The sequence below is a fragment of the Augochlora pura genome, chromosome 8, assembly GCF_028453695.1.
Source record: "Augochlora pura isolate Apur16 chromosome 8, APUR_v2.2.1, whole genome shotgun sequence".
Lineage (NCBI taxonomy): Eukaryota > Metazoa > Arthropoda > Insecta > Hymenoptera > Halictidae > Augochlora > Augochlora pura.
This window is the reverse complement of record NC_135779.1, coordinates 10671559-10794461: the sequence shown is the minus strand read 5'-3', so window position 1 is coordinate 10794461 and position 122903 is coordinate 10671559. Positions and strand designations below refer to the sequence as shown.

Genomic DNA, 122903 nt, shown 5'->3' with positions numbered 1-122903 from the left:
GGAGACCCTTTCTCGAAGAGAGGAGTCAGTCGAATAAAGATCTTTGCGAAAGAAGCAGCCCACCTAATTTCTCACCTTGTGTCTTCTACAATATTTCTTTCTTTCATATTCTTTCAATCCTTGAATTGTCTATAATCTCATGCTATAAACCTTGCTCATAAGATAATTCCATAGCTAATAGTTACAAGAGATCGTTATGTACTTTCGATTACTTGCATGTCTTAATGCATGAATTTTTAATTTTATATAAAAAAAAGCGCTAACTTCGTTTTACGTACCCTGCACTTTGAAAATTTGTATTTTGGTCAGTTTTTGGCGAATTTTGTGTCGCGTCGCCTCACAGAATTGAGTGCCACTTAACAAACAACTCAACTTACTATTTCACTTTACATTATCACTACCATATTAAAATCCAATTACTATTTTTTAATTATTCTTTAATTAAAATTATTATCTTTTAATTATTCTGGAGAAAATTTCATTGCAATATCTCTAATGGTTCAAAAATAATAACAACTCATCACTAAATTCTCCAAACCGAAGCACTGTGCAGCATTATCTCACCACCGTGGAACCTTGTTTTTTCTGGACCAAACAAGCGCATCGGTTCTTCCCGAAAAATCCTCTCGCTGTGCATCGCGAACGAGGGAGCGAGCGAGCGAGAGAGAGAGAGAGGGAGAGAGACAGACAGACACAGACAGAGCGAGCGAGCGAGTCGGGACCCGTCATCGCGCTCGTTAAACTCATAAACGGGTGCCGTTTTGTAACGAGCCGCGCCTCTTTAATCGCGCGTTTATATTCCGCGTCGTAAAAGCGCGCCGGAATTAAAAAATTACGGTGTGTCGTAAAGCGGAGTCGGAATAGAGAATGGCTCGCGTACGTACGCAACTAAATCGTTGCAATGTTTCACCTTAACAGCGCGATATAAAAAGCCGCGGGAGCGACGAGCACTTACACGCGTGTTGCGTGGACGATGGCCGTCGACGTATCGGCGGTACGCGCTATCGGTTCTCCAGCGTGACTCCGTGTCGACGTCGATGCACGCACAAACTATCGGCCGATCGTTCCCCATGAATATTTCACGCGCATAATCGCGCGCTCGTGTCTCGCCAGCCGTTTCATAACGTTTCTCTCCGAGCGAGCGGAAAGAGGTTGAGATCGCGGCTGAGAAATCGAAGACACGTCGAATCAACTGATCCTGGCCAACCAGCGTTCTGCATTGATCGTTCGCCGTCCGTTTTCCCCGATTGTATCGCTCGAACGTGACGCACAGCTCCTGTCAATTCGCACCCCGTGCACACGGATCGGCTCTTATGTAACAACACGCATATGTATCTCGGTCAAGGCAACTGGGTTAAAACGTCGACGTCTGCGATGCGTGAATCCCGTAAATTTTCACCGGGAAAGCGGTCGGTCGTTATTTATCGCTTATCTTTCGCGGACCTTCGTTGCCGTTGCGTACAGAAGCAACGGTGCACGGTACACGCGTAACAGCGACGTCTTCGAACGAGCTGGAATTCTTTAAAAGGTCGTCGTTCATTGTTACAGAGAGTTGGGTTATCTTTGGCTCATTGGATTTCCAAAGCTGCTTGCACTGTACGCGATTCTACGCATTTCTAAAACTATTGCAAGAGCAAATCACCGCGTTTCCAATTCTTGTGTGTCGCTGGAACACCATTGGCCCTCCAAATCCTTGGAATGCAACCGCCCCTGGAAACGGTGTCACCTTACATTCCCAGAAAACCCTTCGAAATTGTAAAGTCGACCCATCTTGGAAAAAACGGTTGGCACCTTTGCCCTTTCCGACAGCCTATCGCATCCTCTCCTTTGACCTTTTCAGTGTCACAAGAATACACAGTGCCCTTGAAACATTACAGTGAAAGCTGAAATATCCATCGATAGCAGAAGATTGATAGTGAAAAATCGGACGAATATATTGCGAGCACGACTAATCGATTCTCGAGCTTTTCTTTTACGACGTTAATAGATTGTTAGAAAGAGACCTAAGGCTGCGTCATTGGAGATTTAGGCATTCGTCTAAAGTTGCTCACGTTTCGGGCAGCATCCAATGCCCGTGGTCAGCACACCCACACGCGGCTCACAGGGATCGGGACGCTTGTACTCGACGGGAAATGCATTCGCCCGAAGATGGAGACGCCATTTTCAGTGGCACGGCCTTTGTACAAAGTGCTACTCGTTTTCCGCTGTCGCTTCTACACTAGACGCTGTTCCGCGGCCCGGGAAAAAGGTTTACAGAACACGCGACAGAACCACTTGCACCGTTTCTCCGTTGGCCAGGATGATCTTCGTCGAGTGCCCCGTGCAATCGTCCACGAAGTCCTATCCGATTTAAAGGAGAGCGCCGCTCCAAGGAACGCGTAATTTCATGAGCTACAAAGAGATTCGAACTTAAGGCTCCGTTCCTTCGTTCCGCGCCGCGCGTAGCTTCTTTTGCATCGATTGTTTCTTAATTAATGAGCAGTATTCTACGCCTGGCCTTCGATTTACATGACACAATTTTTAGCAGTATTTTTTATACGGGATCTGAATTTGCGTGACCAGTAAATCTTTGCGAAGCCCTCGAATTAGCCAAAAAATTGGTGAGTGCCGTTACACATATTAATCGAAGCACTCAACGAGCCGTCAAAGCCCGGCGAAATTTAATGAAACGTTGCAGCGAATATCAGCGAATTTACAAAAATTTATTAAAAGAAAATATCGAGGAGAAATTATCCGGAAAAATTGTATATTAAAAACGAGAATGAAGCCGAGCCTCTAAATGTTTCAAACGATGCTAAATTAAAAAGGAAGGATTGTATTAAATTACGATAAAGTCACTAAATATAATTAATTTTCATTCTTTGAACTGATACGATTGTCCTTTTGTCAAGCTATGTGAAATAAATCTGTGCTTCTAAAATTCATTTCACATTTTTCACGTGTCAATCAGTGAGATATTATCAAGATATATCGAAGAAGGTGAGGAGTTCGTAAAATATTTATACAATATCATTAATTTCTTGATTTCTGATGTCTATAGACCTTAGTAAAGCAATACAAATAGAAAAATGATTAATTTAGAAAAGTTGGCTTCTTCGTTAAGTGTTTTTGAATTCTTTAAACCGGACCACTCTGCGTCGTGCGTCGGTCCCACAAACTTGACAATCGCCGCGCGAATGCACTCGATGCTTCTGCGGAGTAGAGAGAGGATATACAAGTTATCCTGCAACGTACCCGTGGATCTAATTCAGGTTCGTATGGAGCATTGTGCGAAGATTGAATAGATTTGACGAAGACTATGAAAGAGTTCGGGTAACGGCACGCGGACCTGTTATCCGCCTCGAACGGTGGTAATTCCCCATTTCCAGAGTCTGTCGGGGTAATAGGTCGTCTCCCTCGGATAGGAGAATCGCGAGGAGGGCTCGCGATCGTGCATTACCCGGGCAAAGTAGACAGGATAATGCATGACGGAGCAAAGGTTTATCATTTTATCGCCGCGCCGTGGAACCTAATGATACGTGAGAAATCTTGCGGCGCTAAGTTCCGCGGTACCGTGAGACGAACGGCCCCGGCACCGGCACCGGCGTACGACGAACCGGAAGATCGATACGATCCTCTCGCGACAACGGAACCACAATATCTACGGATCCTCGTTAGCGTTGCCAATTTGATGCGGCCGCCGGCAGGAGGCCGACCGTCGAACGGCTGATCCGCGTCTATCCGAGTGTTCGATTGGCGTCGACAGTCCCGACGAGGCTGCGCGCGGCTCGCAAACGCCGAAGTAACCGGAGGCGGTTTTGAGTTTCAGGGACAAGCCCTGGGGTCCGCGATACGTGACAAAGTTTCCTTCATCCGAAGTTCACGTTCGATTCTTATCGGTCCTGTGACACGGCCACCGAGCCATTGACCCATTGCCTCTCTCCTCGTCTCCCGTTGTCTCTTCTTCTCCCTCTTCCTCTCTACTGAAGAACAAGCTCGCGTGCGCGTCTGTGCCGACAGGAACGCTTCCAGACACTGTTCCCGCTGTCGGCGATAGTTGTTTGTGCAGGAAGAGACGGCGATAGCAAGGTCGAAGCGGCGGAGAGAGAAAATCGAAATAATCGACGTGACACGATGTGATGAATAACCGAATGTGAGTTAATTATTCTTTCTAACGCCAGCTATCGGCAAGTAAACGATATAATACTAAGCAATAATTATAATGACAATGGGTGAAGAATTAATAAGAGTCGCGTCAATATCGTAACTTAATTAATAAAACAAGAGCACGACACTATCTTTGTTATTCATTTTAAGGTAGCGTTAATTATGATGATTTATAAGTTTTCATTTTTTGTAGAAACGAATTCAATAAAGGTTCACAATATCCTGTAACGTTGGTTGTTTTGTATCGAGAAGGTAACGGGTTACATTGCTGTATGTATATTTTTTTCTGCTACAAACTGCTGTACTGAATATTCATTTTTTTTGTGCAGCGAATAGATGGCAGTGTGCTCGGAGCCACTGATTGGTGGGCGCATCCCGAACGCAACAGCGAAACTATGAAATAATCGACGAACGGTCGAACAAAAAGCGGGAATGTACAAAGTATAATGGAAGAGCGTGTTTCCCGGGGAAACGCCGTTTGCAATTGAATACCGAGGATCGCGTTACAGAGCGGAGCGGAGCAGCGCAGCGGCCGAGTCGAGTGCGCAAACACCCGGCGACAAAGTCACAGTCGACTTCGAACGCGATAATCGCTCACCACCCCCGCGCGGCCGTCGCCGATGCTCGTCGCTCGAATTCCATTCACGCCGGGTCCAGTTTCTCCAGAGATCGCGGGAAAACTGCACCGATTCGCAGAGAACCAAGGATCCTGGGAAAGACTTCCCACAAAAATCGCGATCAAATTCTATCGCAACACCGGGGGACTGGTCAGTGAAATCGTGACGCTTTAAAGGAAAACTGCTTTCGCAGCAGAGTCAGCTACGTGGATGAAATCGCACGAAGTTCGAGAAACCATTTTGTCGGAACTTTTGAACAATAGTGTAAAACTGTCATCCCACGAGCTACCTACAGTTACCGATAGTTCGCGGAGTAATACCGGAAAACTTCGACAGAGTTTAGAAGCGCACTAAGGATTTCGACTTCCTCAAAACGTTGCAGATAATTAGGCAAAAAGATAACGGCGCTGTTTAACCCTCGGACGGCGAACCATTTTCTCAACTGTACCATTAACGGTGATTAGAATAATTCCGAGCTTTATTCAGCAATTTTTCGGAACATACTTTTCCAGATATTTCGTTTTTCCTAACGCAGCAACGATTTATTTTATTTAATGGCCTATAGTAGAGTAGTTAAGTGGACGATTTAAAAACTCCAAGTCGAAATTGACCTGGCCACTGCCTCGCGAGTGTTGAAGAGAACTTTTCCGACAATCTAGTATTTTAAACAAATGGAAGTCGCCGTTTAACACGTTGACGTCGGCTTGACCCACCGGTGAGTCATACGTGTCCAACCCGTGGGCTGCGCACATTTGCTTATTTTGTTTGCATTTCACAAAATAGATACTACAAAATAGGTTCATGTTATTTTATCTGAACATTATAAACTAATATTATCAATGGTAAAAACATAGAACTTTAATATTATAAACTTAACATAATTATTTAATTTTTGTAAATTTCTTGCGCCGACTCACAGAGAAAATCGTCAATATCGACGCCGGCGTCAACGTGTTAAAGAGAACATTGAAACGTAGCAGCTTTGGGTTCAAAATTGCCGGCGATGGAAGAAACAGCCTCCAGCCACGGAAGAGTCCGGTTATCGCGCTATCAACGCAGCCTAACGTGTTTTCGATTCTTAGTTATAAGAAGGGACTGCTTTGGTATCGCGTGGATCTATCCGAGTCGCGTTGCATCGTCCAAGTTCCCCACGCTAAGAGGCTTCCAGCTGCGGAACCACAAATTCGCCTGCAGTCGCGCGCCGCGCCGGCTAAATTAGAAAAACCGGCTGACTAGCACGGCCGGGTTGGCTCTCTGTCTCTCGTCCCCCGTCGAATCTCGTTAAAATAACTTTTCGCATTATCGCGACCGCATGCGCTTCCCGGAGGAACGACCGTTTTCCAAAGCGATCGGGAACTGTCGTGGAGCCGCGAACTCGCATGAAAAGTTTATTATTAGGATCGCCGCCGGAATCGTTCGTTCTTGAAACGCTCTACGCGGGCCGGGCCGATTTCCAATTACCGGCGCGTAACGTTAATTCGGTAGAGTCGAAAGTCTCTTACATGAACAAACTATTCGGGCTTGTTTCATGGATGTAAATGAAATACTTTCGGTGCCGGATGTCGAAAGTTTACGATGGTCGGCGACCACGGAACGGGAGTTGGACATTATTCGAATCGATTCGAATAAATATTTCTCGAAGGAATTCTCGTTAACGAAATATTTTGTGCGAATAACGATTATTCGTCATTGGTCATAAATAGACTGCGAATTTTATGCATTTTTAGCGAAAATGGAATAGTGAAACGTGAAATCGAGAAAGCGTCAAATAAAAATTAAGAATATCGACGTATTAATTTAAACTTATCAAAGTGATGTAAGAAAGAATATTAAATTTGGCTCATTTGTCTTGGAATCGATGCGCATCATTTTTATTTTGCATAAAGATCCGACAGCTAGACTAGATCAATCAAATCCACATACATATTCAAATAATCCATTACTCGAGCAAATTATTCGCATAATACTTTATTCAAACAGGCTGTCACACAAGCTTATTAACTCTTTTTGCTCTTATGTAGTTTCTTAAGAATGTGTTTGTCATGGAGACACGCATACGCTTCGCCGTACGCCGATTGTAAAATTTAGCAAACGTACTTGTGAACACGCTGATTATCATGCCGCGGACACGCTGATTATTACATAGCATACCGCGACGCGTTGCCACGCTGGTAGCGAGCGTGTTAATTTCATGAAAATTTCGTTAACGGCTTCTCGTTGTTCAATAGTTTCTCGCTTATAGCTAAAGCATTAGAACCGCCGAGTCGACCGAAACGAGGAGGTTAATTCGAGCTTCACGGTCCTGGGGTAAGTGAAAAATCGGGCAGGATGTGAATGAGATCGGAATCGCCGATCGTGCACCGCGACACGAGCTGGTGGTTTTTAATGGCCGGCGCGGCGGTTCTGGCGTTGAAAACCTCACGGGGTTCCGATACAGTTTCCCTCGAGAGAGAGAGAGAGAGAGAGAGAGAGAGAGAGAGAGAGAGAGAAGAAAGAAAAAGAGAGAAAGAGAGAGAGAAAGAAACAAAAGAGCGCACATGCTGCGAGAGCTCTTGTATAATAAATCCAGTCGCAGCAGGAAGTCATGAATCGCGAAATGGTACGATTATTGGAACAAGACACGTGGCCGATTAACGTGAAATCCGCGTATAAGGCAACCGAGAAACGTGAAACAAYCGGGTACCGAGTTAATAATACGATTACCATTTCTCTAAGCACGCGAGCCATCGATTCCGCGCTGGGTCGGGTCGGCTGGGAATCCAGCTGCCGGCGGGCCGGGTCGGGCCGTGCCAGGCCGCAAGCAAGACCCAGGCCCGATTCGAAAAAATAACCGGACACCGGTCCTGGCAAGAATGGCCGCGCGATTGTAAGCACGGCGAAAAACCGGCAGCAACAACGCGGCACGGTAACGGTTGTTTACGACTCGCTGGATAGAAAACTCCTTGCGAAATCCGATTACACGTCGGACACTGTTTCACGGTTATTACGGGTTAATTGCTTAAACTCAGCCGCGATTGCTGTTCGTAATATCCCGCCGGTGTTTCTCCGTTTTTTCCGTTCCCTCGTTACGCGGGTACGCGACGTTTTCAAGATCGTTTCCGCGATTCAAATCATTCCCCGTAAATTGGTGCGCGATCGGCCCGTTTAAATTGATATTTGATTGTCTTTCTGGGCAGCCGAGCACCCAATTGCGGTTCTCGTCTCGCAAATTCGCCGCAGAATTCCACGGCTGGGCACGGCGGCGTGCTTATCGCGTCGCAGAGAAATCTTCGGGGAATTGGAAAGGTCGTAAAATCTTTATCCGGGACTGATAAAAACACCGCCGCGGTGTTCCTGCGACGCGAGCGGGCACGGCCAGATTTTACGAGCAAAAATCGCCGCACCGTTCCGCGAAGCATCGACGAGTTCCTTACACGATTCGTGAGGTTTACAGAAATTCGGCGTTCCCCGGTTCAGCGTGACAATCGGCGCGAACATTCTCATCGTCTAAGCATAGGCGAATACCGGTCTGGTTGCATAACGAGGCGCATCAAGGATGCCAGCGGCAAAAGCATCGCCGATTGTACGCAATCGCACGCACGCACGGTGCAAGCCGCCTTCGACAAAAAGCTGCACGCCTCGGCGGGTAAAAAGCCGCGCCGGAAAAAATGGCGAAGGCTGATTTGCAACGACTTAACATTTATTCGCCGCAAACGAGGTCGAGCCGCAAAAAAAGCGCACGCGTCGGGATGCATCGGGAAGAAAGCAACGAGGAAAACGGGCAAGGCGGAGATGCGGCGCCGTGATGCAGCGCGTTCGCAGCGGTTCCGCGGGTCGTCCGATCGGATCGCATTAAAACGCGACGAGATTTGAAATGCGACAGAGCGGCGCGGATTTCGAAGGCAATCGAATTTGCCAGCGGCTGAAACCCACGTCACGAGATTACGTTACCGTCGCGGCGGACGTTGTGTAATCGTCGGCGTCGTTTTGTAAAAACGCGTTTCGACATGCTCCCTGTTCCCGTTACCGGCCGCTGATCGTTACGATTTTTCGACCACCGAGCGGATTCCTGTCCGCGTTTCTGCGCTGGCCAGCTGCCCACGCGGCCCGTACCTTCAACTTCTCCAAGGATGCCGATACACAATGCACGGGCATGAAAGTGCATTATGCGGTTCGGTTTGTCGCCGGAGCTCGACGCTCGCACGTGCGCCGTCTATTTCAAACTTGCGACCGCTTATCTTTATCCATCGGACGTACTTATCTTTGTCCAGAACGTTTCGAGGGATTCTCGGAAGTGCGACTACTCGTTTAATAGGATTTTACCTATAAATTTTAACATTGGGAACACACTATCAACATTAATACGTCGACAGATGTTCTCGATACATGAAACTGATCTGCGGTAAGCTTGCGACTTCTTTCGCGGCTATGCTAAATAGAACTCGTTTTTTGTAAATAAGATCCAGCGAAAGAAAATGTGTATGTATTGTCTATCTATAGTAACGCAATAGTACGTATTAGTCAATCTAATACCGATAACGAATTAATTGAATTTCACTTCGGATGTGGAAAAAGAGACGAGCAATGTTTACAATCAGTAGCGTATTTATAGAGTTAGCAATTTGAATAAATTGAACCCAAGTCTATGTAGTATATATTATTCCGTTTTTGTCGAAGTGTGTACATTCTGCTACCAACTAATAATAATGTATCAGTCGCGAGCGAGTTATCGCAAAAAGAGTTCAACAAAGTGAATCACATTCAATGAACGATGAAACCATGCGAATCAATAAACATGAATTCTATAACACTTCTCTGTTGGTTCGAAATACATCCTTCGCGAAGCGTCGTTTTTATCTCGAGATACGACGTTTCATTCGCGGGGCAAATGTCATTAACGACGATAATTAATTACTGGTCGATTCTACCGCGATTTAAAGTTCACGTTCCGAACGAGACTCGAAACTCGAGTCTCTCTTTCCCTCTCTCTCTCTTTCTCTACCAAAAATTCAACGGTGCCGATCGGTGACCCTTGGCGCTATAATGCTATAATGACCGGTACAACTGACGTCACTTTCTTTTTTTTTGGGAGGGGGGTAAGGAACTACCTGTACAGGTGTAGGACGAATTCCTCTCAGATGTCAACAAAGAATAATTCCCACCAGGTATGCCAACGTCATGTCGTAAAACTGTAAAAATCTCCACGAAAAATTGCCAAAGTCCGATTTAAAGGCCGAGCTACATTTCCATTTACGTCATCGTTGCCCTAATTATTTCGCAGGTCTCGGTGCAAGCGTAAATATCGTCCCTCTGATTGCCGTAGCGTTTATGTCTACTAAAGCGAAGCTGTTGTCATTATTAGGATATTTTCAGCGCGGTTATTGCCGCCGAAACGAGCACTGGCTCATCTCTGAGCTGCACTTCCTGGTGCAACAAAGTGCATCCAGTGTCGCGACAAATGCCCGCGCGCCGAAACTCGGCCAGACGCCGACGGATCGTTATCAGCCGCGAATTCTTTCGCGGGCAAAAGAATAAAACGAAGGAAAACGAGACAGATGGCACAGAGCATTGTCGAACGAACACGAGCACGGGGATCTTGAACGAGGCCGCGCGGAACAGGAAGAAAATTCGAATGAAAATGAAAAGAGAAACTAACCTTGATCGTCGGTCCAGTTTCGAACGCGCGCTCCCGCGATTCGGCCTTCCACGTTTGCCAGGATATTTTCTGGGTCCACTGTGATATCAGGTGCACGGTCAACGAGGAACAGTTCTTCGATGGGAAAAATCTTCGGGATCCTCCGTATGTCCTTTGCACTATGAAAATCCGTGTGTTCAGGACCTTCACCGTCCTCCTCGTAACACGTCTATCCCCTTAGCTATCTTTCTCTTTCTTTCTTACGCTCTCTCTCTCTCTCTCTCTCTCTCTAGCCCGTTCACCGCAACACACGGAAAATGGCAGCCCTACTGCACTCGAGAGCAACGCTTGCCAACCCGCGCACTCACACTATCGTGGAAACGTCCGGAAAAATCGCGTGAATCGTATTCCGCTGCGTCTCCGCGTTCTATCCGCGACACGACCATACGATCAATCGTACACGGGATCACGCGGGAAACACGCGTTTGTCCGGGACGAGTACGCGAGGTAACTTTTCCGGAATCCGAGGAAACGATGCAACGAGCCCTTGTTTACGACGCGACTACGCGTACGTTCTGCCGTGCGGATGCGCGCGTCTCGTTGGCATCCCTGCTCTCGACCGCCGATACCGTGATCATTCCGGGCCGGGCCGACAGATGGCGCCAAGCGACCATCGTCTGCGCCGATCCCAGCGAACTCTACGCCAATTTATCCGCCGAGCGGCGGCACCAGGGCGATATCTGGCGAACAAGACGGTTAATTTGCTTGAATTTTGACTTTTACTACTTTTGGGGATGCAACTTATTTCGAGATCTGTGAAACGATTTCGTGACTGAAATTCTGCAATTAATTTTCCGAGTTTGATTCAAGGTGTTCCTATTTAGAAATTTCAGTGGTATTGCTTGGAATTCTTTATGCAATCTTGATGCATTGCAGAGTTTTATGTAGTTTTGTATTTAATTATTTATTTTCCTGATGTTGGTATTACATAGTCGCGTTGGTGAAGGATTATTGAAAAAACTCCTTTTGTAGAGATTGTATTATAATATGAATAGTGTGGAGTCGAAGTAAATTTAACTTTGTCATTTGTTAAAGTAGGCTGCAGACTTTAGTGCAAAATGAACGTTATATGCATCTGTCGCGATAATGCGGAGGAACTTTGATAATATTTTAGTGAAATCTTTTTAGTATCTCAAATCTCATCAAGATTAGATTCAAAGTCAAGTGGAAAATTTCAGATAGAATCTATAATTAGATAGGACATTGATAATTCGAATTGTTAATATGTGCGGGTAATATAAATTAATAATTCAAATGGATAATTTAAATCAATAATACAAATTGAGATTCAATAATGCCCATTTGTACAGCTTACCCACCGAGCGCAGACTAATTATTGATTTTTGCTGAAGAACTTAATAAACGAGGAACTATTTTACACAGTCCTTTGAAAATGTTATACAACGAATACTTACTTGTCACTTAAAAATTAGACACTTTTGTTAGTTTTAAATGATAAAGTAAATTCGAATAGATTTTCCAAAAAATGTTCTGGTATAGTCTATAGTAAATATCGCAATTGTGGTATAGTCTGTAATAGATGTACAATGCTATTTACTTTTTAATAAACAGACTGCGAATCTTTATGTGAAATCAAAATTGCCCAAAATCAATTACAAACAACAAAAATTAAATGCAATTGAATTTATTTACTGACGACTCCACGATTTTTCTAAAAATGTAGAAAATCTCCAACTTAACAATAAATACTCCACTACTGCTTTTTCAAACATTTTTACAATAGAAATTTCTTTGCAGGTCGCGCTTTTATCAAAAGCTGGTCACGAAGAGGGTTGTTAAGCGAAGACTTACCGAAGAAAATAATCATTGGTCGGTATACGCAACGTTGAAATTTTAAAAAACTCATCGATTAAATATTATAAATAATACAAAAACAGAATGTGTCTTCTCTATGAAAAATTGAATGTCCAAAATATAATTTTATCTATTCTTCCTACGTTCCAATGTAAAATTCTTACGACAGATGGCGGTTTACTGGTTTCCAGATGGATCGCGTATTTACGGATCGCATAAAAAAAAGAATTATAATTCGCTATCGCGGCGGTCGCAGCTGTTCCTCAGATTAAGAAGTTCAACGGTAGTCGTTTTACGACTCGATTCGAAATCCGCGTATCGTTATATAACGCTTGTTGCGGCAACGAGGCGATTGCCGGGAAAGAGAGCGGCTGTTGGTATCGGGCAAATATTTAATGTTTAATCGCGGCGAGCGTAGATGAAACGTCAAACTGGAACGCTAGCCGAGCCGCGAACGAGTCGGTACAAGCCAAGTATTTGTCACCGTTGTACTTACACGGTTCCGAATCGAACCGGAGAACCTCGGCGTTCTGGTCAGACATAACAACTCGGAGCAAACCTTCCATTTCGTAGCGAGATCCCTTCGTTCTCGGCCCGTTGTTTCTCGTTCGCGCGATAAACATCGTGCCCGACCCTCTTCGCGCCGAGCTTCGTTAAAAGTTCGAAAGAACGCGTGTACACGTTCGGACGGTTCCGAAGCGGTTCCGAGGCATAACAGAGTAATCGCGGATTTTCTTACCGAGCCGGACATAAATCGCGGACGACGTTTTACCGGCTAAGGACACTCGTTTTCGTTCATTCAAGCATAATAAATTCGTTTATCGTTTCATCTGCGCGAGCGTTGCACAACGCCGCTGGAAGATACGAAAGCTGGCGAGCGATGAGGAGGGCTGAGGAGGGGGTTGATGGCGAAATAGGGGTAGCTTCGTGCCGGGGCCTACGTGACAGCATCGGGGACGGTGGTGGTGGTCGGCGATGGTCATTTGTGGGAGCTGAACTGACTTCGGGGGGGGGGGGGGGGGACGAAATGTCTCTTGCGATCCCAGCTAGAGATACCGGACACGCTACACCCTTCCGAAGCACTCTCCACCCCACGGGAGGAGGGTGATGTCCACCACGACACGCCACACCGCGACCGGAGACATCGAGATTGTCTTCGGAGGAGGGTGGTATAAAAGAACCCACGAACGTATTTTTGCCTCGGCCGCGGAAAGAATTGCCACGACACGCACGCTCCGCTGCCTACCTGCCTGCCTAAGCTAGCCGGCTGTCTCTCACGAAGAGGAATACTGCCGAAGCACTCGTAAATTACGTCGTGTTTAACATCGTTCTTTATGGTGTCGCGTTCCACGATTTATAAGACGAAACCGCTGCTAAATTTCGGACACGTCAAAACACCGGGCGCGATCGGCAGTCGGCTAAGTCGAAGCCTGCGGCCGAGATTGCGGTTTCGGGGACTATAGGTACTTTGAATCGGACTGTTGCACCGCACCCTCAAGCGGATGCAGAAATTCCTGGCTCGAACGGTAGCTTAAAGCCTCTGGAATTAAACGTGTCAGCTACGAAATGCGGCCGACATTTTGTTTCCATGTTACTTTCCTATAGTAAATTTCTTTGCCATTATTATACTTTCAAATCAACTGCTCACTAAGTTTCTTAGAGCACCGATGGAAGATTTCATTTTTTAGCTTCCATTAGTCTTGTAAAGGAGTATAGATGCCACTGTAAATTGGTAAATTTGAATTCATATCGACGACAATTGTCGTAGGCTCTGTATTCAGACATTGTATGTAGGCATAAGTGTGCGAGGGTGAGCATCGGTCTGCGAGAATGCAAACGGTGCGATCATCCTTTAATCTCTAAGAAGATTGTGCACTGTAAACAAACGCGTCTTAGATTGAAATAAAATAAAATACCAGTACACGTATAAAATCCCCAAAAAAAACAAATTCAGAAGATACCCTGCCTAATGTTACAGTAGAAAAGAATGGTGCACTGTCTTCTTCTCCTTCGAACTTTCAGAATCGTTTTTACTAGTTTACGGGGCGACTGACGAAGCGATCGAGTAGAAATTGCGAGAGTATCGCGGAGGTTTAAAATAATTGAGTGCTCGGTATCGTTTTTGCCAGTGCGACGGGGTCCGTGCATCACGGCGTAGAATAAATTGTCGGTACATGTCGCGATACCGTGGATGCCTATTAGCGTCGATTGTTAAAACAATTACAATATCTCGGGGACAATCAGCTCGGACGCGAGAAGATTGTTCATGCGTGCGCGGGCGCACGTCGGTTCTTAATAACCATCCGCGTGTCCCCGCGCGTACGCTTTCCTTCCGTTCATCGATCTATCCACCCTTGAGCCGGGTTAACACGTTCGTTTCTCATCCAGCGCCGGGGACAGCCTCGTGTTTCATCACGGATTATGGAATAACAATGAATGGAAATGCGAGCTCCGCGTAGGAAGCGGGTCGTAACGAGGCTGGCTTCGAGCGACATGTTTACAAGTTCGGCTCGGACCCCTTTTCCCGCGTTTGAGAATCGGTTCCGCCGCATAATCGAGCTTCCAGAACGGGAAACCGTTCTTTCGACTCGGTTCCAGAGTATTCCTGATTGCCCCGAATCGTCAGACGCACGAAATCGGGCGGTACCGCGAAAAACATCAAAGGATCCCGGCCGGCTGACGTCGGAACGACGCGACTACGCGACGCTTAAGTATTTTCATCGAAAACGAGCGCGAGCACATCGCGAGTCCCACACGTATTCGCATAAAGAGCAGGAAGACCATATACTGGTCGCGAGAGGTATGATAAGCCGTGCACATACTTGACGTGAGTACTTCCAGTACCCACGATACTCACGTGAGTACCGTGTGGGGCAGCCGGCCGGTATCAACGCCGCGAGACACGGCAACGCAGCTCCTGGACATGCCACCGAGATCACCAACCAGATATCGTCCGCTCGTATTTATGGCTACCGAGATTTCGCATTATTAGGGCCATTTACCGTTTTCGCCCTATAATATCAAGGCGTATGGCTACCTCGCCAACCCGGAGAACCACCTTGAATCGCGGATCGTGAATTTCAGGGACGACAGCCCTCGATGCCGCAGCCCGCTCCTCGATGTTCACAGAACAACCGATCGACCCCTTCATCGTGCAATTCTTTTTAAAACAGTGTTCGTACTTGAGCGTACACGGCTCGCTACTGCGGCGAACAATTTTTTCTAAAAGATTTATAGTTGACAATCTTGCTTGTGTCTCGCGAAAGTTCCATTCATTTCGATCACACTAATCTGATTAATTGCAATACGAAAAAGTTTATGTCCGATAGTTCGTGGCGTTCGAACAATGGTTCATAGACAAGAATACGCCGATCGTTCTCTCTGCTTGTCCGTCCATAAGCGTGTTACAATTTACGTTGTTTGCCAAGACGATACCGGACAACGGGACACGGCCGTTAAGCGCAATTACCAGTCATAAATTGCAGGCACATTGAAATAATTAGAGGACGGACGCGCGAGCTGTCCAATAAAGAGAAGGTCCGTGGGTGCAGCCCCAGTGTTCGAACGATGACACTCGTTCAAACATATTATCGAAGTAATACCATCGATTACCTTGCTCTTCGGTGGATCCGCGGCCTGAAATCAAACAAGGGTAGCAGCCCCGGCCGTCGATACCGCCGCTGACGAGTTTTCCACACGTTCCTCTTCGGTTTTTGGGAGATCACAATATTCCTCTGTAACACACGTAAGAATATTTCTTAGCGCAAGTCTACACTTCGGATCTTTATGCCGAACAAAAATGTTCGTTTCGGCCGCGCGTCGCGTGCGGAATGTGCAAGGAATTTGAATAGAGTCACGACATTCCGTAGGGTAGAGTGAGTGAAAATTCGAGTCCATTTAAGATAAAGTTAATCGAGGGTCAGAGAGGCGACCGTCTGAAGAAACCATCTATCTCCGTGGCTCTCCGCGTTATCGTCGGCGTTAACATTCGTTTTCCTGGACTCATTGTCCTGGGATTCAGGCGGGGGCGGACTCCTCATCCGTCTCCCATTCAGAATCCCGAGTCCCGACGTTTCCGAATCTCCGAGGCGGTCCATTGTGCTCGGCCCTCGCCTGTGCTCTCTCCGCAGCCCTTTCCTTCCCCCGTTTTCCCTATCTAGCCCTGTGCTCTCTCCGGCCTCTCTCTCCTCGGCTGCTCGCGGTCGATCTCTCTTTCCATACTCGGAGTCCTCTCGTCCAGAGGTAATGCGGTGCGCCTCGAGGAGCACCGCCGAAGGGGTGGATCGAGGGAGAGCCGGCTGGAGAAAGAGACGACTGGGAGAGAGGGCGCGCACGAGAGAACGAGAGAGAGAGAGAGAGAGAGAGCGCGCGCTCTCGCAGATGGGGTTTTTAGGGGTGGCGACATGGAATCCGGGAATTCGTGTCTCGCGGGGTAGTCTCGACGAGGCGGGTAGCTCTATCGATTCTCAACGAGACACACCATCCTCCGCTGTATCTCGAATATCGCGGGACTCGTTTACGCGAGAAACCCGCTCGTCCTGTTCGTCACGGAAAAGGGAAGTTCGGTCGTTACCGGGCGATAAGGGAAGGATTCATGGGGGTGTGCCAACGTAAAACTTGACGGTTTCACCTCCCGTTCAGAACGTGACCGAGTTAAAAATTACCGGGGTTGACGGTCCTACGAACTTCCGTGTTTTTCTTCTTTTGATTTCGAACACAGAGAACGCCTCTTTCGTGAAAGTCATTACGCGTGCAAAATTGCGCGGCTCCGGCCGCCGCGGTAAAACGGATACGCTTTAATATCGAAGCGACTTTGAAAAACGTCCCAGAGGAATATTTGATGTTAAAGAGCTGCGCGTGTAATAGACGTCTACAGCAGGATCCCCATCGGTGACGAAAATGGCGAGAAAAAGTGGAGGTAAGGCTGCTCGAACCGCACCGAGGGCGGTGCACGAAACCGATAACCGATAAATCTTGCGATATCGCAGCATATTAGGGACGTGAGCACCGCAAACTCTGACATGCACCCGTGTACTCGCGACCCCGTGATTCTAATCCGCCGTTTTCACTGCTAACCCAAATCAGGTATCGATAAATCTCGCTGAACGATTCACAAATGATTATTGGTCGATATCACCGTTCTCTGGGAACCGCCGACGACTGTCGGGCTCTTCGCAAGGTGTCTCCGACTTCGAAGGTCGTTGGAAAACAGATGGCGGATGCCGAATGCGATAAAAACCCGAGACACGGGAGGCCGGAGAAAGCGAACCACAATATCGCGGCGATAAATCCATCGGGAGTTGATCAGCCGGCACTCTGCAACCAGTGCACGTACCTTTGGTATATCCACGGCATGACCAGGAAGGTACGCCATCTTGAGGGTTCCCTCCCTCTGCCCACGGGGGCTGATTCTTTATTGTTTCAATAAGCACAGCACAAGTCCAGCCTTATTAGCGAAATAAACCTCTTTTAACGGCGTTGCCGTGCCCCTTCTCTATTCTTCTTTCCTTCGTTTTGCTTCTTCCATTCTTTTCCCTTCTCCGGCGTACCCAGAGAAAAAGAGGGAGAGAGAGCGAGAGCGAGAGAGAGAGGGAGAGAGAGAGAGAGAGAGAGAAAGAGGGAGCAGAAGTTGCCTCCGCCGGGAACTGGCGAAACGTTCCGCCTGGCAAGAGGAGACCAAAAAGATCCAGAAGAGATGAGAGAGGCGTGGGAAGGGGACGAGGCAAAGGATTCTTGAAAGAGTTCTCTTTCAGAGGAGTCCAAAGGGAGAATCGATAGGTTTTTCCGTGGGTTCCCATGGAGACCGCGAAGCGAATCGGACTATACACACGATAAGCGACGAAGACGTAGAAAGAGCATCGCGCCACTGGCGTAACCACCCCCACGCGTGCACCTCTTCCTTTTCCTGCCGGGCTTTCACGTGGAATTCCGGGATTCCTTTTAAACTCGCTTCCCTCGCGAACACTCCATCCGAGCGTTCCTCTTCGACGTTATTTGGGATCGCGTATGGGATCGAGGGGAATTATTATCATCGTTTCGTTGCTTCTCGCCGCGTTCCAAGAAGCTCCGACGATATAACCGTCTCTGCTAAGGAACGAGCGTCCAACATCGTCAGGTCGGCCATCTTGCCGGATCGTTTCTCATCTTTTACGAGGCTCGACACCGCCGTTCCGCCGTTACGCCGCCGTCTCGTGTCGTTCCGGCCCCCGCGAGAAACAATTGAATGTCGCCGAGTTTATTTTCGGAAGCCTTAATTTAATTCCCGCCCTGTCGAGGGCGAAGAAGGAAGAGGAGGATAGAAACGGCCAAGACGACGACTGAAAGAGGGGAGGAAACGAATGGTCGCAGTTAAGAGACGGATCTTTTGTTTCTCGCCGCTCTCTTGGTCGAGATGGTCTTTTTAAGTCACGTCGACCTCTCTCGAGAGGGTCTGAGTTTATGTCCGTTGTGACGATCGATTGTTAGATCACCCGCACAAAGCCAGCTCGGCCATTCGCCACGCGCTCTACCACGCTCGTGAGCGCGCCGGTGTCGGTAACAAGATGGCCTTCGATAAAATCGAGGGAAAAAATAGAGTTTGATCTGGGCCGCGGCGAAATTTAATGAGAAATACATCTGGCAAAGTTCCCTGTTCTCGAGAGCCCCGCGAAATATTCTGGAGAACTTCGAACACCGCCGAGTGGCACCCCGACACCTCGGCCGATATTTAAATGGGGATCACACGTTTGTCGGACCAAAGACGAAATTCGTTACGAGGCTGTGCAGCCACGGCAGCGGAGGTAGAGGAGGTAGCGGAGGTAGCGGAGGTACAGCGGAGGCAGCGGGAACGCGGCAGTGCCAGAGCGAACACACCGAGAAGGTACTCCACACGCATTATCTCGCGATGCGTACCAGCACCAGTAGCAGAGCTGCGCCGGTGTGCTGCCGGCACAGGTGTATGGGTGCGTGGTAGCTTAGCCAGGAGTCAGTGACACCTCTCGCATCGTCGGTGGCGGCGGCTGCGGTTTGAGGTAGCCATGGTAACCACCTCCAACTCCCCCGCACCTCATCCTCCACCCTCCGAGAGGGCTCCACCACCACCTCCGACCCCCACCAACCATCGAACAGCGCCTCCACCTGCGCTTCTCTCGTCTCTGTCTCTCCCGCTCACCTCTCCGAGCAGCTTCCTTTTTCAATTATCGTGCGATCTCGCTCTCGGTCTCGTGTCTCGGTCTCACCCTTCTTGGATGTCTCTCCCGACGTCGTCCGCCACCCCCGCGGCCCGAGGGGAGCAGGGAGGCACGCAGGGGGGACGCAGGGGGAACGCGAGGAGACGCGATCGCCAGACGAGGATCGACGTACAAGTGGTCACAGTTGCCGAGGCTATCTTTTTCTTCTCTTCGCTCTCCGCTCTCTTCTCTCTGTCGTGCGGTTCTTCTCCCGTCGACGTCGGATACATGCAAGCTGCGCCCCGTTTACGTGGTTGCACACCCGACACGAGGCTGTGTATGAATAGATGCAGCAGCGTGTTACCGCCGCGTCGCAAATGAACGCTGCCTCCTCTCTTCTCCACTCCTCTCTTCTCCGCGCCGGTGCATTCTCTGCTTCTCGTCTTTCCTGCCTGCCTGCCAGCCGCCCATCCATCCGTTCGTTCGTTTGCTCGTCCGTCTTACCTTCCTCGTAAATGCCTTCCACCTCTCTTTCTGCTCCGACTGGATCCGCTGCAGGCCGCGGTGCACGTACCGCTTCGCTCTCCGCGTGTCTGCCATAATGGCGTTGGTCCGTCTTAGACGCCAGTTATAGCCCGATGAACGACGGGATGTATGACTAAACAGTTTCTGCTATTCTTGGAGACGAGCTCCGTGTTCCGAGGAAAGAATCGACGGAACTGCTTTGTCGGACCTCGTGAACGCGGCTGTCTTTCAAAGCAGTCCTTCGTCCACGGGTTCCGCGGCGACCTCCGCGAGAGAACAGACGAGAGTTGACGATTTATAGTTTCTTGCGAGTGTTCGATCAAACCGATCATCGTAGTTTGCATTCTTTCGATATAGCTTCAAAATGGTAATATACGCGCAAACGTGAGAAAAGATATTCAAACGTAAAAAAGGAACAGCAGATTCTCACTTTGTTCCGTAACGGAAAAAGACTCTTTGAAGAAACGGATCAAGGGCGCGAAGTACAGACATCGCACACTATAAAATGGACATAGGCGGAACTTTGTAAGATCTTTTTAAGAAAAGTTATAAGCATGCGAGGATCCGTATTATTTTCGTTTCGTTACGACATCGAATTCGAATCTAATCTTCACCAATAAGGCCGACAACGCACTGTAAACACCATGGTTACTTCCATGAATTCCTACCGACGGATTTCGGGAGGCGCGTCCACCATTTTGGATGATGCGGGCATGCGGAGGGTACGCAGAGAGGCAGAATGATCGCGTTCGGAGCGCAAACGCGAGGATGAGCACAGATGCTCTCCCCGATGTGGGCCGCGGTCCAATGAGAAACCGAGGATGCTCCCCTCGGTCCAATCGGGGTCTCGGGATAGCTGCGGGGCACGTGCACACACGCGCAGCCCGAGCATCCCGAAGAGCCGAGGGACACACCGGCTCCGATGAGCGAGGGAGGCATCACCACGAGTGGGAAGATCACCGACCAATGGGGAGACCCGTTGTCGGAGATAACGATGGGTCGAGTTATAGCACCGAGGGGCAGAGTGGAGACTGCTGGGAGCCGGGAGCCGACAGCCGAGAGGCGAGTCGGTGGGAGAAGATAGCTACTGACTTTTGCACCAATCGTGATCCCCACGAACCTGCGTCACGATGGAGGATCTTTTGTTCTTCGTCATGCTGTTTGAAAAGATCGACAGGATGCTAGCGAGAAAACGGGTTCCGACGACGCGGCGGATAGATCGTAATGCCAGCGAGGCTAATTCCTCGAAACTGTCCAACCGATATCCAAACGCGATAGGTGTGAAAATAAAGTTTCGAGAGTAGAAAACGGTAAACAATTTATCAGGGATTCGGTTCTTTCGTGAAAATGTAGCTGCGAACGGTGAGCGGGGCCACGGATCTGACTTCCCGAAGTCGGAAAACAAAGTGCGACGGAATTTCTAGAAATAATTGGGCTCGATTACGGAACTTCTGGTAGAAAGATGAAAGGACCGTTTGATCCAGACACGTGCCAGCTACACATTTAGTAAAACGCGTAGACCCGTGGGAGGTTGCATTCGTCGATGCGTTTTCCCAGGCTTGCAACACAGAACCCGGCTCCACAGAACTGGTCTCTTTTCCCTCTGTCTCGCTCTTTCTCCTCGTCGTGGACGTCGTTGTCGTTGTCGTCGTCGTCTCTCGGAGCATAGGGTGGTATTGAGGATGAGGTGGGATGGAAGACGAGGTGCGCGCGGCTCCTCCTCGGAGGATCAATAGAGACAGGGAGACGAGACCTCTTTCCCTCCCTTCCGCGCCTCCTCCTGCTCGCTCTCGTCTCTGCTCTCATCCCTCCATAGCAGCACCCTCGAGAACAACCCCTCCTGCTTCACGGCAGCGTCTCGACATCCCGGTATCCTCCGCCTATTCCCTTGCCTCAGCGAACCTCATCCGCCCTGCCATGCCATGTCGTCGTTGCTCGGCTCGCGTCGAAGATCGGAGGGATGAAAGGGGACAGCAGGCTGGAGAAAATGGAGGATGAGTACCCACCTCCTCCCAGACCGTCAACCCGCTGCACGTCGGCAGCCCTTAGCTCTTTCGAAGCTAAAAACAGTAGCCAGCAGACCGTCAACCGTACACCGGTATTGGTCGACAACGGCTCCAGGTGTCGTTTACGAGAGTGTTCTCCGGCTCCCCGGTTCTCGCGAGTAAAAAAATATTCTCGAAACGGAAACGGCGAGGCTCGGGGGGACCGGCCGCGTGTATCTGCGGCATGAAAACGGACGGAGTTTACCCTGGCTTTAATATTCTCCGCGAGTTGAAGGCACTCTCCAGGCTCGTAGGAGAAAAAAAAAACAAAAAGGCGGGGGAAAAAATAAAACGTTGCCGCTTTCAGAAGACTTCATAGAATCCGAGGAAAAATGCGAAGGAGTAGGCTTAATGTTGCGTGGCCGGGATGCAAGGGGTTCCTGTCGGAGGTCTGGCTCTGTTCGAGGTTGTCGGGAGGGGATGAAGAAGGACAGGGTGGAGAAAGCCGGAGTCGCGGAGGCTTGTGGGTAATGTTGCGTGATGAGACGCCTCGCGGATTCATCGAGGAGAGGAGAAGAGGGAGGAGAGAAGAGGAGAGCCGAGCAGAGAAGAGAAGAGTGGAGAAGCGAAGCGAAGCGAAGAGAAGAGAAGAGAAGAAAAAGGGGGGAGGGGGGTACGACGACGACCGGAGAAATAAAGACAGAAAGGCAGGCACTGCTCTAATTCTAAAGAGTACTCCCGTCGGACTCTCTGCCCGTTTCCTTCCTCTTCCTTTCCCGCTGTTTCGTCTTTCTCTCTTTTTCAATCCTGCGGGGCATGCTCTGCAGCGCGACGAAAATTCAGCGGGCCACCGGTAGCCGTGTCATGGGGATGAAAAACGCATTTTCTTCGTCCTCTGTTCCCTTCCCTTTCATTGTTCGTCTTTCCCGTCCTGATTTCTGTCTCTCTCCACCGTTCGGAAACACCGACGGAAATGATTTTACCGAATCTCGGCGCACCTTTCGACGAGCATTTAATGTTCGCCGTAGAATACTGGATACCCGTTCTACAAGGAAACGCTGGACGAGAGAAAGGAGACAGCCATCTCGACATAAGGAAAGATTGAGAGAAAGCGCGGTTATAGGTGTTTGCCTCGGCTGGCAGACTTGTTGGTGGCTTCAACCGGCGGGAGCCGTCTGGGGGATGGCCGGGTGGTGGGCTACCTCGGCTGTGATTAATTTGAATCAGCAAATGCCTTCGAGGGTTTACACTGACTGAACTGAAGGCACTGCCATGCCAGTAATATGCTACGGTCGAGAAGCTGAGTCGAAAGAGGAGGAGGAAGGCTGCGAAGGCGACGGCGAGGTTGAGGGCGAGGGATGCAGGGGGTGGGCGGCGGTAGTAGCGGGAGACGCAGTCTATGGATATGTTCACAAGGGAAGGAAACATCCCCCGCACAAACCGCAACGAAAAGCCAACGGCAGCCACGAAACAACCCCCTGCTGCCTCTCTCTCTTCGGGGACGATGCATGTATACAAGGGAGGAGTGAAAGGAAGGAAGGGGCCGAGGGCGAACGAGGATGAACAGAAACGGGGAGAGAAAGACCGTAGAGGGTAGAAACGATCGAGTCGAAGACAGAACAGGTCTAGGAACGCCGCGGGGTGGGGGCCGTCTTAAATCACTTCTCTCTCTCTCTCTCTCCTTATCAAACTCGGTTTAACTGGCATGAACTTGCAAATAGCAACCTCCACGGTGTCGGGACGACGATAAACCGATTCCTGCTCGCGAAATTCGATTAGAAACCGGAATCGACTCGGCCTCGTGTCTCGAGCTATGGTGTTATTATTCGGGTTCGGTAATTGTTGGTCACGAATCTTGAAAAATGGCCTCGTTACTCGGACTCAACGAGGGAGGCGTTCCTCGGACCTCGACGGTCTCCAACAGTTTTACGATCAACCAGGACTAGCGAGTCTGGACACGTATGATAATCGTTCCAGCTCGGAACGATCGGGTTCTGTTTTGAAAATACGAGCCGTGAAATTCGAGGAGCACCGTTTTATTGTCGTGGACAGTCTTCGCGGGACAAGGCCCGTCTTTCACGAATTTTATCGGTCCAGCGAGGAAGCAACAACGGAATCGGCAATACGAAGCAATCGATTTTCACCGGGAGACCGGAGGCACGCATTAAGGCGCTGTATTTACACGAAATGTTACAGGTTACAGCGTTGTGCCCCCGTTGTTGGCAACGGATCCGAAAAAAAAGAAAGAAAACAGCCAGAAAAAAAAGAGCACAGAAAAACGAGGAAGAGAGGAAAAAATAATCCGACAAAACGCGGGAACCGGTACACGGGAAATTTCTCTCGCCGGCGAAGAAAAAGAATCGGAAACATATTAACGATGACGACTGGGGCTCGCGTTAAACTGGAACGTGAAGCGAGGTTTGACATGAAATTCTTTTTTCTCTTCGAAAGCGCCGAGCTCCGAAAGCTTCGCCAGGGCAGCAGTTAACGAATTTAGAAAGACAAAATGCAACCCGGCTACGATCACACGGAATTATTTCTCGAATCCCCTGGCACACCAGGTCGTTTTTGAAATGACGCACCATTGTGCCGCTCTTATCCAAACTCGCTCCTATCGCGAACGTTTGATCGAGGAAGCTCTTGGAAATGGAACGCAATTTTCTGCAGACGAATGTCATTGACTTAAACAGAGACCATTGGCACTATCGTGTTTGGACCCCAAACTTTCGTCATAAACTTTAGGATTGTAGAAGGTTTTGGCTTTGCCGTTGCATTTGAAACAACTGAAGCTTTCGACTAGAGAACATTTCGCGGGGGTTTTCGCGGATCGTCGCGGGGAAGTTAGTATGACAAAAACGGGGCAACATTCGGAGGAAGTAATAAACGGGCATGGATTCGTCCCTGACTCCGGCGAGGGTGTCGGCAGACCCAGTGCGGCTCGAATGTACCCCCCTTGGGCTTCCAATTACTCGCGTTTAGTTGCGTTTTTCCGCTCGAATGCCCTCTCTATGATACACTCGCACACTCGACCCGCGCTTGGCTTTTAGTTACCCAAACCACTTACCAACACGCGCGCTCGCTCGCGTACACCTGATCCGCCTGTACGTGCGCGTCTGTGTTGCCCGCTGAACAGCCGTACAGGCAGAGGCAAACCAACACCAACAGGCACACGCACGGGTGCGCGAGCCTCAGTAATATGACAAGGGGTAACGATTGACTGACTGGGTGCCACGCCAAGGATTACCAATCAAATTCTCGTTACAAAGCCCGCCTCGGCAACGCGAGACTAACCTTTACGTATCGGGATAAGAAGATCCGATTACCCCACGATCCATATTGATTTTTCTTGATCCAAGGCGGGCTATTCTATGTTATCATTTATTCAGGATCTTCGTCAAGATTGATTCCTAGTTTTGGAAATGCTGTCTTACAAAGAAACGTGTTCCACTTTTTATTCTAATTGGCATAAGTTTTATTAAAATTAATTTATGCAATTTAGATTGATTACCTGTTTGTTCAGAATATTTTTAAAATTTCGAAACATCTCCTTGCGTCTTGATTTTTTGTTATCTAGCAATTAAATCCTTTGTTTGCAAATTTAGGAATTAAATGCAAGGCTTAAATGCAATATAACGGGTATTGGTCCTCAAAAAGATAACGGTTTCACTATTCAATCATGAACCTATAAAAATACCATATAATGGAAATAACGTAAGTAATTAAAGAAGAATCGTGTACTCGAAATTTACCACACTAGTTGATATTTTCATCCTCTCGTAGATTCCACCATATCCTAAGACATATCCCATCATATCCTAAACATTCAATGTTTTCACTGTTGTGTATACAATGTGCGACGCAGCGCACCATTGATCGACAACGATCAAAACACGTGCTCGTTAGTATCGCGATCGGATAACCTAACCTCACACCTTGATTGTTTGCTAATTGACGCAGTGCTTTGTTATTAAGCGATTAATGGAATTACGCGTGGAAGTTATTTAACAATCTATGACACAATTTGAAGATGAGTAACTGAAAACATAGCGAATATCTGTTACAAAAGATGAGCATCTTACCTTTGCTTTACAATACAGAAGACGTCGAATTTCAGGGATAACAGGATTGTCTTTAGGAACAATCCATTCTTCTTGCCACTTTGTGCATAAATAAGCTAACGCACACATTGAATAATTGTTAAAGCTAGCAATAAAAACAAACACAAGCACTACATTGCACTACATTGCTCGTTACGGCGCGAACGGTACAAATACAAATCTACTGCGCATCCTACTACGCGCGTCAATAATTGTCTTATTATATATTCATTGCATAGAATTAAAAGCTTTCGTTTCATCTCTATGTTTTGTCAAATTAAAAAGTTAAATAAATTGAAAGTTGAGCAGGACATTATAGTAGTTATTAATCATTTAGTTATTTTGAATTGTTGAACGTTAAATCGCGTGATTGATTCGCGTATTGATTTACCTTCGGCAAAACAGTTGAAACAGTTGCACGTTTGTTATGTGTTACTAAATTAGTGAAATTGATTAAGATTTCGTTTAGAACGTTAGAAGTTTAGAAGACTACGTAGATTGTACTGAGTATTTTCTATAAATTGCTTCGAATTATGTACTTTGAGAAGAGAAAGAAAAGACTGAAAAAAAGTCGACTCATCCGAAGGCTGCGCGAGGAGCCACGGACGTTGTCATCCGCCAATCCAGGTAAGGTTATAACTTATTCTATTGCATTAATTGCGCATTATTTGATTGTTCTGCACACAAAAAATGGTTCTTTTAATTACCATCTAGCATGGGAATTACTCGAGTCGATAGACAGTATTGTTGGCGTGCTGCTGGTTCGAATTACAGAACCAAAGATAACTCGGCGAGTGAATTAAAATCCCTCATAAAAGTTCCAACCATTGAATTACACATCGACCAATGTCACCTTACGTGTAGACCATTAATTAGCCAAGTTAACATTTATCCATTGCACATTGATCTACGACTTCTTAAGTACAAAGATTTCAACGCGTTGCATATTCGGCGCGAAAAATCAAATTAATTAAAAAAAAATTTGCAATTCTGTTAACTAACTGATCGTAAAACTTAAAATTAATCAATTCTATTTAGATACTTGACTACTTTGAAGTTAATATTAGAAGATAAAATGATTCTTTCGTATTAATTTTCGCTTGTGAACTTTGCACGCGGAAATTCAGAAATATTAACGTCAATTATAGTTCTCAGAAAAGAGAAAGTTTCCAAACTTTTCTTATAATATATTTATACTGCTACGGGTTTTCCTCTATATGAAATCAATTCTCGCGACTCCCTCGCAAGATAAATGCGTTTAAGACAAATGCGTTTTCGTTGAGCAGACAGTTGCGTCGCCGGCAGATGCAGGCTGGAAACGTCTGTAAAAATCAATGCCACGGTGGCATATGCCGATTCTCCGTGAGCGAATCGGAGAACGCGACGTAGGTCGGCACCGTTGAAATAAATCTGGCGACGGCCTCGGTCAGATACAGCTCGTCCGGTATGCGAGATGCGATAAAAATAATGTTCGGACGATAAATCCGTAATTTCCTCTGGCATCCAGCCGGCGTAATAATATAATAACGAAATATATTGTTTTGACCTGGAACGTAACGAGTCACGCCATGCCCCTCTGTCCACCTTATTGAACGCGCATAATTTGTGCGGCGAAATAACTGAAAACGTTATACATACCGTAATGCCATGCAGGCCTCGAAGAGAACGACGCGGCGGTAGGGTCGAGCGATTTGTAGCGAAGCTCGCGAAGACGATCATTATCGCTCGAAAATTTTCGTTCGATCGTCGCGCACAGCACGTCCGTGTCCCCGGCTTCTCGAGGATAGATACCGATCCAACTCGGAACAAGCGTCGCTTTTCCATCGATAAGCAGCTATCGCCGGCATCGCCCTTTTGTTTGCTCGGGCTAAACACCGGCCGAACTTATTAATGGGAGGCGGTAAAGGTCGCCGCACGTATCTCGTTAATCATTTCGATTTGGTCTCGAGCGGTGGAGCCGCGAGGGTTTGCCAATCGGCAGCCATCGAATTCGTATCTGTTCTATCTTCTTCGGATTTGCATTGCCACCGCGTTCGAATTTGCAAGCTTATCCATGCATTAAAAGAAATCGACTGCGGTACAGGGCGGGCGACGCGTGCGTCGTCGTCGCCGTCTCCGCTCCGGATGGAAATAACTTGACGACGCTCTCGTTAGATTAACGTAGGAAAACGACGCAATTACTTTGCAGGACAGTGCCGCGGTCGTTTCGCGATTTTGCAGGGCCGCGCCGCTCTCAAGGATCCGGGATAACGAGTTAATTTAAATACGAAACATCAAAAGCTTTTAATCTTTGCGCGGTCAGCCGGGGCAACCTACTTTTTTTGCCGCTGATACACGCCACCCTCATTCATATACATTGTAACGCGAATATCCAGCGCGTATATCTCCGCGATTATTGAACAATCAGATACGTTAACGACAGAATGAAAACGGTACTTAATTCGAGGGAAAATCACCGGGCCGATCCGCCGCTGATATTTTCGCTCGTATTCTCCTTTAAGAACGTGACCAACCGCGCAACCAGTTCCTTCTGTTTCGTGCCCGTTATCCCCATATAAATTTCCTTTCGCATCGCGATCGCCTCGGAAAACCGTGCATCGATAGCGCTTTAATGCGCAGAAAACGCTATGCGCTTTAAACGAGAGAGAAGAAAGAGAAAGAGAGAGCGAGAGAGAGAGAGAGAGCTGCGTGCGCGTGCGTTGAGCCGCAGGGCCCAAGACTCAAGACAACACATGTTCCCGGAAGAAATTGTGTAAACCCGAAGAAAGTGTGCGAGGCGATCGGGAACATTTATGATATTTTTTCCTGGCTTCTTGGTTGGGCGATACAGGGTTTCTCGTACAGGTCGGTTCGCATGTCTCGACGAGGCGGTCTCCGTGGTCACATCAGTCTCCGAGCATGCGAGGGCCCTCGAGCTAAATCCCCGTAATATACACACAGGGGCAACGTCGAGGTACTATCGCGGCATTATACAGACATACCTATATCCCAGCCCGATGACTGCTGATATGACATGCGACCGTCTTAGATATAGGCTGCACGACATGCCTCGCTCTCTTTCTCCCTCCATCGCGATTCCCCACCCACCCACGCTCGTCGTGTCCGCGACCCTTTCTCCTCGTTTCTCACCCTCCCACGTAATCCGCCATCGGCTTTGGAAAACGCTTCACGTGGACGACGCGTAATCGGCTCGCGGCCGCTTTTATCAAGGCTGTTCGACTCTATCTTTTCGAATAAACCTCGCCGCGATGACTCCTCCGATTTCCTCCACCGATCCCCCCTAAACAGAAGCCCGAGAATTAAATTAACGCTCTATTCTAGACGCGTGTAGAACGTCGACTATCAAACTCTCTCTCTCTCTCTCTCTCTCTCTCTCTCTCTCTCTCTCTCTCTCTCTCTCTTCAGGTCTCTTTCTCTTCCTCTCTCTTCGCCCGTTGCAGCGCGTATCACTGGTATTAAAAGTGCAGCGTGCTTCCTTGCTTTCTCAGCAATTATTGCCGGTACTTTAGCGCAAGGCAAATGCGATTCGATTCGTCTTGCTCCGAGTGCTATCCCGGCGGCGATCTGCATAGCAGTGCGTCACGCACTTGAATAAAAAAAAGGAAAAAGTTATGTACTCAAGGTGCCCAGGTGCTCCTGCGTTAATGGATGTTAAGAGTAAAAGCTCATTCTTCTTACTCAAAGATACTTTTAAGATAATCCCGCGGCGCACACGCATGCGGTACATTATTTCATAATCTGCGGGGCGCGTTGCCGCCGAGCGACCTAATAATGTATATTGCTAAATTACAACTCCCGAACGGTCGGTACGCGTGCGGAGAAATCGCGAGGCCAGAGGCTGTTCTACTAATTGAAAAACACGTCTGGACAAGCGGCGCCGATATGATACCGTGCTACAGCCCGCGGCCGGTTCGTTAGGGAAAACCGGGGGGAAAAAACGGGGAAACGGTATTTTGCGACGAATATGGAAAGGGTCGCGCGATAACTTTTCGGCGTAAGAACCACGGACAAGGATTCGGCAGTTTCACGCTTCCGCGAAGTCGTGCCGGTCCGGAAAACGGCCGGATGCTCAAGCCGCTGTAAACCCCACCTCCGGCAATCTTCGCCAGGTAATGTCTCAAGCGGTATCGATTAGCAGTGGAAGAAAGTGGACTCGTTGAAAAACTGCCATAGAATTCACTCGACGCTCACGCTCACCGGAACGAGCCTCGGGCTTTCGTTGTCGTTCCGACTTAATCGAAAATTTACCCATCATCGTACTACATTTCATCTAGAATCTAACAATAATCATTTTCGCGTTCCATGGTCTCTTCTACCTTCGACCATCGCACTACAGATCCATGTGCGAAATAAAAATCTTCTCCATCGACTGTAAGAAGTAAGAATGAAGTAGTTCATATTTTTTCGGTTTGTCTTGTGTATCTACACGCTTTCTTTATAGTTAATGCTGATTTATCGTTGTACTATATAAGGTAAAATTGGTTAATATGAACACCTCTTCTAATACGAGATTCTAGTTCATGTCCGTTACAGTTATTTCGTCTGCTTGTCGGAACTCGTTTTTAAAAAACTGTGGTGACGCTGCTATTTCAAATTTCTATACTTTTAGTTTTTTCTAGTAGTTTGTAAAAGAATACATTGATATTAGGAACACAATCATATTATGCATCTTTTCCCTATACATGTGGAAACTTACATTACAACTTCGCTGTAAGCGATACATCTTGTAACAATGTTATCGAAGGACTCTCTGAGATCGATACGATATCGACGGCTTCACACCGCGAGGGCAGCGTGATCGGTATTGGGTACTATCCTCTGGAAAGCAACCTTTTAGCCGGTAGTAAGGAAAAAATCAGCCGGCTCGTTAATTACACTCGCAAAGATGAATCTAGAGACGTTGCGTCGGTGGGGGGTGTAGCCGGGCGGTCGCGCGCAAGAAGTCGAGTCCACAAGCCAAAGAGTAACCGAACGCTCGTTCCTCGTGGATCGATAAGGGTGGTAGGGCGGATTGGCCTTTTAGCTAAGGGTCGAGAAGGAAGGCGAGTGGTTTTTATAGCCAGCGAAAGGACAGGGAGGGTCCTGGGATCCTCGGGTGCCTTACTCGACCAGAGTATCCCTAATATACGTCATCCGTTAGCGGCACTTTCCTGCGTCCCTCTCGCCCTGCCGAATCTCTCCTTTCGGTCAGAAGTGGCCAAATCTACTTCCTCCATCTCTTTATAGATTTCGAGATCTCGAGTAGCCTGTACAACCACCCCGGAGAGATTGCTTTCCCCCACCGATATTAAACGACACATATTTTCGCTTGTTTATTCCCCGAGGCATCTGTTCGCTGGCCACGTCCGATCGGTTTCCTCTCGGAACATTCCTCCAGCGACCCTCTATCTGCTAGGACAATATAATTTATTAGAAAACAGTCTTGCGAATTACACACGCATGGTTCACAGTGCTACGTTTCGTGCAAACCAGTAAATATATTCGCAGAAGCAACGCAAGCCGACAAAATTGATTGCACAGCTTGATCATCTAACATTTGAACGTTTCCGGACTACTCACGACTGCTACATTCTTAGAAGCACATGCATTGCTTCTCATTAACGGATCCAACTACTTGGTAGAGGAACTATGCAGTAAGATGTCTGATTATTTGAAAGAAGAGCAGATCGATCGAATAATGTCCGGCAAACGGAACAGTTTCGAAGCTGCAGCGTCGCCTTGGCGGCGTCGCCGTTGCATATCGCAGGAAAGAACTGTTAGACTCTCGAAATATGTCCACGCGACAAGAGAAACTCGTGTTGGCTTCTACGCCACTGACAGGCACGTATTCAATTTGTGCCGGGGAACGTGTGCAGGTTCGCCTCTGCGCAGATACATGTACGCGTACATACCTCTGGCTTTCCACCCTCACCGGTGCTCACGTTTGACCCTCACCGACACGAGAGCCGCGGTGCACAACACCTGCCCGACGCGTTACCGAGTCTCGCGACGCGACGCAGCGAAACGCAGCGTAACGCAGCGGCGTCGCTGCTCTTTCGTGCACCCCCGCATGAAATACTATATCCATTTAAACATGGATGCTTTATGGAGTCGCGGGTATCCTTCGGCTAGGCTGTTGCTCTCGCCTCCGGTCTCTCCCTCTCTCTCTCTCCCTTTCTCTCCGCCTTTCTCTCGCGCAGCGTTCAAGCGACGCCCGCGTTTTTATGCGTGTACAAACGCGGGTGAAGCACGTGCACCGGGAAACAAAGAAAGTCTCGTGGAAGAAGGAGGCGTCGCTGGAGCAAACGGAGAAGGAGCAATCGCGGTGGAGGCTGTGGTAACGGCGGGAGGCACAGGAGGAGGAGGACGAGGGAGAGGTGGAGGAGGAAGGAAGGAAGAAAACGCGGAGGAAGGTGACTCGGGGAACCGGCAGAGAGAGAAAAAATAGAGGAGGACGAAATGGAACGCCGGGACCATATGAAAGTGTGCAGAAAGAAAGAGAGAGAGAGAGAGAGAGAGAGAGAGAGAAAGCGCTTCTCTCGGTTGACGAGAAGCAAAGCGAGGAGCAAGATGAGAAGCAAGACGAGACGAAGCCGGGAATAAAAGGCAGAGATTGTCGTGCAAAGGGAAATAGTTTACGCGCGTTTGCTGGTAGTTGGCTTAGGATGGAGAACAGAGGGAACAGATTCGCACAGAGAGAACAAGCACCGAAAATCAAACCGGAACGAATCTCGACAATCTCCGGCTTGTCTGCATTAGCCTCGGTGAATCGTTATTAAAGGTTCCTCGTCTCGGAGCCGGGTAAACAAAGAACGGCGCGAGAAAAACGCTCGACGGCGTTATAAATCCCCGGGCCGGATTTTATATTATACATTCCGACGGAAAACGCGGCGCGCAGTCTTTCACGATTTTCCCGAGATGAAAATAAACGCTGGACCATATTGGCGCGAGAGAGCGTGGCTCCCGGCGCGATACGCCGTAATATTTCCGCAGCCAGCGCGCGGCTCGTGTGTCACGAACAGTTCGAGACCCAAGATTTCAGAGCGAGCCGTCGCCAATAAGCGGATCGGCCGAGTCGCACGTAGTTCTCATTAAAGTAATGGCTACTTGCGATCCGAACGGCCCGTCCCGTCGTATATACGCGTATATACATACATATAATTGTACCGACGGACCCCACGAGTGGCCGTTCAAACTATTCCACTCGAGCGAAAGTTGACCGTCGGTTCTCTCGTCGTCATTTTTTGCCTGCTGCGAAAAGAAACCTCGACGAATCTCTACGTCGGCTCTCGGAAGATCCGATCGGTCAATTCGACCCGTGATTCGTCGGGAGATCGTCGACGTCTAGGGAACGCGGGAAAAGGGTGAAACGCGTCGCTTTCGACCGAGTTAGCGGTGTTTTGCGTGGTTGCCGCGTTCGTTTCGTTGCGTACGCGTACGCGTACGCGATGAGAAGCGCACGCGGAGGAGAAAAAGAAGAGGAAAAGGGAGAAGAGGTGCCGATCCCGGCTTCGAAAGGGCGAAGGTGCAGGGCGGAGCTGCGCTGGGAAGGGTGCGCGGGCGCGTTCCACGGCGAACCACCATCCGTGGGGTCGGAGGTCGCGCTCAGGTGCGACGAAGACGGAGAAGAGGGGCGCCTAGTCGAGCGAACGCACCCAGAAATGTAAAGTCGAAGTGTCGGTGCGAAGCGAGTTGCCAGCCAAGCCCCGAAGTCGACGCGCCGGGATCCGGCTCGCATTTCCATCGGCGATATCCGCAATTTCCCGCGGACGCGTTCTCGCCGCCTCTCCGTCGACGATCGCGCGACCAACGTCTCGCGAACACCGATCGAGGATCAATAGAATCGAACGATCTCGCACGATCGATCGATAGTTCCTAAAGGGGCGCGTAGTGCAGCGTTCGCAGGAAGTGCAGCCGCCCCCGAATCGATCGCGCGATCGGTCCGCGACCACTGGTCCCCCACGTGTTTTCGGCAACGTGACCAACCCGACCGAGAATCGATTCGTCGAGAGGATCCGGCGAAGGAGGAAGATCTCGGATGACCACGTTGCATAATTTGCCAGACGAGAGTTGAACTTGAGAAACGGCCGAGACACAACCCAGTTTATCAGTCTAGAATGTTTGTAATCAGTGCGCACGTTAGATACCTCGTATCGAGCCGGTACAGACTACACGTCAGCATCAAGGGGCGATAATGCGCCTGCACGGAGGGACAATGTTGTGAATCAGTGATCTGCGCCGTCAGCGAAAGAGGTGGAACGACGGTGAACACCTGTTCCTTAGCGAGAGACGTCGGCGTCCGATCGAGCAGACGTGGTCGAAATTGAAATCGGTAAAGAAGGACCGGACTGAATTAACGCTGGTATTTCGCATCGGTTACAACAATAGAGCTTTCAGAAGCTACGTAATCTGTCTGGCGAGAGGCGAACGGGACCAAGAAACCAGCGAACACGAGAACGAATTTGCAGAATTCGAAACCTGTTATTAAAAACTATAGGCGTCCCGCACGAATTCTCGATGTCGTTTGTAAACACTGATAATCGAGTCAAAGTTTGCATGGTCCAAAAATTGTTTCGACGACCGGGCGCACGGCAGCATTAGTAATCATCTCGCGAATATAGCCTCTTTCAATCATCGAACGTGTCCGTCGGTCGAAGCTCGATAAACCATCGAAGACTTATCTCCGTTCGGGGGGAGGGCGGGGGGCGGGGGGAGTCTACGAAAGAATCCGCTATAGTGTAGTCCCGAAGCGACGTAGGTGACGGAGGCTTCGATAGGAGAGGAGAGGAGCCCGGGAGCGAAGAAACGAGAGGTTGCGCTCTCGCAGGAAGAGAGGAACGCGGCGGAGAGACAGCGGCTGATCATTGGTGGACAGCGGAGTCGTATCGCCTAGGTGGTGGGGAAGCCACCAGGTCGACTCCGCAGGTGGGGAAGGCCAAGAGGCAGAAGGTGGAGAAGGCGGCGGAGGTGGATGCGAAGTAGTCGGTCGTAGTAGTAGTAGTAGTAGTAGAGTAACACGAAGCAACAGCGAAGAGGAGAAAGAGGAGAAAGAAGGGGGTGGAAGAAGCGGTGGTGTAACCGGCAGAGTCGGCGGCGGAGCGAACGGAGAGGGAGAAAGAGAAAGAGAAACAGAGAGGGAGAGGGTGGAGAGGGCGGAGAGGGTGAGAAAGGGTGAAGGAGAGCGGTAGAGAGGAAAAGAGAGAGGTTGGAGGGAGTGGAAAAGGAGGAGAGGGAGAGAACTGCGAGGGTGGAGGACAAGGTGGCGGAGAAGGAGGAGACGCGGAGGACAGGAGAAGCCTCCACTGTCGGAGGACAGATCCCGCACGTCAGGATCCCAGTTGGACGGGCCGACGGTGCCGTCGGATTACCGAGGAACTAGGGTACCTACCCGTCGTACCTACCCGCGTGTCGGAATGGACTCTTTCCGCGTACCCTCCTCAGTGTCCGGCTCGAGGCCCGCTCGAGGATAACCATCTGTCTTTGATCAAAATTGATTCGAGTGAAGACAACCGAAAGGCCAACGGACGGTTCCGTCGACGAGAGTAGGGGGTGGCGGACACAGTGAAATCGTCCAGAGGATAAAACGATCGTGCACAAACTCGCATGGCTCGGAGGACTGACAGCTGCGTTATTGCGATTAGTGTTTTGTTTTCGAATTACCCAGCCTTCGTCCAGCGATGAGATCCAAGCCGGTGGCTAGAAGATTGGCACAGGGTGAGTACCAGCCGCCGCGCATCTTTATCTTCTCTCGCCGCGCATCTTTATCTTCTTTCCCCGCGCATCGAAATCGGAGATCCGCGTGCCGCTGGTTTAGTGCCACAAACCCGTAATTAAAATTTCACGAGCACGACCGAATTTACTTCGCGCCGCGACGCGTTAATTGCTATCAACCGTTAAAGCTGTCAACCGTGTGTCAGCTCGCAAGCTTTCTCAACGGTCCGTTCGCCTCCGTGATTTTTACGTTTCTCGCATTCACGAATAGATTAAACGCTCGAGAGTTTCCGAAGACTGTAAAGATACTTCGGAAAGGACGCCGTTCTCGAAAGTGCTTCTAATAAAACGAAAGACGTTCGCAGAGCTTTCCCGTGAAACTGACTCGACGACGGGACTGTAAAGACGCGGAATAAGGCTGTATAAAAGCCGTTTGCGAGATTGCCTTTTAAAACGAACGTGTGTCTTCGCCGTTCACGATCTTGCGGCGATACCGTTGGCGGTTCGGCAGTCTTTATTCTTCCTAAACAGATTGCGTGACCGGTTAATGTCGAACACTAAAACGTAGGTACACGCGCGTCCGTTCCCACTTTCGTTTACCATAATTTGCAATAGTCCAATGGGGGTCCACGACGGCAAATTCGAGAGAATAGCAAAGTTAGAAGCTTTCCATCATGGAAGACGTTTCGGTGAAGAGTCTGATTGGAGGAGCGACCCGCCACCGATAACGTTATCGCGCCGTGAGCGTGTCATCGCTCGTGACAACCTATCCTCCCTGTCTTCGCGACGCGAAAGAGTAGTAGGCGGTCCTCGCGCTCGCGCACTCGCGACCTGGCTATCGTTTCTTCTTTCCTGCATTGTCTAGTCACTCTGCTCGTCCTCCCGCCTCCCGGTTATCTGCTTTCAAAAGTCCCGCCCATTCCCGCTGTCACCGTATCGAGACTCCGCCAGTCCGCGGTTTCTTCGTCCCTCGGCAAGAATATTGAAATTTTCACGAATCGTTCGATCAGTGATTGAAAATGCGAGTTTACGTTGTTTCCGATTGTGAAAGGGCAACATTTTCAATACTTCCGTACGGTCGGAGATCGCTCTCCCGGCAAGAACACGGATCGATCTGGCATTGTTTGCCGGTTAACAATGCAGGAACGCTGCGCTCACAAAAGATCCGTTCGGCACAACGAGCCAACGTTAATTTATTGTTATATCGTGAATGACGCTGCGCCGCTAACTCGACGCCGACGATTCACGGATGGGACACGACAGGCAAATCGGTGGAGAACGGCTCCCCGATCGACCGATGTCTCTTCGAGGAACAATAGCCTCCGACATTGATAGCGTACTTTAAAGGGACCAAACCGGCATCTGTCTTCTACTTGCCCTACATTCTCGAGGGCCTCTACAGTTATTATACTCGTAAACGACGTTAACCCTTGATTAGCTTTCGACGTTTCTCCGTCTCTTCCTCTGGACAGCAAAATTTCGTCTTCGAACATTATCACGTGTTTGTCTTAAACTTACAGCGAACGCACTACCATCGATCAATTTGGTGAAATGAAAACCTACGAAAAATTAAGATATATATTATATAGTATTTATTTGGTATAAAAGTTGGCGACACATCAAGAAAAGCTGAGGGGAGTTCGAAAGAATCAGCTCGGACGCGGATCGTTTGGGGCACGACGGACGATTTGTATCGCGATTTATAATAAAGCTTCCCACGGTCCGCTAGGCCCCGACAACGAGGAGGACGACGGGTACTTTGAAGGGATCTAGTAATCTGTAAGACAAAATCCGTTAACGCTTGACTCACGAGTCGCCGAAACAATAGACCATCCATCCAGGAACTCACCCTCCGGCCTTGTCGAGCACAGACTCGTCTCGGCGGAGACGCGGAGGGAAAGAGGCGGAAAAAGAGAGGACCCGGGGCTGCGCGAGGACAATTGAGTGCTCAGGACGCGCGTTCGCCATAGCGGATCACGCCAAACGCAACTTCCAGCGGCTCGTGAGAATTGCGAACGACGCTCGAAATGAAATCGGCCACGTGGTGATTGGGGGGGAACAAAGTTTTCCGTTAGGTTATTCAGCAGCGAGACCGCGAGGGGCCGCGCTATCAATTTCCCCCGATCCGTCAGACAATATGTCGGGAGGCCGCCGTTCGGAAAACAGACGCGGCCCATTGTGGCGGGACCGAGAAAACAGACAGGAAATTTTCGAAACTGATAGGAAGTTGATCGAAGGGAGGAAGGACGATCGGGTCCGGGACTGGGACCGGGACAAACCGCAGGAATAATCGCGGAATCCACCTACAACCGAGTTTCAAAGGCGCATCATCCCATTGAGGGTTGCGTCTAGCCGCGGCACCGGAAGTCGTATCCGAGAGGAGACAAAGCCAAAGAAACATACGCACAGAGTGCCGTGCCGGGGGTCGGGGAGCGAGAGGCAGAGGTTCTGTTTCATCGGTGCTTTTGTCTCGCATCCTGAGAGGGTACGATTGAATAAGGAGCCTGAATAGATCGGATGATCCTAAGGTAGGTCAGTCCATTCTCGTCTTGCGGGAGACTCCTGCTACCTCCGATCCCACCTCTTCTTCTTCTTCTTCTTCTCCTTCGTCTTCGTCTTCGTCGCCGTCGTCGGGTACCGTCCAGGGGGTTTCCACCCCCGGACAGTCTCAATTAAAAACGTCTTCCTTCTCTGCATGACAGGAATAACGAGTTTCCCCGCCGGTTTCCAAAATCAAGCGTGTCGTCATATTCCGTTCGCATATTAAGTACGAAATATGCCCGATTCGACTGTCACGCGATCGATCCCGAATCGCATGAATTTTTGCCCAAAGGAGGAACGGTTAACGGATTCGCCGGTGAATGGTTAATCGTCGAGTTTTCGGCGAAAGATGAGAAAATCCCGCGAAATCTTAGCATGGAGTGACGCCATGCTCGGGGAAGTAGCGCCGAGCGGTTATTGGACGACCGGACGTGATCGATTCGAGCCGTGTGAATTAAAATGCCAACAATGCCCTCTCGAATAACCGCACGCGGCCATGCAAATCCGATAACAGAAAGGTACGAACAATCGTCTCCGCTCCTTCTTCGGGTTTTCCTCTTCACCCTTTTCTTTCCAGCCTCCACTCCTTTTCCCCCTAGTTTTCGATGCAGCAATAATTCCGCAAGTCTTCCCTTGACTCTTTTCTTCTCCGCTCTCGCCTCCGCCAATTAACGATCCCGGCATCGCTCGGTGTTTGTCATTTGTTTGCCGTTTCCGGTGGAATGCAATCAGGCCGGCCTGAAACAAACGCGGCCAATCAGCCGCGGCGGACCAACCAACGCATCGAGATTCGCTGGATCCCTCTGCAACCAGTCGCCCTGTAATACCAAACAATCCACTGCAAAATTGTTCCCCAGCAGACTTACCCTGCGACTCGAACTCTTCGCTCGCATGTCCTATCGCGAACGAAGATTTCGCTCGGACTACGATCTTTTTCGCAAGAAACTCGATTCGCATTACTTTGTCGCTGATAAGTTCCTACACGCGAAAGAAAATTTATATTTGTCATATGCCAACTTTTGCTTCAGCGATTAGATACTCATGATAGAAGAGCCGAATTTTGTTCGATTTAAAGAGAGCAAATAACATTTATGTTATCACGAAATTTATCGCGTCCGGAGCTTGTAGCCAATTACGAGAATTCTCAAACTTTCATTGTTGCTATTTAGAATGCAATACTAAATAAAATCGCAATACTAAACAAAGATTACAGGCGTGTAAACACGTGTCTCCAAAGTCGGGATCAATTACGATCTAAGGTTATCGAAAATCGTCTCTGGTGAAGCGCAATCGGTGCGGCGTGTTGCCGTCCGGGAGCACGCGCAGCCGATAAGCCAGCCATTGTTGGTCTCGGCGGGCAATCGAGCGATTAATCATCCAATTGGGCATTCATCGTGCCAGCTATCGCGATTCCTTTGCGACGCAACGATTGTTCTCCGGATAAACAACGGTGTCTTGCTCAGGGAGGCAGTGGCAGAAGTAAAAGGCAAAGGCACGTCGATTCGCGATCGTTCGACTTGTTACCTCGTTCCCGATTGGCCGGCACCTCGCGACTCGCTTCTCGCGATTCGCCGAATCGTAGAAGAGTGCGAATTGCCAATCGCCTGGTCGGGCCTCTGCGTCGAGTCAGACGGGAGACAGGTTTGCCGGGAATGCGCCTGAATGCGGCTGACACGTCGTACCGGCGAGGCGTGCGATTTGCCTGGATGCACGAGCGCTGCACTCGAGGCCGGTGTGTGCGTTCGACGGTGATTCGAGGCTGAAAAGGAGCCGTGTCGAATACACACCGTTCTTGTTCTCATCGATACGCGGACGAAAAATCCGGGAGATTTTATTCGAGCCGCTCTCGATTCCGTTCGCCGCGCGCGATGCACCGAGCGGAAAGCGTAGCAGCCGAAAATTCCTCGCGAATACGAAACCGTTTATTATGCGGAACGGTTCCTCCGGTTCGGTGCTGCATTGCATCCGCGTCGAATCCAATTGGCAATACGTGGCATAGAGGCGCGTTACCACTGTTTTGGCGGAACGGCGGGTGTCGTTTAACGAGCGACAAGATTTCCCGGAAAGTTCCACGCTTCCACCCCGAAGCAGTAAACCGTTGCGACAGCATAACGATAAAGCCGATGCATAATGATGCGCGTTTAGCCGCGCGTCCGACCTCGGTGCCGTGCGATAACAGTTTCAGTTAAAATAATGGCTCGAACGGAAACCGACGACTTCCGAGGTCGCTATCCGAAGGTGGTTCATTTTCGCAGCCGAAGCTCTCCTATCTGATCGATTCCCGGTACGGCAAGAGTCCAGAGAACCGGGAGAAGTACAATAAACTGAGAACACCGTAGCGGATGAGCAACACGCGTGTTCACGCATGAACCTGCCCACACTGAGGAACCTGTCATGGTCGTCGTTTTTGAACGGCGTTTACCGATGAGTGCCGAGAGAGACTCCCGAGGGCAGACTCGAGATTTTGCACCAATAGTTGCATGCAACGGTAATGCCGCAATTACACGGTGCGCGGGACCATTTGTAGCAAGTTCTGAAACGAAAGGTCGAAGGTCTGTTTGGACCCCAAACGTGCATAAAGGGGAACCAAACGATCGTCTCGCTTCGACGAAGAATGCGGAAGAAAGATAGGTTCTCCATATTTTACAGCACGGTCGAGAGAACGTTCGCGGGGGAAAAAAAGGGGTTCGTTTCGCGGATGATATTTAATCCTCGACGCGTGCGATAGCGAGACACGCGACGTCTCCCCGTAGATCCATCGATAAGGCATTAATTAATGTCGAGGACAGCGGCGAGATGATGTGAAACGTGCATTCAGAAGCGAGTCCGCGATTGCTGGAAGGTGGACTCGGGGCCACTTTCCCGAGGTGTTCGCGTGTCTAGCATTGTTTTACGAGACTCATTTCCCGCAACGTCATTCCACCACCGCTGCCACCATCAGCGGCCGCCACCGCCGCCACCACCACCAGCAACTCCACCGTCGTCCGCTGGCTACCTGCACCACCACCAGCGACGCGGGAGCAGCACTTTACTCCCGTCAACGTTGCCATCACTTTTCGCTGGTCAGTTCGCGAACTCGCCTTCCATTGAACTGGCCCAGAATTCCGGGATTATAATCGATCTGACGCCTCCTATGACTCGCTGAAAAAACCTGCCGGCCGATAATCTACGTTCTCATGTAAATTTTGCGTGCTGGTCACGTAAGCATGCACGAAGGGGTCGGAGAGGGCGACGTGTTTGTGGAAGTTGAGGAGCCGGCACGGCGAATCGTTGACATCCACCTTCCCGAACCAGGAGAACGCGAGACGCTTGCCTCGCTTTTCGCGCCGCGCCGGACGTAATTAGCAACCGCAGGATAATTTAGACGTAACGTAGTTCGTGCGGCCGGCAGATAGTTTGAACAGCGGCCGGTCGGTTCCTTGGCGTCATCTGATAACAGTCTAATGAATCCAGTATTAAAGGGAATCGAATCTCCGATAACGTCGAGGCGCCTCCCTCTTGTTCCTGTAACATAATAACTTCCATTCTCATTTCCTCGGTGTCCAGCGCGGCTGCACGGATTTTTCCTGATGACAATCGGCTCTCGGGCCGTGTACGTACCGTACTCCCGTCGCGTCGTGCCCGGTTCTCGTGCTTGCACGCCGCGCCGAGAAAGTGTCCCTACCGAGGAGTACACCGATCGCACGAGTAGAACCCGCTCGGTGTTAGTCGGACTGAGAAGTAGGTAGTCGATGTAGGAATGACACGAGCGGTTATCTCGCTGGCCACGCGATATTGTCATCAGAGGTGGGAGGGGATAAAAGTAGTCGCCGCCACCGGCAAGTTGAGTCGAGCCGAGCCGAGCCGAGTCGAGCCAAGCAAAGCCAAGCCGAGGCTAGCTGTTCGCGCGCGCGCGAGAAAGAGACGACGCGCGAGGGAAACGCAGAAAGAACGGAGCGAGATGAGGAACGGGGGAGCGAAAGGTAGCTGAGGAAAAAATGAAGGAGGAAGGACAGAGGGGGCGGGGGTGGTGGCGTGATAAGATCGTCTTACCACCCCCTGGCATAAGTCGACAGTGGCCTTTCCCTGCCCTGGCCAACCCCCTCCGTGACTCGACGGAGACCATTTCAACGATAGCACACACAACCTTACTCGGCCACCGCGTTATCTCGCACGCGAATTAGCTCTACAGATTTCCTTCTTTTTTGCCCTCTCTCTTTTTCTCTGTCCGGGCTTTCCCTGCTGCTCCTCTATCCCTCTCGCTCTCTCTCTCTCTCTCTCTCTCTCGCACACCCCCCGTCCGTCTTCACCCCTTCCGTGCTCTACGCCTACGTCTTCGTCTCCCTCGCGCTGCCACTTCTAGTCGACGACGTTGCGACAACGTCGAAGGAGGAAAACCTCTTACACACGACACACGACAGACCGCTCCACCCCCGCGACACCCCGCGCACCCCTGGCACACGTCTATCGCATTAGCGCGGTGCCACGTTGTTGCCGTTGCACCACGTTGCGTTGTGCCGCATCGGCCTACCGAACGGCATGACGTGTGCGTAGGTATGCGAATTTTCATTGGAGCAGGACCGACGCATAATTTTGCATAAACCGGCCGCGATCTCGTAACGACTGCGAGGCAGGCGATTAAATTACCGCCGCGGCCGGTTAAAGAGAAACGCTTATCCTATTCGCAATTACGGAATCGACGGGGCGGGAAGGAAAGAGAGAGAAAGAGAGAGAGAGAGAGAGGGAGAGAAACGTCGTTATTCGCGTCGTTTGTACGTCATGAAGGCTGTTCCGTTCCTCCATCGTGTTTGGACAGCTTCGCGAGATTTATCGACGGCTCGAGATTTTACGATCATTCTGGTATCGCGCGATTGTTTGTCCATTGAGGCTCGCGAGTCGCGTTTTACGACCGCTCTCGGATGGGCCGCGAGGATGTCACTTCTCGTCCCCGGATCGACAAACTACGGAGCAATAAAATCGATGGGAAACTTTACACTCGTGGCGTTTGAACGTAATTACGTTTTCCTTGGCTCTCGAGAGGCTCCGCTTTTTTACGGCTCTCCTCCGGTTTCTCAGGACCACTTTTGCCGCGACACAGTGGCTTCCCTGCTATCTCGAGTGGCTCGGTCTATTGGACGGAATGATCTCACGGGAACCGAACCGTGTAATCGTCTTCGGTCCACCCATGCATTCGAGCTCCTCGATCTCGACCAACGACGACCGTCACCGTATTTAAATTTACAGCAGGCTACAGTGACAGAGCAAAGAACGAACGCGTGCACTGAGAAACTGTTGCCGTTTCCAGGCACGTACGGCTGTTGCGTCTATTTTGTCCTCGCGGAGGTACGTGCGCGAGGGTAATGCTCCTCCGGTAAGGCGGAAACTCGGTTTGGTGAGAGGAAGGCGGCCGGATATGGACTAACTCGCGGTTCTTCCAATGTCAAGCTTGGAAGTCTTGTTAGTCTTGCATTTATAACATTACGGGCAATACGAACCTTTAACGGACAGGAAGTATTCTCAGTTTACACACTGCCAAGTCCAAGTCTTGCAGAAATTTTGTACTAACATGTACAGAAAATAATATTCATTTTTTTATAAAACATAATTGATATATTTTCCTCGAGTTAGACGTGTTTATTCTTCTAAAATTTCCTCCTAGGTTTGACGGTTTTATTAACTTTCGCCGCACATATGGTGGCATTGGGTGGCAAGGGTTAATATCGTGTTAAACCCTTTACCTCCTTTAAAGGCGCACGAATTGCTCCAAAATAACAGACAATATCCGTCGAAAATAGCGTAATTACATATTTAAATATCGATTTCTGCGACGGCAAATATTTCGAGCAGAGAAGAAATATAAAAATATTCTGAGGTTTAGGTGTTCATTTCCACGCTGACGTCGTAACTTAACCGTTATTAGGATAATCGGTTTTATCGCTTTCAAGTGGCGACTCTAAGGCGCCGCTAAAGATGGTCATGCCACGTTTGAAAACAATTAGCAAATTTACTTATATTTAGAAAATTGTTAAGAGCTGTTATCTGTTGTACGAGTCACAAAATTTAATTCTATAATCTATAAAACACTCCTTGTAATATAAAATGGATACATTATAAGTATCAACAAATATTTTGGATTTCCGGTTAAAATGGCTTCCAGTGCAAAGGGTTAATACCGGCATATGATACCGTACTGGTAAAAATACCGAAATAATTCCTGGTATAATATCGGTACTTCATATATCGTCGAGATGATTTCACGATTTCTGTATCTTCTTGGCAACTCGCCTAGCGGCTTATTAGTTTAATCACCGCGAACAGTGACGATTGGTTGGCTATTCATTGGTCGTTCACACGGTGCAATCGTCCCGAAAAGAGAGGAGAGCTGACCCCTTGAGAAAGCGGCTCGCTCTTATCGAGTAACTTGTACAAAAGGGGGTTCATTATCTTCTCGACGGACTCCGAGATGTCTTTCGGGCCCGAATGTCTTTCTAACCGTCTACACACCACGCTCCTATTCTTCCGTGAATGGCCGGTCTCCTTATCTTCCCGGGAGATTCGCGGACCACTCTTTGAATTGAATCCCGCTCTGGGAATCGTGATCACCCGCTTCTCGCAGTGTTCACACGTACATCCACCGTGTACAACCACCGACGTTCCGGGTTCCCCACATTTTCGCACAAACTGGCTTCCGTTCTGTGTGCGAGCCCGTCCATGTGCAAGCATTTTCGCGTGAGACCCTACACTCACGCCGACACATACACGGCCCGATTCGTAGGTACATTCGCGTGTGTCCGAGCATTGGAGTACGCGCACCAGCACATGCTCGCGTTTCGACTGTGCGTGCGCGCGGTCGTCGTCTCGTTTGTTCTCCGCTTGGGAACGAGGACTCCGAGACAAAAACTCGCAGCTCGACGGAGAGAAGCAGGGTCGGAGGCCGAGAGAGAAGCAGAGAGAAGTGGAGAGAGAAAAGGGCGAAAAAGGCTCACGGAGAAGAAGAGCGAGGATCGGCTTGTGGTGCGAATCGGGTTTAGCACTGTGTCAAATGACAGCGCACCGGAATCCGACTACGTCTCCGCGTCGCAGCGGGACATTTGCCGAGATGATCCCGAACGTTTGCCAGAAAATCGCCTCTCTGCGAGATTTTAGGGAGATTTATAGGATCACACTGTGTCACGGTGCCTGTCATCTTTCTGCAAGTTCTTACTTTCATAAATTACTCTGCGAAAATCGGAAGGAAAAAAAATCATCCGTTGCTGGTAGAAAGACAGTAAAAGACTTTAGATATGTAAGGAAGACCGGGCCCGATCGTTACAATTTCATTAAAATCTCGATATTACGTATTATTTACAGAATATTATGATATTTTAACATTTTTATCAGGTAAAGAAACTAATTAGCTTGAGTTGTATATATGTGATTTGATCGTGCATTGTATAACATAGAAATTAATGACTTAACGTACGAGGCCACAGTGTAACCGTTAGCTCCGTATCAGAAATTAGTTATTAAACGAGAAGAGGTAAAATGTTGCAAGTAATTACATTTTTACGCTTCTATTTACCCATCTTTTATTATAAATTGTACTCAATTGTATTCAACTATTTAGATACTATTTGGACAGTCTTATTCAATCTTTACATTATTTGAAACCCAAAAATACTAATTGTAACCAAAATTATTCAGTACTTAATTAATTATTGATATCAAAAATGTTTTAATTCTAGATAGATTGATATAGCATTTGTAGGGAAGAAGTATTGTCTGTTGCCGATGAAAAGGTCTCTCGACGCAGAGATTTACCGTGCGAAAGATTCGTGGAGGTTGTTGTCGTTGTAGATCGTGTAGGAATGAAAAGCTCGCCGTGAGCCAAAGCTGCACGTCCAAATTACACGGCCCCTTCTTCGGACTCTGCTCGGACTTCTTCGAAAGAGCGAGGTTCGCGAGCAAAAGTTTCACCGATCGGACGCAATTACCGGCGTCATCCTAGTTGAAGAAATTTATAGTCGCCGGTCGGGCTCGAATGTTGAAACGTGTTCGAGGAAGCGGTAATTGCGCACGCGAAAGATTAACTCATTACACGCCGCGTTTCCCGGTGATTCCTTCCGACACGAGGACGCGAAGACGCAATAAGCGGTCCCTCCTCGTAAAGTCTTTATTTCATAGGCTAGCCGGTCGCCGTCCACCCTGGACAGCATTATCCGCGGATCTTTTTTGGGCAACGCATCAGAAACGGTAATCACGGCCAGCGGAATAATGAGCGTGTTCGGCGCGAGGACGAGGCGGGCTAGAGGTCCGAAAACTTTGTTCGTCGCAGGTGTCCGTTCGCGTCAGGTTGTAAAAACGTCCCGGTCCCGGACCCGGTCCCGGACCCGGTCCCGACGTGCCGCGACACGATGGGATGAGCCGAGGACCGAGGGAAAAGTATGCGCGCTCTCCGAGCCGAGGACACGTGTGAACATCCTCGTACATGTGTAGGGCCTTATGTAATCGTAAACCCCGAAGGATGTGGGCGGAATCCTCCGCCACGGGTGAACGCGTGTGCATTTTGGACCTTCGGACAGCAGCGGACTAATCGAGCGGGACACTCGAGCAGATGTTGCCATCTTCCACCGACAACTGTCCCGGCGCGGCCGATCGAGCTTTGATTTTATCCGGGCATCGTTAGTGCTTCCGGGGATGGATTCATTATTCCTCGAATCTCTCATCTGCGATGGTTTCGGACCTTGTAAAAGTATACTCGATCGATCGCCTCCTATCATCGTTACGCCTTTGAATTATTTGCTAACTTTGTGGATAAGTCAGTAGCTAATTCATGATACAAAAAAGTATATCCTCCATTCGCTGTATATCATTTATATCCTCGTATTAATGTACCCAAGATATACTTGTAATTTATTATTATTAGAACTTGGCAAACAAATATTTATTAAGATCGTGTTATTGAACGTCGTAGAATATTTTTGATATCGACGCAAGGGTTGCAATTTTTCATTGTTGAAATACTTTCGAGGCAACTGGAGGCGTGACATTCGAGGGGCGCTGCAAATGCTATATTAATTTGGGAGGAGAATAATGGTCGTCGTCCGATTGTCTTCCATTGAGCAAGCCAGTCATTCGTCAGTCGGGAACAGTTTCATATTATGTCACGCGACACTGTCAACTGTCAGCGGTAGACGTAGGTGAATGACGCGGAGCGGGCGGACATGTGTGAAATTAGCTTAATCTTTCAGCTCGGATGACAATGGTGATACAAACGTGGTCCATGTACGACACGTATCGTCCCGTGTGCCCGGGGTGACAAATCTCACCCCATCGGCACACCGTCCCTGTCTCCACCCCGTGTAAATACATTAGAGGATGATCCTGCCATTGGCGTCGGCACCGAATCATTCGAAACTTTCCAACTTCTTTCTCTACCGTTGCTTGCAATATATACAATATTTTCTGGTTGTCCAAACTTTCTTTGTATGAAAACACTGAAAAGATAAAAGCTCTTCTCGATAAAATCTCTTTAGTACTCGCATTCGCGTTCAGTGGCCTCAAAGATGCCTAAACGAGTAAGCCACAGTCACGTGATCGCGCGGCAAAGAGGTAAACGGCGTTAATAAATTTCTACGATCGAGATTCTACGCCGCTGACAAACAGATATCGGTGGGGCCGTAATTTAACAATGAGCCAGCTGGCGCGTGCTACGGGGAAAGGTTGCGACCCCTAATGTAGTTATATAGTGTACTTTCGTACACGCGGAGGCAGACGTGTGTAGGGACACGCAGCGACGCGCACACACACACGCCCGCGGAATTACACGCGGAGCCGACGCGACAATAAGCGGGGATGCCTCAGCCTTTTGTCACGGCGGTTCTCGCGTCAATGCACATTGAATCTCTCGCCCGTTTTATCATCCCTCTGTCTCTTTATTTCGCGACGCCCGGATACCCTGCCACCCCTCTTTATCCAGCTAATTGAGTTGTTCGTGTTTTTCGGGCACGAGGAATAAGCTCTCCGCGCCTATCTGCCGCAGAAATCGGTAATCGACCCTTCTTCATCGAACCGCGGTGGTACCTCGACGTCGGTCGCAGAGTCATTTCCACCGTTTCAGGGAATTGCTTCGTGAATAAATGAAATTATTACATGCGAGCATTGAGAAGTGATATTAAACGCAATTCTACTAGAATAAATGTAATTTATACGGGAAATTTGTACAGTTACAATTCTCGAAGTAAATTTTAAACAAATATTGATACACATTTTCGTATTATAAGAATACAAGTAATTGCAAATGAAAATAGTCGTGATGGTGTGCATAGTGATAAAATAAAATATGTAACGTGAAATAAAATGGAGCGAAACAGAAATAGAACATGAAGCAAATAAAAACAGAATAAACGCGATGCTATCCCAAAGTGCTACAACCATCGAGACATTACCCTACTCGCTAGAAACTTGTGTAAAGTTGATCTGCACTGCTTCGTCGTTTGCCACCACATTCCCTCCGTTATCCGGCGAGATATCTACGTGATTTATCGAGGGCCCCCGCGTCTTATCCTCTGCAGCTTATTCGACGCGTATGAATAATTGGTTCCGAGCATGATTTCGTCGCGTCCCTTCCCCCGAACGCATTATGCTCGTACGGCCCCCACCGAGCGGCTCGGCAACCCGCCCCCGAGCGTTATGATTAAGTAATAAAACATTTAGGCCCTTCTCCCGCGACCCCAAACTGAAAAACATCCCCTTGCGCGTCTCCGTAAGAGCGACATGTGACTTTACACGTACGGGGAGACACGCGTGCACACAGTGCCGCCAGCCGAACGCACACAGAGGCGCGGAGACGGGAAAGGGCGTGACGACAGATGCAACGGAACATATCTACCCTCCGCTGGGCGGTTCAGATTCTCCGCTGATTTTTTTTCCTTTCTTCCTCGTGGTCCTTCGGCCGCGATCGTAGATAGCGACGAGCGTTGTCGGATTCAGATCCCGATCGTAATTTAGGGTTATTCCTCGCCGATCGAGATGCCTAGCCATTGTTGGCCGCCGGCTATTGTTTACACGAAAAGCGGACTTCCGGAGGCTTTCGATGAACTCGTTCCGTTGATCGAATACCCGGAATCGGGGTCGATTATAAATTATTCGGTGTCGAAGTTTCCGAAGTCGATGCACTGTTTACTCTTCGCGTTCGCCGAAAATAGCACACCGCTGCGAGATCAGCGTACAAGTCCGACAGTCGGCGAAGCGAGCGAGAGGGTCGATCGATCGAACGCGAGATCGCGTGACGAATTTCGGCTCTCGAAAATCCCCAAGGATTTTCCGGGACAAGCCATCCTCCGACTTTTCCCGATCCGATCGTTCCATCGTTCCATCGTTTCGTCGGCGGAGCATTATTGGGCCGGGCGGTTCTGGTCGCGTGTAACGGGCCAATGGAACCGGCTACCGGATGCTCGTGCTTCCACCCTTGATTTATCGGTCCTTCGAAGCTCGCGGATTGCCCGTAATTCCAGTTATTTCGTCCTAATCCGAAAGTTCGTTCTTGTCCGGTTACCGAGATTCCGCTCACCCTACGGAAACTTCTTTCCTCGTGTCTTCTGCTTCCTCGAAAGCCAACGGCTTGCTTCGCCGGGCTCCTTACCTTTCGAGAACAACCGTGCCTCCCGACGATATTGTGCCGACTATTTACGAGCTATCTCGTTCGAGCACCAATCGAGCCGAAATTGAAATGTTGATGGACTAACCGCCCCGCGCGAAACTTTCCGGTCGATCCGTTGGGTCGATTTCTATTAGTGGCAGCTGACGACGACGCTTCGCTCCGCGCCGCGCCGCACCGCGCCGGATTGCTCCAGACAGAAAATAACACGTTCCCCTATGATCATTCCGAACGCGTGAATGCGCTCCTCGCGCTTGCACCCCTCCGCCGAAAAAAGTAGTCCCAAATGAACCTAAGAGAAAGAAACGACACGCGCTCTCTTTTGCAGGGCCCCGTCTTGCGATTGGCCCCGGGACTTGGACTAACCGTTATTTTCGATCGAGACCCCCCTAGGATATCTAGTTTCCCCGTGGAGGAGGACTCTCGGCCCCCTTGCTCGATCCTATACATCCGAGAGTGAATCTCTCTCGTGGGCGGATCCCCTTCAACGTCTTAACGTTGCTAACTGCGATAACCTGGAAGATCGGGCACAATGGCGTTTGGTTGCCAACATCTGACCCAGCTCACAATGTTCGTCATTAGAATATGAATGCAGCCGGAACTCGCCTGTTCTAACGGCACGCGACGCTTTGGCATTTTGCGTTTACGTTCGCGTTTCGCGTTCGCGTCTGCGTTGCCGGTCTCCTACGCGGGCCCTTCCGATTTTCGGCCACCGGAAACCTCTTGTTTAAGCTCGATAACGGATTGCCAGTTTTATTGGCGGCTTCGCCGAAGGTTTCGCACCTCGGCCAACATTTTTCTCGCGGCGAAAGGAAATTGTCCTCGGTCCTCGGAAGAACCGTGCGAAAAACAAACACGCCGGAAGCTTTCCCGGCGCACGAAAGAAAACGCAATCAACGAAACGGCAGATAGTGGCGTGATCGGTGTGTGGCGCCGTGCCGTCACTTCCGGCGCGGACGATAGGCTGACGCATAATTTCCGGTCCGAGGCCCGAGGATCCATCGATCAAACACTTTGGAACCCGAAGAAGCCACGAGGTTTCTTCAGAGATATCCGAAACGCGGCACACCGTGTCCCGTTCTCGGGCTCGTTAACGATCGACTCGCGTGTAACGAACGGCTTCGACGACGAAAAACGTGTCGAAGAAGAGGACGAGGATGGTACATTGAATTCTGATGCAAATTTTTCTTTCTTTTCGCCACATTGCCCGGTGCGGCTTTACTTGCGAGAGGAACTTTGACCGTGTTTTTACATTCGAGATCAACGCGTGAATGTATTTCGGTGACAGCATCGAATTATCATGAAATGGGAGATCATCGTAGGCCCAATAGTCTAATAAGGAACATTAGTTTTTAACATGTTCGGTTGTAGGACAAGTTCATTGAATTTTTATGCGACGAACCTGGACACGAATAATCACATACGCGTTCGGCCCTTGGAAGCACTGCAGACAGAAAGAGCAGCGTGTCGAATATTCTGCATAAACAGCCTCGCGATATCCCTTGCAAGAATAACAAAAGCGGCTGACACGTGTTGCCTCGTAGAACTGACAAGAATTTATTAAGACATGCCTGAACGAAGAATAATTGTGAGACGTAAAATGTGAAACCGGTCGCGCGACCGCCAGTGTCCAGCGTTGAATATCTTTCAATCCAAGTTGGTGAGCAGGGGACGGATGTCCATTTGTTTTGATCCATGGATAAGCATCGTGGTCGGGAAGTTTAGAAAAACTCTCTAACGAGTTTCGGATCAGGTTGATGGAGCCGATCGGGTTTCGCCTTACAGACGAGTATCTTATTGGTCGCGATGTTATTGACTTAGGATCCGGTGCACGGCAGGCTATTTTTCCAAAAGACGAAATAACGTTCACCACCGACTTATCAGCGTGAACGAGGTGACGGCGGCGTGGCGATCCTTTCGCAGGCCCGAACGGCGGTAATTATTTGGAACCCTTTGATGGACGTCCTCCCGGCCTTCGTCTCTGCGGTCTCAGGTTGCCCCATAAAGACCTCGGCAGTTCGTGCGGCCCCCGAGCTACTGTGTCACCGAAGAGTCGGCAGAGGAGAGCTCGCCACACTCGAATTCGAAGCTTCATTTCACGCCTGCCTGCCGGCACAACTGCCCCGAGTCCAGGATCGCGCGTCCTGCGAGTCCTTCGCATAAATCACCCGGCAATGCCCGAGAATGCGGTTACCGTTCTCCAACACTCTAGGTCCGAACATTTCTGTTCCTCTTTAGAACTGATGCATCAGAGACATTCTTTCTGAGCCGAAAGAATCATTGGCGCCTCGATTTGCTTATCTGCAGGAAGGGGGAAGCTCTCGTCTGCAGCCAGCGATACTCTTCATGTCACTGCCTAGATCACATTTGGTCCGCTTAATTCTAGACGAAAGAACAGTTGTTACACTTTCGATACAACCTCCTAAATAAATATGTTATTAATTTCATTGGAATCAAGGGGAGCATATATTGTCCTTTAATCAGTAGTTGAATGTCGCGGCAAATATACGCATGCGATAGAAATCAATTTTCTTTTTATATTAGGATGCCAATAAGGACAAAGACTTTTTAATCACGGTTAAAATATCAAACTTATTGTTAGAAGTCTAAATTATCGACACTGTAATTAATAATCGCAATGTAATAATTCGGATGTAATAATCACGACATCCAATTTGTGTTTACACGATATAAGCACGCAACAGGAAGTACTGACACCGGTACTGCATATCAGAGCCTTGAGCAAATAACAACTCCGATATCATATTCATCTCTTATTTAAGAAAAACAATTTATTGTACATATCTGTAAAAACCCGCAAAACTTCTAGAATACAGTCGTGTTATCTATTATCAATTGACCTCCGTATAATATTCACCATAAGAGTAAACATTGTGTTATAACCAACAATGTAATTCGTAATAACCGCTTATTTTATCATCCCACACTAAAAAAAAAATTCCAATATAGTCAAGAAAGATGACATTTGGCACTTTAACGTTAAGAAATTGTTCTATTAATTTAGAGTAATCGTTCTACTGTATTATACTTTTAGACAAAAGGCATTATGCATAGTTAGGTTATGCAAAATCCACGAAAATGCTACTGAACACCTTTTTTTGTTAACTCTGTTGTCATTTTCTTTCCTTGTCGGTCGTATCCTCGTTTCGTTCAAAATAGTTCTAGATTCTAAAAAACACGTGAAAAAAATATAATCGAACAACTACATAGAAACGAAGAGGACAAAACAGCGAGGAATATAGATGTTAGTAAGAGTATGAACTGTCCTACGGAGCATGGAATTAGAGAACGCGGCGATAGCAGAGAACGGTCGAGGAACCAGGAAGAGGAAAGAGAATCGACCACAGGCGAGATGGAATCGAAATACGACACGGTTGACAGGAAGCCCCGGCCCTATCGTTGGACAATAGAGGTCATTAGGGGAATAATCAGGGAGCCGGGGCGGTGTCCACGAAGATCCCCGGATGTAACCGTCCGCGAGCTCTTCAGCTTTATCTGGCTCGGCGCAAACAAGAGTGTCTCGAAGCACGAAAGGCTTCTCGGAGTGACGAGCCGGTGCGCTTCTTTATCTCGCTATGCTCGGTCAGGTTGTTTAGGCTGTTGAAGACCCTCGTGACACATTCGGGAACATCACACGGGAGTCCGACGATCCCACGCTGTACAGGTGGTCCGAATGATTAAAGGTCCTCTCGTTGAGCGATCCCATTCAACCGTGAGGACCGTGGCTATCAAAGACCCCTTCCTCTCCCTCTCTCTCTCTCTGTCTGTTTTCTTCTCAATAAAATCGAGCCTGCGCTTCTTTTTCTCGTTCACACGAAAAATGTGGAGAGAGGGAAAGAAAAAGAGGGAGAAAGAGAAATGGTGTGTGTGTCACAATCTGAATCAGTGTCGACTATTATTAGCTCGCGTTGTTATGACGGTTTTTATTTTCGCGATAATCGGTACTATCTCGTTTATTGGACCCTGATCGCAGAACGCACCGATACGATCAGTATTTTCGTATCGTCGACACTGTCTCCGAGTGACAGCGAGATTTCCGCTAAGAGCCGATTGCGCATCAACGGATGACCAGTCTCTTCGAGGACGCAAATTGTACGCCAGAAATTTTCGAATCGACAGAATGGTACTCGAACTGTGGCGGAACGTTATTCCGAGCCTCCACTATCATATCTTGCTCATTAGTTGCCATTAGCATACTGCCCCGGTGTCATAGCTGGTTGCGGTTACCGGCTTGCCGCCGCGATACATTTTATCTTCCGAGCCCAGATTTTCTGTTTTTAACGACCACGTAATTTTATTAAATATCGCATCCTGTCCAGGTCACTTGAATACAACTAAACAAATTGGACTTCTGTTTCTTAATAGTTCACTAGGATTTTCGAAAATGCTAAGAACATTCTGCGCGGAGGATCAAAGTATATATCGTTGATTTAAATAATGGGAAAACGAACAATCCGTTCTGATCTTTTATTACCTGCTCATAATGGCGTGGTCGCATCTTCGGGAACAAGACATTTGCCCGAAAAGCGTTAAAAGTCTGCTCTGAATTTACAATAATCGAAAATGAAAGCAATTATCGACGTGACTTATTGTTGCTACATGTTTGGCACAACGTCGTGAGTAATCGGGAGAAACGCAATACCAAGCCGGTTACACAAGAATTCGTTTTGGTTAATCTATGACACACGCGCGTATGACGAAACCCCGTGTGCCAGGTGTTATCAATCGGAACAATACAGGTACGAGTCGGTCGACGAGCACCGCGCCGGCCGGCTCGCAGTGTCCCGAAATGATAATGACGAAGGGTGGCCTAACAGACACAATCAGATATCGCGAAAGTGTTGTCAGCACGGTTCGATTTCCAGCGAAAACGATTTCGATCCTCCAGTAAACATCCGATCGCGCGGCCCATGCACATCGTCGGTCCTACTAATCGCTGTTCGATTTCGTTCCTCGAGTGTAAATACGCTTCCCGACTCGATCGAGGGTTGCAAATTCTGTAAACGCTTTCCGATCTCCTGTCCGAGGACTGCGACTGGATGACGATTTTCGAGGCGATCCGTAAGTGATAGTATTCGTTTTTATATATTCGGAAATAAGAGGGTGCCGTGTTCAGTTTATTCCGAGTCTTCCACAGATTATATCTCTCCCCTAGTTTTATTATAACCCTCCGGTGTATGAGCGAATCAAGGTTTCGTCGGTGTACAGTTAGAATGTTCATCAGAAATTACGATTAATCTTGCTTGCGATTACGGTATCGATCCGCATATGTTTAAAGCTAGCAAAATAGTAGAGTAATCACATTTTATTTGTCCCGACTCTTTCAAAATTGCATTTCAATGCGCGAAATGCCCGCAAGCACGTCAAGAAATAATTTAATCTATTAATGGAACTCGAGACAAACAAAATCCTATCGGCTCAATCAGAGCGCTACATAATTAACTCTTTCGCTGACAACTTTCTTTTAGCTCGTTCAGTGTAAAGTTTTTCAATCTCTCGTCGGCTATGCAAACAACTGGAGAACGAACAAAGATTTTGCTAATTGCTAAAATATCGGCTGGCTCCGATCGAAAGAGTCTTTCAAAAATATTCGAAACAATCCTCGGCATATTGATGAGATCGAAGGAAGAAGCCGGGGTGCGATTTGCGTCGTTTCCTCGTTCAGCGAAGTTCACCGAGTGCTCGTTTCTCGCTTTATCGACTCGCACCCTCTCCCCTCCCCCCTTCTTACAACCCCCTCTGTTTCTGTTTGCCGGCTCGCTCGTTTTTCCTTTAACCGAGTTTACCCGGTTTCTGCGTTCTCGAGCCGGAGTCGTCCTTGCCGGGAAGAACAGCCCTCGGCACGCAATCTCGAAAAGCTACGTAACTCGCATGCTTCCACTGCGTTTTGCTTGAGAAAACGGCAAGAAAAAAAAAACCACCTGCACCCTCCGCGGGCATCTTGATAATGAGAGGATGAATTACGCCGATAATCGTCGTCGGATGGCCGCTGATTAGGCTGCCGCGCGCGCGTTGCCCTACATTTTTTTCACGCAGCCCGCTCGAGGTCCGCGGTTGCCGATTTCAGTGCCGATCTCTGTCGCCGATCCCGGCGAAACTTTCCGAGCAGGAACGACACGGGTACGAAGTATAAATAGCAGTTCGGGGAACAAAGAGAGAGCGTATCGTTTCGCAAGTAATCCTTGGATCGCAATAGAAAATCCCCCGATACGCAATCGTCCGCGCGTATCAGGCATCTTTCGATGGAATTGTCTTCGATTGTCACAGGACAGTTACCGAGATAGCATCGAAGTCTCGCGGACGATAAGATTACCGAGAAACGGGGTGCGAGCTCGAAACTCTTGGGCCGAGTTTGTTAACGATCGCGCCAGATAACACCGACAATTCACGGTTTCGTTTTAGTCAGTAACTGACCGGCTGAAACGCCGCGGCTCGCGTAATCGGTACAAGGAAAACGCGTGTCATAGTAAAAGCTGTGTGCAGTACATCCTTTGCGATAGATAACAATGGCGGAATCGAGGCGATTCGAGGCGTTCGAAATCAGAATTTTTTATCTCCGGATGCCGGGTGATTCGGTTCCGTATTGACACGAAGAATCGCGGCTAAAATTACACCTGGCCGATGACGGTTTCATTGCCACGGCTGCGTTATCGGATTTTCGTGCTCGATAATGCCCGCACAATGGGAACACCGTCTTAGAGAGATTTGTTGTTTATCTCTTCATGTATTATTTCGATTGAATTCCGAAAAACGATTGCGTGCATAGAGAATTCTATTCGATGACAAAGTGCCAGTTATATGTAGCAACACGGAGATTCAAACAAATTATTGTTATTATTATTACTACACGCTCTTAGCATGAGAACAATCTTAAGACTAAATGTGAAAATTACGTAAAATACATAATAAGGTTTTGCTTAAAATGATATTATTTTAGGTTGACCATTAAGTCATTTCTATGGAAATACAGCAATAAAATGCAGAAACTTATTGGCCAACCGAATAACTAAACTCATTTGTTAACGTAAATATTATCGTTGAGATAAAGATACGATTTCAGGGGTTAATCGGCCATAAAGTTTTCCATGTAATTCTTTTTCGAGGATCGGGCGATAAGAGGAAATTAGTCCTTTCTACCCGAGATTGTGTTTCACCGATCCAAAGCTGTTGAAGACAGTTCGCGAGAGTAGTCGGCGTGCCGAATGCCAGAAATAAATCTGGCGTCGCGAATCGTTTGATCGCCGACGCCGAGCGTCGCCGGCTCCGTCTCGGGATCGAATGAATAAACCTCGAAGGCGTTCGAGGTGTCGCGGTGGTTGGTGTCGGCTGTCGCAAGGGGGGAGAAAAATGAGTGAAATCCATTAGAGGGGAGATTCCGTGGCTCTGACCTGTGTCGATCCCACAGCTCCACGCTCTACGTGTGAATCCGAAGTCGGCGGTGTTGCGAGCGAGTAGCAGCAATGCGATCTCGATTGACACATCGCCTGTCGGCGGAGTTTTCATCTCCTGGCTAAGACGTCACGTGCATCGTTAATGCATTTTCCTGCTTCGGCCGATCGCGAGGAGCGAGCGATACCGCGAGGACCGGGAACGGAATCGCAGAGGACGAACAGTGCACGACACAGAAAGCCTGAGCGAGTTTATCTATGTTTGCTCTACGGGGAAGGAAGCTCATAAAAGAGCAGGGTTTTACGGTCGCGAGTGTCGAACCGATACACGAGCTCCCCGTGGAAAGCCTTTCGATGGAGATGATCGTAAATCCGACACTGGCTCCAATTGCACACGATAGCGCAGCTGTTTACGTTGGGCCACCCTATAAAACTTTCAAACTTTTCGACAGGTCTTCGGACTTGTTTATCGTAAAAGTCGCGTTTCGGATATAATCATCGGATCGCTTCAGACATTACCAGCAAATTGTTTGTTTGTGGTCTGGTATCTTTTCGTTTCTTCTGAGGAATCCTGCACGGCCAGATTCAGTGGTTAATCAGCGGTCTCTCGATATCGCTAGAAACAATAAGCAAGTTTTCCTATCGTGGCCGGAGATTTGAGCTTTGGAATAGCCATCGGTGTCCGGCGCAGCAAACCTAGGGAACGCGGCAAACGCAGCATATGCGTCCATTGCGCGACAGAACAATCGGCAACGATTACACCCGTGGTAAAGACAATTGATCCGGCGCGGCACGGCGCGGGGCGGGGCGGTCCAGTCGGTCGGATCGGACGCGGGTCGGGTCGGCTCGGGTCGGTTGCACTTGCAACAAGCATCGTATACACAAAGTATACTCGGGGCACCGTAGAATATTATTATACCGGGGCCGCGTGTTCCGGGCCAATCGAATCATTGTCTCTCGGGTTCTCAGCAAATCATTCCGTTCCTCTTTCTCTCTGTCTCTCTGTTTGGACATGTGGTGCGTGCTTCTAACGAGATGATATGGTCGATCGGTACTTCCTGAACCGACGATCCCCTTCCTCCCCCATCCAGGCCCCTCTCTCCTCTCCTCTCTCACTCTTTCGAGCCTCTCTCGCAGCTTTTCTTTTTTTTAAAGGGCCGATCGTCGAGTCGTTTTGTTCCGGTAATGCGACGATTGTTGGCGCGAGCCTTGAAACAAAAACGCGGCCGAGCCATCTGTCGAGTTGCACGGGGAACGGAGAGAGACCCGAGAGCAACAGAGAGCAGACCAAAGGGAAAATGAGCGAGAAACGTCGCCGGCAGGGAAGAGAATGGAAGAAAAGAGCATCCGCGAATGCGGCCGAGGGATTGTTTTCTAGTGGCTCGTCGTTTAACCCCTCCAATCTTCTCCTCGCGACGAGAGCTGCCCCGTCTCGACGGGGCTGTCGATAATATTCCTCGGCTCCTCATCCTGTGTCCCACTTTATCTCGCGAATCTTGTCGATTTTCTTTTCGAGGAAATTCGGTTCAAACCCCTCCGCCCTTACTTCAACTTCAATCTCGTTAGTCTAAGTTAGTTCGTTTTGAAATTTTCTAGAAGAGAAAATCGATGTCTACTGGCAAAATCAGCGAACGAAGCTGTACAGTGATGGTTGAAGACATGCTCGAATTAAAATTAAATTAATGGATCAAGGTTAAACTAATCACCGATCGACCAGCGATGGTACGGTGGTACTTTCGGCAGAATTTCTAAAATGATTCTAGGCATCGGTGGAGTTTCGAGACACCCGGTAGGTGGTCGACCCGAGCTAACACGCACCCCGCATAACGCGTAAATGCGGTGTAGTAGCAGGGCCGCGGATTCTAGCAATTACACACCCTCAAGTGCCCTTAGAGACGGGTCCCCATTAGGATGAGAGCCAGGGGATGTTTTAGCGCGGCGCGGCTCGGCTCGGCTCGATCTTCGAATTCTCGAGCGAACAGCGATCGTCGAATATTTCCTCGAATTTCTCTAAACTCCCTTTGCCGAGAAAAATCGATCGCGTGAAATTATTTATTGGAAACAGGAGAGAGCAAGAACCGGTCTGTCTGTCTCCCTGTATCGTGTCGCGGCCTGGTGGCTGGCAAAAACGAACCCTCTCTGAGTGCTCAGCTATGTAAGCCATAGCAGTGGGTATCGAGCATTTCGCATCGTTATATCCAGGTACACGTCCACGATCGGCCGTTATATACGTATAGAGATATTACATGGCCGCGAGCTCGGGCACGGTTGGAAACGATTAATCGTCCACGTCCAGACGTCATTGCCATCTTTGGTCGCTTAATCGGAAGTCTCCTCGAGTCCCGAGGGAGTACGTGGCGTCGACGTAATCGAACTTCGGTATCGCCTGCTCTTTCTCTCTCTCGCGCTCTCTCTCTCTCTTTCTCCGTTTCGCTCTTTCTCTCTTCCTCGCTCTCTGACCGACAAGTCGAAACTTTGACCGCTTGAAAAGAAAGTTCCAAGGGAGCGACGGTACTCGGGGACCTCCATCGACTCCGCGACCGCCTCACGAATTTCTCGCGGCTTCGCCTACACGCTCCACCGGGATGAATGTTAACGATTGCGACAGGATCGATAACGAGCGGAATTTCGATCTCTCTCTTCTCGATCCGCTTTGCGCGACGGAACTTCCCTCATACGACAGTGATGCAGCAGCGGTGCGATTCTTTGTGTCCGGTAATTGAAAAAGATGGGAAGTTAAGTTGGAGCATTTTCTAATAGATCGCTCGATGGTAACGTCAGTTCCAGTCGAATCGACGAATTATCTCGAGATACGTTTAATCGTTCATTTGGAATTGCGGTTGAAGGTATTAACCCTCTGCATTCAAGAACTCCAGTGCGGAGCCATTTTAAATTTATCTTCAAACTTGAGCGCCCCGATACGGAGACAATGCAAATAACTTCAAGTTTATAACATAAGTGCACAAACAGATCGTAAAAAGAATTTCAATTTTGTCTTATGTCTGCAATTTTTTATTTTTTTAGAATTCTTCATAACCTCGGTATGGCAAATAGGTGAAAAATAAATACAGATTACAGCGATGTTTAATATATTATAAAAATTGCTCCGAGTTGCTGATAATATAAGTCAAGGAAAGCTTCAATTGAAGAGGCTTAAACTTATCTTCCGAATAGCAGAATTTTCAGAAGATAAAATAGTTTTGCATTGTAAAAATATAGTAAAACAAACATCGATCCGAATCTTCCGGTTGTTCAAAGATAATTTTCTATTTGAGGAAAACATAATGTAGCGTACCTAGTTTGAGCAACATAAAAATTGTAGAAATTACATTTTCGTTGTTTGTCTCGAACACAGCGGACACGCAAACATCGAAGCGATCCGGCCGAACCGAAAAATAGAACGCAGCATTTTTCCGGCCGGATAAAAAAATGATCGTAGCCAATCGACGCCACGGTGAATACGCAACAAGCGTCGATAAAGGTGTTCACACGGTGTCCATGACACAATAATCAATTTTTTAACGTCCGTGCTAGTATGCCGATCGGCCATGCCCGACAGAGTCATCTGAATGACAGAGGTTGATCAAAGGGCCGTGCCGGCCGTTTGATGTCTGACGCACGCGGTACCATTTCAACCGTTCGCCAATCACTGAATTCAAATTCCCGATCGAAGTTGAATTTCCATGGGACGCGAGCTTTAACAGATATTTTCGCACAGCTTGTTACCGTCGCGCTTTTTCCTCCCCGTCAAAATCACGAATTCGATATTTCGTAGTTGCCTGGGTCAGCGTCGTTCGTTAACACTTTGCCTGGCTGGTTGGGCAGTCCTTGAAAATCCCAGATAATTCAACCTTTTTTTTTTTTAATAAATTGTTCGATAGCCGTGACGCGCTTCTACTCGCAAAGTAACAACAACGAAGTAATTAGCTCTTTTGAAATATTCGCTTATACGGAAATTATTTAGTTTCTTTGCGACTACGGTAATTACTAAAATGTTCTACATTTTCCAATTCCGTTTGTACTGACTTTAATAGGTCGCAAATAATTTATTGATATTTGAAGTTTCATGTATACTTGTATAGCAAAGGGTTTAAAAGTCTGTTAATGGATCTTCCGGTAGTAAAAGCGCCGAATCTCGAGAGTCAACGCTCTCTCGTTGGATAGGTGAGATAGATTTTTATTAAAAGGTGTGCCCCGTGGAGACGTTCAAGGGTCGCGACGAATTCGTATTTGATGAGCGTTCGTTTCGAACCGTCGACGAAATTGAATCTTCTCGCGCGCTTCCGGCGCGTGGGTGTCGCGAACTGCCGAATTCCTTCGCTGGCGGCTGTTCGATTCTCGTCAGTTATTTATCGACCTAGTTGTTCGGCTTCTACGTTCGAGCGGACAAGGGGCTCGAGACGAGTGTCACCGCGATCAAAATCGAATTAGGCCGGGCGGAAAGAAGAGTTCGTTTCTTCCCCTGCGAACAATTACGGATGAGTTATAGATCTCCGGTTATTGGCTACAAATCGTCGACAGAGAACAGGAGAGAGAAAGAGAGAAGAGCCGGCGATTTCTCACGCCTCGGGCGCGATCTCAACTTTTTTAATCGAACTTCTCGCGAAGGTCGACCGGGTTAACCGCAGACAATGCTTCGACGAGTGCCGGTTCAAGAAGAACGAATCTTTGCCGACGGAAAAAAGAACGGAGAGGAACCCTTCGATTTTTTTTTTCACCATTCCCGTCTTTTATTCCCGACGAAAACGTGAAAAGGGTAACTTGACTTTCCGACCCCTCTAACGAACATCCTATACTGTTTTCGCAAGAGTTACGCGACGATGCATCGCAGGTGGCTTCCGCAAACCCTCTCTGATCAGTACGCTGCACATCTATATGCTCTCGTGACAATCACAGATTCGTGAATTGCAATAAAACGTGCAAACCTACGAAAATTACAGGATCGTTATATTTTTACAAAAACGAAGCTTATCGTTGATCGCGGACATTTATTTCCGATTTCAATTTGCATCTGTACAAAAATGCAATTCGAAGCTGTTGGAAAAGATAATGTATTGAAAAACAAGAGAATTGTGCCAAGATCAATGTTACCATATTCGCTGTACCGTTTCATCAAATTTTGCTACCGATGATTACCGGAGTCGAGTTCGTTTATGGCGCATGAAATTTTCCAGAAGGTTTCCATGATCAGACCTTGCCGCGACCATAAGCATCGCTATGTACCTTCAATTACCGTTCGATCCGTGACACCGCAGGGTTTCCTTCACCCCCGGCAGTGGAACTTCACGCCCTTCGTCCCCTCGTTCGGTTTCGCTGCAGGAAAAAGGAAATGCTCGTAGGACAAAACGCGCGCAGGTTAACTGATGCCGCGATCTTGCAGCGTAGAAAAACATGTTACTCGTTTCGGGCCCTTTCATCAGCGTCCCAAAGGGTGCATGTGACGAGTCAACCCCCGGAACGTCTCGCAGCCGACTGTCCATCGATTACTCTTCCACAATTGCGGATATTTCGACGGAGAGACGCCGTTAGATCGAAGATATTCGATTCCCAGATGGCTCCCCGTGCCCCCTCTTCGAATACCTCCGCCCTTCTTTATTTTTCTTGCCCCGATACCGTGCAGTTCCGACCTCTCTCTCTCTCTCTCTCTCTCTTTCTCTCTCCAGCTTTCCTCTGAATAGAATCATGGGGCTATTCTTCCAGCCGCCGTGAATAGAGCCGGAGGCAGTCTATTCGCACGTGATGGAACGACGACTGCGAGAGATATCTGAACTCTTATCTCTCGGATTGCGAACGCGACTGTCGGATACTGTCGATTGTCCGGGCGACAATTGTCCCCCGGGTTTTTCCATACTCTTAACGAACATCCGAAAAAGGGGATGCGGGATTCACGCGCGCGTATCTCCAGCATTGCTCGTTGTTTTTCAAAGCGCTCATTATCTCGAGGATGGAACACAGACGGTCTCGACAAGGGGTTCGATAATGCTATCTGTTGAATGAGGTGTGAATCAATTTCCGCGAAAATTACTGCAGATCTTCCGATACGTATTGTTTATGCTAACACGTTCTCGAGCGACACCACTGGCTGATATAAAACGATGATAGCTCCGGTAAAAACACCGATAAAGGATTAATCAGAAGTCGTGATTTCAAGCTTGACTCGAGTCCTGCGAGAACAGAGAGGGACAAGGACGATCCCTCGATCGTCGAACGACATCCCTCTTTCACGGTTTCTCGTATTTCCATTCGTCGCGAGGAGCCCGGCTAGGGCGGCGGGGGCGGTAAACGGTCAGATCGTATCTGTGTCCCGGCGAGAACTGGCCACCCTCCGCTACGCCGTGCCCGGCCTTTCTTCCTCCGCTGGCAGCCCCTCTCGCAATCAGGGAAGTCAGGCCACGAGGTGGCCGAGGATTTAAACTTTCGAATCCACTTTATCTCGCGCGCCACGATCCCGCTTCGAAACGGCACCGGTCCAGCCGTAAGGGATGCGTGAATGCGCCGGCAAACGCCGAGGGACGGTCAGCGGCGCATTGTTGGCCTTGTTTACGATCGGCGCGTGAGATCCGGCCGACCAGATTCGATTCTTTCCAGACGCGATTTATTGGGTCGGGAAGCTCGAGAAAATTGAACGCGATCGATCCCTTTCCACCAGGATTCGACCGAGAGCGGCTTAGAGCGTTCACGGTCCCGTTCGGATAACGGAGCCGCTGCTCCTTGAAGAGCGCGGCTCGATCACTGCTGTGCGTCAACTGAGACATTTGCATAGTTAGAAAATAGTTCGACAATCATACTCAGATCAATGTACCCTGAATACCACGTTGAAGATATCTATTATCAGTACACGCTTAATTAAAATATTATTGCTTTTATCCATGTACTCTTTTGTACACTGATACACGAGTACACGAGCACCGAAATATATGGATAATACAACACGTGTATTACGCGGGTACACACATCGTACATTGGAGCATACAGTAGCTAACATGTTATAAATGTCTTATATTTCCTTTATTTAATTATTTTTGTGCAACAAAATATTTTCTGACTTTTTCCAACTAATTAATAACACATCAAACATTAATCGATAAGTGAACAGATACGTTTCACCTGGTGCATGATCTGTTCCGGTGCGAACAATTAATGTATTCACATTTCCCGGCAAAAGACGGTTCCTTTAAACGGTTACAATATTTCACGGATGATACTCGTCTATCAAAAATATAATTTTACACGCGCATCGTCCATGCACGGCCAGGATCTTGATCTCTATGGTCGCTCGACTATATTCTCTTAAGCGATCGATAGATGAGGTGTTAAGAAAGCGCCACGAACGGGGTCGAGTACGGAGGGCGGGAGAATGCCGTGGAAGATTAGGCGACGCAACGAGCCTCCATTTTTCCTTAATTACGATGTTGCGGGACATAGATTACGATGTTAGCTCTCGCTCAAAAACATCTGTTCCCCTTCCTTCCTTCGGTCGCTACCCTTGCGCAGCTTGCCTCCCGCCAAGGGCTGATATCCGCAGGGGTTTTGCCCTTCGATCTTCTGCTCTCGCAGCGAGAAGAGCTCGCGGAGAATTCGTGGAGGACGCGTGCCTCGTTTAAACAGCCCGGAGCCGAACCGACGCGAAGAATCTAATTAGAATGTAATCGTTCCGATTACCGCCCCGATAATTTCGCCTCGAGCTTATTTTTCCATTGCGGCCGACCTAGGTCGTCGACGCGTCCGAGAGAAACTATGTGTTTTTCTATGGAAGTTTGACCGAGCGAAAAGTTGTCGAACGGCCGGGAGAATGTTTGAAAGAGTGGACTCGATAGAGGGGATGAAAGGCGGGCGAGGAGGGACGGATCTAGATAGACCGAGCCCGGCAGCGGCCCGTAGAAAATTAATGTCGGACACGAGATAAAATTAATTTAACGGCGGGTTACGCCTGCGAGCCACCCGGAGGCTGTTTGCTGAAGTCCGGATCACAATGGCGAAATGGCCGTGCTGGTGGGCACCGCAAACTTCAACCACCGCTAGCAGCCGGGGCTGTATCGTCGTCGCCACACCGTCCTCGACAGGGAACAGCGTGGCTCGAACCAAAACATAATTAGCCTGCATTGTTAATGCATCAATATTTGCACGCTGTCCTGCCTTCCTGGCGCAGAGGCGGCCCGCGCGCGCGGCTCTCTCTCCGCGTTTTCCAATAAGCCTGCACTTTGTTGCGCCGATATTACGCGTATATCGCTGTTGATTCTCGCTATTGCCTCCTCCCTTTTCTCTTTCTCCCACTTTCGTGGCCGCCGTGTGCCAGTGTTCGCTGCTGGCCAGGTGAGCGACCGTGCCAGCCAATGTTCTCCGCATCCGCGTTTCGACGCGCTTACGACGAACCGCCACGCCGCGCCGCGCGGACTCGTTGTTTCCGCTCCGCGATGTAAACTTGATGCACAAACCTTCCTAAATTAATCCCGCGGCAGGCCGCCGCCGGTTCGGCGAATGACGTGCGCCGGAACGTTTAATTTACCAATGAATTTTGACCAGCGCCGACCGCTGTTTGTCGATAACAATGCGCGGCCCGAGCCAATAATTTTGTTACTTTTGCGCGAAATTATGAGCCCGGCCTTTGTAACTTCCCGGAAAATCAATATCGGTCTGACCACCCCCCTCCCGGCCTCCTTCGTCTAATGAAAAATTGAAGCCCGGTCGATCGACGGCGAAATATATTATATCGCGGCTCCGCGGAACGGAAAAGAAAACGGGATCGTCGGAGCTCGAGGGGGGCCCGGAATCGCAACGAGAGGGAGACAGAGAGAGAGAGAGAGAGAGAGAGAGAGAGAGAGAGACTTGCTGAAAGAGAAGCAGCTAACGCGAGGGTGTTGCTCGTGCACGAGCTCGAGCACGAGCACGGGAGGGCCCAATGTGTACCGGATTTTCCCTACTTCGGCCGGTTCCGGTCGCTCGCGTGCCACAATTCTATCGTCCGCATCTGGATCTTCTCCACGTCCGTCGATCTTGACCCCGTGACATGGATCTCCAGGCGGAAAGGCACCTTCGTGCGCGAGCCTGCAATTACGTAAAACGGTATCCTCCTCCCTCACGCGCTAATAATCCTCCGCTTGCCCCCTTAGAACTTCTTCGGGGATGTTGGAACGCATCCGCGGGCGAATCGGTGCCGCTTCGTTCGCCTTCCTTAACCGAAGTCTGTAATTCAGACCTAAGTAACTGTACCGAGATATCTGTAATTCGTTTTCAATAGCAATCGCAGTAAAGTAATAAAGGCGTAGCCAAGTGTGAAGTAGCGTGAAAAATTTTGAAAGCAGGTTGCAGCTAATAACATCGTTGCCATGCCCTGCTCACACTTCGGCGAACAAACGAAGCCTAAACGCTCGATTGGTGTACCGGTTCGACGGTTCGGAGGCTTCGGTGCTTCGGAAGAAAGAGAGACGAGCGAGAAGAGAGCGCGGATCGGGAAGAGGGCTGATAAAATCGTGCCTCGGGCTGTAAAATCGTTGGGTGTCTGTGTCGTTGGTAGCACGCGTTTAAAAATCGTTAAGTCGAAAGGAATCTCTCGGCGGGGGGAGTGAGTGGATCGCGAGGGGTCTGCGCGGAGAGACAAGCTGCAAAGTCTGTCCGAAAGAAAGAGGGGCGTCGCGACGGCAAGAGGAGCAGGAGGAGCAGGGAGCCCCACGGCACAGGGTCTTCCGTTAGTTGATCGTCTTCCGGTGACTTCCGGTGGCCTCTAACGAGGGACAATGCTTCTGGTACACGGTGTGCACGCGGCGCGCAACAATCGCGTCTCAAGTTCCTCGAGGCAGGAGGGCGGTGCTCCTGAGCCTCATAGAGAGCCTCGCACGCTCCTTCTCTCTCCTTTCCTCCGGTTGCCTTTCGTTCCCTCTCCCTTCCTCACCTTCGCTCTCCGCGCGCGGTTTCTTTCTTCTGCTCGACTACTTATGCCACATCAACGTGGCTCTCAATGGCGCATTAGAGGGCAGCGCAACGAAAGGCAGCCAAGGCGTGTGCGTACACAACGCGGAGAACCAACTCGACTCGAACACAAATTATAGACTCCCGTCACGACCGTTGAGGCGACTCCAGCCGTACACGTACCTACGTTCAAGCATACGTGGATCCACCAATCGCTATTTCGGGCACTCACGGACATACGTGTGCCCCCGTTGCTAAGGGTACGCGGACGGGGACGGCATTCACGGACACGCACGTCTCCCGATCCTTTTCACCTAGCGTATCGCGTTCGAATGATTATTCCTCTCTCCCTTCACCGTTCCATCCCTCTTTCTCTTCTGCTCTCGACGTCTCTGAACGATCTTTCTCTACTTCTCTTTCTCCTCCTCTTCTTTCTCTCTGGGTCGCGTCTTTGTCGACGGACGCGCAAATCGCTTTAGGGTAGATCAAGAAGTCGACGACTACGCGGACTCTCTCGGAGGACCACTCGAGCAGCAGCCGATTGTTTGATCGGCATCGAGGACCGACTTCTTTCTTCTTCCTTCCTCGACGAGTCGGTCGCCAGCGCAATCTACTTCTTTCTATTCCGTGGACCGTTAACGGTCGACCAATTCGGTCGACCAGGGAGAGAGACGTGTCCTCGTTGATCGAACTCCTTCGACCTGGCCCACCTCGAGAGACTCTTCCACCCAAAATGAATTTCGGTGTGATTTGCATACGCTTTAGGAATCACTCGTCTCCCTGATAAATATTTTTTAACGTTTTCTTGCCAACGCGTTCATTGTCCAGGCTCGATGTTCGGTTTCTACGGAATATTACAATTATCATAGCCATGTCGATCTAAACGAACGGAAATTGATTGGCGCGATGCAAGACGTTACATGCGACCGGGACAAATTATGTAAAAGTATAATATGCGGAACGATATAATGAGACGGTGGACAAACAGGTGTCTAGAGACTTGCGACCATTACAGTATCAATTTTGGTAGAAATTAAACTGTAGCAGTTGAATTTTCGGCGTTTCAATGGAAGAATCTGCCGGAGAAAACGCAGTAGCGAACAATGGGCAGGCCGAGGACACATCCCCGTGTATCTTGTCGCCGTCGTTTGACAAGCGACAGGCGGTGACACGCCTGTAAAATTGCTTCTCCGGTGGAGCGAAAGTTGCCGGGCTCGACGAGGCACAGAGCACAGAGGAGACAATTTTCGGGGGTGTGAAAAATATTAATAACACCGGTGTTGCAGCGTAAGGGATGAAGGGCTTCCGAGAGTAAGGGATGGCATAGAGTCGGAGGCCGAGGGGGTGGCTGGGTCAGAGGAGGGGGTGGCAAGTGTTTCTGTCAGTTTAATAGCTTCGCGCCTCTCCTCCTCCCCTCCTTGCCTGCCCACCCCTAGGAGTCACCCCACATGCGCACACTTTGCCACCGACATTACGGCATCGTCACTCTACGTGTCAGAAGTTGCGCTAGACCTAGAAGCTCTGCTTAGATCTGATAACCCTTTGATACTCCCGTTATTTATTACCTCTCCGGCGTCGCCGTCATCGGCGACGCCGACCTCGACGTCGACGTCCTGCGTCCCCGAATCGATCAGCCCGTTCTCGGGGACGGCCGGGAACGAGCGTGTGCACGCAGGCAGCCTGTGTCGACTGCCGAGGCGTCTCGCCGCACCTCGCCTCGCAGCTTTCATTCGCCGAAGCTGCTTCTCCATTGACCAACATCTCTCGCGTCCCAAAGAATTTTATTCTACCCCCGCGCGGCTCGCTCGCCAAGGTAGAAATCGGAGTCTCCCCGCGATTTGTCACGGGGCCGCGCGATTCCAACGAAGAACGAGGTGAGATCAACATCCGAGGGCGCGGAGACGTTTTTATGCCGGTGTAAATCAACCCTCTGGCCAAATATCGCGAGCGTACGAAGGGCACCGACATTGCCGGCCATAAAGAACGATATAACTGTGCGCGACACATGTCTTCCTGCCTCTGAAACACGCTCCCATCGCCCCCGCAACTCGATTTTCAAGGTACCAAACGAAGATTTGTTTCGACGATTTTCCGTCCGCTTATTATTAGCCGCGGTCTCTGCGACACTGATTTATCGTCTCCCAGAAATTTGAACCCCGGCTTTTTATCTTCGAAGAATCAAACGGAATAACCGCGTTTTTGTGAAACGATCGTCGAACTGCAACGACTCGCAGTTTCCGTTGGACGTTATTGAATGCAAAGAAAAGGCGACTCTGAAACTCTACTCCTTCGATTGACTCCCGAAGTCAGCGTCCAGATTGACGCGTCCAGACCGCAATGAATTGCGAACCGCGGTCGTGCCGAGAGATCTAGACAGGCCCGTGACAGCTACTTTCCGAAGAAAAAGGTGACCGAGCCTGTCCAATAAAGATTTCGATGGTTGTTCCACTGACCCTGACTCCGCGTGGGGTCCGCTCCGACTGCCGTGCTTTCTGGAGCGCTCCTCGACCGAGGGTTCAGCTGGAAAAAAAAATGTTCACACCCTGATATTTGACCTCTGCTCCTGCCTGCAAATTTCGCGTCTTCTGCGTGGAAATCGGGTCGTTTTTATTCCGAAATTTGAATGGATTACGGTTGACGTCTTATTCTGGAAAAATCATAATTCGCAGCTCGGTGTGCGATCTGCAAAAATTGGTGATTAATAAACATCGGATTTTACGCATTTATTGCAAAGATTGATGAATGAAATAAAGAATAGTCAAAATATTGTAAGAATTTAAGAACACTGTTACATTATTTTTAACTGATAAAAGCTGTTAAAAAGAACAGATAAATTTTTGTTAAACTCTCGTTCTACACGACTGCTGGACAAAATTTTTATTTAGCACAAAAATCCTCTGAGAAATGAATAAATAATGTTATTAAATAATGTTTAAAATATTGAAGCTGCGAAGAGTTTCTCACAACGCAGACAATTTTAATTCTACACAAAGATTCCGAGTTTATCGAAAGATACGCTTTCGTTAGAAGTAATGTTTCTAAGAAAAGCTACAATTAAATGCAAATAGGATCTGCTACTGCTTCAAACGGATCAAACAATGATTACCTACTTTATTTCGATAGAGGAACATTTCAATCCTTTGAGGAGTTGCAAACGTGTAATTAAATTATGAACATAACGGAAGATCAGGATACATTGTTCATTGTTCTCGGCATTCGGGTTTTTCATAGAAGACTATATTCTCGGCATTTTTAAAAATCCTCGTTCGCAAAGAGTTAATAGGCGAAGCAAATTACCGAGATTGTAGCGGATGGAGATTCACAATCGATAGATTGTCAATCGATCAGGCCTAGCACAAAGGGGTGCTTTTTTCGGCGGATCGTTGGACGCGATTCTCGGGCCGATCTTTGACGTTCGACTACGAACGTGTCTGGTTCGTTATCAGTGTCACGTTTTCCGATTCCTCGTTGTTGCCCCCACCCCTGTCGGCGGTCTCTCAGACTCACATAACAGCCGCAGGCAGGCAGGCAGGCAAGCAGGCAGGCAGGCAGAGCCGGGTTCCTCCACCAGTGTAACGCGGTCTCTTCTCTCGTTCTCGTGCTCTTGCTCGCACTCTCGAGGGATGCTGTGGCGCGCTGGTGGGGATCCGAATGCGATAGGGGTTGCTCCGCCCGTGGGCCAACCAGAGGTCTCGATGGAAGCGGCTCCGCCACACCCCGTGGATCGTCCCTGGCTTCCCTCGGGAGCCCTCGTCGTGCCATCCTCTTCTCAACAGATTTCGGATCCTCTAGTCTGCCAAGAGCCAGCTGACACGGAGCAGCGCTCTTCTCGTTATCCATTTCTTATTTCGATCGCGTCTTCGCCGGGCCTGCGCCGCACGACCGCGACGCGGACTCCCACGATTTCTCCGCTCCGCAACTCCGCTCGGCGGTTCCGCTCCGCGATTCCGCTCCTCGCCGAGACAGTACGCTCGACTGCCCCCTGCGAGGATCGCTGCTACCCCCCGCCGGGCGTCGCGCCGGCAATCTTTATCGCCGCGGAGCGACGATCATGCGTATCGATCCGCGGATCATGGACAGCACGATCCGCTCGGAATTTATCGCGAAACCCACCAACCAGTGTGTTGAGGTGTGAAAACTCTTGTGGCTCGGGGAACATGTGTGGACAGTGTCGTTGACGTTCTATGCTCGAAGATTCCTCGGAGTGTCTGTCGCCCACCCACGCCGATTACCGATGAATTGTCTCGATCTATCGCGACCCATGGTCGACTACAAGATGAGTGGTAAGTCGCACGAGCTTCTGCCTTTGTCGAACGGCACGTACTACGATTTCGCATGTGCCGTTCGTTCGCGACGGAAACGAAATTACAGCTATAGACGGTCGAAGGTGAAGTGCCGCCGATAACGCTCCGCTCGTTAATGTTAGGCTCGCGCTACAGGAAATAACAACGATACCGCGGGTGTTAGGGATCATTTCGTATCTATTTTTATCGCATTACGGTTCGATTAGAGACGATCGTTCCGATCGATTCGCCGTGGATCGCGACGTGGGAGCGTCGAGAATTTTTATTCGACATCCGTTGCCAGTATCGTTGCTAGTATCGTTGCGAGTATCGCTACCCGGACTCGTGTCGTTCCATAAGAATGGCGGCAGAAGGAAGTTGAACCGCAACCTATCCGGAGTACAAACTACACGGATTCGTTCACCCGTTCAATTTCTTTTTCTATCTAATTCCGTGACACGCTGATAGCCTATCGCCGCTCCTATCGAAGATACGCGGATGCACGTACGTATGTTTCGTGATCGCAATTTTTAGTTGAGCTGGCGATCGCAGCCGGTCCTTCTGTTCTAATTAGCTCCGGAGATAAAGGAGCTTTAGACTTGCGAACGGAATCGTTTGACGAGAACGATAGGAGCTAATGGGGACCAACGCGCGTTCCATCAGGATCCTCGTATCACCAGGATGTCCTGTGCGGTCGGAACAATGCGGTTTACTCGCTTGCGAAGAGATTCGCAATTTGCTTAATTATCTTTTCCGGGATCCGTTCAGGAACGTATATCCAGAAAATTAGAACAAACCCTTTTAACGCTACATCATATTAGACTTGCGATGATGATCGTGAACAAAAAATCAAATTCCGTTCCTTTTGGAAAAGATTAACAATTTTTATTGTCGCAATGGTGTATTACATCTATTATAATATATTGTAATCTATAACATAATATCTATAGTGTATAATATCATATTTATAATATAATAACTGTAATATATTCATTATATCATATTTATAATGTAATATCTATAATATATTCATTATATCTATTATAATATATATCAGACTATAATAGATATAATGGACGTATCGTAAATATACGTTTGTAGCATTAAAGAGGTTGAAGGCTATAAATATCTGAGCTGCCAAATAAGTCATGCTTGAAGCGGTTGACACTATCTCAAAGTTCTTGAATGAGCTTCCTCTTTGTTTGTAGTAATTCATGCGGTAACCTTATCATAACATCGGAGTTTATTAGAGAAATGCAAACAGCTAGTTAGGTTCGTCAGGCTTGTACGTTCGAGGTAATTACGTACCGATGGAGTATGTGCTTTCTGAGTTTGTCCTGTCGTCGAGCAAATAGACGAAACACTATAGCCACTCGTAATAACATGTGATTTCGTGAATTCAATGGAATTATCGCAGAAATAAGTCAAGCAATCATAGAGTCATATTCGTAGTAAAAGTAACTGTTCCAGTGTAAAGAATTAATTGACTTAAAATGAATCAGCCTGCCTCGGAAACAGCTCGATCACAGAATCTAGCCATGACGAGCGCCCCAAGTACGTTAATACGCTTTAATTGGAGCAACCTGTTTACCCTGGAGGCGAAAGGGTCCGCGAGCAAAAAAGGTGGGAGAGTCCGGGCGTCTTCCCACGAGGAATTTTGATTCTCTATGCCCTAAGCGGAGCGGCACTCGAGTTCTAATCGCGTCGGAAGCCTCTCGAGCCGCTATCATCGGGGATAATATCGCGTATGGTTCAACAAGTACTCGTGGCCTCTGTCAAGGGAGAGAAAACGTCGGAGCACTCTAGTCCCACAGGAGTCAAAGACCCCTGACGCGTCGAGAGTTTTCCAAATATTGTTGTTGCATCGTATCGACGAGTCGCAGAAGAGGATCCTCGAGCTTCCTATCCGGTGGGGAGCTCGAACACCGCCTCACGTGAGCGATCCTCCTGAATTGGTGGCCTAATCGCTTGTCATGGAATCCTGTTTATTTTATCGATCAGACCGGATATCCGTCTATCGAGGTCGAATGCTGGCCGATTATCCCACCCCAGCGCGGCACGGCGCGATGTAGCGGAGAGAACGTTATCTTTACGATTATTCTTTAAAGGATCCCGCGATTTGCCGGTATCGGGCGAGAGCATCATTCTCCACGGAGAAACACGCTCACGTCCCGCCATCCGTATTATCGTCTGTCTCCGCGTTTCGTGTCGATTAGCTCGCCAAGCGGGATCACAGTTTCCTTTTACGACTGGCTCTCCCGACCGCATAACTCGGCGGATCCTTAATCCGTCAAGTGTTTGCTCTCTCTCTCTCTCTCTCTCTCTTCCTCTCTCTTCCTCTCTCTCTCTTTCTCTTTCCGTTTCCCTCGGGTCAGAATGGAATTGAAGCTGGCCCCGTAAAATTGATAATTTCCACCGGTTTTATTACACCGCCGCGACGGTCCACCAACGCGATATCTCGATCCTGTCGCGGCAGAGAAAAAAGAGAACAGACACGGTCGATTCGAGAGAAATACAGAGAGCCGGAGCATCGTAAAAGTTCCACAATGCGAACGGAGTGGCCTCTTCCTCTTCCCCGGGATACACCTGCGAGCTTGTCGGCAATTTGCTTAGCCTAGCGGATTCACAGAGAGCTTACCCTGTTTACAGAGGACTCTGGATCGTCGCAGGTCTCGGTCTCCATGTCACCGCGCGGACGAGCGCAAACCTCCTAGTTTGTTTTTAGATAGCCGATACAACCGGCCGGGATATCTTTCGATTCGAAGATAACAGCCTGGTATTAGAAGGGCCCGGCGTATCCGGTCCGGAGTTATGCAAACAAATCCAGATTCGGCGGACTCGACGCTTCCGAGGTTTTTTGGGGGTCTCGGCGATCGAGATTATTGAACGAATAAGAGAATAGAGGCCCAGGGGACACTAAGTTACGAAATGCGTGTGGTCGCATCTCGAAGTACGCGTCTTTTCGGGAAAAACCAACGAAATAGTATGGGGGACAATATAGTTCTCGGCTTATCGCGTCAAACATCCTTGGCTCGGGTGTCGCATCGCACGCTCGCCAAGCTTGTAGCTGTGAAAACCGACCGGCGGTCTCGAGGAGATAGTGTTCTTCGATTGCCACTTGTCCTTGTGTGCCTAGGATTTCGTCCAGCCTCTCCGTGCAGGAAAAACGCCGGGGGTCTCGGCAAACAAACCGTTTCTCACCGACATCCACATCTCTCGCTCGCGTTTCTCTCGAAAACACCGATCCTTTCGGGGCAACATCCTCCGACTTTCACATTTTCAGTACTGGCTTCCCGAAAATACGAATCTGCGCTACATGTTGGGAATGAAAAACTCCAAAACGCGTGATACTCGATATCCTCCGCGTAAATATTGCGGAATGCTCCACGGTCGTTGTCTATTTCAATTACTGCGGTCCAAATAACACGAATTCGATATATCGGAGCTTCGTAGTACCGGCATCGAGGTGTTAAGGGGTTCCAGAAGAGTCCGCGTTTTTTTTTCAAAGAACGACCGGCGCGGCCGTTTAAAAAGCCATTCTCGCGTCGGAGCCGGTTCGGTTCGGTTCGATTCGATTCGATCCGGTACCGGCGCACGCAAATCTCGCCGGGGTAAATTGAATGTTCGCCTTGGAGTGTAATCTGCGAATAGAGTTTCCCCCGAGCGTGGGTGGCCTGACCTTTCGTGGCCGATGGCCGCGGGAGGGGAGAGGCCGATCTTTAATCTGTGTCAGCGGTTGTCGCCGGTGGTGAAACGGGAGCCGATTTGTCGCGAGCCCTCTGATCAAGCGATGTCTCCTCTTATTCCAGGAAGCAGCGACGAAGGCGAGTCGACGTCGGGCACGCCGGTCGGCACCGGTGCCGGTGAGAACGTGGACATGGAGGAGAACGGCTCGGTCCGCAGCGGCAGCAACAGTAACAGTAACAGCAACAACGGTTCCAACAACCCGGTGTACAGGGACCTGAAAGCCCTGCACGCGACCAGCGCCCACGATGTCCCGCAGGACTACAACCCGCAATCCAGGCCCGCTTATCAACGCGGCTACTCTCCGGCCATGGACAAGCAGCCGAGCTACGAGAAGGATCCGCACAGACCGCCCTCGTCCAGGGAGGAGGACAAGACCTGGGACTACAGCGAGAAGGCCGACCGGAAGGACTACTCCAGGTCGCGGGACTCCTACAGAAACGACTCGTACCGTGAGTGCAAGATTTTTCTGATTTTCTCGAGAAAAATTCAACCGCGCACACGTCATCGCCGGCTAATTGCGTAAATTAGAATACTGGGTCAACCGCGGCTGTTAATCTTACGAATTACGGTGTAAATTGTCGCGAGACGTGGCGCTTAATTGTCCGGATTAGAATAGTAGGTTATCGCTCGCGGGTCGGTTATCGAGAGGATTTAATTTCCTAAATTACGACGTGGCTGCCACCGGTGCTCGCCAGCCGCGTCATTACTTTCTTGGATCGTACTCTAATTAGTTTTATTACCTATACCGGCGACCGCGTGTGTCAAACGGCCTACCAGGCTCAGGCTAACATTAAGAAGCACGATTCTTTAGCGACTTTGTTTCCGCACGCTTTTCACCTGTGCCGCAACGTTTTGATAGCTTGTGCAATGATCTTTAGTCTCGGATCGGTTAGCGAAATCATTCCTCAACGCTAGAATTATCGAATCAGTCCAAATGACTGGTTTCTTATTTTTCCTTTTACAGTTCATGATATTGCAAAAGTGTTTCTAGCAGATATTTTTAAATAGACTTCTCTATCTAAGCGTAATTGCCATAGAAAATCGTACAAAGTTTAAACAAACATCTCATGGATTTGTACAAATTATTCAAAATAACGCTATCATGAAACCTAGTTTGTAGTAAAATCTTAGTTGCCATCCGTTAAAATTGTTCTGTTCCACGTTTGCTTTGCCCGCAAACTAAATTAAAATAGCTTGCTGTTATAATAGAGGGAGTACAAGCGTAACTCACACCTGTTTCGAAGAGTTAAAAAAATCAGGGCAGTTTATTTAATTAGGTTTCGATCTCCGCGCTTTGTGTTAATTGTGCAATGACTCAAAGAGTAGTATCGTGATTCGAAACATAAAGATCGAGACATTTGACACGCGCGATCGAAGGATAGCGGCACGCAGGTTCGAGGTGGTTACAGCTTTGACGTTCGCAGAGGACGCGATGAAGCAGGAGCAGAAGGAGCAGTCGAGCCCCGAGTGGGTGTCACCTGTGCCAGAAGTCGAGGTGGGAGGCTCGTTGCCCGGCGGTCCTCAGGTGCGAGCGAGGAAGGACATTCCACGAGGTGCAAGGTTCGGTCCGTTCCTCGGGAAATGGGCGAGCGAGCCTTTCAACCACCGCTACGCGTGGGAGGTGAGTTGCATTTCTTGCTTATCGGCGGCTGAGCGACGTTATCCTGGATTTCCGAGCGTCTCGGATAAACGAAGCGAGTTCGTATCGACGGGTTCGCGATCGTTTTCGGAACCGTCTCGGTGCAGAAAGAGCGCAACCGTTCTCCCGGAAACTGAGTTGCATAATCTCCGCGGCATTTTAGGGCTCTCCGCAAAACCGAGGATTCGCAGGCGATATCATCTTGTGTCGGGGTCCTGGCCGTTTGAAAGATGATCGATCTGTTTACGGCTCGGGATCGAAACGGAGGAATACTCTGCCCGAGAAACCAGTGTCAGTGGGCTTGCTATCCTCTTGCTATAATCCTGGGTATTATCCGGCAGATGCCGAAGATGAGAGAGAGAGAGAGAGAGAGAGAGAGAGAAAGAGGGAGAAAGAAAGAGAGAGAAAGGGATTCGGACAGACAGCGGAGCAGACACCTGGTCGGCTCGTTCGTCGAAGGTGTCATCCATGTTGACAGATCTGTCAATTGGCTTACCTTGGACAGTTTCTCTCTTTCTTTCTCTGTCTCTTCTTTCACGTCCCGGTCCTGGAAAATTCTTTCGAGACTGGCTCGTAGAAACGCCGAATCCTTAAGTCGACCGTGAAATCGATGAACAAAGTCAAGATCGAGGAGACGGTCCGTTGAATCGCTACGATTTCGGCGCGGCAACGCGTTTATTTCAAAAATCGATCGAAATTCCGACCATAATAAAATCACCGGTAATGCCGGTAATTTATAAAATTTTCCTCTGATTATATCGGCGGGTCTCTCGACCGGTCAGGCGCGAAAAACGCCAGCCATTATAAAACGGTATTATGGCTCGGAGCGAGTCGGTGACTGGCCGGCGCGCCACCGGTCCAGGGGGTGTGATAGATATGATAGCGGCAGCGTTATGTTACGTTAGCGCATGTCGCACTGACAAAATGTAAATGGCGCCATCCATCTAACTGCCGACAAAAAGGCAGCCGGGGCCAACTGTCGGACCGGCGATTACAGGATCGATTAAAGCCAAACTACCCCTTCGTTTCGTCGGGCCGATCTATCAACCCCACGCGCGCGAACGTGCGAGCGCACCACCGGAGAAAGCATCGCGACAGAGATCTCTGCTCCCGTGAATTCTCACCGTGCATTTCTCGTTGCGCGGAGTAGACGGAGTAGACGCGTCCAGGAAACCGTTTCCCGCCCCGACAACGCGCGGAAAACCCACGGCGGTTACAAGGGGTGGAAAAAAAAATGATTTCTCCGACGAAGGAAATCCGTGGAATGGCTGAAACCGCGATTTACATCACAGTGTTTGTAACGAACCCAACGGTCGACCGAGAGCGCGCGATCCTTTTCTGAAATTGGAGAAATCTAGGAGGGATCCCTTTCGCTCGATTCGCACGCTGTCCCCTAATCCTAATCCTTTTCTCACATTCCCCGGGAAAGAGGCAAACTTCTAGCGCGATCGAAGGGGAACCAGGCCAATCGCAGAATTATCGATACACTCCGGGTCTCCTGCTCGTTGGTCGAAAATCGTCGCATTCGAAACGCGAATTTTCGACTCGTTGATATTAAACTGTTAGCTAAACTTTATACGTTCCCCAAGATATTTTCATTGTACAGCCTGAACCAGCGAATCGCGTTTTATGTTACAATTTCAGTTCAACACATTTCCGTGAAAACAAAGTGAATAATCTTCTCTCATTTTTCTTTTCTTTTAATTTTTAATCTGTATGCCGTCGCTCTAAATCTCCGTGAGTTTTCCTTTCTACAATTTTATAACTAATTGATAAATACCGGTGTACATTCCATAAATAAATAACAATACATAATAATAATAATCCAAACGTAAAAGTCCACAATCTAGTTACGAACAAAAAGAATAGATTTCGAAAAATAACAAAAGTCTTTTTACAAGTCCACGAGAAGATCATATGTTTTACAATACTTACAATTACAAGTTTATCGAATTTTTATCTCGAGGGACATACGAGGGTTATTCCCGTTCCCCGAAATTGCACAAACATCGACAACATCTATTGAAAAGAAGGTGGAGGATACCGAATTACACGGACGAGAAATATGCCCTATGCCGAGCATATTTGCCCAACATTTCGTGGACACTTATGGTACACACACCTGAAGCGGAACGAAGGGAGACGGTTTGGAAGGGAGGTATCGCTGGTACCCCACCTGCCGCGCCGGCCGAGCCTCGTTTTTCGGATCCTCGCGGAGGGCTGGCAGCCAGAAACCTGGGAGGAAGCTAAAAGGGGAGGATCCTCTCTTTCCGGTTGCGTTTTGCTCGGTGACGCGTGATCCGCAGAGTCGCGGCGTGCCTTCGTGGCGACTAAACCAATCTTAGGCTTAGCTCACTCGTCTGTGAGACCCTCGCGTCGAGGGTACCGCTCCAATTTGCCGAGTGATCTCGAGAACTCGCCTCAAATGATCAATCTTGTGGCGTTTATTGTACGGGCTGCCCTTGCCGCGTTCTTCCAGCTCCGATCCATGAGATCTTGTTTTCTATCGATCTCGAATTTTTCGGAAACAACGTAATCGCGTAATTTTCCTTCATATTTTCTAGTCTGCAACCCTTTGCGGTGGTATGTCTACTCTCAACCACCAAAGCTAGTTTATTTTTATTTTTATAAAAAATTAAAACATATTATTGTGTTGCGTATATTTAAACTCTACGAAAGAAATGATAAATTTTGTTTTTTCTTCTTAAACATTTAAAGCCTGCTGATGGAGAATTTTGGTAATAATTCTGTTCTTCCGTCATTATTTCATCGTACAAGTAAATATAGACGCACAGTGAATTTTCCTTTCTTTTTAATAATTTTTGTAACCGTGAAGAACGTAATACAACGAACATGTTAATGTAGGAAAAAATCTTACATTTCTAGCATCGATGATAATTCTATTTCTTTGAGCATAAAATATGAGCAGGAAATAATTGAATATTTGAGACTTCTAACGCTTCTATGAACAATAGACGATGTTTTCGCCTGCCTGAAATAATCAATCGCAGTGTGATCGATCTTCGAAATCAGAACTACTCGGTCGAAAGAAGATAAATGCTCGCTTCACCAGTAGTCTATTATTAATTATTAAAATTAGAAAAATAGCAATAAGCTTATTCAAAAATCCTGCGTGTCTAAGTGCGAAATGAGTTGTGTATTTCCCGAGCAGAGTATTTATCAAAAACGGTTGTTCTTGTAATAGTCAGGATTTCCATACGGGACAGGGGGGTCGTCCGGTTCCGCGATCCGTAGAATCGTTACCCCCTCGAAATTGCCGTTCGCTGCTCGTTGATCGGCATATTGGAAGCATTGTCGATTCTTCCGCGTGATCGCTGACGGTCCCTCTCGAGGTCTCTCTTTTTTCTCTGTGGACGAGAGAGCGAACGCAGCCGAGCCGTCGCAAAGGGCGCGGAGCAAAAAGGAGCGGAAGATCGGTTGTTTTTCATAGCGCAGCGGGTGCACGCGGCTCGGTGATCGCGTGGACCACTTTTCCGTGAAATCGGCTGGAAGGCCGTACCATTAGCGGCGTATGTCGCTGACAAATCATATAAATGGCGACTCTCGACGGAGCGTGTCCTCGCGTAAACCGCACGAGAGCCACCCCACTGTCCAATAATGAGAGGAATCGTGCCCGCAAAAAGAGGCCGCGGCACCAGGCTTTTTCGCCCAACCCCGATCCCAGCCTTTGGCAAAAATCTCTCTTCGAAAACGTTACGTTACTTAATCGTCGGCGACGAGCGTTGCGCCGCACCCTTCTCGTATTTCGCTCCGCCAAGACGATCATCATTGAAATAACAATGTCCGCAACAATGGCTCGGGCTTCCTAGCACGCCCACCACTTTTACTCGAAGCTCCCTCCGCAAGGATTCTCCTCGTCGGATCCACGCAGGATCCTCGTAGGTGGTGAGCTGCTCCGGTATTGTGGATATTATTAAATTCTTGCTCGATGTGGACGCACGTAGACAATCGACGTGTCGGTCGTTCCGGCCGTACAATGCATAACACCGGCGCCCCATTATTCGTGGACATTGTCCAGGTGAACTGGTCCTAGGGGCGTTGCTGGAGGTCAAGCCCCGGAAGTGATTCGACAATGAGCCACATTATGTTCGAGACCCCCTTGCTTCTCCACCTTCTCTTCCTCCTCGAGGCTCGGTCCCGATCCTTCTATCAACGCGTGCACGGCTCTCTCTCCTTTTTGCGAGGTTTTCGCGAATCGGCCCGGAAGGGTGTCGGGGCTCGTCTTGGCGAACCGCGCGGCACGACACCGCGTGACCTTCGATTTCTCAAGGCGTAGGGTTACGCCGTGATTCTCGCCATTTGAATTCGTAACCGGAGCCAGAGAGGCGGCCGGGGAAAATCGGCAGGAAACAAGTGACAATCAAAGTGACGCGGGGAATGTCCGGCTTTGTGAGGCCCGACGTGGCCCCTGGTCATCTATCCCGATCTATGCGAATCCACCGGTCAAGGGAGCGAACTCGCACCCCTTCGACCGTCTCTCTTTCGATCCACGCCCTTCGATTGTCGATTCTTCCATCCATTTCGCGTCCATTCTGCGCGTGACACGCAACAATTTGCCCACCGTTCTTTGCTTTTTAAGAACGCCGATGGCGAATCCGCGAGGTTCGCTGCACCGACTCGAATTCCGAAATGCGGAATGAGGCGACGGAATTTCCGTTCGGCATGCACCGAGGCGCGCATACGTTATCCTTGGCGAGGACGGGAATGCATGGGGTCACGGGCTAACTAGCCCTTTTCTCGAGGATCGGGTTTTTGATTGACGGGTTTGGTCAGGCTCGCTCGCGGCAGCACCTTCTCCTATTATGTTAATGAAGCTATGACACAGCTTTGTACGGTCCGAATCGTTAACGTGTATATTTTGACATTTAAATTCACCGAGGCAACGAGTTCCCGTCTCTACCCTCGAACCTTTTCCCTGCCGGCGAATATCCGCAACTTTAGAAAATTAGAGAAAGTTTTTGCAGCGGCAGCCGATTCACGACGGGACAATTGGGCAAACTAGGGGGAGAAAAATTCATGCCAGGAAATGTATCTTCTATTTATTCCCGTTCCAGAATGTTTACTAAGACTAATGATACTCATAAAAATATATTTTGTCACTATATAAGCATAGAAAGCGTTGCACGAAAATTTAGAATCACATAATGATGAAATTGCACATTTATTTGTTTTGTGATAAATGTTATATGAGAACAAATTCAGGAAAGACTAACAGGTTCGCCATAAAGTTGCGAAGTGTGGACCACACACATTACAAAACGTTCTCGTAAAACCACAATCGTTGCTTTATTGTTAAAATCGTTGCTTTTGGGAAATCTTGAACATAATAGAACAACACCAGAGCTTTCGTCAAACTCCAAAAGCACAGAAGAAACTATAGAAATTTCTGATACCGAAGAATCTCATCTAGATCTTGACTTTTGATTTTTTTACTTATAAATTGTTATATCTAGATATTTCATTCTATTCTGTTACATTGTGTTACATTATAATTTAAAACAATTCCTTTTTACATTATGTTCTTGATTATACATCAATATTATTTATGTCCTCTTTTATTTTATACTTTAAAAACGTTATATATGCAAATAGCATGCGTATATACAAATGGAAAAGTTCTCTTTTAATTCGTGCAATTAAAAAATATTTGACTATTAAAATCAACAGGAGATGAAAGTTTGAAGTTTTAGAGAGAATTTTATTGTATCTAAATTCACGATCGTCTTGATTTCCGACGACGTTTGTGAATTCCATTGCATCGTGTCTCCGCGAGACTATTTTCGTATGGTCTGTGAACTCTGGCGGAAGGAGGCCGTCGCGCACCGAGTTACAACTGTGAGGCTTTAACCGGGCTTTCTTTCTGTCAAACCAGCTGTAAACCGGGCTCCTCTCGCTTCGCCGCCCCGTTGTACCCTCGGCTCCTCGTTTCTCTGGGGTGGCAACGGAGGGTGATAAATCTCGTCCGCTCGTTACCCCACTATCTGTCGATAATAGACATAACAGACACGTGTTGCCCGGTCGTCAGGCTGACCCGGCTGTCCCGTACAATGGAGACGCGTCCTAGGAATCATCGTCTTCAAAGGACGTGCATGCTCGTCCCTAGAACCTTCGACCCGGTGCAATCTACTACCCTCCAAAGACCCACGGTTTATTAAATTTATTCTTCGACTATTGGCCGAGGAAATGTCTCCTTCCTTTGCACGATCGATCCTGTGGAAGTCGACATTTTATCGTAAACTGTACAAGTCGTTGAGCAGTCGAAACTGTCTCAAAAATGTCATCTAGCCAACATACTAAACTGACACGGCTTACATTAAATACGAATGATAAGATAAAAATTGTTTCGACAGCTGTTGCCATGTTTATTAATGACGCGAGACAAGACAACATATTCATATTTGAGAGGTCGCTTCTCTCGAGAAATACCACCACAGCGATCGCACGAATAATTTCGAAAAGTATTACGTCTAATATATTCGACAGAATCTATTTGCACACGGAACAGTTTTTATTCGACGGTGGGGCCGTTAAGACGCGGCTAATATCGCGAATTTGAAACGGTCGAGTCGTAAGGGGCGGTTCGGAACTTTGCGAGTTGATAATAAACGCATTGGCTCCCTGGTTTCTCATTGTCACCACGCTCCGCTTCTCTGTCCCCTTGCCGTCTTCTCTCCCTCTCGTCGTTTCTCTCTTGCTCGCTCTCTCTCTTTCTATCTCTGTCTTCAGCGTTTGGGTAGTTCCATGGGGTTGATGGCGGTATAGACGCCGGATAGGGCCTCGGCGTGTGTAGGAAGCCGTTCCTCGTCTTCGCCGGTGTGAACTTAATTGAACTTGTTCGCCAACTCATAACGAGAAGTCGAGCAAGTGCTCTCCCGGTTATAATTTACGGGAAACAATCGCCGCCTTTGATGTGCCGCCGATTGTCTCGGATCTGCGGGACGGTTACCGGTCGCGGGGCCGACGGGGAAGGAAGCACAGGTTCGAGAGGAGACGATTACCAGTCCCCCAAGAAATTTCGAAATCTTTCGCCGCAAATCGTATCCCGTAGGGCTGCGAAATTCCGCCCTTTGACGGAACAATGTGACCGTGTTTGGTGCGGTGCGATGTAGTTAACGGAGAGTTTCGTCGATCGGATTTTCGAAAATTGCCACAGCTCACTGCCAAAAATACCAGCAATTTACGAAACACCGTGGCCGCTGTTTAATGCAACGTGGCTCTCGACCGCGAGCGATTCGTCGGCTAACGAATACGCGCGTCGTTGTTCTTAATATTTATTTCACGGTCCGCTCGCCAGCCACGGCACATTCAAAATGTAAACTCAATCTGGGCTGCGAGTTGACGAGCAATCAACGACCACTCCTTGTTCCCACCGGCAAAAGAGCGGGAATCGGAGAAGAAATCGTGACGCACCGTGTAACTCTACGATGAGACGGCGCGCGACGTCCTCGATAATATCGCAACAGCTCCGTCGGGATCATCGCCGAGGTGGTCGCGGTCCACGATTTCTCGGATTAACGGGAGCCATTGAAGAATTCAACGTTATATCGCTCGGAATATCAGCGAGAGATCGGCAGAATTTGCAGCGTGGCTGCTTGCGGTTTGACAGATTGTGTGCACACACGGGCAGCGAGCAGGTTCTGCCACAATGACCGAACTAATCTGGTCAGGTTCGGGGAGGTAGCCTAAGTTCAATATACACAGGAATACACTGCGACCTGGAGGCGTTTCGCGTGTGTACCTTCCGCTATTGGTCTGCATTAATCACGACGCCGCCGGTAAGCCTGAGCTGCGCGGTTTCCGACGTCGACTTAATTGTCCCCTGTGTTCCGGAGGGATTCATGAATCGGGATGCACTTGCGTGGAGGAACACACCCCGGGAATCGACGTAACGCAACCCTAATCACGAATATCGGCTAATTAGACGGACTTTGCGCTGCTACGAGCGACACGCAGCGCCGAGAATGTTCGCCGAGGCAGGTCGATTCAGCTTCCAAGAAAGTTCGAGCCGGCGAGCTCGTTCGCCGATCATTCGTCAAACGAGGAAACGTCATTATTCCCCGGCCGGCTGGAGTGGCGCCGGTTTAGAGGGTCGGCACGGTCTCGAGGAGAAACGAATCAGCCGATTTTGGCAAATTTTCTGGCAGGCCGGCGCGCGGCGGCCTCTCTAATGATCGATCATATAAGGGGCTGGCAGTGACGCGACTCGGATATAATTTATACCGCTAGATACGTCGGGGGTAGCTTCCCTTAGAAACGGCGGCTGGGGGACGAAAGAGGTTCCCGAGTCGTCGGGGGTGGCATCTGTTTCGCGTTAGACACGGGTCGGAGGGCACCGTTTGCCCCGTCATTACTTGCATTACTTTCCTGCTACGAGTCAAGTGGGTCAAGTACGGGGAAAACGCGTGTCCAATCTCCGAGAAAACACGAGGAATATTCCCCGGGTGTGCCGGTTTCCCTAAGAAATCGTCTTCGCGGAGATCGGCTGATCGATCGATCGAGCATCGATATCCCGCGACGTTTGCGTAACAAGGAGCTTGATTTACGGCGCCCGCGAGCACGGCTCGATTGGTTATCAAAAATGCAATTAACCTTCGGTCTCGCCGAGATCGCTGGTATCCGTCGAATCCGTCGAATCCGCTTGGCGCGGCAGTCGGCGAGAGGAATTAGCCGGCGAATATTCGCGCAGGTTTGCCGGAGCTCGAGGATGAACGGGATGGAGCGGCGTTGGCGTTCCCGGAGCGAGAGCTCGTCCCAGAAATTAATTAAGGAGTGACTAAGACTGCCGGAAGGCTCGTCAGTCGCCGGGAATCGTCCCCGCTCGCCGCTTTAGGGACCGGGCTTTAAACTGTGCGAGGAAATTAAGCAAAGATGTCGCCAACGGTTAATGCCGCGTTCGGTCGGGGGATCGCGTTAGGAGCCGCGCGACGCACGGAATCGTAAACAGTCCTGTTATTTAGGGGATGATAATTGACCGTTTCGCTTTCCCCCGGGGCCGCGGGACGCCCAACGAATTTCTGGAAACTCTGGGAAATTCGTTTGGCCGCGCAGCTTGTTCTCCTCTTTCTCTTCGGCGTAAGGGGGAGAACGCCCAAATGGAATTCGATACGGCATTGTCGCTCGATCCGACGATAATAACGGTCGCCCCTGCCTCGAATCCAAAGATGAGCTCGCGGAGAGCCTCTTATCGGACGCGTTAATCGGCCGTGACAAGGAGAACGCCGCTGCGACGCGACGGACTCGACACTCTCGACACTCTCGACACTCTCGGTCGCGCCACGACAACACGACGCGCGCAAAAGCCTCGAGAACGCTCCGACCGCAACACAGCAAAGCCTCGGGGTTGACGGCACCGGGAAAGAAGCCGGGAGATGGGTTTTCCCAGCCGGGGAGGACACGCTGTGTCGGCTAAAAGCATTTTTGCGTCGGCCATCACGGGACTATCATACGCTATCGATCCGTTTTATTCATAACTTCCGTCCCGGGTTGGACACGCTTCGCCCTCTCTACCCCGGCGCTGCCATAAGTTAGCCGTGGACAATGAATGCCGCTCATTTATTCTGCCGCCCGTTTAACTCTTCTCCGGTTCGCGCGGAGGTGGTGTCCCGATTTTAAATTGCTTCGATCGCCCGATTTTTGATCCAAAAATCATTCGCAAGAGGAACCACGTAGAATGATGTTTAATCATGTTCTGCTTAATTGTGACTCGACGAACTCCTTGTCCTACAATATCGTGCCAGTAACATGATTTCGATCGAAATAGAATTCTACCCTCTCTTTACAAATATCTCAACATCAAAGTACAGATTGGGATTCGACAAATATCAATTATCTGTCCCGCGTACGATCTTGTTAGCAGCAAACGTGTGCTAATCGACGTAGAATGAAAACGATAGGGTTAATTCAATCGAATACTTTTCACCGAGGTCGTAGCACCGTATTCCGGTTTCTAGAGCACAGAATAAAAATCGTCGTGCGTCGGCGGCCATAATCGATACAATTCGTCTTCGATGCGCGTGAATGGCGGCTGGTCCATTCACAAACTCCCGGGAAGGATCGTTGAAGATCGACAGGAGGATCCAGGTAGTGCCGCGCCACGATATCTTAATTTGTGAATGGACACGTTCCATGTGACGGGCCGGTTTGGATAGAGGGTGTCGCTCGACGGCAAAGATCACGATCAAGAATCGGTCGGCGGTTGATCCCTCGAAGCGACGAAAACGGCGCGGAACCTCGCCGATTATGAGGGTCCATTCAGGAGGATCCACGAGGATCTGCCGCGCTGTCTGCCCGACCAGCGTCCTTGCTTTCCCGTTGGGGTATTTTCGGTAAAACCCAACCGACGTCGAACGATCTTTCGTCGACTCGTTTTTGTTGGAGGTGTGAGGTTACAATGGGAAAGAAGGAGATCGCGTGTTTTGTGCGACACGGTTGTCCTGCAGGCCCCATGCTGCGCCGACAAGGAGGATTCCTCCAGACCGAGCATCCTGCGGATCTTCTTCGCTCCTTCTCGGACCTTTCTCGCATCGACGGTCAAATTAGGAATGTTCCAGTTCCGCGGAAGAAACGTTTTCCAAAATATGTAGCTACGGTAGACCTCGAAGCATTGTTCACGGTCAATTGACGTTAATAGTTGTGCGCCACAAATTTCTCTTTAATGCTGTAGGAGAAAATGAGTTAGCGGCTTGGATAAGATCCAACCTGGGATACGAACCCGGATTTTTCGACTGCAGTTGATTGCTTTAAACAATTAACACATTAAATGCGACGTCAGTGAATGGAAACTGACAGTGAATTTGCTATTCAGGTGGCATTATTCTATATTTATTTATTCATCTCGATATTCCAGTTCCATATCCACCTATCTCGACCAATGAAAAATCCACTGTCAGTTCCTTGGGGCACCCTCTCCGTTTGAATGGAAAGTCAAGCAAAATTGGCTTCGCACTTAACGTGGTAAGCTATCCCGGCCGACCGACGACTACTTTTTTCCTAGTCCTCGAAACCCAAAGACCTGAAAAATACCGATTCCTGCACTAGTAAGTATGACGATTCGGCGAAGGAGCTGCTCCAAATCTGGCAATTTCCGCCTATGATCGCTGGCCTCCTGAACCTCGGCTAAGCGTCGATTTTCCAGCGTCACGGCGGAGAGACGGACAAATGTTCTTGCAGAGAGAAATCGGTGCGAAAGCCGCGGGTGTAATTAAAATGGTCGCGCATTTCTGCCAATTTTAGCAATTTCGCGGCGGCGCGTGCTGCGCCGTAACCGGCAAAGAGGCTCAAGGAATCATGCAATTATAATTTATTCGCGTGGCGCGCGCAGCGTCGAGCCGAGCCGGGTCGCTCACGCTCTCCGCTTTCCTCCCTCCTCGTTTGTTTCCGCTTCGACCGCGTTTGTTACCCGCGCGTTCTGTTCCCTTTCTGCGATCGTTTTCTCCTGTGTCCGTTGCCACTGTGCCCAGATAATGCCCGCAATTAATTCTCTCCCCGCCCCCCGCAATGGAAACAACGCGGAGCAGCGGCAAAGATGCCGGACTATTTTCGCCCGGGTTTCAAAGAATTCCCTCCGGTTAATGCGCGTTCCGCTTGCAACGGGAGACGCTTCGGAACCCTCAGACCCAGGCAGCTTCTGTGCCTCGATTATGGGGGCGAACGAGATCCACGGCTAGACAAATCTGTCGGACGAATTGTTAGCACATGTCCAAGCGCGCCGACAAAGCGCTCAAAGTCCCCGCTGCGGGGTCTCGCAGCCTCGGCCACGAGCCTCTTTCCAAAAACCGTGAAAGACCTCGCCTACGAGCCGAGAGGTTCCATTTATTAACGTCCGACACTCGGTGAAACTTAATAGCCGCCTTTAACGCCTCGAATGTCCCGCGAATTTCGAGCCCTTCAAAACTTACCGGCTTGATCCGTAGAATTGGTCAGCGCCATTAAAAACGATAATTTGTTACGCGTTAATGAAGCTTTCTAGATCATTCTGGTAGCGGTAGATCGACATTCGGCAACAAGGGGTCAGTGTTGAATTAGAAACTTGTGCGTATCTCGAAAGCGAGGCGCTCGACTTCACCCTCGATGTCATCCTCCATTGGAGGAACTGTCTTAGCTTGTGAACAGTAATGCACAATTTAGGAGACACAGTTATTCGAACCTCGCGGTTTGTTTTTATAGTCGTCGATTGTCAACAACTATAAAAACGTGCTGCGAGGCCCGAATAATCGTATCTCCTCTTTCCAAATTGTCCCAAGCTGACGGACGATTGAAGAGACTATACAGTACCGTTTCACGGACCGACGAGCTTTTCGCATCATTGTCGGAGGTGTCGTTCGCGAGAGATCCTAATCTGTCGCGTCGCAAGGCCCTATTGTGGTGTGGGTCGTTCGTGCCCATCTTCCGGAAACGCTCCTTAGCTGCTGTGCCAGCTAAACTGGCCATTATGGCCGCGGCACCTCACACCCTCTTTCTTCGAGTTCCTTTTTGCCAAACTGTCCCACTTCTTATTCCCGCATTACAGGGTATTACTAGTCAGCCGGCTACCTGAACTCCCGTGGGTCGATCAGTGATACTCGATGGCTCGTGAGAAATCATTGATCCCGCCGCAAATCGGAAATCGTCGCACCGCTCCGCGCTCTTTCAGTTCTCTCTCTCTCTCCCTGGAACGCGATCATAAATATCGGCGCACACGGCCGACGGTGACACCTTTTTATCGGAGGCTGTGCCGGGCACAAATTAGGAAGTGTCGAAGCGCGAGTAAATACTTGAAGGATCATCCGATGTTTTCACAGTTTACTCGAGCCGCGAGGATTATCCGGGACACGGAGATGAGCGAACCTCTCTCATCCGCTGGGAACAGTTGCTTGCACTCGGATGCTCGGTAACCTTGCTTACTTACCTGCAAGGCAGACGCTTATCCACCTGCGAGATTCATTGATTTTTATGGTCGCAGCTAGAACTAGTTGCGCTCGCTACCGGCAGGTGGTACGTAAAACCTAGCACCGCCGCTGCACGCGTACTTGCGAACGCTCTAAGATCCATCTGCGATAAGCGCTTTCGCTCAGAGTACACACCCTAATCAATCATCTTGCTCTGTATTTTACTCGGAAACACGTACATTTGTATTAGGAATTTTTCTATTAGAATAACGCTCGAATTCCTCGTCGTGTAACGCAGGGGTTGAAATAAATGAACGGAAAGAGAACGGCGGTCGTAATGACGAAGTTGTACGTCGTCGCAGCCCGACGCAACCGGCTCCTCGGTGGAAGTGCAAAATGTGTTTACAGCGTGAGAAGAGGGTGCCGGGAGGGGTGGAATTAGCCCATCGAAAGGCGCAGTGTGTCCAGGGGCGGATCGGGGCGAGACGCTTGGCCGACCAAGCGTCTCGGAGCGTTGCGTGGCCGAGCGCAAGACAATTGAAAAAATCACTTGTCTCGCCCTAAAAGTAGGGAGCTGACACAGCACCCTATTGGATGCTGCGGCTACAGAGCAAGGGTGATGAGTGGAGAGGCCGACGCGTCCATGGGCGGCAGTCCGTTAAACGCAATGTCCCGGATCCGAAACATTGCGGCTCGCCTCCGGAAATTGACATTCGTTCGAACTATTTTCCGCACGTGCATGGGGCCAGCCGCATCCCCAAACTGAATCGTTCTTAACGGTCCTTGCACTTCTTTCAACTGCGTCAGGTGCAGAGATCGCGCATACAAGTGCATTTTCGCGACTCGCAGTTCTTTCTTGCGAAATCACGTTTTGCTATTTTATTTTCTAAAGATTCGAAGGAGAGAAGAAATTATTTTGTCGAGCAGAAGGTTCGTTGCAGTAAAATTAATGAAATACTGAACGGGCTTGAGCATTGTTTGCTGTGATATTATGGGGGACATCCATCTTGCGTTCAAAGTCGTCGATGATTTCATCTTTTGTTCACTATTATTACACTGTTTTATTCTATCTCATCTCGTACATCCGTTAGACACCGTACTATCCTAAAACTAGTAAATCGTCGTACATTATACGACTATCGTAATAATTTACATAGGATTTTTAGGAATATTTATGGTTTAGTTAATAATAGTCATCTTGACTCCTGTAATTACCTGTAATCTTTTTATATATTCTTCAAATGAATAATAATAATAATAATCTTTCCAAACTTATCTATTTTCCTATTACTAGGTTTAAATATTAGTCTCGAATTAAACACCAGAACTACCAAGCCCAAAACGTGACTAATGTATTTACTTAAATTTCCACGATTTTTATTATAACATGTGCTTCGATGAAGAAGTTCATAGATAAATTTCCAATAAAAGCATTTTTATGGTATCAGAAATTATAAAAGAAGAAAAATGAGGAATTAGTCATTTTAACAGGTAGTTCTCGTGTTGTCGAAGCAGAACGGCGCGAAAAGATAAATGAAGAAAATTTCGGATGGCCTTTGCTCCGACTAACGATGTTCTTCCCATCCCCAGGTCCGCACCGCCGGCAGCGGAGTGAGAGGTTGGCTGGACGCATCCCACGAGCCGAATAATTGGCTGAAATACGTGTGCAGTACCAGAAGCCCGCACATCGTCAACATGCGTCACGTGCTCATCGGCGGACAGGTAATTAAGCCATCGGGCGTCCAAATTTTTCATCGAATTCCGCGCGTAATTTTCACCGTTTCCGGCCCCCGTTCGATTGTTTCGAAACCCGGTATCGGCGCGCGACCGTTTACGGATTCGATCAACGGCGCAACTGACACACGGCCGATCGACAGTTGCAGTTAATAGGAAGGAATAATTACAGGGTGTCAGTGGCAGTCCTTACTTGCGGCGAAACTCGTAAAAAAGAAACGCACCCGGCGACCGTTGGCTCGTTAGCCAGCGATGGAACGGAAACCGCGAGCAAGTTCGCGGCGCACGTCCAACTGCCAAATGGTTCGCGACTCTGTTGCACTTTCCTGCATTCGATTAAATCGTAGCCAGCTTTGATGTAAATTCACGAATTAGTGCGAGCAAGGTGTGCTTCTTCGACTACCTAAAGCAGGTAGATCCATAAAAACGCGAGCTATGTCCAACATTTGTGTAAATAGGTAGCATATTCTTGAGTCGTTAGCTAAGGGAGATCTTGATTAATGCATTATGCTAGACTCAGGGCAGCATACCATTTTTTTATTTATATATATTCTTCTTTTATTTATATATCTAAAAAAAAGTCATTAGGTTACACGTTTTAGTAACTGTTTCCTTAAAGAGGAAAGCGATATTTATTATTATTACGACGGGTGATTTAATGATATAAAAATCCTTCAATATATTGAAATATTCATTATGAGTTACATATATTCAATTATCAGAAAAACACTAACAAATATATGTTGCACGGCGTAGAATAAAACGAAAATTCTTGTTTTCCGTCGGTAATACGTTAAATCTAAGTTTCGAGGCCCTCGCAGAAAGTCCTGGCAACCGATAGCAACCTACACACGTATCAAAATTTATCGTTATGATTTACTTAGAATCTAGGACTCGAATTTCAAAGTCAATCGTTTGTCTTCCGAGATTCTCCGTGCGACGATAGCCGAAGGTCGCAGCACGTCGATCCTGCGCGATCGTCCTCTCTATCTGTGTGAACATCGACACATGGTATTGGTCGGTGGTATACAGGGTGTTTAGTTATTAAGTCACCCTACGAAGTCGTTTGGACTCGGTGCACGCCCCGCGATCGTTGTGGGAATGGGGGACGACGCGTTTCTCTGGTATCACGGCCCCATGGAATCGGCGGCGTAATGACTTTTCGGGGGACACCGTAAAGATCCTTTGATCGCTTTCGAACGTTATGGACTCGGATGTAAAGTACGTGTCGGCCCGGGGCCGAGAGTTTAATGGCCGTGCGATGGGCTGGCCCCGGCCGGGCCTGGAAATTATTGCAACGCCGATTCGATGACTCGATATCGACTCTTTCTCCGCCGCGATCGTTTTCCACGATTGTTATCGGCGCGACATCTTGTCGCTGGTTTCGCGGCATCGGCACTCGAGTCGAAGCACGCGAGACGACTCGCGCGAACCAGGGGGTAGGAAGATTCAAGGGTGCGATTGTCCGCAGATGGTGTACGAGGCTGTGCGGGACATAGCGGCCGGTGAAGAGCTTCTTCTCGGCATTCGAGAACCACTTCAGCTGCAGGACATGCTCGGAGAAAATACAACCGAGGACAGAAGCGATCGGGAGACCGGTGAGTATCTACGATCTTGTCGCTTCGAGCACTCCGGCTCCATTCTAACAATTATTAGACTCGTTAACGAGCCTCTTCCACGCGAGGATACTCGTTCAGCTAATCGGGAGACATCGACGATGCTTTATTCGCGGCAGATTATTGTAGCCCTCCTCTTCTACTTGCATAAGCCGTCGGTTCTGCGGATCTTCGTCGGTGGTAAAGGAATAATTGAAGTGGCTGGTAAAGCTCGCTCAACATTTATCTGTTCCTCAGTGTGTAGCAAGATGATAAACGAGGGTGAAAGGCTATGGCAGGATTATGCAACAACGTGCAACATGCACACTTTCAATCCGAATGAAATAATTATTTAAATATTAGTTTGTTGCTACAGTTGTTAGAAGCAACAAATTAAAGACTAATTCTAAGCCTCTTTTATCGATAAGACAGAAAACCGTAAATTGTCATCTGTAGGCAAAATATTGACACGCGTCGATTTCTATATTCAAACACACCCAACGCTCTAGGTCGTATTAGACTTTGTCACCATACGCGCGTTCTTTTTTATATTAAATAACTTACAGAAACCATAAATTAACAAATTATAAGACCAACATGCATTGAGACAGATATCTTAAAAAGACCGAGAATGCTTTAGCATCAACCCAATACAATGTCGGATCAAATCCTCGCCGATTTGTACAACAAACAGTGCTTTAACCCTTGCGTGAAACGCGTTTGGATAACAAAGAACTTTAATACTAGAGATTCGACCGTATGCCCATTAATCAGTTCGACGATCAATTAATTTCGTTGAACAAAGACCGGAAACGGCGGACGATCTGTCAGATAATCGAATCGGTTACGATAGCTGGAATTAGCGGCGCAAGCTGGCTTTACGACTTCTCGGCCCGATACGGATCGCGCTGACTCGTGCTTGTTTGCGGGATCGCGATCGTGTGCGAGTCGGAACGCGTGGGGTGGGCAGGTGTCTTCTGTAGTCGGTGGCCAGGGTAGTCGGCGAAGGCCGATGCGAGGGAGGACAGAGGGTAAATCGTGAATCGTTGACTGCAGGCCACCGCTCTTGCTCGTCATGCATCCGTGATTCCTGGCGTGATTCACCTGGCCGGTCGCGGCCGTTGCGTATTAACCCCTGTCCTGTTCGGTAATAAGCGCTGATTATCTTGAGATAGAGGCGTTCCCGGCAGCGTGTCGGGCCGGCCTCGTGCCGCTTTAAATTTCGTTATAAAACATCCTTCTCTCGCGGGGGTGGGCCGCGCCCGATTCGACCAATAAAACGAGCAACCTAGCCGGCGAGCCCTTCCATTAGCTCGGCCAAGTTTCGGGCTCGGCTTCGGCTCCCGGGAGAAGTCCGTTATACAGAAATTTCAAATTCGAAACGGCGATCCATCTTCCAGTTTCATTACGACCAAATATACGTATATACTCACCTACGTATAAATATATATATGTGTGTACAGTGGTTACGAAAGCGTTCCTACACCTTTTAGAATGCAATAACTTTTTCTAAGGTAGGCTAAATGACATGAATTTTTTCAATGGTAAACGGACTGGTCTACCAAGCAATCACTGAAATGCTTTTTTTCAACTTTCAGTTGTTCGATTGACATTGTTATCAGTCGGAACAAAACAAAGACTATACGAAATCTGGAAGTTTTTAAACATTTCCCATGCTTGCAACTTGAGATTCTTTTGTAGAAATTCCTACCATTTGCTTAGCTAAAAATCTTACAAAGCGGTTAATTTTTATTTTTTGTTGTAAATCGTGGGCTACTATACACATGTACATATCTATGTATAAAAATATACGTATATCAGCGCTCATTTGCGAGAAGGGGCTGGTAACCCAGGTGCCTGACTGTGCGACAATCATCTGGTTGTAACTCCTGCGCGATGGTCAGAATCCGGATGACTGCCGGGCGGAGATTGGAGACGGGGTTTATAAGCGACACCCAGATGTCGCGGTAATTAAAACCGGGATTATTGGCGAAGTTCAGCGCGCGATGTCTACGGCTAATTCGCCGGCGATTTTTCCCCGTAACTCCCGCGGCTCGTAAACGTCTCACCGGAGGACAGCAGACACGGACGCTCGGCTTCTTAATTAAATCGCTACCATTCCCCAATGAAATTTTCAAAGATTTCGTTCGTTGTAAATCGTCGCCGAAGGGCGGCCTGCGCCGGAAACACCCGCTCCCACGCTTCCGGCGAATGTTTGCTCGGAATTGCTCGCACGATACATTAATAATTTATTCAGTTGAAAATAATGCAATGAAATGTTTCAATTCTTTAAATACTTTCACTGCTCTACATTTTATTTATTTTGCTAAAAATATGTGAAATCCGCAATCTAGTTGTCAATATTTAAAAAATCGTTTAGTAATCACTTAATTTATTCATTGATTCGTTTGTCGGAAGGTTATTAGTTTGGTTATTAGTTATATTGTTAATACTAACTCGGAAAACTTTATCAACGCACAAAGAGGCCGACGCTCCTCGCCGCGTAAGATTATCAATTCAATTAGCGAACACTTTCAACGAATAACAGGATTCCCCGCTCGAATTAAAGCGCGTCACCCCGCAATCGCTGCCGTGGGGTTTCTAATAAGCGAAAAAAAGTGCCGTCTATAAAGTACTCGGAAATGGTAGAACGGCGCCGTCGTTAATCCAGCGGGGCCATTTTCACGTGAAATCTCCGGCAAGCTGGTGCGTGCAGCGAGAATAATGATGTCAAACAAACGGTACACCCTGTACCAGCCCTTGCGAGGGATATCTCTGCCCTGTCTCCCTTTGAGCGGATCATTTTTTTTCCATGGACGGAGAAAGACAGAGAGTAGGAAGGAGAGAAACAGAGGACGCGACAGAGGCGGGAAGGGAATCGCTTTAACGTGCATGCATGGGGTCGCGTATGCATACGACCGCATTAAAATGGCGACTACATCCCTCCTACGGGTGGAGCGGTTTTTTCTTATCCATTTTACAACCCCATTCGTCAGAAGCACCTATGAGTTCTCCGTTCCTAAACTTCGAGTTTTATTCGACGATCTTTTCAAGCAATCGTATTCACCGATATAAATTATATTCGGAGTTCACGTGCAGAGATTGCATGATAAACACAAAAAATGTCTATACTTTCAGACCAATAAGATCTTAACGTCGGATATGTTGTATTTGTAATTGACGGCGGAATAACTAGAATTCGAGCGACAGATTCGAAATTTTCGAATTCTTTCGCTCGCGTGTGAAACGAGCGAAACTGTTACCAGGGTTTGTTCTCTCGCAACGCTAGTTGTCGAATGACAAGCCATACGTTTTATGATCCCAGGACAGACGCATTTTTCCCGACGATTCGGTAAACCACGTCGCGCTCTCGCGCGTGCATCGAGGGGCGTAGATGCAACTGGCGAGGGCAGTTAACGTGAGTTATGGTTTGGATTTTTCGCGGCGCCCGTTTTCCAGCCTCCCTTCGCCGCGCCCCTCTCCGCAAGCTTTCGCTCAGCGTTCCGTTCCGTATCGCTCCGTTCCGTTCAGGGAGACGCTCATCTCGCCTCTGGATGGCTCTATTTAGGGTCGCGGATAATTTATGGCCTGGTATTGTCGATTAACACGCGCGTAACCTGGCCTCCGGGGCGACCTCGACCGAGAGAAAGAGAGAAAGAGAGGCAGAAAGGGTACATGGGCTGAAAAAAGGGGTATCCGCGCATAAAAGGGCACGCGACACTGTTTTCCGAGGGGGTGGCACGCGCGCGCGCGCGCGGGGGGCGGGCGAAAACGCGTGACAAGCTGCAACCCTATCTGATTCATCGAACTAATGACACGTCCTGTTTGACGTTTGACTTTCGCCGGCTTTCGACGCGTTTTCCGCGCGGACAGTGCGTGGGATAAACGCCGGGGATGCTTTTCCCTCGGAGAAGGCACCTACCTAATCGACTCTTCGAGGGCGAACCCGCTTAAAATAGTCCAAGGCGTGGATCTGGAGCGCGGAGTTGCCAGCATAGAATATCAGGGGCTTGTTTCTAACGAGCTGGAATGAGTCGGGAAAAATGCGTGCACGATTCTGACCTAATCTGATATTTAATATTATAATTTCCTGGCTTTTACTATCAATCAACCGAAGTATCGCGTAGGCTCATCTGACGTTCTGTAACACGCAATTAGCTGGCCTCTATAGTGAATTATTTGCATCGCTCTGTTCCTGGAAGTATCGGCTTTTTACGCGCTGCGACATTCCGTCTCGCCCGAGCCTTATTCCGTTTGCCGGGCTTAATTGCAGGTGGCTCGGTTCCGCTCCGAAGGTGTCCGTTGCCTCGCACGAATTCTTCGGGGTATGTATCTCGTTGATCCTAGTACCTCGCGATGTCACGGAAACATTGATTTCCGTTACTTTTTCCCATGCAACCGCCAACTGACGCGTCCGCAGGGGGTGTTGCCGGTAGATCCCACCTGTTGACTTTCCACAATCCGACGGTGCGTTTTTTCGTTGTCGAAAAGTCAGGCTTCGCTGCTGTCTAGCTGCCCGATAATGTCCGGAGTCGGCAGATAAAACGATCTTCCCATAGACGCGGAAGCAGAGTTCTAATCATTTCAGTACTATGATATAGTAAATTCTCGCAAATCGTCTTTTATTCTTGTAGACAAAAATAGTCAATTTCGGAGATACGATTATTCGACTTGCTTTTATACTTGTTGACAATCGATAATTATTTTTTAAGCTGAAGGACAATTTGAGGGAATTAATTCTCGCATTTTTTGTAGAGTAAATGTCCCAATTATCGTGCCTCGGATTGAAAATGACACATCTCCTTGAATCTAACATGTTGATAGGCAAACATAACAAAAAATATATATTAGCAATTTTTTATAACACTTTTCTTTTTCTATACGTTCTTAATCCGGGGCACGGTAATTGGGATATCAACCCTATGCTCCATAAAATCCGTCAAGTCCATTCCTACGAGCAGAGCAAATACTGTTGGTTGTCAATTTTTTTTTTTAGTATAACAGCATCTCGATCAAATCGGTCGATTCTTATTCCCTTTTGTTCATCTGTATAGGCCTTTCGCTATTTATTTCTAGTCCTCTTTCGGTGGCTGGTTAGCTGACCCCGTTTTGTGGATCACGAGGCCGACCGCATCCTTTATTGTTTAAATTCACGGCGTGCCGCTTCAAATTAGTCGCGGATGGAGGAACGATTAACGTTCTAGAGGGGGTTGGTTCGTGGCGTTGGGCGTAGTTGGTGGCGTAGGGGCCATGCCCGGTTCCCATGAAGGTCCGTTGGGGGCCATCATTCGACCATATGGTCCGGACAAGTGTAGCGGCAGATTTAAATAACCGTTGGAGGACGGGTGCCGTTCCGATCTCGCCAATCGTCTAGCTAATACTCGATCGACCACTTCGATCTCTCGAACTTTCTATTATGTTTGTAAAATTAATCGATGCACAGCCTATTAGATCATAACTAACCGTTGAAAGTTTGGGAGCTGTTTTATTTGGAAAATGTGTTACGAATGAGGATAACAAATGGTTACAGTCATTAAACAAGAAAATACTCAGTAAATATATATTAACACACCATGTGTTTAAATATCGCGTTAATTTTCGAAGGGAATTCCTCGAAAGCGATACTAAACTTATCGGATTCAGAGTTTTTGCCTGAGAACGCTCGGAGTAACGACCCCGGTCGAAAACACTTCGAACCGGCGACCGTTGAGACTCGGCGACCTCGACAACAACGGACGATAATAGAGTCAAAATCGAAATATAGGAAAGATATTAATACGTTTTTAAAAAATTTAATCTTTTCCGATTTTTGCAAATTGTTGAAAATGGCATTAGTACCTCTCCCACAAATAATGCGTTAAATAGTATGTTGTAGCCTGAAACTTTGTAATTATGTTCCGAAGTGAGAAATCCTTTGGGACTAATAACACTGAACCGTAGATTCTTCTTCCGCTTTTAAAACGATTTGCGATTTCGCCTCCGTCATTAGAAATTCTAAATTAACAAACACTTCGTCCCCTGTCCCGATGTTGAAAAACGGTCTCTTCGAGGATCGTGGAGGGTAAAAATTATGCACCGTCTCGTTCACGGCTCCTGATTTTACCTGCCGTTGCTTCTGTCCGCTGGGGGTAAATAGCGGCCGCAGGGGGCGACCTGAGTCTCACCTGCGATTGGCCGAGCTGTTACCAATAGGAAGCGATCTCGGACACCCCTGCCGGTGTTTTCCCTCGCGGACAACGTGCGTCGCATCATTGTGTCCATTGTATTCGCTCGCTGCAGCATCGCGACCTATTAGCGGCACCAAAACATACTTCGCGCAAAGAGTGCACAGTGTCATCCGAGTTCTTCTATCCGTTCCTGCATTCGATCGACGCGCGAAGACCACTTGCGTACCGATATACGCCGACTGTCATCGAGACAATTGTGAGCACGAATAATTTTCAAAAGTTTGCAAATACTCGTTACCGTTTCGAGGGAAAAATTGTATCCCGGAGAGGCTCGCAAACACGACGAGCTCTTCGCGGCGCAGATGTAACGATAGTGCCGCTTTGATTTAATAATTCAGGAACAATCCCGGCGTCCACTTGTCACGCCACTCTCCGCTGGCCCCCGCCCCCAGTTCTCGATCACGTAATTCGCCCGCACCGCGACGGGTCACGTATCATCGTTCTCGGGGGTGTAATTTATAGAGCCGCAGCCCGTCACAAACTGGAACGGAATTACGACTTCCACCCTGTCTCTCGACCGCGGTCGACGTTGTTTCACGAGCCTTTTCTTCTTTGTGCTTGCAGCCTCGCAGCATAGCGGAACCATCGACGAGGATAAAGAGGACGAGGAGGAGGGCGAGACCAGGTGCACCGTCTGCGACAAGCCGTTCCAAGACATCGAACTGTGAGTAATCTCGAAATCATTCACTAGACAGAACTGTACGCTTCCCAGATATGATATCGACGCGAAACAACCTTGTTATTACATCCGCGCGAGTTAGAATCCGTCGCTGATTAGAAAATACACGGCTCGACTCATGAACGATTCATAAAGCGACATCGTACGGCTCCTCGGATCAGATCGCCGTTAATTGCCTCTTAGAACGACAAGCAACCGCCATCGAATCGACGTCACTGCGATATTATAAATGTTTATATTATGTTGCTCGAAATTTCAAAGAGTCGCGCGACTCCTGCACATTCCCGGATAAATTATTCATTATTCGACAAAATACTGGAACGATCGGTTATCCTCTTGAAATCAGAGCGTTAGTTGCGTTCCTAACGAAAAGAGAGGGGTCCCGAGCACGCGAACAACTTTGAGGGGTAGCTGCCCGATAGCTTTTTCAGGGGTCGGCGCTGTTTGCGCCGCGCCATTAAACGAAAAGTCAAATACTTGTCCGTTCCAACCGCCATATGGAGGTCGGCTACCGGCTTCTTCCCACGATTCGGAAAATCGCAGCACGTGTTGCTCTAATTGCCTCACCGATCGAAAGTACACCGCCCACCTTGGCTTGCCTCGACTTTGACTTCGACGAACCCCGTACGTTCTATATGTACGGCCAATATGATTTTTTCACAACACGTACCATCGCGTGCTCGTTCTCGATGGTCGACGCGCGAATGAACAATTGACTTCGGAATCTGCGATTGGTGGACCACCGCACCGGGCCGACCGGTTTCCGGCGGTCGCACTTTTATTTGTTGCTCGGGCCTAGCTCCGCAAGTTCGGCCATCCATTTGGTTCGGTTCCGGCATCAGTTTCCCGGTTCCCTGACAAGCCGCAACACCAGCCGCTTCCGTGCGACTCGGTTAGCCAGTAGGCAGGGAGGGCAGGGCGGAGTGTAGGACAGGGCAGGGCAGGCAGAGTCACCTGTTGTGGCGCATAAAGTACGCGCGAGATCCGCATTCGGTTGCATCGAGCCACCCCCTTATGCATCATCGAAGGCGTCGCGTGCCCGCAGCTCATCTGGCACGGCGCACCGTCACCGTGAGCCTACTATCTCACCACGAATAGGTTTCACGCGACACGTGTGTTCGAGGGTGTAAAATCAATGCCGGCACACACCATGGCACATCCTGTGACCATAACCCGTGTGCGCCCGCTTCGCGACACCCCCGAACGGGGAACGCGGCAACCCCGGAGCGTTCGTGTGCACCTAACAGCCCCCGATGACCACCCCCTTCCTCGGCGTGGCCGGCCGGGCCGTGCGACCGTTATTACGCGAGAGGTTGTCCGCCGCCGAGCTGCCGGAGTCACTTAGTCATCATCCTCGACTGCACCGAGCGCAGTCTTCGCCGGTGCGCTGCCCCGCCGCGGATCGATTAAATCCCGGGTGCCCTGCTCGAGGAATCCACCGCGAGATCCTCCACCGGTCGCGTTGGAGATCAAGCGCGAGCTCCCGGGAACGAAGGAAGTGCCGGAAGGACAGTGTTAGAGATCGCAGTCGTTGAACATTGGCGAACTTAGGCGGACATAGGTGGACCTGTATCGTGACCGGTAGTCCTAGTCTTTAGCATCTATTCGAAAGAGCCACATAGCGATCATTCGCGTACTCTGATCGCCAAAGCTATTGCATTGAGGGACAGGAAACTGGACCTAGAGAAAATGAGAGAGTGGTAGTTTTAACTCTTTATAGTCTTCACTGTCTCCGGAGTGTTTGCATGGAAGAACGAGGAGAGAGAGAGAGAGTGAGAGAGAGAGAGAGAGAGAGAGAGAGTGCATTGAGGATGGAAGTGGATGAACAGTGCTAGCTGTACGACTTCGGAGCCTGGTAGACCGATTGTCTTATCGCGGTTGCGATTTCCAGATTGGACAGCCACTTGGTGACCTGCCACAGATACCCGGCCGAACAACACCGCTGCGACAATTGTCCCCGCGCCTACGCTTGGCGACCGTTGCTGGTCCGTCACCGTGCCATCGTCCACGGTGATCTGCGCAACTATCCCTGCGAGAACTGTCCGAAGGTAAGTCTCACATCCGTGGCTTTCGCGGGCCAACCCTACAAGTCCTCCCTTCAGAGTAACATCTTCAAAGTTTCGCTAACAGTCGGACAATCCGCAGGTCTTCACGGATCCGTCGAACCTTCAGCGCCACATCCGGACGCATCACGTGGGCGCGAGGAGCCACGCGTGCACCGAGTGCGGCAAGACGTTCGCAACCAGCTCGGGCTTGAAGCAGCACACCCACATCCACAGCAGTGTGAAGCCGTTCCAGTGCGAGGTCTGCTTCAAGGCGTACACGCAGTTCTCGAACCTATGTCGGCACAAGCGCATGCACGCCGACTGTCGCATGCAGATCAAGTGCGTTAAATGCGGACAGTCGTTCAGCACGGTCACCTCCTTGTCGAAGCACAAGCGATTCTGTGACTCGACGCCACCTTCCGGTCCACCCGGCCCTCCCGGTCCTCCCGGTGTCATGCCGTTGCTACCGACTCCGCCTCCCAGCCCTTTCATGGTCTATCCTCGTCCCCCCGGCAACCTCCCAGGAGGGATACCGTTCTATCCGCCGAGCCTGATGGGCCCTTACCCGGGTATCTTTCCGAATGCCCCGAACTTCATCAACACGGCCCTCCTGTTTCCGCCGAAGGTCGAAGAGGCCGAGAAACGAAGCGACAGTCCAAAGAAGGAGCGCTTTTCACCGCCCAGAGTACTTCCACAGCACAGCAAAGTTTCTCCATCCACGGCCGAAAAAGCGACGTCCTCCTTCAGGCCTTCCCCGGCTAGACCACCTGTCCAGCCGACGACCGACGGCGAAGAGGACCTTCCGAAGAAGAGGGAGTCCAGCAGTAGGACCGAGAAGAAGACGGACTCGGAGTTAGCCTCGTCAGCTACCAGCGAGGAGACAACGGATCAGCCCCTCGATCTCAGAGTGCAGACGAAGAAACAAGAGACCAACTCGAATGCTACCGATAGGAAGAGCCGCAGTCCATCGCCTGCTCCAGCGTCAATGGAGGAGGCCCCGCCACCTCCGGAGCCGCCCAAACACGAAGAGGAAGCTTCTACACCTATGGAAGTCGATCTCAAAGACGTACCGAGTAGTCCTCATATAAGAACCAGCTTGCCCGCCGAGCAACCAGCTGCGAACACCCCGCCGCACATGGCATATCCCAGACCGATTCATCCCATGTTCCTCGAGGCGATGTATCGTGGACCTACCGGCGCGTTCCCTGGCTTCCCGGGCGGTCCTCCGCCGCCGGGAGGCGGGGCCCCAGAGTCCAGATTGCTGCCACCGCTGCCCCCGTTCGGTCCTCCGCGGGGCCTACCTTTTTTAGGAACGCTTATGAACGGGCTCAGCGGAGCTAGGCCAGGTGGAGGAGGGTTCGACCTGTTGGGTAGACCTCCGTTGGGACCGTTCCCCGGCGTCAAGCCTTACCAGGAGGCTGTGATCGCTCCTCACCACCACCACCACCACCATCACCACCCTCACGGCAAGATAAAGGACCGCTACTCGTGCAAGTTCTGCGGCAAGGTGTTCCCGAGGTCCGCGAACCTGACTAGACACCTACGCACGCACACCGGTGAGCAACCCTACAAGTGCAAGTACTGCGAGAGATCATTCAGTATCTCCAGCAATCTCCAGAGACACGTAAGAAACATCCACGACAAGCAGAAGCCGTTCAAGTGTCACCTCTGTGAGAGGTGTTTCGGCCAGCAGACCAATCTCGACAGACACCTGAAGAAGCACGAGGTGGACGACGGGAGTGGAGGCGTGTCCGTGGCGGATTCGCCTGGCAGCAGCAACGAGAACGAACGGGAGGACACCTACTTCGACGAGATTCGATCGTTCATGGGGAAAGTAACCTACGGTGGAGAGGCTGGCTACGGACTGCCCCATCATTCTGCTTATCTGCCGAGTCGGCTGCACGAGATCCACGAGTCTAAGATGGAGACCGAGTACGACGAGGACGAGGACAGCGAGGAAGGGGTGTCGCCCCTGGACGAGACCGACGGATTGTCGCCCGTTGAGACCAAAGAAACCACTCCGCCGCCTCAGTACGACCTGAAGCTGAGGGAGAAGCCGGAGCTGCTGAACAACAATACGGCCGAGCCGGTCATCGAGATTTCCACATAGCCCCTAGAATGTTCGCGTCGAACGAGAGATACCGTTTAAGGGACCACCCTTCGGCGAGAATCTCGCGATGATGTTCGTCTCGATGTAACTTTTTTTTAACCGTAGCTAGACTCTGTCGATCGTGTTTGAAGTCGCTCGCATCGAAGCAAGCGTCGGCGCGTAGACCTGTCCAAGATCGGCGAACGATCTCGCGGCGAATCTTTATGTGTCCTCGGATCGGATACGTTCATACATCCCACGTCTCTGTTCTTTTGCACTTCGACAGCGGGAACGCGAAGGGGATCCACGCACAGTTCTTTCTCTTAGACCGCGCACTAATCGGACGCGATCCTGCGACGTGGTCGCTGCTGTCTTGTTGATCAATAGGCAGCGATTTTCTGACGATCTTCGATCAGGTCACGGTCTTGCGTGAACAGAACCGCGCGCAGAAAGAGGACGCTCCATAGCGTAGTTCCTACAGGCTCGTTTTCGTTCTACACGCGCACGTAATTGATAATCGCGACTCGCCGCTATTTCGCCGATGGAATCGCGCGAGCCGGACCCTCCTTAGTATTATTTATTCGCGACGAAGTTACGGCGCCCCGTGAACGGAGAGCAGTTCTTTGTGAGGACAGTTCGAGTTTGTGAAACTCGATCGCCGGTATTAGTGGAAGCCGATGTAATCGCGGAACGGAAACGAGGAGATTCGGAAGCGGCGTCTCCGGATCGCAGGCGTCTTTCGCTAGGTGAATCGTTGGAAACAACGACGAGGGAGAATACTAGACGGAAGGATCCTAGCTGCGTTCTGGATCGACATTCTGGAAGCCAAAGCGACGAGGACGACCACTCGCGGAACAAGCGTGTAATTAAGACAGAGAGGGAGAGAGAGAGAAATGTTGTATGAAAAAACTGTGTACAAATTTCCATTAGGGGATATAACGTTTGTAAAGATACAGAGATACAGAAGTTCTTCGTGATTTTTATTAATATATAAATATACATACTATACATATTATATATGAAGATATAAATGCGGTCTCGTTGATCCGGCGTGCGGATCGGGAGCTCGGGACGCTCCTCGTTGGGACGCATAGTTGTTAAATTACTTGGCTCGATAGTTGATGGGAACGTCAGCCGTGTTCTCATACCTGTTCTCGACGTTCAACGTGCCCGCGAATGTTTTAGTTTAGGGGAAGCAATAAGAGAGACGTTCGCGAGACCACCCTTGTATAATGCGGTTTTCCTTATTTCCGGTTTCGTTCGTTAAAACTTCACCGACAACGATTGCGAATAGCGTTTGGCAACTGCGTTGACGGAAACGTAGGGCTTCACCTGTTTTTTCCACGTAAGACTATTGCGGATACGTGTTCTCTACATATCTCTCCTCCTTATCCTCCTCTCCACCTCCTTCTCTCTGACTACATAGATGATAATAAACTTACAGATTGATTAAGCGTAATTACGTCGCTCGAGATAATTAAGAACGGTTATATTATTGCTCTATCTATACATATTGTATAAAAGCATACTGTAACTTCATTATGATTACTATTAAAATATTACACTTCAATCACGCCTACTGGAAACCTCCAACGGCGAGCTCGGCATTATCATAGTCGATTTTATTTACAAATCCATGTCTGGCTATGACGGACCTTCTCTCCTGAACGAATGCGTTTATAAAGTAGAGATAATGTTCAGGCATAAATTTATCCGAATTGTAATTGATTCAATCACGAATGCTTGTACGAGATTATTAGTCCGTTTTGATTAACTATTTTATTAGATACGCTACGTGACCTCTCCTTTACAGCGCGCGACTGTATCGACGACAGATAAGTCGAGTAAAAGTAACGAGATCCTTCGATTCTCGGTAGATTGCGCTGCATCGATACTTTGACGAGCTCCATAATTTTCAAGATTTAAACCATGTTGGTGCTTTGACGGTTGAATTAAATGTATTTCGAAAATCGTCGAGACCGTGTACAATATCTTGTCAATTATTCACCATACAAGAGTACAACAACATCGGCGATTGCAATTGCGATAAAATTCATCACAATTATGAACGTAGTGTTATAATGATCAACCGATCGACAGTCGTAGCACCACGATTAATTAATGAATACCGTGCTCGGCAATATACATACGTGATTTGCGATCGATTCAGCCGATCTCTCACGCCCACGCGCGCCGCGGCGCATAGGGAGCAATACCATCTGTTACAATCAATAACAACTGGAAATTGTTTTACTCGCTCAATTTAGATGCTAGATAGCCGCCCTGTGTATTAATAATCCTCGAGGGATCGTTAAGGACTTGGAATTCTGGGGCACAGTCTGTTATCTAACTGCACAATGGATGCATTCGCGGCGGCGTAATCGAACCTCGGGATGACGGTGAAGCAACGATTGTACGCGCGAGCGAACATTACTGGCAACGTGACTTTGACAAAAACCGTCTATCTAATTACAAAATTCCATGCTGTTCGAGATTGGCCGCTCGGGTTTAGAAAGTGGAAAAATCCGTCATAGTTATCGACCGAGGCTTTTTGCCGAATCATTTTGTGCCGGCGGATTTCATTACGTGTTAATTACCGATACATCTCGCCGCAAAGTGCAATCGAAATTCATACCCCTCGCCGGCCAATTTCTTCCTATGCGCCTACCGTTCAACGTTATAGCAATACCGTGGCTTTTTCTCCCGCTGCGAACAAGCTTTGACTTCTTGCGTATCTGTCCGCGAATTAACGAGTCGACGACAGGATCCTTGTTACTTTTGATTTCGAACGAGCGACGCGAATGACTTGCTATCGAAAAACCGACACGTCCGCTGCCGCTGGGAGACTAAATTTCCTTAGGATCAGCAGTACGCAAGAGTCGACTTAAACCTCTCGGTTTTTATGGTTTTTTTGGAGTCTCGATGTGTCAGCGAACGCGTTAAATAGCAAAAACGTTCGCGTCGACGATTCCGCCAGTCTCTCGGTAGTTTCCGCGACGGCGTGCGGCTGTCCTTTTAGGAGCCGAAGGAGAACCGAGAGCAGCCGGAGTCGAGAAACGCGGCTCGTTTTTCTCGTCTCTCATCTTACCACGTCGCGCGCGTCTCCTTTCATTTTAACGCATGATCGCACACCCGATCCGATCCGACCCGCGCAACACACCCACCGATCTCTAATCCGCCGCTACACGCTGTACGCATCGGCGCTCCAACCTCGTCTATCTTACGGAATAGAAAACGTCGCTCCGCTCGAACCGACTCGCTGGCAACCGCTCGTGCACCGGCCATGCATATATGTATATGTACACGGACCGCACACACGCTAGCTCCAGCGTTTCAATCGCGTCCGCGAAGATCGTAATTGAGACAAGCTTTTCGAGAACACAATAGGAGCCGTACGCAACCTTCGACTTCGCTGCTACCACTCGAAAATCGTTTTCAATTTTACCCGAGAACAATGGGAGCACGTGACCTCCAACTCCTGTGCGAACATCCTTTTACTTTTCGACATATTTATTTACCAACGGAACAATGGGACTCGCGATCTTCGTTGCTATTTTGTAGGCGTTCTTTTTACTTCCCGATTCGGTTCTTTTTTCCGACAGGGAATACAATAGAACTTGTAGCACATCTTTACCTTCACCTTCCACTTTCCGATTTGTTTATGCCGAAGAACACTATGCGTGTCCTGAGCTTCGTTGCCGCAACTTCGAAGTCCTTCAAGTTCTTGATTTCTGTTTTCGTTGATGGACGTTGCAAAAATCGTACACGATATTCGGCTTCGCCGTTTTTGTTCAGCTCTGCTAATATTCCTATACGATTTAAATCTACTTCTTTACTGGCGAATCCTCGGCTTCGTCGTTACCGTTTAATGATCTTTTTATAGTTTCCGCAGAATTTATTATTATTATTTTTTGCTTAGTCATCACGAGTCGCTTTTAAATGATACAAATGAAATACACGTATTATGGAAAAACTAGTCGGTACAGAGTACAAGATTTAATTACAGGTACAGTGGGAGTAGTAAAAAACACAGAATACTTCCGAAAAAACCCAGCCTTCTACTGAGCTCGTTGCGATGGCGCTTCGATAACTCAATGGAGTTCTATTGTAACCTACGCATGAAAGTTAACCCCTTGAACGAGTCGGACTCGTGGTGGAAATATCTAGTAATAAGCTAGTAATCGAGTCGGAATTAAATTCTATTCCCTTGATACCAATAGTTAAACATTCGAGCAGATGCAAATGCCCAATGTATACAAAGGTTTCTTGTTATTAACCCATTAACGCCCAAAATGAAACTGCAGTATTATATTTTTCTATTGTTTTTCTATTTATTAGTCCATAAGGGATAAAATATGCTATATAAGAAAATAAAATGAAAAATATATATTTACATATCAAGTTTTAGGGGTGTACTCAGCCGTGTACAATGGGCGCTTTAGGAGTGAAATTGTTTGAAACAAGGTCGTTCAACACATAGCGTTGTACCTGTGCAGGTACAGAGGGCGGTAATGGGTTAAGGAAATATTGCTATCGGAAAAAAATATTGATCATTGCAATTGTAAGGAACATGATACAACGAGGGGTTAATCTGAGAACATGTCGAGATTCGTATAATTTACTCGTAGCAATGGACTGTCGTATCGGCGAACGCGGACTCGTATCGTGGAAATGGTCTTACTAGCCAACATACTATTTCCATTTCGCTTGCGAGCGACAGGAAGACCGTGTCTCGCTTTCCACGGATCGAATGACGCCGCGCGGGAAAGAGTGCCGAGTGGCGAGATCGATTTCTTCTTCCGAGGATCGAGCGGCGATCTGGGGCCCGCTCGAGCGAGCGAACGAGCGAGCGAGTGCGAGATCGGGATCGGTGAACTCGGCGTCTACGTGAAATCTCCGTCGAGCTCGTTAAGCCAAAAGGATGAATTCAGATTACTTTCACTGCTTGACGAAGCTCGCGATCGCGCCGATGATTATTCAAGGTTTTTCTGTCGGTGCCGTCGGCCCGGTTCCCGCACCGATTTTCTCGATCGCGAGGCCGAGTTCCCCGCCGGACCCGAACGGGTTCGATTGAAATATCGCGGGTCGAGGGACAAATTGCGCGGCGCGGGTTCGAATATGAAGAAGCCCGATTCCTCTCTCGGTCGGTCCATTACCGACGTTCTCCCGGTTGTAGCACGTCGAGATAAACAAGCCGATTAAGCGGAAGATTAACTATCTCGCGTTAAAACGAGCTTATCTGCGCCTCGGTTTCGACACGAGACCGCCGCGCCGCGCCGCGCCGCTCTGCGCCGCTCTGCGCCGTCATTCTCGCTCGCCTGGCACCGATGCGCCGATGCACCGGACCGCGAACGCGATGCACAGTTACTCGAAAACCCGGCTGCTTCCGTGATCGTCCGCGGCGAGCAGCCAATCTCCGAGGATTTATCAAGGGGAGGAGATGCTACATCGACTGGAAGTCCTTCGAGCAAATCGTTTCCGACCGAACCGCCATTCCTCTTCGCCGTCTAAAAACTAGCCTATAGTCGTCATCGTCTCGGCTCCGATGAACTTATCCGCGCGTCGCGCTCGCGATTCCTCCTCCCACTAAAAGTCACCGAGGAGTCGCTCGCTAATCGTATGCGGGACGACGAAGGATGACGAAGAAGAACTGCTTTATGTAATCGATCCTTTATCGCGCGACCGGGACGCGCCTTGAAGCGCCTCCGCCAGCCAATCGCTGGATGCAGTCCGGTGCATCGGAAAATTTCCACCGACGCGGAGCGGCGGTTTGCACGCCGCTTATCGCGACGCAGGATCGTTACAAATTATCGAGTTGCGCCGGTGCATGCTCGTCGCGGATGACAAGTCTCGGTTTTCTTGGCAGGCGGGCGACCTATCACCTCGCCAAGATCAAGATGTCCTCGCGCCGCAAGGCGATCGATAACGCTCGACGCGCGGGCGAGTCTACTGCGGACAAAAGAAAATGGTTCGAATTTGTTCTTTTCCTCGACGACTTCATAAACGACGCTATAACAATCATTCATTTTTCCCGCGTACACGATAACGTGTCAGATCGTTGTCATTTAGAATTCGGAAGATTTTCCTGATACACTTACCAGCAGAGTAATATTGCGATTCTGCTATTATACAAAATTGAATAGGTATTTACAATTTAAAATAGCGCAACGATTGAATGCATTGTAAAAGGTCAATGTATTATTTTTAACCTGTTATTGATTGAGACAAGTATGAATTTGCTATTTGATTTCTATTTCTTGCAAACGATGCAGACAATTTTTATTTCACATAAATAAGGCTAATAATTCAGGCTAGTAATTACTTAACTGATTTGTAATAAAATTCCTTGTATTGTTGTAAAAGTACGTATTTTATACGATCATCTCATATAGTATAAAACAAGGGAATTTAGAGTTAGACGCAGTATAAAATTAGCTTCACATAAGAATCAATATTCCACTTCAGAACGTTAAAGAAACAACGTAGACTTTTTCAGAAGCAATATTTAATAAAACATGTCTCGTTGCATGACTTTAAGATCCACGTATCTTTGATTAGTCTCGCCTTCTTCGTTTCTCGCCGAGGCCGTCGGTTTCATCGAATTCTCGGCGGTCGATTCGAGAAGGACAGCTAATCGTCGCATTTCAGTCGTTTAATGAAACACTGCCGTCGGATGCAAATCTCCGGCAGCCCGAGAAGATCACGAGGAATACAAGATTCTTTTTGCTGACAAGATGATCGTCGATGAATCAATGCCTGCTCGAGGACGGAGCTGCGTAATTCGATTAGATACGGCTCGATCGAGAAACTGACTGGCCAGGAATCGAGCGGAAGATGCAGCGGATCGAAACCGTGCCGTGCCGTGTCGCGAAATTTATTAGCCGCGGCGCGGCGGCTTCCTCCGACTGCGAGACAAGAAACGGAGCTGGAAGAGTCCCGAGCATGACCCGAGCGCAAACAAATCAGAGTGTGGGAGTCGCTGGCATTGGGCGGAAGAGCACGGAAAGGAGACACGTGTGTGAGCCACGCGCGGATTTTACGCGCAGGAACTGTCGAGCAAATGCCAAAGGATTAAGAGGCGAGCCGGGTACGAGTCACACCCGTTGTGCGTTTAGAACCGCCATCGCGCGCGCGCACACGCGTACACACACGCGTTCGCGCGCGCGCGTAGTCTCGGTGAGACACGAAAACGCGAAATAAAGGAATCCGCGATGATCGGCCGGAGAAAGTGCTTCGATCGAAAATCTCTCCGGAGACTCTCTTCCGGAATGCGCGGCCCAAGAGGAATGGAAGGAACGTAGGAAAGCAACAAACCGCTGGATAATTGGAATAATATACCGCGTCACTGGCTGCCATCGATCGATCGCCGAGAAACTGGTTCCTTCGCGGAAAAATCGTTTTCGCCGCCTTCGAGAGAAACTTCGTGCATCGGGAACCGGGCGTTATCGCGTCGCTTCGCGGAGATTCATGGATTCGGGAAATGCTGGCGCTAGATTGTGGTTGGCCGGGGAATGTTCTCGGAGAACGCGTAAGAAACGGGACGTGCTCGTAGGGTGGAATCGCAGGGCGAGGTTCCTCTATCGGACCAAGTTTCTTTCGCGGATCGTATCGATGGTTAGGATCGCGATCATGCATCTGCATACCATAATGAACGCCGCAGGAAAAGTCGAATGAACGTAGTATTGTTACGAGTATGCACAGAGTCACGAAATGATGAGTCATCTCTCTCTGTCGAGAAGAGTATTAATCCGGAGAAGATTAATTAAATTAATTAGAATCTCGTCCACAAAATTTCAAGATTAAATTTGCGAAAGTTTTAATCAATTATGCATATTTCATTGCATACATATTAATGTCTTACTTACTTCCTGCTAATTTTTGCACCATTATTTATTTATGTAGAGGGTAAAAACCCGTTATTCTTGTTTTTCTTATATTTTTCAACTCTTCCGTTATTATGTTTGCTTTTATATCGCCTGCGTTACGATGGGTTGTCCCGCATACAAATGAACGATTAAATTATAACGCGAACGTTGATAAGCGTAGGAAAAAAGTGGGTAAAATATCATGGACCACCGCGAGGGATCTGGGCGGAGAAGGTTGCTGCTTGGTTGTGTGGAGCGACTTTGTCGGTGCACACGGCGCACATGTTGCTCGCGATCGGCGCTGAAATGTCAGGAGCTTGGCTATGAATCGGATTCCGTGGTAGGGGAAGCGGAGATCGTCCCATTCACACAGGGAGATCGTGTTGTCGCGGTCGCGGGTGACGATGACATCGGTGGCCGGGATATAGGCTCCCAGGGCTGGGGCACCGACGGATCAGATAAGTCGGTTGAGTTGCGAGGATATAAATCGTCGCCGCGGTGAAGACGGTAGCCTTGTCGACTCGAGGCGTTTCAAGGAATCCGAGGCATTCCGGAGCGCGCGAGCGAGCAAGCGAAGGAGCGAGTCGGCAGAGGCGGCGATCGGCATGGAAATGAGCAGTGAAATCGGCTCTAATCGGTATCGGCGAGCAGCTGAAAATAAACCCCGCGGAGAGCTCGCCGAGGACCTTGTCGGCCGACAAGCTGGAGTCACGATCAGGATTTCTAATCGCGCGGCGATACGAGCCGGGCGAATTTGTCAGCGCGCGGATCGCAGGCGGGACGGGGCGGATCGGAGCGGACTACGAGCGTGATTTCCTGTTTCCAGGTTCGGCGACGGTTTTCGCGGGCCGTCGCAGGATCAAAGCGGAGACGGTCGTGGGTAGAGCACGATGCCGCGGTACCTGACACACGATCGTCGGCCTCCTCTACATTTATCAACCGGCGAAATGTCAGGGGAGAACCTATGAATCGAGCCGGCGCGACGCGACGCGACGAACGAAGATCATCCCATTCACATGGGGAGCCGGGACGGTGACATCGGACGAAAATGTCACGGTTCTTTGTCTCCGCGCGGCGGAAACGTCGACGGTTTCGCAACTCGGTTTCGGATAATCGTTCGCGGGACAAAGCCCAATCGGCGGAAAACGCGAAAGTGGAGCGCGTCGGCCAGTCTTTCCCGAGAGCGGAATAAAAAAGGAAACGGCCGATTCTCTCGTTAACGAGCCTCGTTAGGTGAAGGGAAAGGGACCGGGGCGACGAGAAGCGAAGCGCGGGAGTCGCGCGACGAGATAAATCGGCGGCCGCAGGACGAAACGAGACGAAACGAGACGGGGCGGCGGGTGACGAAAAAACGTGTACGCCTTACATAAACCGACCGACCACGCCCTGCCCTGCCGTTCCGTTCGGTACGTTGCTCGGCGTGCACGTTTGCTAGGCGCGCGAGCACGCGAGCGCTCGAAACGAGAGAGAATCGGAGAGAGAGAGAGAGACGCGGAGAGGGATGTGGAAACGTTGAAGGTGGTGGCCGAGGCGCGTGTACGTGTGCAGTTTCCATGCCTCCACTTACGTTGCTGCTCCTCTCGAAACGTGTCGATAGCTGGCTCGATCTACTACGGCGACTACGGTACCAGCACACCAGCAACGCGGCGCGGCGCGGCGTGCCCTCTCTATCGATACACCACGCGGCGTTACCTTACGTGGGTGTTCGTAGGGCACCGGAACGAAAGTCTCTCCCGGCAGCTTGCTAAATCCTCGAAACGCGCGCCGCCAGATCCTATCTCGACCAATCTGGACAGCCGACCTGGTATTTCCATCGCGAGCGTTCCTGTCGATTACACCAGACACGTCCCCGTGTCTCTCTTAATCTATTTCCCGTCATTTCCCGCGACTCTTCCTCCAATTTTTCTGTAACTTGGTCAATGTTTTCCTTTAGCAAAGCCTATCTTGCTGGTATTATTCGATTTTGTCGAAATTCTTATACGATCGAACCTGTGATAAGTGATTTTCTTCATGCAGAAGACATTTTGTCGCCTAACTTGAGTCACAACTGGCCTTATTAGTTCAAACGTTTTCCCCAAAGGTGTTTCTATATCATCCAAATTTATTCATTTATTTATTGATTGTGTGCGGGAAATTTCCCATTTAAGTTACAGGGGTTTGGAATCATTTGATACAGAATATCAAATAAGTAAAGAAAAAAAAGACGAAATATTCTTTGAATTAATGTGATAGATTTCTACGGACTATAATAACGTTTCTAAATTATATATTAACACGTTAAGTGTGAATCGAAGTCCGCGTGTACCACTGGGAATATCAAGGTTAAAAACTAAATGAATCTTTAATGAAAAAATATTCTCTTCTTAAAGAAAATAAAAAGGTATAAGAACGTCTGCTGAACAGAAAGTTCACCGTCACTTCCTATGGATCAACATCGCACTTAACCTGTTAAGTAATACGTCTTACATTCGTTTCGAGCCCTTTAATGGTATTTCAGGGTCTCTCCGGACACCGTCAAAATGTTGTCTATCTATCATCGTCACAAGATTGAATTTTGTAAATATTTTAAAAATATTATTGGAAAGAGCGCAACATTTTACAGCCTGCGGAAGCAAAGCTCGATTTAAGGGTTAAATCAAGCAGCAACCATTTACGAGTTTGTTAGATGTTGTGTCAGCAATAGTTCGTCTCTTGGAGCTTCTGCAGCAACGTTGCTCTCGAGGAATGGATGAAAAAGAAATCGGTGCTCCGGAAACGGATGAGAGGATCGGTCTCACGGGCGTCGCTTCCGATCGGGACCGCTTTCGACGGATCCTCGGTCTCGAACCGTTAATTTACCGGTCAATTTGTACCTCATAACACGGTACAAACGACTACAGTTTAACGATATTAAATGCTCTCGGCCGCTTGCAATTAAATATCACTTAATAACGTCGCTGTTAGAATGCGCAGAAAAAGCTACCGGCCGAGCGTGCTCGCCGGGCGGTTCGCCGGGAAAATAAAAGACCAACGTCCGCGCTGCTCGATCCCCTATCCTCAACTTCTCGGTCCTCAGGTGCCCTCGAATCCCGGTGCAACAGGGCGTCCTCGAGATTCGACCACGCGACGGATTAATCGCGCGTTCGTTGCGAAAGTGAAATTAAGCGAGCGCTTCGCCGCGAAGAAGAAGGTCGGCCCCCGGCGGGTCGTGGATCCCTTCTCGATCAACCGCTTGATTACGGAAGATCCCCGATCGATAGACCGTGAAAAGTAGACCGATACCTTCCGCGATTCGTTCCTCGAGCTGCTCGGACTCGTCGTCACGCCAACACAGTGGAACGAAACACACTATTTTTTTGGACATTATCGGTAAAAAGCGATTTTATTTATACCGTGTAAAAGAGCAGTGAAATGAATAGTTTATGTAAATTTGTTTCGAATCTTGTAATATCGGTTGTAAATATGTATATTTTATCGCTGATGCCATTATCAATTTGAGGTGTGCAGTTAACAATTTGTAGTTCTGTATAACAGCTTCATGAAATCTTTAATCAGCGATCGTAGCACAAGAAAACATAAAGAAATTAATTCTATATTCCTATTGGGATTTACATTGAAATTGCGACAAATGGCCGACGTTGGCCGTGAAAATAGGTGTCCCGTTCCACTGTGCGGCGCTGCGAGGATATCGTATCGTGGATCGTCGTGATACCAGTGTTCCATTATCGTTCTTGTTTTCATCCTGTTGCGATTATCCCTGCCGTCGGATCCGAAGATTGAGCTTGTTCTCGAGCCGCGATTATCGTCGTTCCCCAGATCGATTAATGAATCATCGAACGTTACGTCTTCGTTACATCGCTGTTACGACATAATGCCCCGCAATTATGCTATCTTCTCTCCGACGCCGCGCGAGACCGCGTAGTGTAGCGGAACTGAAGCCGCCTGTCGCGCGAATCAATCGCCATTGTTGCATCTCACGGCGCAGATATGACCGACGAGCTGCAGATATTGTCCAGAAAAATATCTAATGACTGCTAAACGATCGGGGAAAATGTTTACAGTGCCTATGTATGCGGTTTAATGAGAGACTTATTTGCGAAGGGAATCTTTCACGTCCAAGGTGAAAATCATTATTTTTCCAACAGTGGAATGCTCGTAATTCAGTAACGAATGAACCCTATGCAGTTGGAGTCATTTTAGCTTGAGATTCAAAATAGTTTTTCCGACCTATGGTATATTTCCATGTTATACGACCTAGCGTAGTTTGTACATATTAATACATTTAAGTGCCGCTCACGGGTTTTTTTGAACACAAGAGAAACCCTTGTTTTCTACACGTTGTATCCACTTCGTCCGTTGTGTACAGCTTAGGCACAGAGAAAATTCGGCACGTTGCATTGCATTTCGATGATTCGAATAGTCTTCATCTTCAATATGTCTTATAGCTTTCTTGGCGATCCTTAGTGTGCTAACTTGGATTTTGCGACGCTACAATTACGCTTTTATCAATCTGTCTAAATATAAAGAAAATTTAGTAACGTTAAAAAGATTTTGCAACATGATGGGACAATTGTTACAGTCGTCGCTGGAATGTAAACAGTTAAGATCGGTTAGTTGACACTCGAAAGTCGATTTCTTTGGCGCAGAGGACACGCGTTAATGCGCAGCAGGCAATTGAATCGAATTTCTCCGGACTGCATTCCGCTTTGTATTTCGGCGAGGCAAATTTGATTCCCCGCAGTTAGCATAACGACCGCACTCGAAGCGGAGATACGAATCTCATCGCTATTATCGCCACTGTCCAAGAAGCGGCATCAGCCGCGTACCTTGCATTCCGGGCCGCCCGATCCTCCTCGTGATCTTCGTGCTCCTCGTCCTTCTCATCCGTTCCCGTCTGTTCTCGTCCTCCTCCGAGGAGAAACTCCCAACTGGGAGCGAGCGTTGCGGAACGCCTCATCCTCGATAGCTGCGCCCTCGACCTTTCCGCTGAACCTGAATCCTCTCCTCGCCCGGATCCTCCTCGCTGCGCCGCTGAAAATTACCGCTCGCGTAACTGTATTAAGTCAAACCCGACGCGGTGTTCCCCGCGCGTTTGCCCTCGCGCGGAAAGCTACCGTTACCGAGCCGGCGCGATTCGTCGCCGCGGTTCTATCGCGTGCTCCTGCCCGTGCTGCACCAGCTGACCGCTTGCGGTTCTCCGGAGGATGCACCGGAATGCCCGTTACATCGCGAACAACGGTGCGGTTCGCGCGTTTTCGCCTCGATCCGCCGCGCCGCGCCGCGCCGATCCATCGATCCCTCTCGATCCCTTTCGAGAAATTGGACGCAGCGGCGGCCTTGCTCCGCGCGACCCTACCTCCGCGATCCTTTGTTCTGCGTTCGACACCGTTAGCACACTCTTTCCCCGACCATACTTAACCTCAATTGTACCAATATGTTTTACATATATTATTACATCGATTAAAGTCACCCCTGACCAATATGATTTACTGTACAAATCGGTTAGTTTATTTCTGTCTCACGATTAAACAGTTTCAATATTCGAGGTTCTCCAGTACGCGAATTTCTAAAAGTAAATAATATTTATACGAAAATTAATGTAATGATCAATTAAATTTAGTACTTACTTTGAGTCTCAGAAAATTAAATATGAAAATACGAACAAGCTGAAACATCAGCAGTTACTAAAGATTATATTCTGTACGAGTATCTTCCTGTTTATATAATTTTTAACGTCAGCAATCCTCAAAAAATCGTGCATAAAGTACGATTACAATTACACTGTGAATCTTTGTATAATATAAAAATGTTTTAGTTCGTTTACTCCAAGGCGAAGTAAAATTGATTTTCTCTCTTCTACCAAGCGACCATCAACTTTGCCCCTCCGCTAATAAACGTCTCCGCGAATCGTTTCGATAAACTCTAAATAATTGTCCGCATAAATTGAACGGATACTCGTTCGGGGCGTGGACTATCCGAACTTCTCAAACATATATCTTGCACCTCTCCGCGAACACCATTAGCAACTAATGGCAAAGACGATGCTGTTGCTTATACCCGTAGACACCTGCGCGTGGCTCGGCTCTCATAACAGCGATTCCGGCGGACGTAAATCCGACGAGCTACCGGTCGATCGGTTCCGCGATCGGCCGTCTGAAAAATCGGGGATTTGCGAGTGCCGGGCGATAATTAAGGTCCGGGCCGTGGCGAGCGTATCTAACGGTTGTGTGCGCGCGCGCGCGCGTCTTACAACGGCGTTGCTTTCTAATTATAACAGTGCACCGTAATTACACAACCGACGCATAAAAGGAGCAATAATATGAGCCCGCTTATATGTACGATATAAATTTCTGATAGCGGGGCGGATAGCGTCTCGGGACCGAGCCCGAGTGTCGATAATAGCGGCCGCTTAAAATCTTGTATCGAGGGCCGCGACGGTCGACAGAGAGGAACCGAGAGGAAGAATGAAAGAAAAGGACAGGGAGAGAGAGAGAGAGACAGAGAGTAACTGTACTGGACGCGGTCATAAAACGCGCCGCGATAAATCACGGTAATTAATAAATCCTAGCGTTCCCTCTCCGTGACTCTGCGGCTGAATAATCGCCGAAGGGGTTCGTAAAATCCCGAATGTATAAGACAGATTATTGCGGCGTATATCAGGGTGACGCGCCACGGCGTCGATCGTAGAACCTCGTTCCGATGATGCGACCTCGAAGTTGCGAATTGCGATAGTTCCCTAGCCATAATCTCGAGTCTCGCGACGAGGGATTCGGGACACGCGGATTCGCTCGCGCCCCGTTGCTCCAGTTTCCTCTTAGAACTAGGACTGTCTGCGTAGGATTCGGTGCCGAAGCTCGAAAGATGTACAAGACAGATTGGCGGCTCGCGGACGGCGATCATAATTCAGCCGCGGCGGGGCCCACGGACGACGCACTCGACTTTCTACTAATACCGAGGTTCGATCGGCCAGAAAAACGGACGCGATAACGGCCCCGCGCTCGGCCCGATTAATAAAAGGACCACGGAGAAACTCGGACGGCCGGACACACACGGGAATGATCGTGCCCCGGTGTGGTCCCCGAGAGCCATCGGGATCCAGAAAAATCCCGATATTTCCGTGTAGCCCGATCTGCGGAGCATAAATACCGGCCGGCCGCAGATAGCGTTTAATCTCTCAATACGCTCGCCGAACGAGAGGAAGAAATATTGCGGCTGCTGGCCGGATGACACAAAAAAGATCGCTACAAGAGCGAGCAAGCGGACCGGCCAGGCGAGAAACGCGCCAAGCGGAGAACCTGGAAGATGCGGACAGATACGGAGGAATAGAGGCAACGGAGAGGATGGGACGGGTACGAGAGACCAGGAAATTAAGACTTCTTCCAAAGAGAAGATAATGTCGCAGGAACCTATCGTTCGACCGATTACGATTACGATTCCACGGAGAAATTGTTCGAGCTAATCGTTTTCCGACGATAAGATGATCACGGGATGATTCTTGAATGGCAGACTTGTGCAATCGTTGCTTCGGGAGAAACCGAACAGGAGAGTCATTTTCTATCGTTCGTGCGATTAGGATTAGGATTCGAATTGTTTGATTAAGTCATTCGACCCATTAACTTTTCGACAATGAAATTACCGAGCGATGAAAACGACCGGTTTTATTTTGCTTTAGGGTTGCTAAAATTGTAAAGATTCTTTTACAGGTACCGATTGAATAATTTATCTAAATTATTCTAAATAAATAGAATATTGTCGTTTTACGAAGCAACAAATATCTATTTTTAGGGCTCGGTAGGTTCAGTCCTAGAATGGCGAACGGTTTTCACTGTTTTATGGCGACCATTGCTGGAACCACTTAACACGTTTGCAACTCGCTTCGTCGAGATCAATGTTAATCGAACCGGACTGAATAATGCAACGGCGAAAGTAATTTGAAATAGAATTTGGATGCCAGTAACTTTGAGAGAACAGTGTCTTAACGTCGTGGTCTCTTAGAATCGGGAATAGTTTGATTGCAAATGCCGGGCGAAGAGAACGTCGCAGACCGTAAAGATGCAAATCCGATGAAACAGCCGCGATCGGTTTTCGGTATTTACGACAGCGAGGATCGCAAAGCCAGTGGCAAGGCGGGAGCAGAAGGATGCAGGCTCCGGGAGAGGAGACGGACGGAGTATCCGCGGCAACGGTTGGAAAAGAGGGAAATAATATATCGGTGCGGCGTGGCGCGGCGCGGCGCCGCGGTGAACTGGATGAGGTCCGCCGCCTAAACGCGTCTCGCCTAGGTGGTCTTGGCGCAAATAGGAAACCCGTCCTGGACCCCGATGGAGCGTGGAGCAACCGGCGAACCAGCACTATCGCGCCTAAGGAGAATTTCCTACCGACGATCACCGCGGCATGGCGCGGCACTACGGCACGACGACGAGCAGAGTGGCATAGGCACAGGCACACAACTATAAACGCACACGAACGCGCGGCTCTCCTCTCTCGCGTGGTTTGGATCGGATCGGATCGGTTCGGCTCCGCTCTGCTCCGCTCCGATCCGCTCCGGTCGGCCACGTTCTCGCTGATCTCTTTCGCGAGAGAACGAGAGAACGAGCGACCGGGCGAGAGTGTGTTGGTCGGGCGTGGTCGCGGTGGCCATGGAATGCGCTCACTTTCACCGTGAGCGCGGCCAGACGAGGAGAAGAGGAGAACACTGCCGGCGAGAGAAAGAGAGCCGATCATCGCCGAAGGTGCACGCACACGAAACACGCCTCGTCGCACCGATCCGCGCTGCGCTGGACCGACCGAGTGCAGCACACTATGCGACCACGCTGCGCCGAGGAGGCTACAGTTCAAGCTGTAACGCATCGGCTTTGTCCCGCGCTAATCTTCCATTCGTAGTCGATAACATTTCGCGATGTTTGGTTTCGCGATTCGATGGCAAATGAACCAAGCGAGCTTGACATTTTCACGAGGCTACACCTACTAGTCCTTCTTCGATGACGATTTATCGTTTCAACTGTCTCGCCAACGTCTCGAAATTGTATCATATTAAAGCTTCTTGTTCGGTTAAATCAAACTCGAAAAGTTAACGCACTCACCGCCAAGCTTACTACATTTATTTTTCTTTTAAATAATTAAATAATAACTTCTTCTTTCTGTTACTGACGAATCTCCAACGGGCACTTCATGATGAGCGTCACAGCGTCAATTAAGTTATCAATATCTTTACTCTTTATGGATGCTGATAAAGTTAGAAACACATAATACATCATCGTACAAATTCATTTTCAAATCAGAGTAAATAATTGAATCATCCATACATGGGCGACGCGGTAATCAACGTGTTAAGGAAACGTACGCAAACACCACGCGTGCGGCTACCTCTGCTACCTACCTTTGTCACGACTTCGTACGAACGGATTGAACGCCACAAGGATTTGCTGTCTAATAACAAGAGGGGCGTTCCTCCATTGGACATCGATTGCCACAATGGAATCAATCGAGGTCAGAGGAGAATAGGTTAAACAGCTTTCCGGAACGAAAGTCTAAACAGCCAAGATCAAGAGTGCCGAAGTGCTGCTCGCGAGTAACGGTTCGGACGTTGCATCCAGCACATTGTACCTATTCCACTTGATTGACAGACTGAAAAAAAGGTAGAGCGATCGATCGGGAACGGTCCGATCGCGGTAGAACCAATTTATGCGCCGATTTCTAGATCCATTAGAACCGATCGGAGAGCAGCTGCCGTTGGAAAGCGAGGCGGTGGCGGTGATATTTCGCGTCTGGATCGGCTGCCGCGGTGATGGCAGAGCGTCGATCGGAGGAAGGTCGTTTCTTCGTCTCGTCGAAAGGGAGGAGAACGCGCGAAGCTCGCTGCCGATTAACGGAGATGAATTATGATCGATTGAAAGCGGCTGAATGGCTTACGATCGCACTTCCGTTCACAGAGATCTCCCGACGAGCGGCAGTCTCCGCGAATGCCGTCGTTTCTTTTCTTTCAAAAAGAAACGCGCGCAGCAGCGGACTGTTATTTTAATTCGTTGGAAGCTCGTCGGCAGTAGGTGATTTCATCCTTCCGACGAAGCTGAAGTCGCATCGAGATAAGCTGGGCAAAGTTGCGAGACTGTCCGTTAAAGTCGACTGGCCTCGGCCGCGTCTCTCGCTGTCGTGAATTTGCGAACCCGGGATATCTCAATTTCGGGTTTCCATCGCGTCGGCGAAAATTCGTGGCCGCGGCGCGACAATTCGATTTTAATTGGCAGTGATTAAAGTAAACGATGGAACCCCCTCGAGGAAAGAGTTTACGAGTTGGGAACGAGGCACGGTAATTGGCTGTCCGGTGCGCCGGTGAACCCCGAGATATCTGGCTTTTCGTCGACAGTGGGTCTCCCGGCCGACAGAGTTCTTAATTAGCGAACGGCCGGCCGGGACTGGCCCGTCCTCAAGATTCGCTTTTCGGAATTACGTAAAGATCTGGAACGCAAGACACGTCCAATGGATCTCGAGGCATCGCGGTCGCTTTCGGGCACGGCGATCGCCACAAAGGAGAGAAAACGGAGAAGAACCGGCCGCTATTATCGGCCGCGTCCCAGTTTTATTGCGGCCCCGCGTTTCGCGGCTGTCTTCTAAAAGCCTCGGACGATCCTCGCCGGTCTCGTCTAACGAATTTTATTGCTCGCGATTGAGCAACGTCCCGCTTTCTAACAATGCCGGATTACGCGCCTGCGTGTCCTTCTGCGACCGCGACGAACTTGAGCGAAAGCGGTCTCCGCGCGGGATTCGGATGTTCGCGGGCACCGGTTTCATTCAGCTCCTTCAATTACGCAACGTAATTATCTCAATCATAGTAATTAACCGCGGCGTTTATCGCGGCATCCCTCCAACCGGGCCGCGGCTAATGCAACAACCGCATTGTTACCGGCCGCGATTCATCATCGCGAACGTGCAATTACCCATCCGGGAGTCGCCGGGGACCGCCG

General features: G+C 49.0%; 1 protein-coding gene across 2 annotated transcripts; it reads left to right on the top strand.

Moving 5' to 3' along the window:
* Positions 1-35554: 35554 nt before the first annotated feature.
* On the top strand, positions 35555-105615 carry LOC144473979 (transcription factor hamlet). 2 transcript variants are annotated; one of them, XM_078188353.1, is made up of 8 exons: positions 35555-35700; positions 75263-75649; positions 76625-76821; positions 91317-91448; positions 92932-93058; positions 99847-99946; positions 101853-102009; positions 102107-105615. In XM_078188353.1, the coding sequence occupies exons 1-8, from the start codon at positions 35664-35666 to the stop codon at positions 104114-104116; spliced, it is 3147 nt and encodes a 1048-aa protein (XP_078044479.1). In that variant the 5' UTR covers positions 35555-35663; the 3' UTR covers positions 104117-105615. The 2 variants fall into 2 exon arrangements, with proteins under 2 accessions (XP_078044479.1, XP_078044477.1); XM_078188351.1 differs by having other exon boundaries at positions 102092-105615.
* The last annotated feature ends 17288 nt before the right edge of the window (positions 105616-122903 follow it).

What these genes read in the sequence shown, in the direction of transcription:
- LOC144473979 (XM_078188351.1), top strand. Translation starts at nt 35,664, where the DNA reads ATGAGATCCAAGCCGGTGGCTAGAAGATTGGCACAGG. An exon ending in CAGAAGCGATCGGGAGACCG is followed by an intron (nt 93,059 to 99,846) that starts GTGAGTATCTAC and finishes TTGTGCTTGCAG; the next exon opens with CCTCGCAGCATAGCGGAACC. An exon ending in CCTGCGAGAACTGTCCGAAG is followed by an intron (nt 102,010 to 102,091) that starts GTAAGTCTCACA and finishes TTTCGCTAACAG; the next exon opens with TCGGACAATCCGCAGGTCTT.